This window comes from Mus musculus, chromosome 8 (genome assembly GCF_000001635.26).
Source record: "Mus musculus strain C57BL/6J chromosome 8, GRCm38.p6 C57BL/6J".
NCBI classification, from domain to species: domain Eukaryota; kingdom Metazoa; phylum Chordata; class Mammalia; order Rodentia; family Muridae; genus Mus; species Mus musculus.
Genome location: NC_000074.6, coordinates 5,345,328 through 5,489,506, shown reverse-complemented (window position 1 = coordinate 5,489,506; position 144,179 = coordinate 5,345,328).

The following is a 144,179-nucleotide window of genomic DNA, read 5'->3' as shown; positions in this document are numbered from 1 at the left end:
TGGGGAAACTAGGCCTCAGTTTCTGTTTCCAGAACTGGAAAAGTCCAAAACAAGTTAATTCCAGGAAAAAAAAAAAAAAAAAAAAAACAATAACAAACAAGAAGAGAGAGAGAGAGAGAGAGAGAGAGAGAGAGAAGGAAGGAAGGAAGGAAGGAAGGAAGGAAGGAAGGAAGGAAGGAAGGAAGGAAGGAAGGAAGGCAGGCTTCACTGGCAGCCATTCAGGAAGCCATCCCACCTCCTAGCCTGGGGCATTTGGGATCTGTAAAAGCTGCCCCACCACCTAGCTTGAGCCAAGTATAGTTAAGCCACAAAATTTCCCAAAATCCCTGAGAGCCTTAAAAAATCACAAAGACACCTATAACCCTGCAGAAAGATCCATCCAAGGAAAAGAAAGGTAAAATCACCCACTCCTACCCTGTCTTTAAATTAACCCTGTAAAGTACACATCTCTCTCTTCCATGCCAAAGTATCGTAAACTCCTACATGTAGGCTCTCTTGAGAATAAACATTCTTTGATACTGCATACTAAAATAGGGAAACAAAACAAAATCTTATAGGGGAACAATTTAGTAATAAATTTGATATACGACAAATACATAAAAGATGAGTGTTAAAAGCCAAAATGTAAAAGAATAAGCCAAGTCAGTATTAGTAAGGGATTCCACTGGGTTAATTGGAATTTTCTCCTCAGGCTTAAAAGCATAGATGATTAATTTTAAATACAGACCAAGTAAGTATTGTTTATTTAATTTGTACCTTACAATAATTTTAGAGTTTGCAACATTTGATGGTTTGGGCTTTGAACTTGTACTTGACCCTTGAGAGATTTTTTTGCTTGGGCCAAGATTGACATGTAAGAATTATGACTACTCCCAAGGTTATAACATTCCTTTTCTATTTTACTCTATGTATAGCAGCAACTATACCTATTATCTGTGAGGTATAATATATTGCCATGGAAAAGACATATAACATTTTATAACTTTTCCATTATTTAATGTAAAGCCCTTAATATTTTATTTAGAAAATTTGTAATATAGAAAACAAATGGAAACAGGAAAGAACAAAGGATGATACAATTAAATTTCTCCAAGAAGAAAAATTCAATAATATATATAATGTATTATACTAAAGGATATGCTAGTAACATTTTACTAAAAGAAAAATGTATTAATACATTACATTGTTCTCTGTTTTGTTTTTACTTTTGGAAGCAATGTAATATACTTAGGAACAATCGTAGCTAATCATTTTAAGCTTTCAAATGGATTGTAAATTGACATAGTGGAATTTTACTGTGCATTTATTTTTAAATAAGAATTGTAACTAATTTTTTGATAGCAGTTGTTCCCAGTAGGTTTTTGTTGTTGTTGTTGTTGTTTCAGTAAGTTGAAGTGAGCTCTCTAGAATCTTAAGGAATGAAAGCTTGCAGTTACTTAGCTGAAGAAAGAAAAATTGAATTTAAATAAGCACTAGAAACATAGAGAGGTTACACAATTTTTAAGTGATATGGTTAGTGTTAACTATCAACTTGAGAGAATATAGTATAACCTGAGATTGGGCATCTGGGCCTGCCTGTGAGGATTTATCTTGATTATGTTAATTGAAGTGGGAAGACCCACCCACTAAGGGCAACTCCATTCCCTGGGTGTGATCTTGAACTGTATGAAACAGAGAAAGTGAACTGAACTCTAGCCTAGATTCATTCTCTCTGCTTGATCCTGGATGTAATGTGAGCAGCTGTCTCAAACTCCTGCCTGCCCCCTGACTTTCCCATTCTGATGCAGTATACCTCTGAACTGTGAGCAGGATCAATGGAATCAATTCTTTCTTTTTAAGAGGCTTTTGTCAGGTAAGTAGCAACAGGTTAAAAAAATTAATATTTAGAATTTAGATATTCACATGATGTACACCTGCTTTCACATATGATCATTATACTCTACTGTAAATAACTCTTTAAATGATACACATGACACTACATAGTTAAAGGTGCTCTTATCACGAGCAATCCATACTATTTTTATTTTAAGAGAGCTGCAAAAGATAATACTAGACTCCTTTTCTGATCCCAACTGAAGATTCTGATACATTTCCCCCCTAGGAAATCCAGAGACATCCACTTCAAAACTATTGGGAGAAAATCCAAAACAAAATAAAAGTTTAAACATTATAAAAGTAATCAAGAAAAAATACGTATTTATTTTTATCTTTTTGAGGCCAAAGTCTCCTAATGAATCTTCAAGAAATATTTATTGGTCTACGTATATAAAAAGAAAAATCATGGAATTATTTATTCCCTAACCCATTAAGCCAAAACCATTCAGTTTCTTATACCCTGACAAGATATTCATGATATTCATATTTGTATTTAAGATTATCCTTCCTCTGTCACTTGCCAGCCATTCTGTTCTGATTCTTTCATTAGGGGACTTCTGGCGCTGAGAGCTTATCCATCTCCCCAAAGTGCTAGAAATTATTTTGTGTCTCTATAAATTTGCAGATGAAGCCTAACTCTCCATTTCCCTGAATTCACATGTTAAGGGGCTTCTTTCCTGTTTTAGGGCACAATCAGATTCCCTGTCTAGGATTAAACACAAATGTCCTAGCTGAGAAATGCAGTTAGAAACTTACCATACATCTCTCTAAATGGGTCATACGTTTATTTCTTCTTGTTCCTAGGAAGCATCCCAATTTTCTAGTCAAGAAAAGACTACACAGAGACTGAGACCAAAAGTTTATTGTAGATTATCTACACAACGGATATTTTTCCTTTTATGTACTTAATTATTTTCACGAGGGAATCCTGTGGGGTTTGACATCACAAGTTTAGAAGTAGATGGTCTTCCTAATTTTTGAAGATAGATTTTCTGTCTTATCTATCTTTGTATGTCCACATACCAAAACATTCCTGGCATCTAAGAGGCACAGGGCAAATATAATTAAGTGGAACTTTGACTCCTGTTTGCACCTGTTCCTTTAACTAAGACTAATTTTAATGAGGAAAAAATGGCATAGGTTTCGAGTGCAAATCAAGAAAAAGGGTGTTTCTGGGCAACATGGTCTTTCCTCTCAAATCTAATTGTATCCACTCGTCTCTGATGAACTGAGTTGTTACTCCAACTGCATAGGGTAAGTTCGATATGGGTATGTAGGTAATATACACAGAAAAAAATAGAGATCTTTTCCTCAAATAACTAAGGAGTATAACTGATATTGTGATATATTTAAGCTTTCTTCAACTGTCATTAGATTTTGGGGGGGTTGTTTGTTTTTATTTATTGAGGATTGAATCTTATATAGATGGGTCTTATGTATGAGGTTGCATAATGTGTAAAGCTGTTTGATTTCAAGCCTGATAACTGGTCTTTAACCTCTAGAATTTATATGATAAAAGAAGAAAACTAATTTCTGAAAGCTGTCTTCTGATATTCATACATGTGCTATAGTATACGCATGCTCCCCAACACACACACACACACACACACACACACACACACACACACACACACGGTTTAAAATGGGTAGCTCATGTCCGGCCCAGGGCTCAGGTCGCTGGGCGATGAGGGAAACAGGAAGTTTGACTGTGCACACCCCATACTGCCGCTGGGTGTTGGGCTGTGAGAAGTCGCAGGACCCCCTCCAGGGGTGGGGAAGCGCTTCCTGAGGTCCCCATAGAACTGCCATAGTTAGGCTCATGGGTCTCCAGGTGCACAGAGGCCAGGGATGGCAGGTTCTAGCTCTTAGACACTGCAGACGCTGTGCTGCTTGATGTCAAGGAAGAGCAGAGAACAGAGTAGGAACCAAGGGGGCTTTGGTGGGGCCAAAGGGAAAAGGACAGGAGGAAACCTACAGCTGGTTCTCTTGGGGATGAGTGTCCTAGGCTTGCTTGCTGGAGACCTTGACTGACAATGCAGGGAGAGCTCCTGCAGGAGATAAGAAACCCAGCTCTTTAGAAGACCTGCTCCATTGTTCCCCACAGTGGTCTAATGAGAATAGGCAGCCCAAGGTTCTAAGGCATTTATTGTCATGGTGGAAAGCTGTGATGATTGAAATCTTACCCCCTTCCTCGGGGGGGGGGGGGGGTGTGGGGGGTGGTGACTGAGGTTAAATACCTTTTGCAGGGAGGAGTGTCTGGGAAGAGAGCTTAATTGGGTAAGCCCTTTAGGCCTTTAACATACCTTATTAAAATGGAGATCCATCTGGAGGCTACTTGAACTGTAGTCAAGTCCTCTACCTGTGGAGGGGCTTGGGGTATTGCCCTATCTGGCTGATGGACTGAATTATGGAGAGCTGAGGCATCTTGTCAGGAGCCTGGTGTCTAGGAGCATGGCAGGCAAACACCTTCTATCCCTTGCAGTTATCTGCTGGGTCTCTGGGATTTAAAACGAGCTCAAGCAGAAAACAGGCTGCCTTTCCTGGTCCCACAACTCCCCTTTTTACTTATTTTAAAAGAGAGGGGTCACTGGAGTAGCAGTGTCATTTGTAGCGAAAATTTTCAAAACAAAACACTACACAGGCTGGAGGGGTAACACAAGTAAGCCAGAGTGGTAATGAGGGTTAAGGGTAGAGGGTGGTGAGTCAAGGGATTATTGAATCATTAGTTGTTCCATGGTTAGTACAGATTGAGGGTATTAACATCAGTTTTAAACAGCATTTGATTAATCTAGATAGGCATCATATTTTCCTTACATCATGTAACTTCCCCCAAATTCAGTAGCCATTTGACTTTGGCAAGAGTTCATCTATATCTGGAAGGTCCCATGTCTGTCTGCTCTGGATCTCACATCTCAGCATGTGTCTCTGGAGTCTTCAGTCAGATGAGGTATCTGGAGGAAGGCTACTTTTTGTCCCAGGCAGGTGCCAGGAGATGGCATTGTCTCTACTGGATCTGTGGCAGCAGGCACCGTCCTTTTGTTATGTGTGTGTGTATGTGTGTGTGTGTGTGTGTGTGTGTGTGTGTGTGTGCATGCAAACCTGTAGGGTAATTACAAGAGGAGCAGAACCCCAGCAGGGGGATGTCTGCATAGGGTGAATAGTGAATGTTAAGCCTGCAATGGTTTGCTTAGGAGCACATCATGGTCCATTGTTATAATCCTAAAAAAGCAAGAGTGTTTGAGGAATTTAGTCATGGAAGACATCCTTTAAGTCTGCTTTAAATGGCTAAGGAACAAAATATCATGTTAATTATGAATCTGGGATAGGCAGTAACAGTTTGTCTCTAAAAGGAAACTGGTTATTAATTAAGGATTGAATAATGGTAATCAGCATAGTTGATTTGACCTGTGGAAGTAGATTAGATGACTTTTGAACCTTAAAAGAAATCTTAAACAAGTTGAAGATTTTTTGGACATACGTTATGAATGCTAGGGAGAAAAATAAACATTTAAATAAAGAAGCAAGAAAATTTTTGGTTATGATTATGAACTAACCAGTACCCCTGAGCTCTTGACTCTAGCTGCATATGTATCAAAAGATGGCCTAGTCGGCCATCACTGGAAAGAGAGGCCCATTGGACACGCAGACTTTGTGTGCCCCGGTACAGGGGAACGCCAGGGCCAAAGGGGGGGAGTGGGTGGGTAGGGGAGTGGGGGTGGGTGGGTAAGGGGGACTTTTGGTATAGCATTGGAAATGTAAATGAGCTAAATACCTAATAAAAAATGGAAAAAAAAAAAAAGAAAATTTTTGGTTGCAAAGCACACACACAATGATAATAATAATAAATATATGTGCATATATGTAGTAAAATATGCAATATAACGTTTCTTGAATATGAATATGAAATAGATGTTTGCATATTGAACAGAATGCTGTCTTTGTCACTCTTGTTCATTAATTCATCCCAGGATGTTTTACATTCAAGCTAACTTGAAGAAGCTAAAATACAGAAGAGATAATTTCAACAAAGTTCTTGAGAAAGGGAGTGGGAGTGTTTGAATAAATGTTGAATGTCAGCAGAAGTATAACTGCTCTTGTTTGTGGCTACAGTGATCAGTGGAGGTGATAGGCAAGGCTAGTATCTTGGAGAATAAATCAAAAGGGAAATAATAGATGGCAAAGATAAAGATGGACAAATCTGACCTTCCCAAGAAGGCATTTTAAGGCTGCAATCTTGTTTGCAATTTTTGGCCTAAAATAAAACATTCAGTTACTTATATTTTTTTAATAAAATGTGTAGACAGGGACAAACTGATTATGAGAAAGATTCTACCAAGAACAGTCTCAGACTCCATAGTACTACTATGATCTCTAAACCCTGAAAATGCTGTGTTAAATAATGAAAACCAAAAGAGACAACCTCCTTCTTTTCCCAGGAATAAGACCTTGTTCTTCAGGCCAGAGCATATGTTTCCTATGAATTATTTTCTGGACTTTATAAGGTGTTGACAGCATTTCAACTCTCACATTGTAAATGTGCCACCCTAATAATCCCTGTTTAATTATTGTTTATTATAAACGGATTCTCTCAGGATTCCTGTGTGGTGCTTTTCATTTCTCTGCAAGTGAAATTTCTCTTGTGGAGCTTTGTCCTAGCTGTCAGTGATATGTTCCCAGTCATGCACTGGCCCAGACACTGCAGGAACACTTCACCTGAAGTGCTAATGGCAGTATCTTTGTTAAAGTCTAAATGGATAAAAGCAAACAGCCCTTTAAAAATAATAGAAACCACTGAGGCTTAATCATATATTCATGAGCTAGTTCCATATTCATTCCACCAAATACCTTCTCCCGAAATGACTAATTAGAATTAACAGAATGAAAATAAATTTCCCGAGCTGTATGACCTCACACTGCACACACTACCAATGCAAGTAAAGACATGAGCCAATCTATTTGTACCTCTCGGTAGCTAAATACTTTAGAGGTCAGCCCTAAATTGATCTGATTTTATAAAAATCATTCCATATAATACACTGACCTTAATAGAATGTCATAGGCTAAAAGTCAGCATAACATAATATAGAAAAACTAGAGGTAAAAATGAAGCATATTAAGATTATTTTTAGTCAAGATCAAATGCACCCAAATACTGTGAAATAAATATTTGTGATAAGCAGTGTTCACAGTAAGACAATGGGGCTATTCATTATCACCTGAAAAGGACATTACCACCAATAGAAGAAGCTGTGATTTTAAAACTTTGGGTAATTAATTTCAATCCGAGCTGGATTCAAGGTCAGGTGTGGAATGCCAGCCATTAGTTTTCCCTTGCTACCTTTGGCAGGCTTTTCTCATGCCTCATCCATAAATAATTAAAACCAAAGAATCTGTTGTATCAGCTGAACTACTGCAGGGGGAGAGGGAGGCCAGGATTTTATTTCATTTGGAACTTCTTTCTGTGCTATGAAATGAGCCCTACTTCCTGCACAAACAGCACCATCATTTCTTTTTAAGTGTTCAATATATTCATTTCCATCTGGAACTTGTGGATCACTGGAGCAAATTGAGAAAAAATATGAGAGCAAAAGCCACATATATATGTGGCCAGTATGAAATAACTTACCTCTGAGGTAACTTCCAACTGGCATCAGTGACAGGCTAAGGTAATGTTTGTTGGGACACATGATGAAATGTCAATTGGAAATTCAATAATATGAATCACATGTACAAAACATAGGAGTGTCCCCAAGAATTAGTAGGGTTCCGCAACTTCAGGATGGCTTGTGACCATGGCAGTGTCTGGGGATTCCATAACACAGGAAGGAGAATGAATGGGGTTAAGGTGGTTTAAGAATAGGTCAGAAAGTTTACTTGACAAAACTTTAATTTGAGAGGAAATGATTTTTTTCTTCATCTTTGCAAATGTATCATTTAATTTGCAACAGATGCACCTCAGAAACATATAAACATCCAAGTAAAAACATCCAGTTTCAACCTAAACCAATGTATCTCATTTTTAAGTTTTTGTTTTTGGGTGGAGAAGAGGGTAAGTTGTCATGTTTGAATATGCAGAACTCTAGATGATGACTATGATGCAGAGTAAAAGTACATGCTGAGTCTAGATTAAACTAAAGTGAAATGCGTCATCTTTCTGATTTAAAGAGGAATAGAACCATTATGGTAAAGCAGAAAACCTGTAAGCTTAAGTCACACTTTTGAGTTAACACATGTGAATTTGACCAAATGCACAAAGTATTCCAAATTGTGAATTATTGTAAATGTTAGATTATATAAATTCACTAAATAAATTTAATGAGATAAATGGGTTCGGTAAAAAGAACTGTGCCATCCATTACTTTCCATGCTGTTACTGGAACCAGCGTTTGAGAAGTAACCTCTTTGGCTTCAGGAGTTGTGAGACTGAAATTTCAAGAGTAGACTGTTAAATACTCATACTAGCAATGCCATCATTTCAAGATATATTCATATGGCTTTAGTGATATTCCTTCTCCATATAAACAATTTACAAAGGGTGTACAGCAAAACTGAAATATCATTATAGTTGTCATTACCAATATCATCATAGTCATCACTATAATCTACCACCTTTACTACTAAAATAATACTTTAGTATTAAAATAATGGGTGATAGTCATAGTAACATAGAGATAAATACATGTATATGAGTGCATATACAATTATATCTATATGTATGTATAAATTATTATGCTAAAAACTATCCCAAACTGTGACCATGAATGAACATCATCAGCAAGGTTCCAGTGTGTAATATGACAGTGTGTAATTTATTTGAAGAATTATTAGTATGTTCATGTACCAATTATGAACTAACTCAAAAAATTGAAATCAAGAATAAGAATGAAAACCTATACAAACAAACAAACAAACAAACAAGCAAACAAAAATAGCTAGCACATTGTCCGAAGAAACTGACAGAATCAAATGAAGTGGAGGGTATCCTATCTGTATCTGGACTTTTACTTGGTTAACAGCTCTCAAAGACTTAATTATTTTCTTTAAAAGTTTTATTTTTGAGAATGTAGCATTACTTACTTTAATTTCTGCTGTAAAACTTGAGTTTGCTGTAGTTCTTTTTTTTTTTTCCAGATAGCACTCAAAGCATATAGTCAAGAGAGTTGGTAAGAAAGTCTGGGAGAGGGAAGGCAAAGGCAGCTTGCCCTCATGAGGCTTGTTGCCTGAAGGGCTGCCTCCTATTCCAGCATGGGGAGCAGAGTTTCTTTCTGAAGTGAGTCTGTAACAGCCCTGAGAGGCTGTGTGTTACATGGCTTCCATCCTGGGAGTCCCTAGTGTAGGCAGATTTATAATGAAAGAGAATTATGTATTTTTACATGTTCCACTTTTAAAATCTAATGGAAAGTTTTCTGTCACAAAGAATTTTTACTGTACCTGGTTGTTCACACAATCTTCTATCTCTTCAGTCTGAGTCTTTCTTTCATTCCCATCATATTCATTTTGTTCTTTTCTGTGAATTATGGGCCATTAGCAACCAGGACACTTTTTATGGTTTGGATGAGGATGCCCCCATAGGCTCATGTGTTTGAATGCTTAGTCCCCAACTGGTGAACAATTTTGGAAGGATGAGGGAAGTGTGGCTTTTGCAGGGGAGGAGTATCACAGTATCACTTTAAGCCCAGTTAGCTTTTTCTTTACCTCTTTCTACCTCATATTCTTCTCTCAACAAGTAAACTCTTAGCTACTACTTCAAAACCATGCTGCATACATCTATGCTGCCATGCTCCCCATTATGATGGTAATGGACTCTAACCCTCTAGAACCATAAACTCCCCAAATTAAATGCCTACTTTTATAAGTTTTCTTGGTCATGGTGTCAAGTCACAACACTTTAAAGACACACAGCAATGAGAATGTCACTCAGACTGACTCTTTCTTAGTTCATTAGAACATGTGGACTTAAATGTCACAGTGGATCAGTTAGCATATGCAGGTGCTGTAGTTCTTGTAATTGAGAAAAGGTATATGTTATTCATATAGTATTCATCTGATAAGACATACCACCTCCTGAGCTTCATTTTTGTACTGTCTAGATTTTTCCCACAGAGACCTCAGATGTGTCCTCTGAAAAACAGGCAGCTGATTTTTATGTACATCTATTTTTTGATTGCTTGAAACGTACGATACTGATATGTAACTGTCAGGATTTAATCTGTTTTCATACTTACATGTAAGGTACATGAAGGAGCTCTTTGTTTTATTAATGCTTTAAGTAATCCTGGAAAGTAATCTCACAAGTATATGAAATGAAAACTCTAAACTGTTTGCTTAGTTTATTTTAACCACAGAACTACTATACTATACATTGAAAACTACAATAACATTTGCATTGTGGCATTTCCTTTTTCCTAACAGGCACTGTTGACCAAGGTTAGATTCAGAACCGTGTGGATATTTGTTATCATCAGAACTCTATGTTGTTAGAGATCTGTGTTTGGAAGCTCACCTAGAAGCCTGACACACATTCTCAGTTGCAGACTTCTCCTATCCATACTTCTAATCTAAATTAGAGAGCTGTCAGTTACTCTCACAGCTTAGAAAACACATAAAAACTGCATCCTTTCTGTTGAGATTTCTTTTAAAATATGAAATCTGGAATTACAAGATAACTCACCTGGAAAATCCTCTCTGGGAAATGCATTGACCATTCATCCCTATAACAATGCAAAGAAAGACTATTTGCAGCATTTTTTTATTTTAGATTTTTAAACTTAAAGTGAACCTCAAATTTTTATATTCTAAAAATCTGACCCTGAGTTGGAATTAACTCTTCTTTGAGATTATCGCTAACACTGTCTCATTGAGGTTCCATGTAGACATGAATTAGGGTAGAGTTAGCCATTGTAGTCCAGCTCTCAGGTGTTAATCATACAGGAACTTATACACTGTCCCCTGTATGACAGAAGCTTCTAGCACAAGTATCCCTTTGAGATTTCTTATTTATAGAAATAGATGATGAGGATAGATGATATATATTAACACCTTCCAAATATACTCAAATAAAATATTTTTAAAATCTGTAGTACATGAGTGTAAAGGAGGCCCAGAAGCATACACTTTGTGCCAGATTCAATCCTAAGGAAACTAAAACACAAAAAGAACATCGCGTTCAAGGACCCTGAAGAAAAGAACTGAGGAAAGAAAAGGGGGGCATTTTGTAGCTTTTCACAGGGGGAGGGATGAGCCAATAAATCTTTGGTTGGATTATCAGGGTTTCTGTAACAGACTTATACAGGATAGGCAGCATAAAGCAGAGGTTTAAGTATTTGAGATGTAGCGCAAATGTAAATGCTTTTCTGGTATGCAAAAAGCTTTGTATTCTAACCCCATGTTTGCAGAAAAAGTACATATAGGTAGACATAGATAGATAGATAGATAGATAGATAGATAGATAGATAGATAGATAGACAGACATTTTCTTGTATCTTAGAAATTAAAATGCTAGCAGAGTTGGCTCCTTCTGTAAGTTCTGAGGGAGTATATGCCTCTTTTTTCGTGTCTGTGATCACCAGAGACAGTGGTGCTCCTGACCTTATAGTTACATCACTCTATTCTCTACCTTAATTTTCACACAGCTTTATTCATGTCTCTCCTCTGTAAGTCTGTCTCTTCCTTTTATGGCAACACCAATTGTGATGAATTTATGGCATGGGAATGAGTTCTGACCTCACAGTGCAATATTTACATCATTGAAGACCCTATTTCTGAGGAAGACCTCCCTCTAAGGTTCTAAGTGAAAATTACTGTGGGGGAATACCATCCAATCCAGTGCAATAGACAAGTGTCAGATTGTACAGGGTCTGAATGCTGTGACATTATTTTTTTCTAAATACAATCTCAAATGCTTAGAATTTTAACACACAAAAAGGTCTAACTGTGCTTTTGTGAGATCATTGGACTAGTATATAAAGTGTGAATAAAAGGGAAGAAAAATAAAAACAGAATTTAAAGTCAGCTACCATACTACTGCTTGGTTCAAGGTGAGAGGTGATAGTGCTCAAGTCAGTGTACTGGCATTTACAACTTAAGGTTTTAGGTGTGGAGAAAATTATCTGAAAAGTCTAAATAATATGTGTTGCTGATACATTTGGTAAGGAGGAAAAGGGAGGCAACCTAGATTACTTATTAACTGGGTAGAGAATAGTATCATGTTCTGCAACAAGAATGATGTCCAGCCAAGATAAACGTAAATAGAAATCAGAAATCCTAGTTTGAATTTGAGCCATAGATAAGAATTCAAGTGGGGATAACAGAAGATAGCTGGAGTCCAAAGAGAAGTCACAACTCAAAAGATAAATCAGACTTATGGTAATTAAATCCTTGCTACATGAGGTCATCAGAGTTTTGAAACAGAGAACAAAAGTGGAGCCAAGAATGTGTGCTAGAATACATGAATGTTTCAAGAGAAAAACGAAGATCCAGAAGAGACTGAGATATACCAACTAGACAAGAAAATGCAGAAAATTGTACTGTCCCTAAACCGATTTTGTGCATAGTAGAGAAGTCAAATGCAATGAAATTCATTATTTGCTCAAAGATTCACTATTGTTTCTTCCATTCAGTACACCTGAATGACACATTGCTATACATTGTGTGTGATCAAATGTGATGACCCATGCACCAACTTAGAAACTCAAGCTCAGTACAGCCTTTGTTCTACTCCTAAAGCCTTAGGAACTGTGCATCCCAAGTAGGATATGTTTCTTCAGCACAAACCTCACACATAAAAAAAATGTGTAATTTAGATGTAGACAAAGTTTTGAATATGAGAATAAGCTGCTGTTGTGGTAAGCCACTATGATTTGAGCTTGTCCATTGAGCACAGAACAGTTTAGAGAGAACTGATTAAAGTATCCTTATGTGACATGATATTACAATAAGGCTTTGTTTATGGAGCTGAGCTCACTGGGTCGAGGAAAGAACAGGAGCCTTCATAACACTCTTATTTAAGACCAGGCACTAAATTTACCATTTACTAATTACATAATTTTTGCCACAGACCTTTTGGGTCCCTGTGTCTGCGTGGAACTGGGTCTCTCGATGCGGGTGGGCAAAGCGTGGATGAATGACAGACAGACACACACGCAGGAGAGTTTGTGTGGCATCTGAATGTAATTTTACAACTCGAGCATCAGACTTTTTATGCAGAGGACAATAAGGAAGTTGGGTGACATATTCGCAAGGTACAATTGAGGTGACCAGAATCTTACATAAAACAGAGGAATGCAAACACAAAATGTCTAACGGGAACCACCCAGGATAGAATACATTGATAACAGCTGGGATCAACAAGGGCTCCACCTAAAATTCACTAATCTTAGAAGCCAGGGTCAAGGGCTTCCCGTCCTTGCCACAGTTCCTATTTTAGTCTCTTGTATAGTCCACCTTCCCCTTAGGCCATTGTAAATACGTGTGTATGGGTGTAACTCTGCTATAGTATCTATTCTGGTTTCTCCTTTGGTCTGAAACTTCCTTCTTTTTAAGTGATGGTAAATTCCTGTGTAAGGGAGTGACTTAGCTTTTACAATCTTGCTGAATTCTAAACCCTTGATCTTGGTCAAGGATGCCCTTGGACTGTTGGAACACTGGCGGAAGGCTTTAGCCATGTCAGAGCACTTATAGGAAAATACTGAAAGAGAGCACGTGGATCCATACTCTAGACTAGCGTGGTAATGGAACTTGGGAATGAAAAATTAATGTATGGGTAGAGAACACTAGACTCCAGGAGGAGAGCTTCCTTGAAACTCTTTTGCCTCATGAGTGACTTTTAAGCCTTTCGGCTTGTCCAGTTGACTCGACCAGAGAGCATAGCAAATTTTAATTTGTTAATTGACTTCTCTGACCCTCTATCTTTCAACTTAGACGAAGATATGTCTACTTTACAGTGTCCTAAGGAATGAACAGGACAGTATTTTCAATTTGCAGTACAGATCCACCTTCCTTTCTGTAAATTTCTAGCAATATGTTCAATACGTATTACATTTCTTTCTTTCCTCCATTGTTTCTCATTTCAAAATTAGGAGAGAAGACACTCTAAAAAACACATAAGAAAGCACGACCACATAGCACATGGCAGTGAAGGAAGAAGTCAAGAGAAGAAGGTGTCGACCTTGCCTCAAAGGATTGAGGTTTGTAGCAGGTGGCCCAGAATTTCCCTAATAGAAAAGCAGCAACAGCAAAAGTTGTCAAAGACTAGGAAAAATGGGCACTGAGAAGAACAGCCATGTCTGATAGAGAGCAGAAAAAAAAACCTGCCAAATGTGTACATCATCTGCTGACCACAGCAAGTGCCATATCTCTAAATTAACAAAGGACTGGATAAGGTGAGCCAGTCCTGGGTGAAGACATTACTTCCAAAAAGTCCCCGAGTCTGCATTCCTTTGTGACTTCTGCAACTATATCCATTAATTGAAAATGCACATGGTCCTTTGACTACAGAAATGAAAATTATTGAGAGTCTGAGGAATATGACAAATGACAAGGCCCCATGGTAGTAATTAGCTGAGAAGAACTAATGGCTTGAGGCCTAAAGATCTGACCTCCGGGCATGATTCCCCAAAGCCTCATTGACCACAGTTTTTCCTGTGGAAAGAAAAAAGAGAAAAGAAGAGGAGGAGAGGGGAGGGGAGAGGAGAAAAAAAGAAGAGGAGAAAAAAAGAAGAGGAGAGAAAAAAGAAGAGAAAAGAAAAAAGAAAAGGAAAACGTGAAAGAAAACAGGAAAGGAATTTTCTGTTCTCTCTGCTTTGAGAATGGTTAAAGCCATGATGAGGTTGTTTTACATTGATAAAGGATGGGTAGCCAAAGTAGGTTCAAAAACAGTATAGAGTCTCTTGGTGTTTCATCTTGGCTTCTGTGTAACTTTCCCATTACCAAATCAGTTTGTTCTCTGTTTCCATCATAAAGCCTTTTACAAGCTCGCTGAACATTCATTGTTACAATAATGTTGGTTACTAATTAAACAGTATTCACACGTTTGGGCTTTAATTATCAAAAGCTTTTAAAGCTTAAGGATTTATTTAACCTCTTATTGAAAATAAAATTTTGCCAATATAATTTCACACTTAAGTATCACAAGTTGTTGATAGTATCTGAGCCTTTTCAAAAACTGAATGACTAGAGATGAACATAGATATCATTTTTTTGAAATTATCTTTAATATTTTTTTTACAGTCCAGTCCTTATCCTCATCCAGGTCTATGCTCTGACAGTTCTTCATCCCATTCCTCCTCCCCCATCTCCAAGAGGATGTCCCCCCCACCCCCACCCCATCATACCTCCCCACTCTCTGGGGCCTCAAGTCTCTTGAGGTTAGGTGCATCTTTTCTCACTGAGGCTAGACCGGGCAGTCATATCAGCTAGTGTATTCTGTCTGGTTGGTGGCTCAGTGTCCGAGAGATCTCAGGGGTCCAGGTTAGTTGAGACTGCTGGTCTTCCTATGGTCACCCTCCTCCTCAGCTTCTTCTAGTCTTTCCTTAATTCAACCATAGGGGTCCCTGCCTTCTGTCCATTGGTTGGGTTTAAGTATCTGCATTTGACTCTTTCAGCTGATTGTTGGGCCTCTCAGAGGGGAGCCATACTAGGCTCCTTTATGTAAGCACACCATAGCTTTAGTAATAGTGTCAGCCCTTGAAACCTCCCCTTGAGCTGGATCCCAATTTGGGCTAGTCACTGAACTTCCTTTCCCTTAGTCTCTTCTCTAGTTTTGTCCCTGCAGTTCTCTTAAACAGGAACAATTCTGGATCAGAATTTTTGACGGTGGGAATCTTTTAAAATTTTATTTTCTCTCATTTCTTTAGGGAAAAAAAAATAGGCTTCTAACTAAGAGTGCACATGGCCCTGTCCAATATATGTATTTTTTTTGTGGCTTCTCAATATCTTTGAAATTATAGTACATTAAAATGCAACCAGAGAACATAGTGAGAAAATAAATAGGGTATTTGTCTTGAACTCATAAAAGGGGTCATTCTAAAAAGAATTTAATAAAAACCATTACCACCTAAAAGCAATGCCAAATTTTAATTATATATTTTTCAACCCTCCAAAGAGCATGCTCTAACATCTATACCCAGTGAAAAGCTACCTAGCTTTATGACTGTCACACCAACAGAATCTTTGGACGCAGTCTCATTTAATTCTTGAATGCATGGCCATCTAGCAGTACAAGTAGAGAAATTTTTCTCTTGTGCTAAAATAAGTTTCTATTCTCAAAGGTCCATGGCAATCCATCAGTGTTATCCTCTGGGGTAATTAGGCCCACTTCCCCTGCCCAGGCAGAGTTATTGGAAGATGTGCCTAAGCTCCAAAGCCAGTCTGGCTGAATTACAAGAGTCCTGGTCTCTGTTCTCAGCCATCAGTTGTCCTCTGTCCCTTCTCTGCCATGGCAATTTTTCAGAAGGGAAATTAGTCCCCCTGCCAACTCTTATATTTTGTGTAAGCCCAGATGTCACACTTTGCTAATGTCATACTAGACTGCAATATTTTTATAACACAGTGTAGAAAAACAAAACTGAGCCAAATAGACATACTGCTGCCAGATGGGTGACCTTTATTTACTGATAGCAGTGGTTTTTGTTTCTTCAGATCATGGAACTTGAACTATTAGAAATGAGCTGAGTTTTCAGGTTTATGTCTGAGACCAATCACCTCTCCTACTGAAAGCATGTCAGAAAAAGGAGGCTGCAGAAATAGACTCTAGAATTTATATGTCCTCGTTGATCAGAGTCTGAGAAGTTGGTTTGCTTACTAGCTTATAGAATGAGTACACAGACAGATTGCACAATCTCTGGTAACTATAATGCTTCTTATGTGGGCCTGCAAATGTAAACATAGACATCTAACTTCAAACTAAATGTTGTTTATCCTCAAAGACTAGCTTGTAAGATTCTCCCATGTCTCTATCCTGAATGGGAGAATAAAACAGATGGTAGGTTTTCCAGCCACTCCCTCTATGTACATAATCAATCCTCAACTCAATTTGTACACAATACTGAAATCCTGAAAAGATCCACTTGAATAATTTTTTTACCTCAAAGAGAAGGCAGGTAACGTTCCTTCCTATTTCCTTGCAGAGGTGCTCCTTTTGAGCATGTATTCTGCCTTGGCTCCTATATCTGTTCTTCACTAAGAATGACCCGAATTATGATGACAATATTAGCAGGCCCTCTCCCATTCTCATTCTTCTTCATCTTACCTAATTGCGTTATTCTTCATACATAGTTATTGATATTGGCATATGAATATTCTATATTTCTGTCATGACCTTGGAAGCTAAACATGACTTCTTTGCTTCTTTATCTTTATTTATTATCCTAAAATGACAAATGGCTAGCCAATATGTGTGTTTTCTGATTTTCCTCTCCAGAACATTTTTTCAGACCCATTACATTTATATGTTGAGGTGGGACTGGAGAGATGGCTCAGCACTTAAGAAGAACTGGTGGTGACCTTCTGAGGTACACAATTTCAGTTCCCTAACTAACTAAGGTCACGTGGCTCATAATTGTCTACAACCCTAGCTCTGGGGGATCCAACACCCTCTTCTGGCCTCTTCATGTAGATACACATAAATTTTTTTCAAAACAATTCTTATTGTTAATCCTTTGAAGTGTTTTTAAAAGTACAACACTTTTTATTTTAATGTTTTTAATTTAATATTAATCTTATATTCCTATGCATACCTCATAGATGCATCACACAATCCAAATTTTTATTAAGTCAAGTTATGGTATATATTCAAAACCCAAATACTCTCCCTTAAATGATCTAGATACAGATAGATTGTGATATTTAGCCATCTCTCTTTTTTCTCTTGTCTTTTGTCTAATATGTAGGATTGCATAAATGTAACTTTTAATTGTTGATTACAGATTTTTTTGGAACAAAATTCTAGATAGTATTTAAACATCAGAATTTAAAAAATAAAAACACAATTTGAAGGTTAATAAGTCTGTGTTTATGGTCAAGAAACTGATTCAGTTTCAATATTCTCTTCTTGCTTGCCATATGATTGACAATAGTCACCAAACATAAATGTATTAGAATCTCTAGAAAAGACAACACAGGAACTGCTTGCAAATACCCAGACTCTCAGAAACACAAAAGAATATAGATGTAAAAGTTTATGTAAATGAAATATTATATAATATTCTATTGAGTAGTCTGACAAGGTTGCTAGATGGGTGCAGGTACTGGCTACAATGCTTGAAGACCTAATCCGCAAGGGGAAAGGGGAGAAGGAAGAAGCAAGTTCTTAGAGTTGTCCTCTGATTTCCATATAGCTGCTGTTACACATGTGCACCTGAGTGTATGGATACACACCCACAGATTAATTAATTTAGCTTTTAAATTATATATTAATTATATGGCTCTATGTTCTCCAGCAACCAGTTTGTTACCACAAACCAGTCCCTAACTGCCTATCTGCCTGTATTTTCTACACTACATTTGTAAGATAATAATGGTAACAGGTCTGGAGTAAGAACCTTTAATTACTGTTTCTTTTCTCACTTGTCATCTAACAGCATGGAAACCAGACCCGGAGAGGTATGCTTGAAATCAAGGTTTTAGGAAAGTCGGGGCTCAATAATTGTTGAACATATGAATGAAATAGAAAAGTAATCTGAATTGTAGACTGATATAAAGGAAAAAACGTATCAGTATCAATTTGCATAAGAGATAAAAGTTAGTAAAAAAAAAAAAAAGAGGTCTCTCTATGAAGTGTTTAACACATGCCTTACACGTCTTACTTTCTTTGCTTGTGTTATTTCTTTCACTTGGTAATGTTAAACACAGTGGGAAAGTGCATTCAGAATGAGTACTCCTTGTCCAACATCACCCAATTCTGCAGAAATGACTAGAACTCCTTAGCATTATTTAGATGGGGGCATCATCCCACTTACCTGTATCTTGTTCCACTTCACAAACTGTTTCTTTAGGTACAACTGGAGCCATGTGTTTAGAACAGGCATACTAAAATTTAGACAGAAATCAGTTTATTTAGAAAATCCTCTTCACCAAAAGCTCACCTCTTCCCTCCTATCGCCAGACACCTTTAAACTCTCTGTAAAATAACCTGACCACACACTTTACAAGTTACCATGAGTCCTCTCCCAGGTGCATGTGCTAAGCACTGGTTGTGTAAGATAGATAAATGACACCAGGCTTAGGCACAACAGCAGCAATATGGTGTTAATGTTTTGGTTTTTGGTTTTTTGTTGTTGTTGTTTTTTTGAGAGGGAGTTTCTCTGTGTAGCTCTGGCTGTCCTGGAACTCACTTTGTAGACCAGGCTGGCCTCAAACTCAGAAATCCGCCTGCCTCTGCCTCCCGGGTGCTGGGATTAAAGGCATGCACAGCCACGCCTTCCTTATTATGGTGTTACTTAATCCAGCCACTGCTCAACTTTATATCCAGTCTTTTATTCTGTTACTTCACATTCTTAAAGTATCCCCCTTCTCATTTAAAAAAAAAAAAATGCTATTAAGGTTTTGGTTTTTCCTTTCAGAGTTTCTTAGGAATTGTTCTAATTCTCAGGATGTGTCCTTTTTAAAATTGCCTTGCTTTGGTTTTTATACCAACTTGCCTCTCTTTATCTCTTTCCAAATATTTCCCACCCCAAGTAAGTTCTTTCCTCAATGAATCATTTGCCCCCTACTCTTAGGTTTAGGTCTCTTCTTGTCATTTCTTCTTTTCAAAGCAAAGTGCCAACTTTATGAAACCATAACATGTGTCATATTTTTCTTTTCTGGGTGGAGAAAGAATTTTTCCCCAATGCAGTTTGCTTAATATTTTCTCTTCTATAAATTCCCCTTGTGTATGGGATGAATATAATCTCTGCCTCCCTTCAGAAAGTGTCCAAATACTTTTTTTCATATGTGATTTTTATTTTTGTGATCCTTGCTGCGGTCTGCTTCCTGTCAAGCAACAAATATCAACAGGACATTAATCTTGCAAAACCCTGAAACAAAGGTCTCAATCATGTTTCTAGTATGTCTGTGTGGGGAAGCACAGTCCTCAGGAAACATACTCCCTGTCTTTGAAATATGTTTTTAGACAAAATTTGGGGCTGGATCTCATGTTTTTCATCAACCTGACAAACAGAAGCATCCCAGCTTCCAATCCTGCCTATGTCAGCAATATCCTATGTTAACTCTTTGGTATAGTGGGACATGAAGTTGTAGAGAAAAAAATCTAAATCAGCATAACTGTCTTTTTTCCAGCAGCCTAAAGCAATGAGGTTAGCTCTCAGGTCTGTCTTTCTAGGTGATTTTGAATAGCATCACTCTGTGTGGTAGCCATCATCTGTATGGCTGGCAAACTTCTTCCTTTGTAGATTTGTTCATCCACACACTATGAATGTTTACAGAACACAGTGAAACAGTATGTTAATTCTGATCATGTCTGTGGTTATTGTCTAGTTGTCATTCCTAGAAAGTTTTCTTTTCAATATACCATGCTTTTACCAAATCAGCAGAAATTTCTCTCCAGAGTATCAACCCTTTATCCCAGAAGACATTCTTTAGTCAATTTGTCTCCAACATGCTTTATAAATCTTGGTGATTTTCTGGTATTTTTCTCTGCTTTTCTTATACATATAAGTTGAGGATATTTTTTTAATTTTCTCTTTTCAGAATTTTTTTGTATAATCTCTTATCCATATACAACTTCTTTAGGCAAAGACAGTCTATAACTATATTCATACTTCAAGAATTAATATTTCTTAGTTAGGGTTTTACTTGTGTGAACAAACATCATGACCAAGGCAACTCTTATAAGGACATTTAATTGGGGCTGGCTTACAGGTCCAGAGGTTCAGTCCATTATCGTCAAGGCATGGCAGTATCCAGGCAAGCACATTACAGGAGGAGCTAAGAGTTCTACATCTTCATATGAAATCCACTAGAAGATTGGCTTCCAGGCAGCTAGGACAAGGGTATTAAAGGCCATGCACACAGTGATACATCTATTCCAACAGGGCTATACTTTCTAATAGTGGTCCAAGCATATACAAACCATCAGAATTATTACTACTCTACTTGAGGAGATATGGATAAAATACAGATCAAAAATTACCAGGTCTTACTTTATAAAAATCAAGTAAAAGTTTATCAAAATGGAAAAAAAATCTGTAATGTTATGGAGAGAGGTCTTAGCAAAGGACAAATAGACAAGTGTGTACATTCAGTTCACTGTGGTGAGCATAGAACGTGCAGGTGTGCCTAAGGGGTGTGCTTCAAACAGAAACTTAGTTTTTCACACTTGCTAATTCTTCCACTGAAGGACCTGGATCATCATGAGCAGAACATATAAAGAGTGATTAGGGAAAAGTAAACCAACCTTGAATCTGAAGACCTAATTTTGTGTTTGGTAATTTTTATTAGTGGCATTAAATAGATTTTCAGAATATTTAAGGGGAAATAGCACAACTAATGAAGAATTAGGAGTATAAATCTAAGATCATTGAACTGTCTAATACATGAGTCATTATCTTTTACAGATGTCATGTGTCTGTTTACTAAAGATTGATTTGGCCAAGGGCCATGTGAGGAAATTAGTGGAATTTCCAACGAATGGTGAACCCTTCCCTCGTCAGGTAATTAATTAGCATTCAGTTAGGGACAACAAGTACACTAACAGACTCCCATAATGTAGCCACAGCTAATATTCACTAAGTCATTTCAATTGGTCTATAGCTACATATAAAACTTTACATTTATTGACAAATGTATGCCTCTTTAAGAAAATAAATGTTTACAGTGAGGAAGTTGAAATAAAGTTCCATTGGTTTACCTGAGCTGCACAGCTAGAGAGCATTAAGCCTCTGGGTCTTCAGGCCTGTGTTCTACATACCACCCTGAACTGAATTTCAAAAACCTTTACTAGTTGAACCTGGGTGTTCACTTGAATGAAATAACAGATACCCAATAAATAGGTCAAATACTTCTGGATATGACTATGTGAATAGTCCCAAAAGAGATTATAATTTGAATTACTAGACTGAGGAAAAGAGAAATCACTCTCTCCACAGAGTGATAATAGGTTAGGTATCTTCCCAATCATGAAGGATACAATTCAGACAAAAAAATGATAAACAAATTAAAAATTATTTTCCAGTCCAGAGACATTCTTGGGGCTAACTCCAATATCCCATTAAATTTCACCACCATCCTTCCTGCTTCTCCTGCTTGTTGATAGTACATAAGAGAGTACTTCTACAATGTTATGAAATAATTCTTAGAGTGTGTGTGCATAAGTGTGTGCATGTATATGTATGTTTGTGTGTATATATGTGCATATATATGTGTGTGTATATATGTGCTTCTCAAAGAAAGAGCCCTCATGAAGACTCAAAGCAATCTGAGAAGCTCTAGTTTTAAATGTGTGTGTATGTGAATGTATGTTCAAATACGAATGTGTGAATATCTCTCTGAACCACACATTAAATGTACTGCATGCATACCCAGGTCCTCTTTCCCATAACTATCACATTAAAGGGATTTTCTGACTTTGAGACTCAGCCCTTAACTATAAAATATGAATGCAATATTTCCAACTGGGCAGAGATGCTGTAATGATTGTATTATTTACCTAAAGTCTCATGCAATCTCTGGAAAACATAAATGTTCGAAGAATGTCTCCTATTCATATGGAAAGTTCTAGCCATTTTGATACCACTTCTTCTGCAGTGTCCACCCTTCAAGTGTACCCTATATGTTTCTATAAACCCTATTCAATCCATCAGCACACTTACAGGCACAAGGCACACCCTGTGATGTGAATCTGAGAACCTTGTCTATCATATTGAGAGTTGAGGTCAGTGGGCACCCATGTCTACTTTTATGGTCATCTCATAGAAAACATCAGAATAGATATTTTATTTTTTTCCCTGAGCCCAAATGTTTTCCTATGTTATTACCCTAATTTTCCATTCATATCCTCTTCATTATAGCCAGATGTTTTCTCTAGCAACTGTTTCATTTGTAAGTAATATGTAAACAGTCATTAACTTACTACTGCTTTATAGCCTTGTTTTGAGTTCAGCCAGTAGTTTTCATTTTTCTCTCTAAAAAATTTCTTTAACAGGTAAATTATAATTTCCCCACTTTTCACTTACATCACACTTTATGCTCAGCCTCCCTATAAAGGTGCCTTTATGTCATCTCCTCTGGCTTTTAATCAACATTTTCCTGCATGCTAGCCAGACTGTCTAGTATGAATAACTAAGTGAAACAGCTTGAGCTTGAAAGAAGTAACATCTTTGGGCTCACAGTTTTGTACTGCCTTAGTTGGAGTGCTTGAAGCAGAACACCTCAAACCATGGCAACCTGAAAACATTCATTCTCTCTCTCTCTCTCTCTCTCTCTCTCTCTCTCTCTCATACATATATATATATATATGATAGATATAGAGATAAAGATATACAGATATAGATGATATATAGATATATGATACGGAAATATAAATGATACACACACACATACACACACACACACACACACACATATGGAGAGAGAGAGAGACAGAGAGGGAGAAAGAGAGAGGACAGGAATGAGTAGAGCCATTTATTTCATCCAGGCAAGTACTGATTCATAAAGTACCTAGAACTTTCTTAAGCAACAGCCTCATCCTAAAACTAAGCCTTCAATACCTGAAACTCTGTATTCCAATTCTAATTCCTTTTCAAAAGTTACTTTGCAGACCCTTGAAAGCATGTGCTCTAAATCTTTCCATTGATAGTCAAAAAATAAAATAAAAGCCCTTTAACAATCTTATTCTATGTAAAAAGAAATTGAAGATGACCTACTTTACCTATGGTGATAGTAGCTTCCTTTCTTCAGGATTCAAAACCTTTATTACTCTTATTGAGTTTTTCAACACCTTTGTTCCATTATTTTACTACATTTGATCTTGGAATTTGAAATAAAGACCTGTCGATTTGACTGTGGCTCTATTCCCTTATGAATTATCTGTGTCTGTAACTTCTCATGAGTCAGAAACTCCATCCTATATTTTCCCTCCTTTTCTCTGACAGGAACAATTACATAATTGTGAGAATGTCCCAAAGAATCCCCTTTTTGTGCCATGTTAATGCTTTGGCCACCGAAATTATGCCATGTTTTTATCATTCACTTTAACCAAGGAAAATTGTAAAGCTTCTGTAAGGCAAGGGACACTGTCAATAGGACAAAATGGCAAGCAACAGATTGGGAAAAGATCTTTAGCAACCTTAGATCCAATAGAGAGATAATATCCAATATATACAAAGAACTCAAAAAGTTAGAATTCAAAGAACCAAATAACCCTATTTTTAAAAAAATGGGGTGCAGAGCTAAACAAAGAATTCTCAAATGAGGAGTAACGAATGACTGAGAAGCGCCTAAAAAATGTTCAACACCCTTAGTCATCAGGGAATTTTAAATCAAAACAACCCTGAGATTCTACCTCACACCAGTCATATGGTTAAGATAAAAAACACAGGTGACAGCAGATGCTGGCAAGGATGTGGAGAAAGAGGAACACTCCTCCATTGCTGGTGGTATTGCAAGCTGCTACAACCACTCTGGAAGTCAGTTTGGCGATTCCTCAGAAAATGAGACATAGTACTACGGGAAGATCCAGCAATACCTCTCCTGGGCATATACCCAGAAGATGCTCAAATTGGTAATAAGGACACATGCTATATTCATAGCAGTCTTATTTATAATAGCCAGAAGCTGGAAAGAACCCAGATGTCCCTCAACAGAGGAATGGAAAACGTGGTACATTTACACAATTGAGTAAGACTCAGCTATTAAAAATAACAAATTCATGAAATTTTTAGGCAAATGGGTGGAACTAGAAAATATCATCTTGAGTGAGGAAACACAGTTCCAAAGAACACACATGGTATGCAACCACTGATAAGTGGATATTTGTAGAAAGTAGCCTAGAAGCTCAGAATACCCAAGATAAAATTCACAGACCACAAGATGCTCAAGAAGATGGAAGAGCAAAGTATGGATACTTAGGTCCTTCTTCTTCTTCTTTTGTTTTGTTTTGCTTTTGTTTTTGTTTTGTTTTGTTTTGTTTTTTTCAAGACAGAGTTTCTCTGTATAGCTCTGACTGTCCTAGAACTCACTTTGTAGACCAGGCTGGCCTTGAACTCAGAAATCTGCCTGCCTCTGCCTCTCAAGTGCTGGGATTAAAGGCATGCGCCACCACCGCCTGGCTACTTAGGTCCTTCTTAGAAAAGGGAACAAAATACCCATGGGAGAAGATACAGAGACAAGGTAACAGAAACAGAGAATGAAGGAAAGGCCATCCAGAGACTGCCCCACTGGGGATCTATCCCATTTATAATCACCAAACCCAGACACTATTGTAGATGCTGACAAGTGTTTGCAGACAGGAGCCTGATATAGCTGTCTCCTGAGAGGCTCTGACAAATACAGAAGTGGATGCTCTCAGCCAGCCATTGGACTGAGAACAGAGTCCCCAATGGAGGAGTTAGAGGATGGACAGAAGGAGCTGAAGGGGTTTGCAGGCCCCTAGGAGGAACAACAATATGAACCAACCAGTATCCCCAGAGCTCCCAGGGACTAAACCACCAATCAAAGAGTACACATGGAGAGACCCATGCCTCCAGCCACATATGTAGTAGAGGATGGCCTTGCTGGACATCAATGGGAGGGGAGGCCCTTGGTCCTGTGAAGGCTTGATGCCCCAAGTGTAGGGGAATGTCAGGACAGGGAGGTGGGAGTGGGTGGGTTGGTGAGAAGGGGGAGGGAAGAGTGGATAAGTGGTTTTCAGAGGGTAAACCAGGAAAGGGGATAATATTTGAAATGTAAATAAAGAAAATATCTAATTAAAAATTAAATTAACTTTAAAAATATATGACACAATTATAAAAAAAAAAACAATAAAAAGAATGATTCTAACACCTCATTTCTGCCAAAGTCTTTGTAGAATAAAGTCACTAAGCAAATGAAACTTGAAATGCAATCTTTTCTCATTTGTACCAGGCAGTTTAGTCATTCAGTGTTTAAAATGCAACTACTTGTTCAGTGTTTAAGTGGCAGAAGCTGAACTTTCCCAAGATTGGCAAGCTGTCTATAGAAGAGTTGAGGCTGTAGTAGAGGTGTTGTATTTGGCAGCACACAGGGGTCTATTTCAGTGTCTAATACTAGTAGATAACAAACAGATAAATAAAATAAATGTCTTAAAAGTTGCTTGAAGAAAATCTTTCAGTGCTAAAACTTGGAACATTTTCAGCAAGTCATTGTGAATTTACCCTACAACCTGAGATTCTCCATGGACCAAGACTACTAGTTGTACAAGAAGTGTTCTTTTCAACAAACTTCAAAGTGCAAATACAAGTAGGTGATTTTCACCATAGACTTGATTGCATATGACATTACCTAGAAGATAAATTATTGGGACTATCAATGAAGAGGTTTCTAGAGAGGTTATTTGAGAAGGGAAGACACAGCAAGAGCAGGCTAACAGCACCCAACAAACCAGGATCTAAACTGAATCAAAGGGGGATACGGAAAGAAAAATGGGCATCTAAGCCCACATTATTATTTCTGTTTCTTCATCATTACCATGAGTGTACACTTGGCACCATCTTTTCTCCAGTGTGATGGAAGAAATTTGTCAGAATTAGGAACCAGAATAAATCTAGCTCATTTGACTTCTTTCACCACCAATACTAGAGAAGTAACTAACATAAGAATTTGATGCCTTTGAAGTTTGTAGTCTGGGTGGCCTGGATCTAATGGTTTATCATTTTCTTCAGTACTAGTCATCTTGTGCAAGTTGCCTTTTACATTTTTTCATTAATATTTTTTACATTGATTCATTAATTTATTCATGTAAGAGGTATATGGCTGTGCATGTCTTACAGTGCAGGTAGTTCAAAAGACAACTTTCAAATGTGGTTTTTCTCTTCCCACCATGTGGATTCTGGAAATTGAACTCAGGTGTCAGTTTTGACAGCAAATGCCTGTACCTACTGAGCAACCTTGCCTGCCCTTTGGCAGATTTCTACAAACTCTCTGCTATGAATAATATTACCATGTGCTCACTTTATAAGGCAATTAGCCCCAGAATACATGAACAGTGTGAAGTTTCTGGTCAATTCATATTTCTCAATCATTGGTAGATTTTGATATAGTCATTATTTTAATTCTTTATTCTATAAAGCACCAGTTCAGTGGATACCATTATAGTAGACAACCATAAATGAAATCTGATCAGAACTTATCCTGATACTTAGTTGAACCGAAACAAGATTTGATTTTACTTGTGTCATGTCTTTGAGCAAATATGTCTTTATAAAGTCAAGTACGTAGAGCAGGATAATTAATGCAGGTACAATTTCATGCTTTACAAAAGCATGTTCGAAGCTGAGGGCACCTCATCTGCTTCAAGTTAAATGTATCGTGATAATTGCCTCACCATTGAATACTGAGCCCATTCAAGGAAGGGAAATTCCAATTTTACTGCATCTATTCATACATGTAATCATCAGAAGTATAAGAAAATAAAAATCCTATCTAGTCATTGACTAAATCAAAATATAAAGTGAACTTCTTTGCAATTCATTTTTAAAACATATTCAAAAATCAGTATTCAGGGAGCAATTTAACCTTCTGGTTGTCAAAGTTATGTCTCACCTAAGACCATAATGATTAATAAAATAATAAAGTGTGTTATTTGGGCTGAGAGGAAAAAGACTTAATGTAAAAACCAATGGTCTAAAGAAAAGATGAAGCAGTAAAGGGTCCTGGAAAGTAAAATATAGAGTTTAGGAGGTAACCTGCAGCATAGATAGAGCAAAGAAGAGTTGATGAGCACTTTAGCATGTTTAACAGTCTCAGTATTAGAAAAAAAGATCTCTAAACCCTAAGAAGATGCAAATCTGAATCAAGTATTACTTAATTATATTGATTTCATTAGTCATATTTTTAATATCCTGATTTAGCTTACATTCAACCCTTGGAAATAATTTTAAAATTGAAATACATTAGAAAGTGATGATTAACACTTAGTGATTAACACTAAGGTAGGTTAATTTCTCTTCTCCTGAGATATATTTTTTCTATGTGTTATATCACAGAGCCTGATATTAATAAATAAAATTATGTTATTCATAATTGATAATTATATATTAATTATGCCATAACATATTAATAATCAATAATGTGTTAATAATAATAGACATGTCTTATCTGTTCCTAATTTGATTTATATAGGTAAATTCAAATACTAGGCTCTATAATATAATACATGTAGTATATATAAATATATAATTACATAAATATATATTTTATATAAATATATGTTCATTCTATGTACTATATATATTCTATTATTATTTCACAGAGCCCAATATTTGAATTTTATCTATATGATTAAAATTAGGAAGAGGTAGGCATGTATATTATGATTATGACAGTCGAGGGATATGATCTAGGTCACCGTTTGCTTCCTTCCTCCCTGGTTCTATTGGGGCCATGTCTTTGATTTATTATCTAATCAATGAACAAACCAATTGACATGGGACCTTTAATTTCAAATTAGTTTCTTATACCAGCTGGGGATACATGACCTCCTAGTAGTTTTTAAGATATCATTTTTGTAATTTAAAAAATAGGTCATAGATTTAAACATTTTTATAATAGAGGAAAAAAAGAGGAAATCAGTGTTTGAGAGATAGCTCAGCAGTTAGAAGAGTGCTCGTTCAGAAGACTCAGGTTCAGTTCTCAAAACTGTCTATAATTCTAATCTCATGGATATGAAACACTCTTCTAGTCTCCACTGACACTGGTGTGCATGGAGTGCAGATAAATCGCACCCACATTCACAAAAATTTAATAAATCTTTTTCAAAACTATTTGAAGAAAGGTATAGTAGTTTAACTTAGTTATTTTAATGACTTGTTTTCCTCCATGTCCTCTGCAACACTATTGATATATAATAAAGAAGAAAAATTACTTCCAGGCCTAGTATTGATCATCTGCTTTGTCATCCACCAATGCTTTTAAAGGATAGAATGTTCTATCCTTCCCATACCCTTTTGTAAAACTTGCCTCTCCTAACTTCTTGATCAATTCACCTCACATCTTTCTAAACTTCATCTTACTGTGAACTTTAGCAGTTACATAGTCAAGGACAGTCAATAATGTAGCACAGAGTCACCGTTTTAAACCAGAGTGCAAACCAGAGTGCAAACCAGAGTGCAGATTAAGAATTCATGCACCTGGCTGTGCAGAGCAATCAGAGTCTGGCATAGCTGTCCTACAAGAGTCCCAACAAGCAGCTGACCAAGAAAAATGCAGATACTTACACCCAACATTGACAGAAGCTGGGGGCCCCTGTGGTTGAACTAGGAAAAAGCTGAAAGAAGCTGAGGAGGAGGGCAACCCCATAAGAAGACTAGCAGTCGCAATTAGCTTGGACCGCTGAGATCTCTCAGACACTGAGCCACCAACCAGGCAGCATGCACCAGCTGATATGAAGCCCCTGATACATATACAGCAGAAGACTACCTGGTCTGGCCTCAGTGAGAGAAGACCCACTTAACCCTCGCGAAACTTGAAGTCCCAGGGAATGGGGAGGTCTAGTGTGATGGAGGTGAGGGAGGTGGGGACACCCTCTTGGGGATGGGGTAGGAGGTATGGGATGGGGATCAGTTGGGTACAAACTGGGAGGAGGATAGTGGCTGGACTGTACAGGAAGATTAAAAAATAACTTTTTAAAAAATTGATGTATCCACATCCCATTACATGAAGCACATGCATGGTGCAGTGAAACCTATAAACAGTCACCCTACGTTCAAATGTTTTAAATATAATCATAAGCTCCTAAATTGTACATTTAGTTCTCTAGATTCCTGTATGCTCAGAATTTTGCAATTTCTAGTGAACTTATTCCCTGAGCAGCATCATTTTTTTGAATATTTAAGATCAGTGTCAAAGTGTGCCATCCTTCAATCCCCTGTATTCTTCAATAAGCCCTGGGCTACCAGCAGTAATTGTGCTTTTAGATATAAAACACCTATTGAAGAATAGTACTAACAGACCTGTAGAAATTCAATGAAATAAATCAATAATATTTGTAAGTGCAGAGCACTTTTTAATATGTTAATTGATACTGACACTTAACCCACAAAATTTGTCATCTATCATTAGTGTTTTAGGTAGATATTTGCTGATTCAAGTACAACTATCGAAAAGAAATTATATTAGAAGGAGAATGTTAACCAATCTGACTCTTATCTGCACTTTTCTGATATATCATCATCTCATCACATCTCTCTTTCAAATGCAGGAAATGATAATCATTCTTCATGTGAGACCTACACTCTCCTCTATGTCTCAAATATTCATATTATTCATCATCAGCCCAGTGATTATTAATTCTCTGCATACAATTACATGTGCCAGTGGTTCAGTGATCCACAAGGCTGAATCAGCCTTTTCTATAAAGCAAATCACAAGCTGCTGTAGGTGTATAATTCCTTAGGTCAATTTATCAGTAGTCTCTACCCTGTCCTGAGGGACAGGAAGAGGTATGACAAAATTCCTTCTAGACTGTCAGTCTGAGAAGAATCAATTTGACTATTGCCACATTTATTCTTCTCAATGTTGCTGTACTCATCCAGCTTTAGCTTATATGAACACTCAAAGTTGTATTAATGTTGGTCACTACCATATTAGAGACAAATGAAAATGTAAAATTTTTCTTAGAAATACTAAAAATGCCAAAATGACTAACCAAGCTAAGAAGAAAGATGACAAGGTAAATTCGGAAGTATAAGATTCATAAAATATTAAGATGGAAGAAAGAATGATATTAAATGATGAGCTGTGGGCTGGTTGTGCAAATACTGAAACATGACAAATTTAAAGCAAGTATATAATATGCAGGAATAAAAGGTGGAAAGCAAATAATGATTGAGATCATGATTGATTTTCATAAAGTGGTAGACACAGCAAAATAAATTAATATTCACTGTAACTTAGTTTCACACTCTGGGAGAGAATTTAACCCCAATTTTATCTCCCAATGAAGAATTGAAAATTCAAAAAGATAAATCAACATCTACAGGCCATCTAATTCTACGATGGAAGCTGAAGCTCGGGTTCCAGCCACCTGACTTAACCATTTCCCATCACCCCATTTTGCCATCTCTTTACTGTATTGATAGCCACATATCTGAAATATCTCAGTTCCTACTCTTTTGCCTTTTAAGTCTTTTCATTGTTCCATGTGGTATGTCCATGTAGAATAGTGAGCAGGCTCCCAGGACTTCCAAGTTTCAAATGAGGTGGTCCATTTCAAAGGACACAACTGGTCTGTGATTATAGTCTCACCTGTTGTCAGGGAGTGGTACTTATTGAAAGTCAAGAAACAATTAAACAAAATCAAACACTGGTGAATACGGTTTCTGGAGAAAGTAATAAGTAATGATCACCATTCAAAACAAGAGAGTGACAAGCAAAAAGATATTCCATACTGTTATTAAGTTTTGGTAAAGTCAGAAAAGTATGATCAGGATAAAAATTTCAGTAGTCTCGGTATCATTTTGTATTAATACTTAAATCAGTAGAGAGCTAAAGGGTATAAAATATATCATTAAACCTAGTAAATTATACATGTATGTTCATATACTACTTTAATGTTCATATGTTTTATTTAAAAATGATTGCTCTAAGCCCAGAGCTTCAGGCAAGGCTGGGCACTGTGCACACAGTGAAGGGCAATAAAAGAATAAAATGTCTCCATCTCCAATCTGCTGCACTGTAGAACTGGCTCTAGGTTTCAACATAAATCAGCCTCTGAATTTCCATCAGAGTATCACACCTGCCTTATTGATTTAAAATTTGCCTGCCTCTACAATCATGTCATGTAATTCTGAACATATCTTTCTCATGGTGGTGCTCATACTATCAATATCAAGGGTTGAAGCTTATTATGATAAAACAATATAACAAGAAAATTAAAAATATAGAAATTCTACTCAAGTAGAAACTCAGATTTTGAAATGTCAATGCTCAAGAAAAGCAAACATTGACACTAAAAGAAAATATTCTTACAAGGCAAATGAGTCTTTGGAAACTTGGAACATTTTATGGATGGCCTTCCTCAATGAATGCCCTTCCACTGCATGTGGCAATGCTACTGAAAGAAAAAGGAAAAAAAATGCAGTATGCTATGGAGCTGGGTTGCTATGCACAGCATAAAAGGGCAGAGAGTATGGTAAAGGTGAAAACAGAAAGACAGGACCCCAGGTTAGGACACAAAACATGTAGAAATTAGGTTCACAGGAGAATAACTTTAAAAAATGGTTTAATAGTGTTAATCTTCCCAAAATCTGAGTCCTCATTTCCATGAGTGAAAAGAGCCCCAGAATAAGAATAAGAATATTTCTTGCCAACACCCAGATCTGCTTCATTGCAGTGCTGTGAAATGGGCTCTGTAGAAATTAAAAATCCATCGCAAACTTAGGAATGAGATAGTTTATTTTTTGCCAGACAACCTTGGGTAAAAGAAATAACAAGCCCAAGCAAGACTCCACTTTACAGGAAGCAAAGTTAGGGAAAAAAATATAGAGGAGAAATGATTAAAGGGATTTAAGAGACAGTTCAGCTTGGAGTTCTATCTTATTTCTATTCTTTGTCTGTAAAAGAGAAATGGGGGGTATTAAGAATTGAGAAATTATGAGGAGAATTGCTCGTCTATATTCCAGGAGTGAGAGCCATTGATTTTTAGCTAATTACAGTGTTGCTTTTCAGGACCTAGAGGAAGTCTTGTCTTTTCCTTTGTAATTACAAATGATGTTCAAGGATACCGATCACATGATAAACTCACTATTAGAGATATTCCCACAATTATAGATCCATTAAATATTGATTGGGCCACTCTGCACAGCAGAAGCCACCCAACTAACATTCCCTAAATGGAGCAGTGAAATGCCCTCCTTCAACAAGTTTCTAAGTATTCAACTATTAGCCATTATTTTACTCATTTCAATGAAAATTATGTAATTTCCTGATCATTATCATTTCAAACAGAAAAGCCTTATTTGCTTGGGTTTCAAACTGATGTACGAATTACTCTTATATATGGAACATAATGATTTATAATAAAAAAATTCAGAGCAAGGAAAACTGTTCAGTGGGTTAAGTCCTTGCAATAAAAGCATGAAGATCCAAGCTTAGATCCCCAAAATACAACTGAAACCTAGGTGTGCTGGTTAACTAAACTGTAACTCCAGCATGTTCAAGATAGAAACTGGAATCCCCAGAGCAAGCTGGCTAATTAGACCATCTGAGCCAAGGAGCCCCAGGTTCAATGGAAGACACTAACTCAATACATGAGGAAAGACTCACATATCAGCCTTAGGTTGCCACATACATATGGTACTATGCATTGTATACACAAAAAAATACTTATCATTTACATATTTCATATGCAAAAAGTGAAATCAGAACACAGGATTGACCTCTTAAGTAAGTAAGCTTCACAAAGATTTTTGTATCCATACCTTTGCTGGACTGAAGTAAAATGGATTCTTATGCTGTATACACAGCATTAGATAAAGATGTGTGCTGATGTCCCCAGAGGACAGACTGTTGGGAGCTATTAAGACAACACTATTGTCCTGATCTCTGAATTGGCCCCCCCCCAAGAAGAAAAGGGGGTCAAAAGCGGGCCACTGACGCACTGCTCCCAGAAAAACCATAGCTTGTTCCAGCCCTAAGTCAGTGCTGGATGTCCTGACCTCAAGATGTACCCTGATATTGCCAAGTTCCTGCTTCCCCGTGTAGTCACCAAAAGAAAAATTTCCAATGCCCCATCCCTCCTGCTGAGCAGTACTTCCTCTTTTTCTGCTGCCCCATCCCTTCTGCTGAGGTGCATTTCTGCTGCCCCATTCCTCCTGCTGAGAAGTACTTCCCCTTTTGCTTGTGCATTTAAACCTTGAGCCTGGCTAATACAGTGAGACCTTGATGTTACTCAGACTGCTTCCATGTGTCGTTCATTGCACAAGGTTCTCGTCTCTCTCTACCCCCCATTTGGTTCTTAGGAGAAGGTCCCCTCGAGACCCTCGAATAACTGGACCTGCTGGACGGGTCAACAGACAAAGGCATCCAGTTCCCTGAAGGTACAGGTAATTGTGAGCTACCTGATGTGAGCACTGGGAATTAAATTCACATCTCCTAGAAGAGGAGCAAGTGCTCTTAACCACTAGGTCTCCTCTCCAGGACCTATGGTGCATTTCAAATGAAATAGTGTGTTTTTAAGTCGTATGGACTTTATAGTTAGATACATATTTATTTCCTCAAAACACATTAATTCAGAAGATGAAGTTGCACTGACAAATGGATAATAGTCATCCCATATACAGTCAGCAAACCCAGACTCTATTGTGGATGCTGGAAAGTGCTTCCTGACAGGAGCCTGATATGGCTGTCTCCTGAGAGGTTCTGCCAGAGCCTGACAAAAACAGAGGCAAAAGATCACAGCCAACCATTGGACTGAGAACAGGGTCCCCAATGGAGGAGTTGGAGATGGGACTGAAGGAGCTGAGGGGGTTTGCAGCCCCATAGAAGGAGCAACAGTGTCAACCAGCCAGACCCCCCCCCCCACACCTCCAGAGCTCCCAGGGACTGGACCACCAACCAAAGAATATGCATGGAGGGACCCATGGCTCTGGCTGCATATGTGGCAGAGAATGGCCCTGTTGGACATCAGTGGGAGGAAATGCTTTCGGTCCTGTGAAGGTTCTATGCCCCAGTGTAGGAGAATGTCAGGGCAGGAAGACAGGAGTGGGTGGGTGGTAGAGCACTCTCATAGGTGAGGAGAGGGGGAATTGGATAAGGGATTTCTGAAGGGGAGACCTGGACAGGGGAAAAGATTTGAAATGTAAAGAAAGAAAATATCCAATTAAAAAAGAATCTAATAAAAGAAAAAAAAGTTTTCAGAAATATATGCTCATGAATGAATGGACTCTAAGGGTGAGTAGCATAGGTTGAATACTAAATGATTCTGTGGGGGAATGATTTTATTGTATTCCATTTTGGACCTTTAAAAATCACAAATAAGAATGTATTTATTACATATTTGTTACAGAAAAATAACAAAATATAAAAAATAAAAAGAAGGGACAGGAAGGCCAGGAGAAATGAGCTGTCATCTCATATTCTTATATATGGAGACGATATACCATAAGCCAAAGGCCTGTTCATGAACAACATCTTCATGATCTTTCCAGAGAGGAAAATGAAAGACTTTGCTGAGCACAGATTAGAAAAGAGAAGCTTGAGCCAAACTAATGATACATCTTTATACAATAGTGTTCTATCTAACAGTGACTACAAAACAAATCACTCAAATAATGGCTGAAAAAGTAAACAATTTATATCTCTTACAAATACGAAGTTAATTGTTCTTAGATTTTTTGCGGAACCTCGTAGGAGTCAGAACCAGCTGGACTTGGACACCTCAAAGCCCTCTTCGTGCACATGTCTGCTGTTTGAGCCAAGACACTGAACAGGGGAAAAGACAGAGCTCCTGACATTATTTCTCATGTGTGTGTGTGGGGGGGGGGGAGCAGGCAGACAGACAGACAGACAGAGAAAGAGACAAATACAGAGAGAGTGATGGGGGAACAGGCAGACAGACAGACAGAGACACAAAGATATACTGTAGGTAGTAGAGGAAACCCTGAGTAATAGAAGTCCTGAGTGAATGTGAATTGTTGACGTGATATGGTCAAGTCAAAGAATTAAAGTCTAGGTCCCATGGAAAATTGTCAGAGCTATTAACCATATGGGCTAAGCTCTAAAGAAATGGCAAATCTTTCCTCCAGAGCCTGAGTGTGAGTTATTTTGGCAATCGAGTATAAACAACTGCAGCTTCGCAAATGTTTACAGCCTGAGAGACTGCTTGCCTACAGAGACTTACTATCAGACTAGCTAACCCTTCTTACTGTACTGAACCTAATAATGATGGTATGACATGGTTAGAAAACTCCTGATCCTTGCTTTACTATACATGTGTACGTGTTAGTCAATCCATTCCATATATATATATGAGAGAGAGAGAAAACAACAAAGAAGAAAGAAATGAAGAGAAAAATAAGTCTAGTCTGTATGTACCTGTGGAGATTTTATTTTATTTTATTTTATTTTATTTTATTTTATTTTATACTTATTCACTTTCCATCCCTCTCACTGCCCCTGTTCCTGTCACCCCTCCTCCCACAATCCTTCCCTTACCCCCCATTACCTTCTTCTCTGAGCTGGTGGGGGCTTCCATTGGTATCCCCCAGCCCTGGTGCATCAAATCTCTGTGATGCTAGGAGCCTCCTCTCCCACTGACCCTTGATAAGGAAGCCCAGATAGTAGAACTTATCTCACATACAGGCCACAACTTTTGGGATAGTCCCTGTTCTAGTTGTTCGGGATCCACCTTCTTACACGCGTTCTCGCGACCGGCCAGGAAGAATGCAACAAACCGGAATCTTCTGCGGCAAAAGCTTTATTGCTTACATCTTCAGGAGCAAGAGAGCAAGAGCAAGAGAGAGAATGGCGAAACCCTGTCCCTTTTAAGGAGAATTATCCTCCGCCTAGGACGTGTCACTCCCTGATTGGCTGCAGCCCATCGGCCGAGTTGTCGTCATGGGGAAGGCAGAGCACATGGAGTGGAGAACTACCCTTGGCACATGCGCAGATTATTTGTTTACCACTTAGAACACAGGATGTCAGCGCCATCTTGTAACGGCGAATGTGAGGGCGGCTCCCCACACCACCTGAAGGCCAAGCTACACATTTGCTACATATGAGCTGGGAGGTCTAGGTCCAGCCCCTGTATGTTCTTCGGTTGTTAATTCAGATTCTGAGAGACCCAAAGGTCCAGGTTAGTTGCCTTTTTAATCTTCCTGTGGAGTTTCTAGCCATTTTGTGGCCCACGATCCTTCTTCCTATTCTTCCATAAGGGTCCCCAAGTTCTATCCACTGTTTAGCTGTGGCTGTCTGTATATGTCTGAGTCAGCTGCTGGGTAGAGCCTCTCAGAGGACAACTAGCTCCTGTCTACAAGCATAAAAGAGGATCATTAGTAGTGTCAAAGATTGGTGCTTGCTCATGGGATGGGTCTTAATTTGGGCCAGTTATTGGTTGGTCATTCTCTCACTCTCTACTCTCTCTATCCCCCATGCCTTCATTTGTTGGACAAAGGATAAATTTTGGGTTGAAGACTTTGTGGGTGAGTTGGTGTTTCTATTGCTCCACTGAGTACCCTGCCTGGGTACAGGAGGTGGTCTCTTCAGGTTCCATATCCCCAATAGTGAGTTGTAGCTAAGGTCAATCCCAATGATTCTCCCTTTTCCTAGGCCTCTGTCTCATCCTAGAAATGCCCACCCACACGCCATCACACTGTCAGTTACAGATTTCCATTCATTTTCATGGCCATCTAGCCATCTCCCCTGTCCTTCCCCACACCTGATTCTGAACCCTTTATTTCCCTCCCCATCTCCCTCCCTTACAGTTCCTTCCCTCCACCTGCCTCTTATTGTAGAACTGTGAAAGGCAGCCTGGTTCCAGCATAAACTGGAAACCCTGGTGACCCTAAGGAACAGCAGGCGTTTAGCCTGCTTTCTGGACACTAGGCTCCTGAAATGAGACTGAAACCCTCCACAGATTTGTGTCCTTCAGTCGTGTAAGGACAATGTCCCAAGTCCCTCCACAGGTTGAGGACAGGACCCGCGGTCATGTAGCCTCAAGACAGATCTCCATTTTAATGAGGTATCTAAAGGCCTGGAGACTTACCCAGTTAAGCTTTTCTTCCAGACACTCCTCCCTGCAATAGGCATTTAACCTCAGGCTTGCCCCTGAGAAGTGGGGTACAGTTTTTTCTCATTCACTTTCCACCATGACAATAAATGTCTTAAAACCATGGACTGCCTCTTGTCGTTGGGATTCGGGATGGGGAGCAATGGAGCAGGCCTTTGCCTAAAGAGCTGGATAACCAATCTCCAGCAGAAGGCCTCTCTGTGCCCCCAGCCACAGCAACCTAGCCCAAGCCAAGCCAGCTGCCAACAAGCCCAGGACAGTCTATCCCAGCCGGATCCAGCCGGATCCAGCCGGATCCAGCCGGATCCAGCCAGAGCACACACACACACACACACACACACACACACACACACACACACACCATTTCCCATTTTCCCTTAGGCCCTGGGCTACATACAGCCCATTCTCAGCTCTTTCACAGCTCCCAGCAGCGCCTGTGTGCCTAAGAGTCTGAGAACCAGATGGGCCAAGTCTCCATATAGGCTGGGGGACCCCCAAGCTAGTTCCAGCTGTCCCCAGGACCTCAGACTGAGCTTCCCCACCTGTGGAGTGGTGTCCTGCAGCTTTGCATAGCCTGACACCTGCCTGGCACTTGCTTGGGGTAAGTGAGATCAAAACTCCCTCCTGCATCCTGCTTTCCCAAGAGACCTAAGCCTGTTGCAGAGTGGACTTGGACCGAACTAACCCTACATCTTATGACTATTTTATTCCCCCTTCTAAGTGAGATATTTCTCACTTGGGCCTTCCTTCTTGTTTGGCTTTTTTGGGTCTATGGAGTTTAACATGATACGTGTATTATATAGTTAATATATATTTGTAAATGAGTACATACCATGCATGTCCTTCTGGGATTGGGTTATCTCATTCACAATGATACCCTCAAGTTCTGGAAATGTTTTTAAATTATGATATAAAGGAACGAATCAACTCAGTATCTGTTACAAGTCATTGAAGAGAAAAAGGAATGGAGAAAACTGTGAAAAGGTCTTATTCCCTGTGAAAAGGTTATTTCCCTTTTCAGTTGTAGACTATGGACAATAAGGAAACTTTGAAATTAGAGTTGGCAATGGGAGGAAAAATAAGGAAAACAAAGTATAAGTTTGACTTTGTTTCCCATTCAGTTCTAGAAAAGGACACTTTTTTCTTTTTTTTTTTTTCCATGTGATACTTTTTCCAGTGTTCAAACAATCATTAAAACACTTCCATAATGAAAAAATCTTATACAAATAGGGTGTGCTAGCAGGAGTGATAATCTCTAAGGATGGGACAAAACCAACCTGAAAAGAATTGTAAGGGGCCCACAGCAACCTCTAACAAACAAGATGCTGGAGAGGAAGAACAAAAAGGAGTTCATATTGTGCATAAGCTCAAGACAACAAACAAGGAAAATGAGTTTACTGGAGATTGACCCAGAAAAAGAGGTGAGGGAGAGAGGACTTCCCATTGTGGACTGTTGGCTTGTTCATTCATCATACTTGAGTAACAAAATAAATGAAGGTGACAGCAGATGTAGAGTGTGTAAATCCTTTACACTGGGCTCTGGGTTACTTGGGAACAAACTCTTCACAAGGACAACAAGCTAAGTGAGTATTTAACGCCTGTCATCCAGTTTGGTCTATGTATCCACTATAGAGTACCACTTAGAACTCTTAGCAGGACTGCCTATGAGGCTTATGAAGGCTTATTTTAAATTATCACAGATTGTAGCAGAAAGAGTCAAATTGAAATTATAAAATCTATTTAAAACTTTCCATTAACAAAAAATGTACATTGAACTGACACTTTATATCATGTTATCTCTCTCTCTTCTCTGTCTCTCTGTCTCTTTCTGTATCTTTCTGTCTCTTTCTGTCTCTGTCTCTCTGTCTCTGTCTGTCTCTGGCTCTCTGTTTCTCCCTGTCTGTCGCTGTCTCTGTCTCTGTCTCTCTCTCTGTCTCTCTCTGTCTCTCTGTGTGTGTGTCCTTTCCCATCTTTATTTGAAGTGTTTGAAAATAAACATTTTTTGAGGTCTGTGAAACTAGAAAAACCTGAACATTTATTGCAGACATCCAGACGAGTTGATTTAATGTTTTCTGCTAAGAATATTGTAATACTACCTTCAACTAAAATTTCTTATTTTATGTAGAAAATAAATTTAGACAAAGTTAACATTTCCACCTCAGTGACAAATAAAAGAATGATTTTAAATGATATGGTTAAAAGATAGCAATGCTTTTTTTCTCAACTAAAACTCAATTTTATAATAGACAAACACAGACATTCACATGCATATGCATAAACTAATACTTATTTTTAAATGGTTTCTATAATATGTGAGATTTATATACAATGAAGATAACAATAAACTCTTTTTCATTTTCTATTGGTTATTTTATTTATTTACATTTCAAATGTTATTTCCCTTTTCAGTTTTCCCTACATAATTTCCATATTCCCTCCCCTTCCCTTTGCCTCTATGAGGGTGCTCTCCCACCTACCAACCCACTCCTTCCTCAGTGCCCTAGCATTCCTCTACCCTTAGTCATCCATAAGACTAAGAGGCTCCCCTTCCAGTGATGGCCAGTAAGGCAATCTTCTGCTACATATCCATCTGGAGCCATGGGTCCCTCCAGGTGTACTCTTTGGTTGGTGGTTTAGTCCCTGGGAGCTTTGAGGGGTCTCATTAGTTCATATTGTTGTTAATAATAATAAACTCTTAATGGTGCTTGGAAACCAAGTAATATGTGATTAACAGACTACAAATGTAGGTCATTTTTGAAAGAAACTCAACAGATAAGAAAAATATCAGAGAAACACAAACAAATGAATAAGTGAAGATCCTATTATCTCCAAACATGCAATACAAACAGCATAAGTGCTACATCCACTCCAGTAGTGACTCTCATTACAGGTTTAGAAACCTGGAAGCAGTCCTGAGGCACAGTTTCAAGGAAACTTAGCCTCCTGGAACCTTGGCATTCCCATAGCTAGAATGCCCAGATTTTCCCTGCAATATCATGGAGGGTCTTGCATGCTTTCTTACAGTATTTTACTGGATAAGAGTTAGAAATCTCAGGGCAAGCTTAGCAAATATACTTAGAATCTTCATTACAGCCAGGTATTGCAAACTACATTGCATATTAGAAGCAAGTTGGTGAATTCTGCTGACAAATGGAGATTCCCTACAGATACTTAAAAGAACAGCCAAGTTACACTCATATGCAAGAATTTACCAAGGCCTAAGAAATAGGGGGTTGTGGTATTGCATTATTCATGAGAAGGTCTGCTACAGCAGAACCCCCTGGTGCTAGCTTTCACAAGGCTCAAAGGAGTAGCACAAATTGTGACTGAGGTGTGAAATCTTTACCTGTCATTAGCTGACCCTAAGCAGGGCTATTTTATCTTTACTGTAAACATTATCTGGTTCCTGTAAGTTCTTTTGAAGTCTTTCCTCTGTTTTGTGTCAGATAACTTCAATGTACTTTGCCTGCTGTGACATCCTACCCCTTTGTTTTCTGTATCATATAAGGCTGGTGTTTGCTTTGTGACATTACATTCAGATCCAACACACTCTCTCCTGTCTGTGTCTGTCTGTCAATTCTCACTGACTCTATGCCCATCTGTCCAAAACCCTGATTCCCACGGATTGAGGGGGGCTGAATGGGCCTGGTCTGTCGCACATAAGAAGTAAAATGTTTTATAAAAGCTCTTGAAGTAATTCTGGTAACTACGATAGTAGAACCAGAAGTCAGTCACATTCAATAGAGTGGTGCACATAACTAAAAGATATGACAGGTGAGATGGTACCAACCCTTGATTGGCCTATGATGTTTTGCTCTCTTTCCTAAGTGACAATTTTGATGAAATGGGGGAAGTAGAGCATAAAAGTTCTCTCTTTGATTTGAATCCTCTCCATCATAAGATGGAATATGAGGAAGCTCTGCTTGGTCTTAAGCCTCATGAGCACTCACAGAAAAATATCTGTAATCTAAAGCTTCCTTCATTGACAGGTAAATTAATCCTTTAGTCAGAGGAAATACATTTCCAGTTACTCATTTCACTTAGCCCAAAATCTCATTTGAAATATAATCAGAAATAAGAATACAGAACATTTGAGAAATGCAATAGATTAGTGCTCAAAAAATGAAAAGCAACAGAAAAACATTAAGATAATTTTAATTAATATCATTGGAGAGATATCAACTGACATAAAACCATGGAAGATTTATTCTGTGGGAAGAACAAAATCAGATATCCCAGGAATATAAAATAACAATGACAACATGAACTCAGTAGAAAAGCCAGAGGAGAAACTTGAATAGAGTTGAAGATCAGAAAACCTAAGCTGGGGGTGCAGTTTACTGGTGTAGTACCTGCATGGGATGCTTTTGGCCTTGTGTTCAAGTCCTACCACAGAAAAGTAATTAATAAACAAATAGTTCATAACAGTATTGAGCTGAGAAACAAGCTAAACAACAATATAGGCTTCAAGATCACCACACAGAAATTAAATGAGCAGTGTTTAGAATGCATTTCATGAAATTATCCTTGACCTTAGAATGAACTTATTTCAGAGTACACTCAACAGTAACATAACCAGACCTATGCACTGGAAATAATTAGGATGATAATCTCTGTCCACGAATGGGAATATTTATTATTGAAAAGCATATTATACTCTGTATTAGTTAGGGTTCTCTAGAGTTATGGATAGTCTCTATATAGTAAAGGAATTTATTGATGACTTACAGTCTGCAGCCCAATTCCCAACAATGGTTCAGTAGTAGCTGTGAATGGAAGTCCAAGAATCTAGTAGTTACTCAGTCTCACACAGCAAGCAGGTGAAGGAGCAAGAGTGAGACTTCCTTCTTCCAAAGTCCTTATATTGTCTCCAGCAGAAGGTGTAGCCCAGATTAAAGGTGTGTTCCACCACACCTTTCATCCCAGATGACCTTGAACTCAGAGATTTAATCTTCTGGAATCCATAGCTACTATGCCTCAAGATCTCCATATCAAGATCCAGATCAGAAACTTCTATCACCCAGCCTCCAGATAAGGGTCACTGGTGAGCCTTCCAATTCTGGATTGTATTTCATTCCAAATATAGTCAAGTTGACAACCAGGATTAGCCACTACATACCCCAAGTGAACTGAAGTTTCAATATGGTTGTGACATAATCACAGCTACTTTTCTGGGTATAAACTGACAAGCTATTTCTAAAGTTCATATAAAATTAGCAAAGACAGGGAATTTCCACGAACAGTTCTGAAAAAGAAGTGAGAAGTCAGAGAACACATATTATTTGATTTCAAAACTCAAATGAAATTATAATGACATCATATTAAAAACAAATGAAGAACAATAGTCTAGAAACAAATCCTGATGTCTATAGTCAATCCGCATTTGATAAGTATAAAGACAAGGGCAAATAATTCCCCTTTTAATGAATTATTCTATAATAACCTATAAATTTTATAACCATATATCTAAAATGTGACATCCCAAACACAAAAATAAGAAAGTAAATAATCGGACTAAATTCAATTGCCAGCACACATGGATAAAGCCAGGTGCTTGGTTGACTTCTGACCTCCACTCACCTGTGCACTCACAAGCATGTATAACCACACATGTACATGCACATCCATGAGCATACATGCCTTCCCATTGGTACTTGCGCTCACACACACACACACACACCAGGAATTTCCAGGAAAAGAAAGTCCAAGTGTGAGAGAAAATATTTACAGACTATACATTTCATCCTGAATGGGAAAAGAACATTTATGTGGGAGAACCATGCTGCTAAGGTCACAGTCCACCATCTCTAGATAGCTATCCAAGCTTAGTACAAAATGGAAGACTTCCTTTCTCCCTTTGTCAGTGGGGCTTCCTTTTCTCTGTCTGACATTGTTTAGACAGTGTCTCTCTCTCTCTCTCTCTCTCTCTCTCTTTCTCTCTCTCTCTCACTGTTTTTTTCCCTTTTCTTGTTTTTTTTTCTTTTTTTTTAAAAATTAGGTATTTATTTCACTTACATTTCCAATGCTATAACAAAAGTCCCCCAAACCCTCCCCCACCCACTCTCCCACCCACCCATTCTCACTTCTTGGCCCTGGCACTCCCCTGTACTGAGGCATATAGAGTTTGCACGACCAATGGGCCTCTCTTTCCACTGATGGCTGACTAGGCTTCTTCTGATACATATGCAGCTAGAGTCAAGAGCTCCGGGGTACTGGTTAGTTCATATTGTTGTTCCACCTATAGGGTTGCAGATCCCCCCAGCTCCTTGGGTACTTTCTCTAGCTCCTCCATTGGGGGCCCTGTGATCCATCCAATAGCTGACTGTGAGCATCCACTTCTGTGTTTGCTAGGCCCTGGCATAGTCTCACAAGAGACAGCCATATCTGGGTCCTTTCAGCAAAATCTTGCTAGTGTATGCAATGGTGTCAGCGTTTGGAGGCTGATTATGGGATGGATCCCCGGGTATGGCAGTCTCTAGATGGTCCATCCTTTCGTCTCACTTAGTAAAAATGGCTATCTTGCCAAAAGCAATCTACAGATTCAATGCAACCCCCATCAAAATTCCAATTCAATTCTTCAACGAATTAGAAAGGGCAATCTCCAAATTCATCTGGAGTAACAAAAAACCTAGGATAGCAAAAACTCTTCTTAAGGATAAAAGAATCTCTGGTGGAATTATCATGCCTGACCTAAAGCTGTACTACAAGCAATTGTGATAAAAACTGCATGGTACTGGTATAGCGACAGACAAGTAGACCAATGGAATAGAATTAAAGACCCAGAAACGGACAGTGTCTCTTAGCACAGATGCCTGATCTTATTTGTGTGATAAAGGTGCACAGAGCTTCTTGCAAGCACTGCATGAATCACATGAATCAGCACATAAGTCTCACTCCTTCCCTTGCCCGTACAACAATTAGGTTCTCCATTATGACGAATCAGCCCTTTCCACCTTACCACCAAGAGTACTTATATGCCCTACCCCTTGAACAATAAAGTAGAGCTATCTCCTTGAAGCTGACTCCAGGAAGTTCTTCTGTCACACTCATAGCTCTCCAAATGCTGCTTGCTGCTTCTGCTCCCTCTACCCTCATGGGCCTCAAGGAAAAGGGAGACCCACACATTTACAACCTAACAATAAAAAGATAGGCTAATTAAAAATGGAAAATACTGATGTTTATTTTTAAGCCAATTTATTTTTGTTTGTTTGTTCATTTGTTTTTATCTTCCTTTGTTGGAGAAGGAGCATATGAAAACATAGAACATACTTTGCTTTTTTGGGGGGAGGGGGGACATGTATATTATGCTTTTTATCTCAATGATTATTTAAATTATCCTCACTAAGAAAATCAGAAAATAGTCATTATTGTTTATTGGCTTATTAGATTTGTTTTGTTTCTTCTTGTCTTTGGTAGGCCTGTGTTCTTTATTACCACCTAAACTTTTAGATTTTCTTTGCTACCAGCTTTTTGAGCCACGGGAATCCACAGTTCCAGTCCTGCTTTCGAGAGTGTCTGGCCACACAGACTCTAGGCCGTGTTCCTCAACTGTTGTCATCTAAAAAAATTGACACAGTGGTGCTGGGATACAGATCATTAGGTAAAGCACTTGCCATTATTGTATGAAGTCTCAGGGTTAAGTACCCGGCATTCATATAAATGCTTGGTGGACATGGTGGGCCATCTGTACCCCAGAGGCAGAGACAGGGCATCCATAGAGCAAGTTAGCTAACCAAATCAGTGACCTGTGGGTAGAAGTGAGATACCCAGCTTCAAAGACAAACATCGATCTACAAATCTGGTTCTCAACCTTCCTAATACTGCAACTCTTTAAAATATTTCCATATGTTGTGGTGACCCACAACCATAAAATTATTCCATTGCTATATTGCAAGCGTAATTTTATTACTGTTATGAATAGTGATGTAAATTTCTATCAAGAAAAATATCTAATATGCAATCTACAAAGGGGTCATGACCTGTTGTGTCCGGCCAGCTGCTCACATGTCTGGGTTTTAGTCTGGAAAGGCATCTTGGAAACCTGGAAGAGAAGAGGGAGCTAGGCGGGCAAGAGAAAGATGTAGCTTAGACAGAGAAAAATTTCAAGAGTGTCATGCTTTGTTCTCTCTGGGCTTTACAGCAAAAGTACTCTGCCCCTTTTGTGTCTTGTCTAATGTCTGGTGCACCAATCTGTTCACGTGTTCAATTCATGTATGTTCGTGTCCAGTCTGTATAAATAAATGTTCTATGTTTTATGTTAGATAATAAATATGGCATAAAAACTTTATCTGCAAAGCCGAGAGCTGCCACTTCCTTCAACCAGGAAACAGACACATGGCAGAAGAGCCCCTGCTAGAAAAATGGTCCGTTATAAGAAAAAAAAGGGAGAGTCTACAGCCTTTTAGTTTCGGGGTAGAAAAGCTGATAAACAGCCAAGTATTTAAAATGTTTTGTCAACAAGTTATTAATTCAAAGGATTAGATATTGTTAAACTTTAAAACTTTAACTTCTTAAAAGACAAAAAAGGGAGAAATTATATCCCTGTACATGCTGTTTAGTGCATTCCCATGCATACTATTTAAATCATACCTTTATTTTCAATGTTTGAAATTTAAATGTCAAAGAATTTAATAAATGCTTTATAGTATCTTAGAAGGATCTACTTATTGGCTTATAAATTGATCCTAAACAACAACCTTATTAGGGAAGGGAAAAACAGGTTCTTTCCACAGAACGCTGCAGAAGCATATTAGTTAATTTGTGTGACTAGCTGACAGGTAAGTTGACTCAGTGCCCTGATTAAAATGACAAAGAAACTAAATTAGATTCATGTTTTAGATCCATCCTTGCTTGCCATTTTTCCAGTTTAGACTAGCTTCAAACCTTTTAAATTTATGGTAAAAGAACATCAGAGACTGTATATTCTGACTTAGTAAGATTAGTCATTTAATAGAGTCATAATAATTTTTCTCTTTTCTTCAGTGTGACCAGTCATTCTAACTCAATCTTAGACTGGTCTAATATTTAGTCCAATATTAGAGATTCCTATTGTAGATAACTATATTCTTAATTACCTAACAAAGTTAATTCAGAGCACATCCCCCACTTCCAGAGAGTCTCTGGCCTTTTTACTATTCTAAAACCAGCCCAGAGACTGAGCTTGAGCCTTGCTAATTTGCAACTGAATAATGTACCTGGACTTCCCCAAAAGAAGCTTTGCATTGCTATTTTCTCATTGTCTAGATCTAGTTTTTTTCAAGCAGGTCAATCAACATCCTCCAGCCGGACTGCAGAGGGCGTCCATCCCCGCCCCCAAGAGCGTACAGGTGAGACTGCTATTTTCATTCAAAGGACATTCCAGCACATTTTGTGGCTTTAGGTCTGATTTGAGATTTAGGTTTACTACGAGGGTAAAAAGGCAGATATTTCAAATATTAGAAGAGATTGGTTTTTATTTCTGATAGAAGGGCTTAGTCCCTTAGCTGGTCCCTGGTTTTCCACCCTTGCTGTTATTGCAAGGTCCCCTTAGTTCCTCAGGCTGAGATGAGGAGGGTGACCTCCAGCTCCTATTATAGCCTAAGAGCCACAAATTGTGGTGTTACCAGTGACATAATTCTTGTCGAGGCCTTGCTAAATCTAAAGTTGACAATTCTCCTTTAAGAGCTACACAGTACTCAGAACTGTGCATACTGATTCGTGATCATACAAATACAGTATGGGTACCGCTTGGGTGCAAAAATTTACTGCAGGGAAAAGTCCAGCCTGACCATTTCTGGGTTCCCTGTGAGATACGCCCGGTTTGGATGGAGGTTGGTATCTAGTTCCAGTTACAACCAAAAATATCTTTCTAAGGCTCTGCCTCCCCCTCCCCCAAAAGATAATAAGAGCCACAAGTGTGGGTCGTGACAGCACCCACGAGAGGAATTGGGTCAATTTCCCCCCAAGCCAAGGTTAAAGCCCACTCATCTACGGATGAGAAAATCATTTGATCACCTCAGTTAAGCGTGGCCTTATTAAACTTAATTTATAGGGGGGGAAAGAGGTTGGAGACCTTACCATTAGAAGAGCAAGCCCTTCACAGCCTCCCACCCTAAAAAGCCAATTGGCCTTGTACTACAGAGCCAGTCATAACCCCCTCCTCCCTATACCCTTCCTGTCATCCAAAAATGCAGAGAAATATCCATGTACTCTCCTTCAGTGTTATTCATAATATAGTGCCTTTCAAATTCGTACAGTCAGCCTTCGCCTGTGTTCCAACGCCCTGTAGGTGACTACTTAAAATTCAACTAAAAAGTTACCTATTTAGTACTAATTAACATTATAAAATCAAAGCCTACAGCTCAGGGCTACTCTGCTAGTTGTTTACTAGGACAAAAAGGACAGTTTTATCCAGATATGGTGTAGTGGCTATTCCTGGTTGTCAACTTGACAATATTTGGAATGAACTACAATCCGGAATTGGAAGGCTCACCAGTGACCCTTATCTGGAGGCTTGGAGATCCTTATCTGGATCTTGGTATGAAGATCTTGAGCCATAGTGGCTATGGATTCCAGAAGATTGAATCTTCGAGTTTAAGGAACACACCTTTAATCTGGGCTATGCCTTTCATCTGGGATTAAAGGTGTGGTGGAACACACCTTTAATCTGGGCTACACCTTCTGCTGGAGACAATATAAGGACATTGGAAGAAGGGAGTCTAGCTCTTGCTCTAGCTCCTTCGCCTGCTTGCTGCGTGAGACTGAGTAACTGCTAGATCCTTGGACTTCCATTCACAGCTGCGACTGAACAATTGTTGGGAATTGGGCTGCCGACTGTAAGTCATCAATAAATTCCTTTACTATCTAGAGACTATCCATAGGTTCTGTGACTCTAGAGAACCCTGACTAATACATATGGTTTACCATAAGAAAAGTTAAAAAATTCCACTAAGATAGGTTTCTTCATTAGGCCCTAAAATTCAGGCAAAACTATAGGGCATACATACATTTTATGCCTCAGGCCAGCCTTTTTTTTTTTTTTTTTATTAACAACAGGGAGGAGATGTAACCTCCCCCACCCCCTCAGCCTGAAACCTGTTTGCTCAGGTTTCACTGTTTGCATTGGGGTGGAGCCTGCTGCTCTATCACTCTGCCATACCCACTGCCGCTTTGCTGTTCTGGAACCATACATGTGGTCACCCTGCAACTGAACCCCAAGATTATTTGGCGAGAATCAGGCCCCTTCCCCTCCTTCATAACTGAGTGTCGGAAACAGTAAAATTGAGCTTTGATCAGAATTCTGTCTTAGCTACATCTTTCTCTTGCCTGCCTAGCTCCTTCTTCTCTTCCAGGTTTGCAAGATGCCTTTCCAGACTAAAACCCAAACATGTGAGCTGCTGGCCGGACACAACAATGACCCACAGGCTGAAAACCACTAAACTAGAAAAACAACCAAAACAGCTTCTGACATGGACATTCACAAGTATATATGTGTGTCCACACTCACTGAAACATGCATACACATAGCCATACCACATGGATACATGAAAATATTATTAAAAGAAAAGTGAAAAATGAACCCATTTTGCCATTCTCACTCTCTACTCAGTATTTCAGAAAAATAATCTTGACCTACCTCCTCCTAGACTTACTTACTCTTGGAAACAATGTAAAATTACATCCTTATCTTGGTACCACACTAGTGTGTCTAAGCATATGAAAGAGGAGCTGCTTAAAATTCAGTCATACAACATGTAGACACCCCCCCCCCCCCGTGGTAACTAGACAGGATGATACTTGAGGTCAGGAAGGTTTCTTCATCCTCAACTCACCTTCCTATCATTCCTTGGATCTAAAGTTCAAATTAAAAGGCTCTCTCAACTTAGTCTATACATAGTTTTCCACTGTAGGTGGTAGGGAAAAACCTTGGTATGATACAGTAGGGCCAGCCTATGCTACTTTTGAGCTGAAGCCCTGCTTAAGGAAATACTCCTTCCCCTTTAGACTATTGTAAACATTATGTTTAAAATAATTCATTTTTCCCATAATCCTAAAAACTCTAAGTCATTCTATTTTTTGGGAAGAAATAATGTATATGCATAAGTATATAGTTTCTGTTCAAGGTATTTCAGACTTTAGGTGTTCATAAACTCACATATTGGTCTTAACATGCTATAAGTTAAGTAAAAATATGAAAGTTAAAGCTACCATGGGGAAAAAAACAGAAATATAATTTTGAAGTATGCTAAATTATGACAAGCTCAGGTTTTCAGTATCTTTCCAGGTTCAGCACTCAGTGCATTAACAACAGACATTGTTTGTCTTCTGTTCAGGCTACTGTCATCAACAATGCTCTGAACTTTTCCAGGTAGCATGATCACTGACGCAAGACAGAGGAAAGAAAAACAATCTTTGCACACTTAAGATCATGCACTTGATAAAACTGTTTTCTTAGACAGACACAGTGTGAAATTCTTTTCATGGATTTTAGCCTGAGTAATTTGATCAGATCTCCATTCATCACACTGCCCGGGATCCCTGGGTTACTCTACACCTCTTTCTTCCCACCCAAGCTCCATTCTACTGAACAAACATGAAGATTAACAGGATTAGGTGTCTTTCATTTCTCTTCTTTTTTTTTTTTTTTTCATTTGGCAAGATTACATTCATTCCTCTACTGGGACATTCTTTGCATTAGACTGCTTTAAACTGTCTTAATTTATTTTTCCTTGATTCTTACCAACTTCTCCTCTATTACAAATGTGCAAATACCTTATATTATAGCTGTCTTTCAACCTTGCGATTCTAAGTTAATTACTCAAGAAAACATGATTTGACTCCATTTATTAGAATTTTCTTTTATTCTATATAGTGGTAAACATTGGATTCAGGAGTAGAAATGCTTAAAGACACGTCTTTAATTAAGATTTTTTTTCTTTGGCGTCTAGATTTTCAATTGCAATATCAGCCACTTCTAAACTACTTGTTTAAGCTGTTGATTTGGAGAAAAGAAAGAAACAAGGTAAAAAGGAAAGGAAAACCAATGTAAGTTTCATAATTGTGTGTGTAGGTTTGTGTGTCTGTGTAGCTTTTTTCTATCATTTATCCAAATATCAATTATAATATAAATGTTTGTAATCCATGTAGCTTCTACCTTTACTAGCATGTTACTAATGAAACCGTTGCTTAGATTCTGCTGACTCTTCATCCAAATCCATACCTGCAGAATTCAGCATGCTATGTGCCTATCAGGAGTCATTCCACCCTTAGTACTTCCTATTTGCTACCCCACAATGCATGCTGAAAAACTTAGTTTCAGATATTTGACTGTCTTTTATAAATTGCTAGTATAAAGCTTGGTCCTGTCTCAGCTGCCCAATCTTCTCTAACAATGAGACCTTGCTTAAGAATTGGGGTCCTGTAGATGGTCAATCCTTTTGTCTCAGCTCCAAACTTAGTCTCCGTAACTTCTTGCACGGGTGTTTTGTTCCCAATTTGTTCTAAGATGGGGCAAAGTGTCCACACTTTGGTCTTTGTTCTTGTTGAGTTTCATGTGTTTTACAAATTGTATCTTATATCTTGGATATTCTATGTTTCTGGACTAAAATCCACTTATCAGTGAGTAAATATCATGTGAGTTCTTTTGTGATTGGGTTACCTCACTCAGGATGATGCCCTCCAGGTCCATCCATTTGCCTAGGAATTTCATAAACTCATTCTTTTTAGTAGCTGAGTAGTATGCCATTGTGTAAATGTACCACATTTTCTGTATCCATTCCTCTGTTGAGGGGCATCTGGGTTCTTTCCAGCTTCTAGCTATTATAAATAAGGCTGCTATGAACATAGTGGAGCATGTGTCCTTCTTACCAGTTGGAATATCTTCTGGATATATGCCCAGGAGAGGTATTGGGATCCATCCCATAATCAGCCTCCAAACGCTGACACCATTGCATACACTAGCAAGATTTTGCTGCAAGGACCCTGATATTGCTGTCTCTTGTGAGGCTATTATTGGGCCTAGCAAACACAGAAGTGGATGCTCACAGTCAGCTATTGGATGGAACACAGGGCCCCCAACAGAGAAGCTAGAGAATGTACTCAAGGAGCTAAAGGGATCTGCACCCCTATAGGTGGAACAACAATATGAACTAACCAGTACTTCCCAGAGCTCGTGTCTCTAGCTGCATATGTATCAGAAGATGGTGGCCTAGTCTGCCATCACTGGAAAGAGAGGCCCATTGGTCTTGCAAAGTTTATATGCCTAAGTACATGGGAATGCCAGGGCCAAGAAGTGGGAGTGGGGGAGGGGAGTGGGGGGAAAGGCATGGGGGACTTTTGGGATAGCATTGGAAATGTAAATGAAGAAAATACCTAATTAAAAAAAACAAAACAAGAATTGGGGTCCTGACTTACAATGAAGTAAACTCTCTTGTAAAACATTTTTTTTTTCTCCACAGAACACAGTATCACCATGCAAGATGAGGAAGAAAGACTATAATAGTCAGAGATCATCAAGGTCTACTTAGAAACATTATCTCCCAGACATAACAGGCTCATTACACATATGAAATCACAGAAACTCTGACCATATGGAAAATGACTGCATTAAGTAAAATCAGACACAATCCCAACTTAGACCAGGGAGTAGCTCATGAAGCTCAATCCTGGATGAGATGCTTCCGGAAACGGCTGACTCCTGGGAAAGAAGAAGAAGAAGTATTATTTAGAGATGCAGCCCCTAGAAGACTACCTATATCACAGTAGATAGTTGTACACCTTTGCATACCCAGTCAGGATTATTTGGCTTTAAAAAGAAAAAAAAAAAAAAAACACATAAATTTAAGAAGGAAAATGTAGGAGGCATTGAGAAAGAATTGGAGTGGAAGAAATAAGGGGCAGCTTTGATCAAAACATGTATACATGTATGAAATTCTCAAGAGAGAGAGAAAGAAAGAAAGAAAGAAAGAAAGAAAGAAAGAAAGAAAGAAAGAAAGAAAGAGAGAAACAATCCATAATTCTAATGAATCATCCTTTAGCCTTAAGAGCCCTGCACTACTGTAAGCCCTCCTTCAACTTGCCCTTGTTCTTTGTATTTATTTCCTAAATAAAAATTTATTGATTAATTTTATAATCAAAGAATGAGTAATTGATGAGTTATGCCATAATTTGAAATTGTTCCATGCCAATCAAGGCAAATTCTTATTAAGAAGTTCACTGCTTGTCCTTTGAGTATCAAAATGATTTCATGACAAAACTTTTTAATAGCTTTTTCCTTTTCTGTATATTGTGTATTTCCTTTTAAGTTAAAATGTTCCTAATTTTAATCAATCAGAAGCTATTTTTCAGTCTGCTTGAATTGTGTTAGCCTCTTATCCCTGAGTCTCTTTTTATTTCATATTTTACTTCTTCTTATAACCATTGGTCAGTGGAGTATTTGCTTCATCTCTGAGAGGGAACTCACATTACTATCTTGCTCCCTTGTAGGATCTTTCAGCTGTCTATAGACACAATGAAGGACAGCAGAGACATCAGAGTTGGCTTGAAGTCATCTTAATTGCTGGCCCTTGTTGGTATTTCTAGTATATACTTATAGGCCCATTCATAAACACCATTTGCAAGTCTTATTAACTTAAAATATGTTTCTGTAGTCTATCCAATACTCCCAGGCACTGGAGTGGATTTTCATATTTTAATTTTACTTTATTGTCAGAAGCAAAACTCTGAAAGTGCAGTATTTGTGACAAGTTCAGTTTCCTATATTATGGAGTTTCCCTTTATTTTTATGGATGATTTTTTTCAGAGTACCATCAATATTTAGAAGATAATAACATTAGAATTAAAAATAAAGGTCTTTCTCAGCTGTCATGAAGGTTCCATTACTGTTCTTCAGTGAGATCTGTGGTAAGTAAGGTCCTTGTGGATACTATGTGCATCAACAGTTCCTTCCTTTGAAGACTAAAATACTATTTTTGAAAAAAAATGTGTCTTCAAATTATGATTTGTTCAAACATTTGGACTTACGGAATTTTTTTTATAATATTTTTTTAATTAGGAATTTTCCTCGTTTACATTTTCAATGCTATCCCAAAGGTCCCCCATACCCACCCCCCCAATCCCCTACCCACCCACTCCCCCTTTTTGGCCCTGGCGTTCCCCTGTACTGGGGCATATAAAGTTTGCAAGTCCAATGGGCCTCTCTTTGCAATGATGGCCGACTAGGCCACCCTTTGATACATATGCAGCTAAAGACAAGAGCTCCCAGGTACTGGTTAGTTCATATTGTTGTTCCACCTATAGGGTTGCAGTTCCCTTTAGCTCCTTGGGTAATTTCTCTAGATCCTCCATTGGGGGCCGTGTAACCCATCCAATAGCTGACTGTGATCATCCACTTCTGTGTTTGCTAGGCCCCGGCATAGTCTCACAAGAGAGAGCTATATCTGGGTCCTTTCAGCAAAATCTTGCTAGTGTATGCAATGGTGTCAGCATTTGGAAGCTGATTATGGGATGGATCCCTGCATATGGCAATCACTAGATGGTCCATCCTTTCGTTACAGCTCCAAATTTTGTCTCTGTAACTCCTTCCATGGGTGTTTTGTTCCCATTTCTAAGAAAGGGTAAAGTGTCCACACTTTGGTCTTCATTCTTCTTGAATTTCATGTGTTTGGCAAGTTGTATCTTATATCTTGGGTATCCTAAGTTTCTGGGCTAATATCCACTTATCAGTGAGTACATATTGTGCGAGTTCCTTTGTGATTGGGTTACTTCACTCAGGATGATACCCTCCAGGTCCATCCATTTGGCTAGGAATTTCATAAATTCATTCTTTTTAATAGCTGAGTAGTACTCCATTGTGTAGATGCACCACATTTTCTGTATCCATTCCTCTGTTGAGGGGCATCTGGGTTCTTTCCAGCTTCTGGCTATTATAAACAAGGCTGCTATGAAAAGAGTGGAACATGTGTTCTTCTTACTGGTTAGGACATCTTCTGGATATATGCCCAGGAGAGGTATTGCTGGATCCTCCGGTAGTACTATGTCCAATTTTCTGAGGAACTGCCAGACTGATTTCCAGAGTGGTTGTACAAGCTTGCAATCCCACCAACAATGGAGGAGTGTTCCCCTTTCTCCACATCCTCGCCAGCATCTGCTGTCACCTGAGTTTTTGATCTTAGCAATTCTGACTGGAGTGAAGTAGAATCTCAGTGTTGTTTTGATTTGCATTTCCCTGATGATTAAGGATGTTGAACATTTTTTCAGGTGCTTCTCTGCCATTCGGTATTCCTCAGGTGAGAATTCTTTGTTCAGCTCTGAGCCCCATTTTTTAATGGGGTTATTTGATTTTCTGAAGTCCACCTTCTTGAGTTCTTTATATATACTGGATATTAGTCCGCTATCCGATTTGGGATAGGTAAAGACTCTGAAGACTAAAATACTATTTTTGAAAAAAAAATGTGTCTTCAAATTATGATTTGTTCAAACATTTGGACTTACGGAAATTTTTAAGACACCTGATACAATTGTTTTCCTTCATTACTTTTTTTTTTTTTTTTTTTCAATTTCTGTTGTCGAGGTTATGACTTTGGTCCAGTCACCTTTCATACATCAGAATGAACCTGCTCTATTGTCAATATTTTCTTTTATTTAGTCAGCATATCATTCTGTTGGGAGCCATTAAGACAACACAATTGTCCTGATCTCTGAATTGGGCCTCCCCCCCCCACCCCCCGAGAAGAAAAGGGGGTCAAAAGCGGGCCACTGACACACCGCTCCGAGAACAACCACAGATTGTTCTAGCCCTAAGTCAGCGCTGGATATCCTGATCTCAAGATACCCTGATACCGCCAAGTTCCTGCTTCCCCATGTAACTGCCTAAAGAATGTGCAATTCTATTGCCCCATCCCTCCTGCTGAGAAGTACTTCCCCTTTTGCTTGTGCAATTCTACTGCCCCATCCTTCCTGCTGAAAGGCACTTCCCCTTTTGCTTGTGCATTTAAACCTTGGGCCTGGCTAATACAGTGGGGCTTTGATGCAACTCAGAACTTTTCAGTGTCGTTATTCACACAAGGCCCTCGTCTTTCTCTAACCCCCATTTGGTTCTTAGGAGAAGGACCCCTCGAGACCCTCGAATAACTGGACCTGCTGGACGGGTCAATCATTCCAAAAATGAGAACATACTCAGCAAAGGTGAAAATCTCAAACCTTTTTTCTCTTCACACCTCCATATCACTGTTTGTCAGAGTTCTCATCTCCTTAATCTTATAGCATATGTTGACCTCCACTGAACCCTTCATTTAGCAATGAAGGTAGCAGAGAATGGGGTGAGTTAAACACGTGACCACATTACTTTCAGAGGTTTCTATGGTGCTGCCTATAAGACTAGAGATATAAAACCATTTCTAGATTTATTATTCTTAGTATAATATAATACTGCTATTATATGTTTACACATGGATCTATTGACAGCTTATTAATTCATATGTCTATTTCAACTATTTTTATGAGATGAAAGCATTCCACTGTTCCTTTTAAAAACTCCTGTTTCATCAGGCTGTTGCACATTTTGCAGTTTAGTTCTTCACAAGCGTTAAGTGCTGAAAGAGGAGATGAACCACAGGAAATGTAAAAGGCCATAGCACCGTGTCCATGTGCTGAAGTAAAGCATGTGCCTTAACAGGTGTGAGTAGGCATTACGACACAGCCCCTTCTGGTTACCAGGGGATGGGTTCCAATCTGTCATGAAGAAGGTTCCTCCCACTTGTAGGAGATAGCCTAGCATAGATAGAGGTAAGTGGCTCATTCCCATTATATATGCAAGTAACAAAGCAATAGAAGGTTTTTCTCATAATAGCATCAGACTCAAGATATGAGCTACAGTCTCAGTCTACAAATGACTTCTAATAAAAACAGCCATAAGTGCAAAAATACAGATTTCTCAAAAATAATACATTTTAAAACATGACATAGTATCATCTCACTGAGTGCCAGAAAATACCTGTGTGAGTCTTCTAAGAAATTGAACAGTGTTAAAATGGACATCTATTTACTGAGTTCAGAATTTTCAGAAGTGGCACTTACCCAGCAGTGAATCCCCCATTTTCTACAAGGCATTTTCTTCTAAATTAAAGCAGAGCATGTCTACAACAGCTCATGCCAGCACATGTGTTGCAATCCTCAGAATCATTCCATCTAAAACAAGCTGGAGCTAAATTCTCAGGTATTTAAGGAAGAAAATTGAACAGGGATATCAGTGATCAAAAAAGCAAATGAGGACTTTCTCAAACTCCCCTACAGAACCACTTGGACTGCACACTTTCTAAACTACCTCAAGAGTTTGAGGTAACATTTTCCTTCCGTTTTTATCCCAAAAGTAGGTTAAAACAAACTCATAAGTCATTTTAAATTGAAAACATAGACTGACTTCCCTAACACTTAGGTTGGCTTGTTGACCATTTTGCCAACAAATCCTTAAAAGACCATTAAGCTGCCATGCAAATCATAATTTGGAAGTATACTTGTAAAATCTTTTGAGTATTATTTATGTTCTAGTAATCCCATAAAGAGTAATCCTATGGTTTAATTTATCAGTCATCTTCTAGCTTGTGCGTGTAGACTGGTTAGTTTAGAGGATAAATCAACCCAATTTTGCATCTGAAAGATACTTAATATTTGTTCCATGACACAGTGGCTTCACTGGCAAAGATTTAATCATCACACTAGTTTCCCTCCTAAAAGCTGGTAACATAAGTGTGGCTATTGCAAATAATAATAATTTAAAAATAAACCATTTCTCAACAATATGCAGACTTCCAAATATTGATGTCTCCATTTCTATCCTCCACCACAGTTATAGACCCCTCTTTTCTTGGGAATGGAATTTGCAAATTCTGGTCAATTTCTTGTAAGTACACTGCTTTTATTTTTTTATTTTTTGTCCCTCTCCAATACTTAAAAAATTAAAAGCAGCCATTAATCTAATAACCATCTGGTTTCTGTATATTGCTGGATAAAATCAAACAAAAGGTGAGTTATCACCAGCTAATGCTCCAAACTCAATCTAGACATCAATAAAAGCTCCCTGCCTCTCTGTCTGTTTCTCTCTCTGCCTTTTTCTTTTTCATCTCCCCTTTCTCTTTCCCATCTCCCTATCCCATCTCAGAGTTCTCATCTCCTTAATCTTATAGCATATGTTGACCTCCACTGAACCCTTCATTTAGCAATGAAGGTAGCAGGAAATGGGGTGAGTTAAACACATGACCACATTACTTTCAGAGGTTTCTATGGTGCTGCCTATAAGACTAGAGATATAAAACCATTTCTAGATTTATTATTCTTAGTATAATATAATACTGCTATTATATGTTTACACATGGAGGTCTTTCTACACCTCCAACTTTTAAACAATCATCTCATAATTTTTAAATTATGCCCATTTTTCCAAGTTACATTCATTACCCTGATTAAAAATCCATCTATCTTAGCAAAACTTAACTCTGTTCCATAGAAACACTGTCTGAACTTCCTCTCACTATACTCTTCTTCCCTCTGCCTCACATTCCCTCTTCCATCCTACATTCCACAGGTCTCTTACCCATGACTTTTTTTTCCTCTTCTAAAAACAGAAGAGACACCTTTTCTCATAAAGAATATATCCAGTTAACTCTTTAGGACAGGCAGAAAGTAACCTTTGGCTGAATTCCCTAAGAACTTTCAGTCCCTCTCTTGTTGCCAGTACTACTGCTCTTTCAGCATGCTCTGTTAAATTAAACAAAGAGACAAAAGAGACAAAACCCGTGCTCGTCTTTCCACTCTTCTCCACATACTCAGATATCTGCTTACCTCAAAAACCATTTGTTTAAACATCACCAGCTCATTATCTCTGTTTTCGAGTTTCTACTCTCTTTGTAGCCCATTTCAGTTTGGAAATGTGGATTTTCTCCTTCTTATTCCAATTAAAGGCCGATTGTGCCAGAATCATCAATCACTTACATATTTCAAGTGCAATAAATATGTCTCACCTTACTTACTACATTCAAGTAGCAAGTGTGAAACTGTCGACAGCTTTTTGTTTCTTTAAGTGATTTCCTACTACTTTACTTTGGACTAAATATTTTGACATCCCAAAATCCATTTGTATTTAGAGATAGATCCTCCAAGGGAAGAGTTAAGGTTAAATATGTTGAAAATATTGGTACAAGGTAGATAAGGATGGAGTTCTTCTATAAAGAGACCCCTACCCGTTTCTTTATTTAATCTATCATTCATATTTTTTATATTTTTATAAGCTATCATCTACTCTAGTCATCTACCATCTACTATTTGCCTATAATTTATCATTTTTCAATCATCCATATGTATCTATATGCAATCTACATATCTTTCATTTGTTTATTGTCTACTATCACTTATTATTTATTATTAGTCATCATCTATCTGTATCTCTTTCTGCCTATCAAGCCCACACCCTATCTATTTCTTCCACTCCACATTTTCAGAAGGAATGCATGTGTAGACAAACTAGTTATATGGAATCTAGAAAGAAAAGCCTCACCAGATACTAACCATGCAACCACAGACTTGACCTTGAATTTCCAGCCTCCTGAACCATGACAAAATATATTTCCATTACTTAAGTTATTAAATGTGAGGTATGCTATTATATCCATGCTAACAGACATGTAGTCATCCTTTTCAGTTATCCTCTTTTTTTGTTTTGTTTTGTTTTGTTTTGTTTATGATTTTTGTTTATTGAAACAGGATTTCTCTGAGTAGCTCTGGCTGTCTTGGAACTCACTCTGTTGACCGGGCCGGCCTCAAACTCAGAAATCCGCTGGCCCCTGCCTCCCAAATGCTGGGATTAAAGGTGTGCGCCACCACTGCCCATCTCCTCTAACTTTTATTACTTCTTTATAACCCCAGATATTCTACTTCAGTGTAGTATGAAATTTTCTTTTGGATAAAAGTCTCTCTTCCCACCTGTCTTCTGCCAAAGCACTCCCAATCTCAAAACCCACTGCTTCACTGCATATCCCTACGACTTAGTACAGTGTTTTAACAAATGTTTTTGTTCAATGAGTAAATGACACGCACACAGTTGGTGAGGTTCAGTTTATTGTTTACTTAAGCAAAGAACAGACATAAAACTTGTTTTTATTTCTTTGGGTATTTTTCTCTGAGAATATGCTCAATAGGTACAAAGGAATCTCATTTTTAATAAACACACACACACATACACCCCTTTTGAATCAACAAATAGTGAATCAATCAGAAGCAAATATCAGAATATTTGTACTTTAACCTTTCACCTTGTGGATAGGCATCATTTGTAGATAATGTTATATGATTTTATCTCAAACCTCATTCCTATTAAGTGAGTGGCATATATCCTCCTCATCGTCTCAGTATTTCAGCATGAACATTTTGTGTCTAACCTACGTGCTCAGAACAATCCTCCCTTCTTTTAAACTTGATTTTTTTTAATCTGATATTTCTTTGGTTGAATATAGCATGTCCTGACTATAAAGAAAATAAAACTGTCACATCATATTTTATACATATTTATTATGTTTTTATTATTTATAAACAAAGAATTTAGCACCTATTAATCAGCCTGCTATCTAACTAATTACAAGCAAAAATCATTAAAGATCAAATAGTCTAGGAATTAAAGTATTGGTAGATAGTCCCTTTTTCAAACATATCATAACTAATAGTCTAGATCAACACGCTGACATTTGGTTAGACTGGCATTTATTTTAAACTATGTTCAAAGTAACACTGAGCTGTTCAGCTAGGCTTGAGGAGTATCAGTTTGCATAAGCCTTGAAGGCTTTCCAGGCTTAAGCTCTTCTATCCCTGCCACATAAAGATTAAAATCTCTGGACTTCAGCCACCTATTTGTCTATGCAGTGCAACAAATGTAAAACAATCATTTAAGTCAAATATTGCCCTACTTAAAAGCACAGTAATGAGGTCATCTCAAGCAATCACGGGTAAACTTTCTCCTTGGGCCCATGGTGAGTAACTCAGGTTGACAAGACTGAGCAGCTGTGCGGCTGAGCGGCTTATTGCTGCCAAGGCTACATGAAAACACTCCAGCACCTCAGAAATTAGCCAAGAAAAACTATATTCCAGAGTATTTTCAAAGAATGGATGTCCTACCCATCCTTCCAGGTTTATTAGCAAAAACACTGATAGTGAGCAAAGACTGGCACTTGGCAACTCCACAATGGCAGGATTGCTTTCCCTGAGTCACTCTTGCCTTGACCTCATCAGCCTACACTGAGGTCTACTCAGAAAAGATGCAGCAATGCACACTGTGAGGTCCTGCAGGAACTTGTTTTCAAGAACAGTGTTAATTGCTTCACAATATTTTATTATTTTTTTAATGAGAAAAACAAATATCAGTGGATTCTTCTATAATTTTAAGTAATGAATAATTGACTAGTGTTTAAATTTGTTTTTCTGTCTTCTTTTGCCCTGTTTGTTGTTTCTTTCTTTGCTGGGTATTCACCCTGTTAAACTTCATGAAATAATAAGTTAAGAAAAGGTAAAAGATTAATAGATCACTAGATTTGTAGATCTTTAGATAACTTGATGTGTAAATAAATGAAAGGCAGATATGTCATAGACAAATATGCATACACATATTCAAGAATATGCATAAACATACATATGCGTGTGTGTGTGTGTGTGTGTGTGTGGTGTGACTTTCCCTTCTAATTACTTCCTGTAACTATGTTTTTTTTACTTCTGTTGAGGACATCATCCTAAACCCACCCCTCCAAAAGTCATCTTACATAATATAATTTTATCAGAGTGGAAAGCATAGGAAAGAACCTAGTGAATATGAAGAATAATATCAAATTGATATTTAAATCACAGCAACTTAGCAGTGACCTCTGCCCTCTAAGTATAGATCCATACTGATACATATCTTAGTTTAAAACATATGTAAATTATTCATTTTCATATTACTCTTCTTACTGACTTATGTATGCCCTAATACTTTTCTCTACACTCAGCAAAACCATAATAAACTCATTCTTTATTACATTGACTATATATAAAGAAATGCAATAGAGAAGAAATGCAAAGGTAAATTTTCTTGGAAAAGGGGGCATCTGAGTTGGTATTACAAAAGCCATCTGTTATTCAGACACTAAAGACTTTGATAATTAGTTATAGGAGTTTAAAAACAAACACAATGACAAAATTAATTAATTAAGATGGTAGAGGTGTTTTAGAAAGTATGGAGTAAGTTAACAGTGAAAAACACTGTTGTAAATATAAGCATTTTGTGCAAAATATAGAGTTGGGAGCAGTAAATATAATACTAGTAAAATAGAATTTATTAAGCATTTACTGTCATAAATTTCAGCTCTTTGGGTCTTCATATAAATAACTTGTTACTTATTACTTTTCTATTTTCAGTCCAGTTGTTATTTGTGTTTAGGTAATCTCTTCCAGTTGGAAATATAAATTGAAGCAGAAATAGAGATAAAACATAGACATTCCTTCATGCCGGATAACAACCACACAAAAGTGGAAATATGCGTCGGTGTGATATTGGAGGCCAAGTACTAATCTGATGGTTCTTGGTGATACCAAATCAGGGAGACAGTTAAAGCAAGCAAATTCTTTCTAGATGCCAATGGAGCAAAGAGGCCCTATCCTGCTGTCCTTGCATATCAGAATGCTCATAGGCTCTATGGAGATTGCGATAAACCAGTGGTGCCTGTGGCTCTCGAATGATGCAAGGAACCACAGAGCACTGCTGCAGGTGTGAAAGGCTGAAGAGAAGAGTGAGGCATTGAATTTCCTCTCACTAACTCCCAATTCATACTCTGTGGGAACATTACCAAAGCCCAGGATGCTTACCTGCAAATTCAGACCATTTTCACCACAGAGTGGTTTTGCCCCACGTGCTTGCAGTGCAATAATTCGTCAGGTGGAAAGGCTGATGGGATTGATCTCTGAGGAGAGGCACTCAGATGATGCCTCAAAACACTAGCCCCATTTGTTGAGGCTTTGAGAAGTCACCACAACCATGTGTTTGTTTTGACCCCTCTCTCTTTCACTTTTACTCTTAAGCAGATCTCTCACTTTTATAAACTCCTTTTTGGTTGAAATCTTTAAAGGTAATATTTGAATAGAAAAAATAAACACTTAAAATGTATAGGTGACATGCCTCAGATAAAAATGTACTATATAAGTTGTAAGTAGTAAAGACAAATCTTAGACAAAGACATAAAGGGTTTGGGCCACAAAATGGCAAAGTAAAAATAAATGTGAACCTAGCAAATTTGACATGGATTAATTATTTTAAAAGAAATCAAGCCTTGGTTTCTAAATATTCACGTCTGTAAAAGATGGTCTTGAAGAAGAAAAATTCAGGAAAGAGGACAAGAATGTTAATGTCATGAGACAGAAAAGCAATATTGTTGCAACCATAATCATCTGAATCATTTGCTAATAACCCGAACTTAAAACAGTTACAACTCAGACCTCCTCATTGGCGGGCAGGCTTTGTTTAATATCTTCACCTGCACAGAAAAATAAAACACTAATTCTATGATTCTGCTATTCAGGATGCTGAAGAAAGCGAGAAATCGTGAGCTGGTGAATTAGAAGAAACAAGAAAGATGATGTCTTTTTAAATAACAATAATAATCAGACTAAAAATTCAAGGTAAGTAGAGAATATTTATGCATGGCGAATTGTGTGTGTCCATCAGGGGAAATCTCAATCATCTCAAAAGCACAGAGCAATCCCTTACCATATTTTAAGAAAGACTTTTTTCCATTTCAGTGTTACAACTTATTAAGTATGAATGCTGAAAAGTATTCAGTGGACAGATAATCAGAAGCACATCATTTTTCTGGGGATAAACTATTTATATTTTAGTTGTGCACTGGCATTATGATATTTAAAGTAAAATAATTGGCTAATTTAGTTATTAAATTATATAATTTGACACTATATAAATTAGTAGTATAGGAAATTTTGTTTTGGAAGTTGGACATGTCTTAGCAAACGAAGAAATATTTTTTAAGAAATGTCAGATATTTCTAAGAAACAACATTTATTCTTTGATGCCGTTTTCTCAATCAACTTAGGAATCTTGAGTCAGTATTAAAGAATCTTATATGGCTTCCAACTTTGTGGGAATTGTAACAAAATCCCATTAACTTTTACATCATGGTGTCCTTTAACATCATCATTTCAAAAAATTTTTTTTCAGTTTAACTGTTCTCTCTCCACATTCTTTCTTTCCATCTCTCTATCTCTCTCTGGCTCTCCTATCTCTGTCTCTGTCTCAGTTTCTGTCTGTCTGTCTCTGTCTGTCTCTCTGTGTTTTTCTCTCTCTGTCTCTCTCTCTGTCACTCTCTGTCTGTCTGTCTGTCTCCCCCGCCCCCCCTCCATGTTGTCTTTTTCTTCCTCCTTTTGGCTAACTTTTAAATTATTATACTTAAGAATATGGAACAGAATCCTCCAATCCTAGTGTTTTTACTTTCAATTAGTAAAATTATTATTACAGCATAATAGAAAAAATAATTTGCAACTTTAACTGTTGCTATAAATGAGAATAATATGGATCATGTTTTAGTACTGGTAATAGATATTTTTAGACAACTATGAAATAAAAAAATATCCTTATAGTTAGTGATAGTTTATGTGTAGACAATTTTAAAGGTATAACAAAATTTTTACTTTCTTTATCATTTAAATTTAAAAAATCTGTTACTTCTTTAGAATAACAAAACCTGTTTGTTTTCTCTTCTAAGTCTTTCTTTTTTTAATTAGATTTTTTTCTTCATTTACATTTCAAATGCTATCCCCTTTCCTAGTTTCCTCTCCAAAGTCCACTATACCCTCTCCTGTTCCCCTCTGCCCTGCTCCCCAACCCACCCACTCCTGCTTCCTGGCCCTAGCTTTCCCCTGTACTGAGGCATAGAATATTCACATTTAATTCCCTCATACTGGGACATTTAATCTTCACAAGATTAAATCTTTCTTTAAATAAATATGCAAACATTTGTTTTCTATGATATTGTTAACATTATTAGTTATTATTGTTAATTATTAGTTAACATTGTGCTGAAATTATATTATTATAAAAGCTAAAACTGTGGTTGATAAAGATAATATGTAATCTAAAGAAAGCTTTTTAGAAGTCCTAATATAATTTTTCTATCAATGCTCTTCCTAAGTGGAGACTCGGAGCATGTTTTAAAATTAGGATTTTGCTTTCTTATCCCAATTCTGTTCTCTTCCCTAAAATCAACAAAATAGAAGATAAATCAAGAATATGAAACATAATTCAAATAATTCCACTTATTGAAAACAATATTACTTTTCGTCACTGGAACCATTGGTTGATAGCTGAAGCCATTTCATTTTTTTCTTACAGCTATCTCCAATGAGCATATAGATTGTGAAATGACCACTGTAAATGCCTGTCCTGTGAATATTAGCCAGACATGAACAAAAAATATTCCCAAGCTCCTGAGATCAGTTGTATTATTACACATCACTCTCTAGATTTATGGAACTGTCCAAATTCCTATAATAATCACGAGGTAATGAATCCCATTGGTCAGGTAGCCAGAGGCTGTAAAATGGATTATTTGTTTTTAGGAGGAAAATAGTGAGTGAACATAGACACAATATTAATGTGTGGCTCTATGCACTCCTTGCCTTTCTTTTCTGTTAATATTTTAATATTATAGTATTTTAATAAATGTCCTATGATTGTTTTAACAGTACATACAAGTTTTCTGCTAGAAAACACAATTCAAAATAAAATGGAACCCTGGCATCTCTTCTAAGGAAGTGTGCATTAAAAGTCATCACTGTGCGATGTATTTGCTAAAACTAAAATATGTTCATTACACTGAGGAGCACAACATACACCAATTCATGTTCTCTGCTCCTGTGGTGGCAACAGAGGTTCAAACAAAACAAAGCAAACCAGTAGGGACCCTGCCCAGCTTTCTGAAAGCCATGGCTTCAGTAATTACCAAATGACAAGATTATTAATGCATTTATAAAACTTTCTTCTCTGGGTTTCTTATGCATGTATGGTAACTCGGTAATAATGTAGAATTTCTCTTTAGGACTAGCACAGAGTAAAATTAGTGTATACAATCTTACTAAAACTTTGGAAACAAAGTCAAAACTGTTAAACCATTTCTTTTGTTATATAGGAAATATGCATGTCATATCAGTATATGAAAATACCTAGGTTAATTCCTATAAAGAATTATGTTTGTGTGTGTGTGTGTGTGTGTGTGTGTGTGTGTGTGTGTGTGCATATTCTAGGAGAAGAGTACAGGACCAGCAGATAAATTCAGGGATTGATCATTACTGTTTGTTAAAGGTTTTGTTATTATTCATCATTGCTTATGCCAGACTAGCTGCCTCTAGAATATCATAAGTTCTTCTGATTCTACCATGCATTCTTCCTTCTATGTCCTAGGATAATGGGTAGATAACAGACAGACCAGAATCCTGGTTTTCTTGGGAGTTCTAAGCTTAGGTCCTCTCTCACATTTGCATGACATGTGCTTTACCCATTGAGCCATCTCCCATCTCTTCCCCTCCCCCAGGATCTCATGTATCCTAGGTTGGTCTTGAATTCCTGTGTAGCAGAAGATGACCTTCAATTTCTGATGCTCTGTTCCGGAAGTAAAGTTAGGATTACATGTGTTCAGTATATTCAATAATAGGAGTCAAACCCAGGATTTTTGAATACTTGCAAGCACCCTACCAATTAAGCTACATCCCAACCCAAACTGAAGTTAAGATAAATGTCCTTGGTCCCAGGTTTGGACACTGTCAATTCTAGAAGGAACACAGAGTACCCAACCCCTAGGACCGAGCACCTCAAGACACTGATGAGACCTCATGCTGTCATGCATCCATGAGATGTGTCAGTCATTTTTTCTCTTGCTTTCTTTACCTAATTTCTTGTTTTGTTTAAAAAAGGAATGTTCCTGGACTGGAGAGATAGCTCAGTTGTTAAGAGCACTTGCTGGTCTTCCAGAGAAGTGAGGTTTAATTCCCAATACTCACATGGCAGATTACAGCTGTCTATAACTCCAGTTCTAGGGAACCTACAACCTCATACAGACATACATGCAAGTAAACACCATGAACATGAAATAAAATTGAAAAAAATTGAAAAATAGAATCTCTCAAAAGTATCAGAGACAAAAGAAAAAGAAATCCTTCTTGCTTTTCCTTCACCTTTTTTTTGTTTGCTTATTTGTTTGTTTTGTTTTGTTTTGTTTTCAATACAGGGGTTTCTCTGTGTAGCCTTTGCTGTCCTGGAACTCACTCAGTAGACCAGGATGTCCTCGAACTCAGAAATCCACCTACCTCTGCCTCCCAAGTGCTGGGATTAAAGACATGCAACACCCCTGCCCAGCCGGTTAATTTCTATTATATATATATATATATTGTACATAATGTATGTCAATGCACTCGTTTTAAAATGATCTCAGTTTTTCAAATACCCCCTAAATTTTGAAGTGATTTAAGCTGTATTTATTTGAAAATTGATTTAAATAAGGAAATTATTTATATTTTACAAACAAAACGTTTGTCAGAAAACATGAGAAAACTTTCAAAACAGTGGTCTAATTAGATTTAACTATGCTAAGATTTTAATGTGACAATACTGGAGTGGTCCACAATCAGCCCAGCTATGACTGCATTTTTCTTCTATTTCTCAAGGCAGGAGAAACTTTTGTTGCTCTGTCTCTAAGGCCATACCTGAAGATGACCTGTTTGCTGTTTGAGTTTCCTCCCAGCCAAGGGCTGAGTCATAGTACAGACAATTTGCTTTCAAAATGTCCTTGGAGATTTTCTTTCCTTCCTTGCTTTCAGTTGCCCCGCACATCCCCTAATAGAGCTCTGCCATCATTTCTGTGCACATTACCATCTGGGATAAAACTGAATTACATGAGGTACAGCTTCAAAGTTGGACTCATTCACTGTTACAAATGTTCCTTAGTTGACAGTGATGGAATTCTTCAAATGTCTGATGGGACATTGTTGACAAAGATAAATTTCCCAGCATGTATGCAGGCAAGCATTTGTCTGAGTTTAGGAAAAAATCAGTCTTTCTGGAACTTGAGTGTGGAGGTCACCTCTAGATGAAAACTCATTTCAGCTTTTATCAGTCTTTAATTCTTTTTATTCAAATAATGACTAGGATTTGATTGAGCTAATACTCATGCCATAGAAAACTAGCAATGTACTCACTTACTTAGTAAGACCTTATGAAGAACATTCTCCACCGTCTAAGAGGTCTTTCAGTACCTAGTACAAATGCAATATCGTTTTAAATACATTTTAATAATTGATTATCTAACTTTTTATGAGATCAAAACATTTGAAGGACAAAATAAGAAAGCAAAAAAAAACTGAATAAATTCCATATATTTTGACTTAAAGAAAAATACCATTATTATCTATCGAGAAATATGTATTTATTTTCCCAAATGGTATCTGATTATTTCAAACATTTCTGTTAACTTCATTAGTTGCTCTCATACTTTAAACAAAGACTTCCACTCCAGGCCACTTGTGGGCCTAACCCATCTTTTGCTTCCTCTCTTTGGATTAAATAACGAGAATAAAGGTCTATCAATAGTCAATAATGGCGTTTGGCTCACTGCCTACACAATGTTCATTCTCCCTATGTGCTTTAACCTTTCCTCGGCTCCAGGTGTGGCCCAGGAATCCTAGTTTCATTGATTCTCCAGATGAGGAAAGGGTGCACTTCAGCCCATCATACCTGGAGGCCAGGCCTTCCCTGGTCATGTTTATGTAGACCTTTCTGTTGCTAACTTTATTTCCCTGACAAAACTATTAGCCACATGAGAACAAGCATTTCTTATTCATCTTTTATTCTCTTGGCTTGATGAAGTGCTTGACTCACAGGAAACACAGAAGGAATGGAAATTGACCTCAGCTGAACTATCTAGAACATGCTAGCTCAATGAGATTAAAAAACACTTTCTTTCAAACATACCATCACAACATCACAACGTTCAGTCTTTAACAAAGTATATCTTTTTGTTCATAGATGACAAAATAATGATAAGCAAAATAATATTCCTCATTTTTTATTTGCTTCTTTGTATCAAACAATTGAATGGCTGGCATTTAACCTATTTACTATTTCAAGGGGGCTATTGGGTTTTCCTGGAAGTTGTCCATGGCTTAATTTCCTAAACAATGCTGACTATATAACTGATCTGTCTTTACTTTTATAAGAAAAAAAATCAATTAAATTACATTTTTTCATTGTGGGCATTTTAGTTTCACATATGTTTAACATTAAGCTTATTTATTACCTCACTGCTCAACTTATTATTAATAAAAGTATAAAATCTCTAAAAGTAGTAACTTGGTAGCCAGTCCACAAATTCTTCCACTTGGTGAGAACTGATCCCAAAACAAACTGAGAAATTCATGTGCATTCTTGTTGTTGAGAACATTATTTACATCATCCTAAATCTTTCCTTAATCACAAAAACTAAAACTGACCTATTCTTCACTGTGATCAGAGTAATAAACTGGCAAGCACTTATCCAGTCAGACTTTCCTCACAGCAAGGGGAAAGTCAAGCTCAGAACTTCTACTATAGTCTCAAAATACATTGGGTATATTTGTTATATAATAATCAAAATAACACATTATAGTCTAATATTATATAAATATTTAAGACACTAAATTAAAAAAGTAGCCACCTAGTATTTTTAAGGTGTCTACCAAAGTATAAAACAAAGAGATGACAGAAAAGTCATTTATGAAGTCTGACCTGAACTTGCAGGAAGACACTGTAATAAGCCCTGAGTGATGATTGCAATCAGGCCTCCATGACAGGCCACTGAGATCTGAAATGAAAAACTGAATTATTACTAAATAAAAGGATTGGGTTTCATTGTTGAATTGGTTCACATATTTAAGAAAATGTAGTTACATTTAGGGGTTACATTGAAGGTCAAAGAATAATATTGAAGGCGTTTACCTATCTCTTGCTGCTGGGGAGGGTCTTTTTCTGGGCTAAGAAGCTTAGCTTGTTTCTTCAGACTTCTAAAAAAAGTGCACATTTTCTGGAAGTACACATAGTCCAAAATATTCTGGGACAGGAAGAGTGAAAGAATGTAATCAGAGCTTGTCTACGCCCACCATCGCAGCAGACATCAATAATCAACCTAGCTCTCATCCTTGGCTTTTCCAGTTTGCTATGCTGTTTCCTCTGCACTGTCTTGAGCACCCTACTCTAGAGTCATAATTCTACCATTACAGCTTCATTCTCTCTTTTCAACATATTTTTCTTATATATTTTGTTCATTAATCCTGAAAATGAGTTATTACCTTACCTTTGGAAAGAAAAGATAGAATAAGGACCTAATTCTGCAACATGCTGTGATCAGTGTAGTGATTCTGCACCTTCTTTCTAGTTCTAGAACAGCCCAAAGAGAAACGGATTGTTTTTATATGTTGTATTTTGAAACAAGCTCTACTATACTCTTCAATTATATCTAATAGAGAAGAGCATGCACACAATGAGCAGTGGAAATATTACTACCTGCCAGCTTACTCTACAATCCACCCATTCTTGTGTTTTGTTTTTGTTGTTGTCTGGTGTATACTTGGTTATACTGACATGTTTTCTAGTTATGTCATTGTCATTTACATTACTAAAATTCAATTACAAAGATACATGGAGTAATAAAATTTTAAGCAGCATGGGAAACCCAATATTATCTGTGCTATCATCATCAATTTCTACACTTAGTTTGAGGCTGGAAAGTCATGAATGAACATGAACTGCCAAACAACTGACATTGCATGTCAGAATGGTTCTAGTCTAAGGATCTTGTCTGGTAAGGATTTCCTTTTACTCATATAGTCTGAGCAATTTTTTAAAGACCTAAAATCTCATTTTTTTTCCAGCCTGACTTAGCACTTTTCCATATCATCATAGAACAATTATGATTAAAATGCTTATAAATTGACTGTTCTTTTCTCTTAAATAAAATAAAAGACATAGGAAAACAAAGATGACTGGCTCTAGAATTAGCAATCCTATCTGTTTACAATCATTTTTCTTTCTACTTTTCCAGATAACCACTTCTTTCCCCAAATGAATAATTAATTGTTGAAAGTTACTTGATATGTTTTCAACAATAGCCAGATATAGAGGATGTTTTTGTTAGTTTGGCCTCTGCTCCTAAAATTGTTTTTTAAATCAGTTAGTTAATCTTAAAACCAGAAAAACTTCTGTATCCACTGACATTAACAGTGGATTCTATACAAGAGCAGGTAAAAAATGATGGTGTTTGCTAAAACCCAATCTAAAAGTACCAATTCACTTCTCAAGAACAAGGAGGCAGAGTGAAATTAAGAATATTTTTAATAGAGAAGTTTATAATTACCTAACTCTCTAAAATACATTTGGTTCTTTGATTTCAATAATATTTCTTTTAATTATATCGCAGAATATACAAAGAACTACAATTTTGAGACTAGTCAATGTTACATTTTTTAACTGTCTTGGTGTGAACTATGGCTTTAGTGGGCTTCTTTATTATTCAATACTTGTCTTTTCAAGATTTCTTTAATATTATGTAACTATATATAGTTTATCCTGCATTTATACCTGTACACCACACACAGAGATCAGAAGAGTGTCTCTAAACTCAAGTTCCTTGGAATAACGACCAATGCTTATAACTGCTGACTTGTCCTTCCAGGCCTGTAATATTCTACATTGAACAATACAAAAAATTCTTTGCAGCTATTGGTTTAGTCTCTCCTACCTTCTTACAGCACATGTTGCCATGACTTGTAGAATCCAATCTTTTATAACGCCGTCATGCACATCTCTATCATTTTCTCTCTATCATTTAGCCAGGACTCCTTTCTTCCTTACTAAATACTGACTGACTATCTATTGAAGATGGAAAAACATGTTTCTTGTGAGACTCTGGAAATTTTTCTCTAACTAGTTGATGTTGGGCCTCTCCTTAAGATAGTTCCTGGAATGGCCATGTGCCAACTCACACCTCTCTCCATTTCTTGTTTATAGTTCTTCAGAATAACTGAACAATATATCAAGTATCACCACATGGAAATAAAGGGGAGCTGATTGAAACAAAAAAGATGTGGTTCTCCCATTAAGCAGGGCCTTTAACCCAATGAGTCACATATCTCATGGTATGTAAGGTAGATAGAGCTGCATTTTGGAGTCCTATAGGATGCAAGTATGTTGCTGAAATATGACTTCATGAGTACATGAAGCCTTGTCAGAACTAGTCACAGGAATCCAAAGTTTATTTCTCTCTACCTCCTCTTTGTAGGTATTGATACCTGTTTTGAATAACTTACTGTTTACAATTACGCTCTAATTTGCTGTACTTCCAAGCTGGTAACCAGTTCATAGTGAACTGCTTCAAATCCTGTACTTGAGACCAGTAAGTACCACTGAAAACTCAAAATTATTTTTGAGATTTTAAAACACACTATTCTAACTGCATACTACCTTATTGCATAATTCTGATCTAACTAAATGGGAGTTGTCTGAGTGTAACCTCCCCCTCCACACACACACACAAGCCTGAAGCAGGCTGAGCCAGACCTTGACTTTGTTACCACTAAGGAGATTACTTAGGGTGGAGCCTGCCTCCCTGGATCACTCTATTGTTCAGCCTCTGCCACTGCTGCTACTTGCTGGGAGTTGGCCTAGCTGTTCCGAAGTCTACATCTTTTCCTACACGTGGTCACCTGCAGCTGGGCTCCAAGGATGATTTGGCAGGAATGGGCTTCCCCTCTCCTTTATAAAGAGTGGCCTAGTCCTAATCATTGGAAAGAGAGGCTCATTGGTCTTGCAAACTTTATATGCCTCAGTACAGGGGAACGCCAGGGCCAAGAAGTGGGAGTGGGTGGGTAGGGGAGTGGCGGGGGGCATGGGGGACTTTTGGGATAGCATTGGAAATGTAAATGAAGAAAATATCTAATAAAAATATTATCTTAAAAAAAATTGAACCTTGAGCAGACTAGCTTGTCTTGGTTCCATTATTTCTCTACCTGCCTACATTCCCTCTTCTCTTCCAGTTCCAAGATGCCTCCCAGGCTCGAACCTGGACATGAGAGCCACCGGCCAGCCCCAACATCTGAGTAAGGATCTGAGCAAAAAACAAGTCTTATGTCTGAAAATCCGCACCTAAACACTATTAAATAAACTTTTTATCCCTGCTTCAATGAGTACACAATTTTATATGTTATTTAGTAACAGAGTCAAGTGTGATTTACTTTCCAAACACATTTTATTTTTATTAATTTTAGTTAATTATTTTACTTATTTACATCCCAAATGTTGCTCAGATCCCACTCCCCTTCCCCAGAGTTGTTCACCTATCCTCCCTCCCCTTGGCCTCTTAGTGGGTGCTCCCCCCACTTCGCTCAGGCCTCCTCCTTCCCTGGGGTATTAAGTCTTTACAGGATTAAGCTCATCATCTCCCACTGAGGCCAGACAAAGCAGTAATCTGGTACATATGTGCCAGGTCCTCAGACCAAGCCATGTTAGTTCTTTGGTTGGGGACTTAGTCTCTGAGAGCTCTATGTTAGTTGACATTGTTGCTCTTCATATAGGGTTGCCATTCTCTTCAGTTCATTCAGTCCTTCCAGTAACTCTAACATAGAGGTCTCTGACCTCAGTCCAATGGTTAACTGTAAGTATCTGCATCTGTCTGAGTCAGCTGTTGGTAGAACCTCTCAGATGACAGCTATGCTAGGCTCCTGTCTGTAAGCATGTTACAGCATCAGTAATAATGTCAGGGTTTGATGCTTACCTGTGGGGTGAATCTCAAATTGGCTGATCATTGGATGTCCTTTCTTTCAGTCACTGCTCAATTTTTGTCCATGCATTTCTTTTAGACAGGAACAATTCTGGGTCAAATTATTTGAAGGTAGGTTGGTGACCCCATCCCTCCCTGGGGGCCCTGTCTATCTACTGGAGGTGGTCTCTTCAGGTTCCATCTCCCCACTGTCGAGAAGTTCAACAGTTCAACTAAGGTCAACAACATTGGGTCCTGGAAGTCTCTTATATCCCAGGTCTCTGGAACTTTCTGGAGGTTCCTTCCACCCTCAGCAGCTGCATATTTCCATTCATTTTCCTTGCTCTCTGGGCTTCTCTCCTGTCCCCTTTCCCCATCTCACCCAACTTTTTCCATCTCTTTGCTTACCATGATTATTTTGTTTTCCCATCTAAGTGGTTTGAAGCATTCGCAGTTGGGCCTTCCATCTTGTTATACTTTTTATGTTCTGTGGGTTGTATCATGGGTATTCTGTATTTTTTTGGCTAATATCCATTTATCAGTGAGTACATATCATGTGAGTTCTTTGTGATTGGGTTACCTCACTCAGGATGATGCCCTCCAGGTCCATCCATTTGCCTAAGAATTTCATAAATTCATTCTTTTTATTAGCTGAGTAGTACCCCACTGTGTAAATGTACCACATTTTCTGCATCCATTCCTCTGTTGAGGGACATCTAGGTACTTTCCAACTTCTGGCTATTATAAATAAGGCTGCTATGAACATAGTGGAGCATATGTCTTCATTACATGTTGGAGCATCTTCTAGGTATATGCGTGGGAGTGGTATTGCTGGGTACTTAGGTAGTACTATGTCCAATTGTCTGAGGAACTACCAGACTGATTTCCAGAGTTGTTGTACAAGCTTGCAATCCCACCAACAATGGAGGAGTGTTCCTCTTTCTCCACATCCTTGTGAGCATCTGCTGTCACCTGAGTTTTTGATCTTAACCATTCTGACTGATGTGAGGTGAAATCTGAGGGTTGTTTTGATTTGCATTTCTCTGATGACTAAAGATGTTGAAGATTTTTCTAAGGCGCTTCTCAGCCATTCGGTATTCTTCAGTTGAGAATTTTTTGTTTAGCTCTCTACCCCATTTTTTAATAGGTTATTTGGTTCTCTGGAGTCTAACTTCTTGAGTTCTTTGTATATATCAGATATTAGCCCTCTATCAGGTGGAAGATTGGCAAAGATCTTTTCCCAGTCTGTTGGTTACCATTTTGTTGCCCCACCTGGGGATCCAGACCATATACAGTCACCAAACCCAGACACTATTGTGGGTGCCACTATTGTGAACACTAATTGCTTGCTGACAGAACCTGTTATAGCTGTCTTCCTAGAGGCTCTACCAGTGCCTGACAAATACAGAGGTGGGTACTCACAGCCAAACATTGGACTGATCACAGGGTCCCTAATGGAGGAGCTAAAGAAAAAACCCAAGGAGCTAAAGGGTTTTGCAGCTACATAGGAATTACAACAATATGAACTAAGCAGTACCCCCAGAGTGCCCAAGGACTAAAGCACCAACCAAAGAGTACAGATGGTGGAACTCATGGCTCCAGCTGCATATGTAACAGAGAATGTTGGTCATCAATGGGAGGAGAGGCCCTTGGTCCTGTGAAGGTTCTATGCCCCAGTGTATGGGAATGCCAGGACCAGGAAGTGGGAGTGGGTGGGTTGGTGAGCAGGGAGAGAGAGGAGGGGATAGTGGGATTTTGGAGGGGAAACCAGGAAAGGGGATAACATTTGAAATGTAAAGAAATAAAATATCTAATTAAAAAAAAACAAAAACAAAAAAACAAAAAACCAACCAACCAACCAACCAAACAAACAAACAAAAAAAAAAACCTTTCATCTCCTGGAACACAACATCTCTCTGTGACTCAAAATGTAGGAAAACAAAATGTCATATTTTGTTCTTAAGGAGTTGAAAGATGACTTATTATGGGCAAAATAAAAGTCCTTTTGGTATTTTGTCATATATCCCTAGTCAGTCCTCATTTCAATCTGTGCATCCTTGCTTTCTAATTTTTAAAGATTCAAGAGCAGTTCTCAGCATTCACTGAAGTTGGCAAATCTTACTTGTTTTTTAACCACTAATCTCTCCATTAATCTAGTATTAGAGGAAAGAGTGATGAGATTCTCATCAATGTGATCTGCCTCCTAAGAAGATACTCTGCTAGGCAACATGCCTGCATCTTTGATTTTTGTTCACATCCAGAAAAATAGACAACAGTCAGAATCTGTTACATAGAAACCTAAAAATGTTTCTACTTAAATTATTCTATTAAATTCTATTAAATTGTTGTTATCAAGTAGGACCAATACATAGTTGAAACATGTCATGCAACTTAAAAAAACATTCAATTAAAGTATGAAAATCAAAGTTCAGCTACAGGCTATTGTCTCATTATCATGGAACCTCATAACATTCCCAACAATTTTTCAAACAAGCCAGGAGAATCTTAGTGGCTACATACCTCACAACAATGTTCATTTCCTTTGCTTCAGTATTTAAAAACAACAACAACAACAAATTGTTGCTGCCTAAATTACTACCTCAAAAACTCATATATCGTTACAGCTTTATATGTGTCATGTCAATCTTACTGTCTATATCAGAGCAAAGCATGTCTGGTAGTTCAGTTGAATCCCAAGCAGAGGTGAAAGCAGATTTAGTGGCCTGTTGTCATATATGTATATTGGTTAATCAACTGTAAATAAAAGGTCTACTTAATATTTATTAAATAATATTTGTCCCCAAAGAGCACAGTTAAACTTGAACAGCCAGAGTGAAAGATGATGCCATCACAGGTAACTTCTTGCTACCATAAACCTTCTTAGACCATCTCTTCTTAACTGTACACTGAACAGATACACACTGTAACAAGCTTTCCAAAATTGATATATAAAGGCAAACATTCCAAAATTCTGTCATGGATTTAGTTTTTTCAATGACCTTTTATGTCCTTGAAGAATCATCTGTTAAATTATGTTTACCAAAATATAGTTTCTAATCTATATGTTATATATCATATACATATATGTATATATATAATGTGATATGTATATCTATATGTTCCAAAATTATTTCAATATCTAAAGAGAAATTTTAATTGTGTAGCTTATATAAACCTTTTGAGATGAACACAAGAACATATTGATGTTTATAAAAAACAACTATGTTCTTACTTCCAGTTAATGCTTTGACTTGTTAAATACCACCATAAAATTATATGTCAAATTTCAGATCCTCTGTCTTGCTGCTGAGTGGTGAATGTTCCCTATATCAGCTAAAATCTATATGGCTTCCAAATTGTGCAGACTATGTTGGGACTGGATGAAGGACAGAACAGGCATTGTTGTTTCCTATTCACTGGTGCTTTAATTCTCTGAAATAAACTTTCATGCAGAGTTACACTAAAATTTTCCCTGTTTTACAAGGGGATAACTTTTCAATATTCCATTGCATGAGGGGGTGAAAACAAGTATATATTGGAAATTCAAATTATTCAGTCCTAATCTTCTGAAGAAGAAAAGTAAAGTGGCATAGTGATGGAGTTTTGAAGTTTGACTTGGAGAAAAGTGTCTAAATCAAATTTCCTATTCTGTTGTTTTTACTTTGTATAAAACAAGTATGATAAGATTTCTCTCATGTTTCCCTTATAGATCCAGAAATGTTTCATATTCACCCACAAGCTAAGGTTGAGCTATTATGACAAAGTCCTTTCTTCCAGCACAATAGGCAGAGAACAATCCTTAAGCTTAATTACACTGTCACAAGAAAGGTACAAAGCTAAATGACTCAATCAAAAATTCTAGAACTATGAATGGCTGGTTAAACATAAATAACTGAAGTACATCTTCACAAAATGCTTCTGAAAGGCATAGCAATCATTAATAAGAGTATATGTCACTTCCAAAGTCACCTTTCAATATCCTTTTCTTGATAATATTTGATAATACATTAAATATAAAACTATTTCATTGACTTGTTGAAAGATGACCAGGAGAAGATTAATATTGACCAGGTAATTGTTATCTTTTCATAGTGTTCAAAGCAAAAAAAAAAAAAAATCACCAAGGGCAAGCACAAAGAAAGAGAACATCTGTAATTCCCCTCAACTTTAATGTTCTGAATAGAGTAAATTCCTGAGAATTCAGGTTCAATCCCAAAGAAAAAAGGGCTATGGTGGGGATGTAACTGGTTAGAAATATATAAAATTTTAATAATTTACTTCAATTTTACTTACCATTTGAAATAATTTTGAATTGAAACAGAAATGCTTTTGAAATTAAAAAAGGAAAGTGGCTTTATTTAAAAATCCAAATATGGGGTGGATTTAGCATTTCCCTGTCTCTTTCTGCACACTCATAGGATCCATAAAGTTTTGATGGGTGAGAGTGTGTCACATAGTGGGCCCTTTCTTTCTCACCCGAGGAAAATCCTCTTTGTTAGTCCAGCAATGGAGAATACAGGGATACAGCTGTGTGGTCCAGGCAGCCTTTTAACTGCCCTCATTCCCATGAGGCCAAGTGACTGACTACCTTGGTCCTTGAAATAAATGAAGCTGCCTAACCCCTGAGTTACACACTAAAGTTACAGATAAATAATGAAAACCACATCCTTGTTGAGAAACTGTGAAAATAAGCCAGCCAGCCTCAAAAGCTATCCATTGTTTCTCTACAGGTTCGGGAGCTACTGGTAAAACTAGAAGTCAATGAAAAATAAATAGGATTATCTTTAAAAGACCCATCTCCTGTGATCCAGAAATAAATACCATGTAATCATCAAATGAAGAATAATGAATGGACACTGGAAGCTCTATGGTAAGTGCACAGGATCACAATCAGACCATGTGAGCTGGATGTTCTGAGTGGAATAAAGAGTGGCTTCCTGCTTGTTCTCTTAAACAGGTGATTAGTTAACAAAGGGGACTATAAGGCAAGTGATGTGAAGATCGGATGCTACTCCTGAAAAGCAAGGACTACTAAATGTTAAAAACTCATGGTGTTCACGAGCTCAGGGCATTCTGAAAAAGTGTCATTGGCTGGCCTCAGAGTGCCTGGCAATCCCGTGGATTCTTCCTTCCTTTTAGTGACTCCAACTTACCATTTTATCTGTAGAAGAGCAACAGTCCTGTGACATTCACAATATATATAGTTGCCATTCTTTCCATTGCAACGGTGACTCTTCATGAATGTATATGCCCCTACATTCATACATTGCCTCTACAGACAGCCTTCTTCACTCTTTTGAAGCACCATCATTCAATACTCTCCAACTTCCTGTTTAAGGCTCCTTATAATATATGTCAATATCCTTAAACCTGTAAATATGAATTTATTTGAAAAAAAAACAGCTAGCCAATGAAACTAGATTGCAGAGATTAAAATAGGATCATTCCACAATCTCCAGAGTGATGCATAAATCCAAAGATGAATGTTGCTATAGGAGACTTTTTGGAAACATGGATGCAGAGATTGGAAGGTTGCATCCACAACCCAAGTAATACCTATAGCTACTAAACCATATAAGGAGCCTTAGAAATGGAGTGCAGTAATGCTGAATGTGTAGGTTCAGGGTTTGCAGCCTCCAGAAGAGTGGAAGAACTTTTATGATGACATTTCATCAAACTTCTGGTAATAGGCAAGAGCATCCCTAGTAAATGAAAGCATTTCTCTACCTCTTTCCCTCATGATACTGGTATGTCCCATGTGCTGTTTATTTGCTCATTGGTGTGTCCTTTACAGTGTGAAGACAGGGTTTAAGCATGATATTTTTCTGGTTAGAACATCCAGCTGGAAGGGCTCTGCAGGAGCAGGTAAGGGAGCCATCTTGGGTCCTGGATCCCTCAGAGTCTAGTCTGCGCAGGTGAGAATGCAGACTACAGAAGCAGCACAGCTTCTGGGACAGGCAGAAGCCACAGAGCTTCTGGGACAGACCCCATTTCAGGCCCCAGACATCCGGGCACCTTCCCCACCAGAGGAGAGGTGTCTGCACAGGAGGGCTCTGACCAACAGAGCAGATGAGTGAGCCATCTTGTGTCCCATGTCCTTCAGAGACCAGACTGTGCAGGTAAGCATGCAGACTGCAGAGGCAACACATCTTCAGGGACAGGCTCTGTTTTGGGCCTTCACTTCAGCCAGGAGGCAGGTCTAAATACCAGATATTTGTGCACATTCCCTGCAAGAGGAGAGCTTGCCTGCAGAGAGTACTCTGATCACTGAGACTCAGGAGAGAACTAGACTCCCAGGTCTGCTGACAGAGGCTAACAGAATCACAGGAGGAACAAGCTCTAACCAGAGACAACTATAACAACTAACTCCAGAGATTACCAGATAGTGAAAGGTAAATGTAAGAATCTTACTGACAGAAACCAAGACCACTCACCATCATCACAACCCAGCACTCCCACCTCAGCCAGTCCTGGATACACTGACACACCCAAAAAACACGACTCAGATTTAAAATCATATCTCATGATGAGAGGACATCAAGAAGGGCTTTAATAATTCACTTAAAGAAATACAGGAGAACACTGCTAAAGAGGTAGAAGTCCTTAAAGGAATACAGGAAAATACAACCAAACAGGTGATGGAATGGAATAAAACCTTCCAAGACTTAAATAGGGAAGTGGAAACAATAAAGAAAACCCAAAGTGAGACATAGACTAATAGACTGGGTACACAAACAGGACCCAACATTTTGTTGCTTACAGGAAACCCACCTCAAGTAAAAGGACAGACACTACCTCAGAGAAAAAGGCTGGAAAACAATTTTCCAAGCAAATGGTCCGAAGAAACAAGCTAGAGTAGCCATTCTAATATCAAATAAAATTGACTTTCAAACCAAAGTGATCAAAAGAAGACAAGGAGGGACACTTCATACTCATCAAAGGTAAAATCTACCAAGATGAACTAACAATTCTGAATACCTATGCTCCAAATGCAAGGGCAGCCACATTCATTAAAGAAACTTTAGTAATAGTGGGAGACTTCAACACACCACTTTCATCAATGAACAGATCCTGGAAACAGAAACTAAACAGAGACACATAGACACTAACAGAAGTTATGAAACAAATGGATTCAATAGATATCTACAGAACATTTTATCCTAAAACAAAAGGATATACCTTTTTCTCAGTGCCACATGGTACCTTCTCCAAAAGTGACCATATAATTGGTCACAAAACAGGCCTCCACAGATACAAAAATATTGAAATTATCCCATGCATCCTATCTGAACACCACGGACTAAGGCTGATCTTCAATAACAACATAAATAATAGAAAGCCAACCTTCACGTGGAAACTGAACAATGCTCTATTGAATAATTCCTTGGTCAAGGATGAAATAAAGAAAGAAATTAAGAATTTTTTAGAGTTTAATAAAAATGAAGCAACAACATACCCAAATTTATGGGACACAATGAAAGCAGTCCTAAACGGAAAACTCATAGCCCTGAGTGCCTCCAAAAATAAATTAGAGAGAGAGCATATATTAGCAACCTGACAGTACACCTAGAAGCTCTAGAACTAAAGGAAACAAATTCACCCAAGAGGAGTAGACAGCAGGAAATAAACAAACTCAGGGATGAAACCAACCAAGTTGAAACAAAAAGAACTATTCAAAGAATCAATCAAACCAGGCGCTGTTTCTTTGAGAAAATCAAAAAGATAGATAAACCCTTAGCCAGACTAACTAGAGGGCATAGGGACAGTTTCCTAATTAACAAAATCAAAAATGAAAAAGGACACATAACAACAGATCCTGAGGAGATGGAAAACTTCATCAGATCCTACTACAAAAGACTATACTCAACAAATCTAGAAAACCTGGGTGAAATGGAGCACTTTCTAGACAGATACCAGGTACCAAAGTTAAATCACGATCAGATTAACAATTTAAACAGTCCAATTTCCTCTAAAGAAATAGAAGCAGTCATCAATAGTCTCCCAATCAAAAAAAGACCAGAACTAGATGGGTTTAGTGCAGAGTTCTATCAAACATTCAAAGGCCTAATTCCAACTCTTCTCAAACTATTCCACAAAATAGAAACAGAAGGTACTCTACCTAATTCATTCTACGAAATCACAATTACTCTGATACCTAAACCACACAAAGATCCAACAAAGAAAGAGAACTTCAGATCAATTTCCCTTATGAATATCGATGTAAAAATACTCAATAAAATACTCGAAAACCGAATCCAAGAACACATCAAGACAATAAGGATCATCCATCATGACCAAGTAGGCTTCATTCCAGGGATGCAGAGATGGTTTAATATACGGAAATCCTTCAACCTAATCCACTATATAAACAAATTCAAAGACAAAAACCACATGATCATCTCATTAGATGCTGAGAAAGTATTTGACAAAATCCAACACCCCTTCATGATAAACGTCTTATAAACATCAGGAATTCAAGGCCCATACCTAAACATAATAAAAGCAATCTCCAGCAAACCAGTAGCCAACTTCAAATTAACTGGGAGAAACTCGAAGCAATCCCACTAAAATCAGGGACTAGACAAGGCTGCCTAATTTCTCCCTACCTATTCAATATAGTACTTGAAGTTCTAGCCAGAGCAATTCAACAAGAAAAGGACATCAAGGAGATACAAAATGGAAAGGAAGAAGTCAAAATATCACTATTTGCAGATGATATGATAATATATGTAAGTGACCCCAAAAATTACACCTGAGAACTCATAAACCTGATAAACAGCTTCAGTGCAGTAGTTGGATATAAAATTAACTTAAACAAATCAATGGCCTTTCTCTTCACAAAAGATAAATGGACTGAGAAAGAAATTAGTGAAACAACTCTCTTCACAATAGTCACAAATACTATAAAATACCTTGGTGTGACTCTAACTAAGGAAGTGAAAGATCTGTATGATAAGAACATCAAGTCTCTGAAGAAAGAAATCGGAAAAGATCTCAGAAAATGGAGAGATCTCCCATGCTCATTGATTGGCAGAATTAATATAGTAAAATTGGCTATGCTGCCAAAAGCAATCTACAGATTCAATGCAATCCCCATTGAAATTCCAACTCAATTCTTCAACGAATTAGCAAGGGCAATCTCCAAATTCATCTAGAATAACAAAAAAACCTAGGATAGCAAAAACTCTTCTCAAGGATAAAAGAACCTCTGGTGGAATCACCATGCCTGACCTAAAGCTTTACTACAGAGCAATTGTGATAAAAACTGCATGGTACTGGTACAGCTATGGACAGGTAGATCAGTGGAATAGAAGTTGAAGACCCAGAACTGAATCCACACATGTATGGTCACTTGTTCTTTGACAAGGGAGCTAAAATCATCCAGTGGAAAAAAAACAGCATTTTTAACAAATGGTGCTGACACAACTGGTGGTTATCATGTGGAAGAATGCAAATTTATCCATTCTTATTTCCTTGTACAAAGCTCAAGTCTAAGAGGATCAAAGATCTCCACATAAAACTAGAGATACTGAAATTAATAGAGGTGAAAGTGGGGAAAAGCCTCGAAGATATGGGCACAGGGGAAAAATTCCTAAACAGAACAGCAATGGCTTGTGCTGTAAGATCAAGTATTGACAAATGGGACCTCATAAAATTGCAAAGCTTCTATAAGGCAAAAGACACTGTCAATAAGACAAAAAGGCCACAAACAGATTGGGAAAGGGTTTTTACCAATTCTAAATCTGATGGGACACTAATATCCAATATATTGAAAGAGCTCAAGAAGCTGGATGCCAAAAATTCAAATAACCCCATTAAAAATGGGGTTCAGAGCTAAACAATGAATTCTCAAATGAGGAATGCCAAATAGCTGAGAAGCACCTTAAAAAATGTTTAACATCCTTAATCATCAGGAAATTGCAAATCAAAACAACCTTGAGATTCAACCTCACACCAGTCAGTATGGCTAAGTTAAGAAATTCAGGTGATATCAGATGCTGGCAAGAATGTGGAGAAAGAGAAACACTCCTCCACTGCTCGTGGGATTGCAAGCTTGTACAACCATTCTGGAAGTCAGTCTGGAGGTTCCTCAGAAAATTGGACATAATAATATCAGAAGATCCAGCAATACCTCTCCTGGGCATATACCCAGAAGAATTTCCAACTGGTAATAAGAACACATTCTCTACTATGTTTATAGCAGCCTTATGTATAATAGCCACAAGCTGGAAAGAACCCAGATGTCCCTCAACAGAGAAATGGATACAGAAAATGTGGTACATTTACACAATGGAGTACTACTCAGCTATTTAAAACAATGAATTTATGATATTCTTTGACAAATGGATGTATCTGGATGATATCATCCTTATTGAGGTAACCCAATCACAAAAGAAGTCATTAGATATGCACTCACTGATAAGTGGATATTAGCCCAGAAACATAGAACACACAAGATACAATTTGCAAAACCCAAGAAAATCAAGAAGAGGGAAGACCAATGGGTAGATACTTCATTCCTCCTTAAAATAGGGAACAAAATACCCATGAAAGGAGCTACAGAGACAGTTTGGAGCTAAGACGAAAGGATGGACCATCCAGAGACTAACCTACCTGTGAATCCATATCATAATCAGCCACCAAATCCAGACACTTTTGCATATGCCAGTAAGATTTTGATGAAGGGCCCCTGGTATAGCTGTCTTGTATGAGGCTATGCCAGTGCCTGGCAAATACAGAAGTGGATGCTCACAGTCATCTATAAGATGGAACACAGGGCCCCTACTGGAGAAGCTAGAGAAATCAACCAAAGAGCTTAAGGGGTCTGCAACCCTATAGGTATAACAACAACATGAACTAACCAGTACCCCTAGAGCTTGTGTCTCTAGCTGTATATGTAACAGATGACCTAGTTGTCCATCACTGGGAAGAAAGGCCCCTTGGTATTGTGAACTTTAAATGTCCCAGTACAGGTGATTGCCAGGGTCAAGAAGCAGGAGTGCTTGGGTAGGGGAGGAGGGCAGGGGGAGGGTATAGGGAACTTTCAGGGATAGCATTTGAAATTTGAAATGTATATAAAGAAAATATCTAGTAAAAAACAAAACAAAAAAGCAAAAAAACCCAAAACAAACAAACAAACAACAGAAACAAAAACAAAAACCACACAGCATACAGCACACAGTTCCTTAATGAGAGTAGAAAGTGAGCATGTCAAAACTCCTCTGAGAACTTCTGTCCTGCTGCACTTTACTTCTGGGACAGAGTACATTGTGCCATCTCAAATGCCTCAGTTGGCCTGAGAATATATTCCTGCATTGTTAAAAAAAAATCCTTCTGAAATAGATTTAAACTTCACTTATTTTGAGATGTTGCAGTTCAATAAATGCCATTGTAATTCAATTCTCCAAAATAGGTCAATAGTGACTCTAGAAATGATGTAAGGTAAAAACTACTCGCCTCAATGAATATTATTTGATAGTTTGGGCTGAAGATTTTCTGGCTTCGTTTGAGAATGTTACTTTGGACTTCTTTTCTTCTTCAACAGAGCCAGCACACAGATGCTGAAAGGTGCCTTATGGTGGCTGCTGTTGCTGTTGCTGCTGCTGCTGCAAGAGTCACAGTCAAGGTTAACAAGTGTCTGCTTAGGAGACCAGTGCAGACAGGAAGAGAGATGAGCTTGTTTACTCTGTCAGTGATAAGAAGAGAGATGCTATACTGTGTACAAATGCATTCACTCCTGTTACTATGAGCTTCCATGCATACATGAACATGAAGACTAATCTCAGATAGGGGAGTTGAAGGAGATAAGGGGGTATCTCCCAAACCTGGACTTTCCTTGGGCTATACAAGCTCAACTCTGGCCATACAAGTGTTTCTGCTTAGGAGAAAAAAAAAAAAAAAAAAGAAGCGGGGGGATGCAGCTACAACCACATTATTTGAGCAGGAATATAAACAAGTACCTATGGAGAAACAATTAAAAGCAGATTCACTCATGGTGGAAATCATAGTATATGCAAGAGAAACTGTATGTGTATTGGAGAAGACAAGAAAGACTCTAAAAAAGAGAGTAGAAGAGCCAAGGAAGGCAACAGTTAAAGAGGACCACTTATAACAGACTTTTGATTGCCATGGTCTTAAATGGTTCTCATGATAACTTACTGTAGAGGTCATGCCATCAAGAGTTTAAGAATTTAAGTAGCTCTTAAAAGGTAAAAGCAATTGTGGTGCAAAGTCAGGAGTTTCTACAATATCCCTCTGTCTGTCTATATCAAATGATAAGTATAAATTGTTTATCCTTCATAAAAGAAATTGGCCCCAGTTTTCAAAAGTATTCTGACCTTGTGACTAATAGAAATACAATTTACAAATCTATCTCCCCACATCATGAATATTACAAAGGAAAAGAAGTTAGTTATACACATGGGCATGTAAGAAATGTCCAGAAAGAAAGAGATTGTATTATAGAAAAGAGGTGACCCAAGATGGGAATTTTTAGATTTACCTCTTAGCTCTGTGACTTTGAATAAAACAATTGCATTCTCAGATATGTCACACATCAAATTGATGGCATTAAAACTCATAAGGATATTCAAAACAAAGAAGTCAGCACATGTTCCATGTTGTCTGCAAATATTATTACTAGTTCTTATCTCTGAATTGGGCCTCTCCCCCCGAGAAGAAAAGGGGGGGTCAAAAAGCGGGCCACTGATGCACCGCTCCAAGAACAACCACAGATTGTTCCAGCCCTAAGTCAGTGCTGGATGTCCTGACCTCAAGATGTACTCTGATACCACCAAGTTCCTGCTTCCCCGTGTAGTTGCCAAAAGAAAAATTTCCGCTGCCCCATTCCTCCTGCTGAGAAGTACTTCCCCTTTTGCTTGTGCATTTAAGCCTTGAGCCTTGCTAATACAGTGGCACCTTGATGCTAATCAGACTGTTTACGTGGTGTCTCGCACTTGGTGTCCGTCTCTCCCTCCCCCCATTTGGTTCTTAGGAGAAGGTCCCCTCGCCCTCGAATAGCTGGACCTGCTGGACAGGTCAGAAAAGACATATATTTCAGGATCATAAGTCTAAAAAGTTGTAGCAGGTAAAGACAAAGGAGGTTGCCAACACTGGGGAAACTCAGAAGGCAGAGCTGGGAAGAATAGCTAAAAATGACTAAAAGTCATAATGCTAAGAGTCCATGACTGATATCTTCAATCAACCTAGGTAAGAAACAGTATGATGAACTTCTTTGTAAGAAGCACAGGGATTTGAAAGCCACAATGTTTAATCTTGACACCTTGATAGGATTCAGTATTATTTAGAATATATACCTTCATGTTTGTCTGTGAAGGAGTTTCTGCAGAGATGTAACTGCAGTGGAAAAAACCCATCATGAATATATACATTACTGTCCCATGTGCTGGCTTCTTAGATGGAAAGAAAACAGGACAAAGCATGATGAGCACTACCACTCATCTCTCTGCTTCCGGAAGGTAAATGAAGTATGACTAGCCACCTATCTATCCTTCACTATGTTTTCCCTGCCATGATGGCATTACTCTAAACCATGATCTAAAATAAGTCCTTCTTTGGGTTGCTTTGCCACAGCAAAGAAAATAGTAACATGTTAGCTATTGAGTTTTTGATTGCTGTATACATCCTTTACCTAAGCCCTTTTGTGATTTTGTGATTAAGAGAAAAGTACTATTTAGATTAAAATACTTTAAAAGCACTAACCTATATATTCATTCAAAAAGAAACATCTTGGGATTTGTTATGACTTGGAATATTTATAGTAAAGTTTTGTACTTAGTGATGTTAATTAAACCATTTATATGGCACATAGCATGTGAATAAAAGCAACAGTGCTTCTCTTCCTGTAATTGTTTCCTGCACTGATTATAACATCAATTGATGGATAGTTTGCAATAATAAAATATCAACCTCACATTATTTTCACTAACTAAATTATCTAAGACCTTGTTTGGTGTGTTAATCATTTCCTCAGGTCATTGAAATTTGTTTTGTGACTTCAAATATTCTTGGAAACTTGGGTGCATATCAAAGAAATTGACAATAATCAGCAATATTCCCCAGACCTACTTATGCTAACCTTGCTTTCACTGCTTAATTCATGAGACACAATAGACTTGGTGGCTTTTAAAATTCTCCCTCATATTATCTTCACAGATGTCAATCAATATACTTGCTAATAATTCTGCCTAGGTATTATCTATGATTATATAGAGAGAAGCTACAAGTTTACTAAATAAAACCCCTTCCTAATCTGTCTTTTTTCTAAATTATACTTCCAGATTGCTTTTATGGCAATTAATTCTACTTGCAATGTCAAATATCAGGGTTCCTCTGCTCTTTACCACTCTTCCCAAACTAAGTACTTGTGAGGAGCCGCCTTCACATTCGCCATTACAAGATGACTTTGACATCCTGTGTTCTAAGTAGTAAACAAATAATCTGCGCATGTGCCGGGGTAGTTTTCCACTCCATGTGCTCTGCCTTCCCCGTGACAACTCAGCCGATGGGCTGCAGCCAATCAGGGAGCGACACGTCCGAGGCGGAGGACAATTCTCCATAAAAGGGACGGGGTTTCGACATTCTCTCTCTTCCTCCTGAAGAAGTAAGCAATAAAGCCTTTTGCCGCAGAAGATTCCGGTTGTCCTGAGTGTGTTCTTGCCGGCAGGGACAAAAGCTCGGGATAAGTACTTGTGATTAACTACTCAGTTTCTATATAGAGAATATGAATAATGAAGCCCTTCCTCTGTGTATCCAACTCTATTTTACCACAGACTTCTACATTATTGAAATTAATATATAAACTATTTTGATATAACTTTCCATGGGCTTTGACTGAAGGTTAAGCACTAAAATTAAATAACATAAATTTCCAATAGAGAGTATTCATTGAGAAGCTATTATAAGAAGAGGTCAACTTTTCTCCTTCCCTTGGGTCAAAGGTCATGACAAAAGCTATCAAAAGTGATATATTGAAGACTAATTCTCACAGTTTTCACTCTGTGAAGGCATGGGATTAGCATGGTTCTACACTTTCTTTTGTGGTCTGCTTGGGTCATGGCATTCTTGGGAATTTTTTGTTGTTGTTGTTCTTTGTTCTTCAGATATTGGCAATCAGCACACTACAGGTAGTTCATGACTGCCAATTTTCATTACTTCTTTTTGATTCTTTGCTAAGGGAAGCCATCCAGAGTTTTCTAAGTAGACAGGCTTGCAGACTGACTAGACCAGCAGATGGAGCAACTTGTGTTCTGAAGCCCTCTGAAGCGTGATCAGTGAAGATTCTATACTGGCATGCTTACCTCTTACCAGCATTCCTAATTTTTCTGGTAAGTTTTATCAAGTGGTTATATAGAGGCAGAAGGCAAGCCCTCTCGGTTTTGTTCAAAGATAAATTCTAAACTGCCAACACCTTTGCTCTGAAATAGAAAAATCAATGAGGTGTCTACCAAGAGAAAGTGCTTGTTAGATGCAGTTTGAACCAATTCTTGGTTTCTATCCATCCTATTCTCATCTCTGATAATGTCAGATCCTAAGAACAGAATTTTCTAGTCAAATTTCTCAACAAACAATATTTAACTTCACTTCTATCAGCGCTGGCAATAGCACCTTAAACAATCTTTCATCAGTATGTCTAGATGTGTTTTAAGAATTAAAGAAAATTAAACCATGGGCACCTATTGGTCGCCCCTTTCTGTCATCTCTGCTATTATAAGTCTATTCCTCTTGGGGATTTATATAGATTTTTATATGTTATATAGATTTGTATATATTATATAGATTTATATAGATTTGTAATGGATTTGGGAAAAAATAAAAGCGACATGGGAGAAAATAAAAGAGGCAAATTCAACTTTCCATCCATTTTGTATTGGAAGACAGTTAATGTTACAAATATATAAACATATTTATAAGTATAGTAGAATTGGAAGAGGTTGCTTCCTCCCACTTTGTGCCTGAATAACTGCAGGACATTTTTTTGTATGCTGTAGCCTGGTCTAATTTCTGAGTAACTGGCATAGAGACTTGGTATTCTTATTAACAAGCTGCAAGCATAAGGAGAGCAAGTCTGAGCTACTTTGAGCCTCTCAGGCTACCTATTTCCTATGTACCTTGTCCCTTACCTTTAACCTGAGTGTGACCTTGACTCATTCTGGTTCATGTGTTTCCTCATACCTGCTCTCTCATCACAATGACATGATGAATCCTCCTGTTTTCTCAATTTGGTTTCTCCACTCCTTCCTTCCCTCTCCCCAGAACCCCTGGCTAAAATTGAAAGTACAGCCTTCTTATCTCCTCTGCCTAGTCATAGGCCGAATCAGCTCTTTATTCTCCAATCAGAGATAATAGAAAACAACTTTTACATAACATTGAGACCTGAGATGCTTGACCATGCCATCATGCAGACTGTAGGCAGATGTCTAGGCATAGAAATCAGCATCTGATTATTCAGTGCACAAGACCAACTACCAACATATATTGTATCCTTGTTTTCGGAGCATTTAACTTGCTGCTACTATTAGCCTAAAACAATCTGGAAATTAAAAGAAGAAAAATAGTAAAATGGCGTTCAAACTCTAGAGTCATATTTTTCAAACATATGGCTATGTGAATTTAAATTCAATAAAATTATCTCAAGTTTGAAAGTCATTTCTTTTGTCATCTGAACCACATTTTAAGTGCAAGGGATCATCTGTGGTATCCACTGTGTTAAACAATCAAGTCAACAGCAAAAGTTCTAATGAACAGAAATTAACACCAGAAGTATCAGAATAAATGTGTCGGTAAAGAATTAATTTATTGCAAAGCAACTGATGAGGCATAGAGGTGGTCTCTATCCTTTATTTTTCATGTGGTAATGCTGTATTTAGATGCCCTTGTGTGAGTTTTCAGAAGGAATCAGTTTTCCACCGCCCTTTGCTGACCATATGTTCTGACTAAGGCTACTGTAATGAGAGCTGTGACAGTCTTCAGGATATTATGGAGTCAGAAACCAAGCTTTCAGGGTGCTCACAGTGAACAGACTAGCTCACAAATGTTGAGAGTTTTAAATTACCTTAGAGAACTGTTTCTCACAACAGCCTGAGAGAGAAATTTGACAAGGACTGTTTTCTGTGTTCATTAAGAGTCCAAGGCCATCAGTGAAGGAGTGCCCGTGATAGAGTATGTCACCATCTGGGAATCTATCCACAAATATCCAACTGCAATCTTCTAAACACAGAGCTGATAAAGAAGGCATCTGGCCTGTTCTATTTTGTTATATGGAGTCTTTCATGATAGGTTGGGTAGTGTCAAGATAGGAATTAACATAGAGACAGATATTTGTATTTATTCAAAGATGATGGAATAGGAGGCCAGGGTTGTAACTTGGAAGTTCACTCTGCTTCCAATTGTAGGCCTGAGAAGTATAGAAAATGTGCCTTAAAAACAAGATGCAAGTAGACTAGAGGCCATTGCACAGTTACCCTTTTGGAGAGTTTTGAATTTTATACTCTAGAGTTTTAAAACTACAGAGATTACACAGGATTTGTGTGCCTCATAACCAAGTCCCATTGGAAAGAGCCAGGGCACTGGTTTATTAGATTGTGGAGAAAAAACAAACAAACAAACAAACAAACAAACCCAAAACCCAAAAACAACCAAAAAACAAAATAAACAAAAAACAAAACAAAAAAAGATATTGCACTCTACTTTCCTTTCTTGTTTATGACTTGATACATAACCTAAAAATCTAAATTCTCAGATGTTAGAAGTCTAGTCTCTTGAATACACTATTTAATATATATATATATATATATACCTATATTAATATAAATATACATATATATACATATATATATATCATTTAATTTACTACTGTGAATCTTTAATGTGAAAATCACAGCAAGAATTTAGATCATGAATCTTCTCCACAGATCCCTGTGTTAAAGGTTCCATCTCAAGCATATGGTGCCATTAAAAACTTTTAAATATCTCTCTCTCTCTCTCGCTCTCGCTCTCTCGCTCGCTCTCTCTTTCTCTGTGTGTGTATGTGTGTGTTCATGTGACAACATGTGTGAAGACATGTGCTTCTATGCTTGAGTACATATATAAATGGGTATTCTGCTCTATCACTCTCTGTGTTATTTCTTTAGGCCAGTGTCTCTCACTTTTATGCTTGAGTACATATATTAATGGGTATTCTGCTCTGTCACTCTCTGTGTTATTTCTTTAGGCCAGTGTCTCTCACTTTTATGCTTGAGTACATATATAAATGGGTATTCTGCTCTGTCACTCTGTGTTATTTCTTTAGGCCAGTGTCTCTCACTGAATCTGTGGTTAGGCTGGCAGATTACAGCAACAAGTCCCAGAAGTCTCCCTGCCTTCACCACTCACAGCATTGTGTTACAGGCACATATTCATCTACAAACAGCTTTTTATTTGGGTGTTGATGATCCAAACTTGGGTTTTCATGCTTAAGCAACAAACATTATTAGCCAGTGAAGCCATGTCTTGAGTCCCAGAAAAGTTTGGAACCTTTAAAATCTAGTAGAGTTAATAGAAGAAAGTTAGACCACTTGGGACATACCCTTGAAAAAAGACAGTAAGACCTGCTTCCTGCTTTATGTTTCTCCTGATTGTTTCTGAAGCTACATAAATACAAGCAGCCTATTTCATCATGAATACAAATACAATGTTTGATAAAGCTACAAGCCCAAAACAATGGATAAAGAAAGCAATAGTAGACTGAGACATAGTAAGTAGTTTCTCCTTATAACTTGATTAGCTCAAGTGCTTCATCACAATACCAGAACATACCCAGACATGGAATATTATTCTATTTTTCTTTTTCACCTTCTAAAATTAATTACAGTTTGGAATCAATTAGCAAGACAATAAGTGATAAGCAATGATACATTTTCATAAAAATTGGTTGGTCATTTATAGGATTTGATTATATTTTCTAGTGAAACAAATTGATGACATTGAAAAATCTGTATTCAAATCTAGAATGAATTTTAAAGTTAATTTGTTGGAGGGTGTTTTAATTTCCACTTTATAAGTGCCCAGGCAACTCACACTAAGACATGCCACTTAAGTTTGCTATGCCCATATCATATCTATATAGTGGTATTGAAAGGTTAAAGAAAGAAGATTGATCTTCTAGTGTAAACTGAATCAAGTGAAGATTCTTGTTCAGAAGTTGGAAATTTTATAGAAGTTGTACCTTCTCCACCTATCTTGTTACTATAATAAAATTCTTTAGGCTAAATAACTCATAAAGAAAATAAAACACAAAGAGCATCACAAGGTCTCTTATCAGTTCACATCTTACCTGTCCTGTGGTGGTTTGAATATTTTCCGCCCATGGGAAGTGGCACTTGGGAGGTGTGGCCTTGTTGGAATAGGTGTGACCTTGTTGGAGGACTGTGTTACTGGGTAGGCAGGCTTTGAGGTCTCCTCCAATGTACAAGCTCCACCTAATGTGGAAGAGACCCTCCTCCTGGCTGCCTAAAAAAGATGGTCTTTTCCTGGCTGACTCTGAATGAAGATGTAGAACTTTTAGTCCCTCCAGCAATATGTCTGCCTGGATGTTGTCATGCTTTCTACCATGATGATAATGGACTGAACCTCTGAAACTGTAAGCCTGTCCCAAATTTTGCCTTTTATATGAGTTACCTTGGTTATGGTATCTCTTCACAGCAATAGAAACTCAAACTAAGACACTATCTATAGACTACTCTAACACATGCTAAGCCACTCTGCCTGCACCCACTCTCCTCCTCAAGTGTGTTCTCTCACCCTATTTCTGTTCACCTGGAATTGCTTAGTTGACACATTGCCCTGAGGTGCTGTCAAAATGATCGTGCACTCACAAATCTCCTACTCTCTGGGATTAAAGGTTTAAAGGAACCTAAAAGGAGAAAAGAAATGAACATTTACAAAGTTCTTAAATATGCTAGCATAGTACAAAGTGATTAATGCATCATATTTTATTTATCTCTTCCAAAAATCCAGTAAATTGTTTTCTCTCTTTGTAGAATATGCTTAGGTAAAGTGATATGCAGAATATTAAAGAAGCTTGCTCCCAGCAAGGTTTGGGGCAGTAGAGCCGTTGTCTAAGCCAGAGAATATTAAAAGTGGGTTTTGTCTATTTAACAACTGTCCCTATGTCTGACTATGCACTTTGGTAGGTGGAACACACTAAATAAAGGAGAGAGAGGTAAGGTCTCAGTAGTTATGTCTTGTTACCCTTATATTTCCCAATCTTTCAAAAGGCTCACTCTGAGCTCACCCCTCGACAGATAATTCCCCTCCTCTTCTCCTCTGAGAAAGTAGAGGTCCTCCCTGGGTATCCCCCTCCCAAAACCCTAACACATTAAATCTCTGCAGGGCTAGGTACATCCTTTCTCACTGATGCAAGAAAAGCAGTCCAGGTAGAAGAACATATTCTACAAATAGGCAACAGCTTTAGTGATAGTGCCTGCTCCAGTTGTTCAGGACCCATATGAAGACTGAACTAAGCATGTGCTACATACATATGGAGGGGGAGTTAGGTATGGCCTGTATATGCTCTTTGGTTGGTGGTTCAGTCTCTGAGAGTCACCAAGGATCCAGAATAGTTGACTTTGTTTCTGGAGTTCCTATCGCCTGGGCCCTCAATCCTTCGCCCAACTCTCCCAGAACAGTTCCTGAGCTCTTTCCAATATTTGGCTATGGGTCTCTGCATCTATTTCAGTCAGCTACAAGGTGGAGCCTCTCAGAGAACAGTTAAACTAGACTCCTGTCTGCAAGCCTAACAGAGTATCATTAATAGTGTCAGGGATTGTTGCTTGCCCATGGGATGTGTCTCAAGTTGGACTTGTTATCAATTGGTCATTCCTTCAGTCTTCACTCCATCTTTGTCCCTGTATGTACTTCAGACAGGACAAATTTTGGGTCTAAAAGTTTTAAGGGTGAGTTAGTGTCCTTACCCCTCTACTGTGGATCCTACCTGGCTACAGAGGTGGCCTCTTCAGGTTATATATTCCCACTGCTGTGAGTGTCAGCTAAAGTCACCGCCATTGACTCCTGGGAGCCTTCCCATGCCAGGTCTCTGGCAAGTCCTAGTGATGCTCTCCATACTCGCATCCCCACCAGCCACAGTTTTCCATTCATTTTCCTGTCCCTGTGTCCATTGCTCCTATCTCTCCCCATACCTGACCCTGAACTTCTCCCTTATTTCCCTTCCCATCCCTTCTCACACCCAGTTCCCTCCCACTATCTGCCTCCTAGGAGTATTTTATTTCCCCATATAGAAGGATTTTTATGACAAATCATGACTTGCCTTCCCCTCCTCAGTTTGATGTAGGCCATTTTTCTTATTTAGTCACATATGACACAGTGTCTCAACTGCAAGTAAGTCAATACTGGCCAGCAGCCTTGCTACCCTTCGTTAGGGTAGGCTTGTCAGAGGATACCATGTATGTCCCTCACAGCACTGTACTTGATCTCCGTGCATTTACTTTTCTGGAGGAAAGAAAAGGGGTCTTAGCTAGAGCTCACACTATATAGTCAGTGCCTGCTTTGACTATGACTTCTGTCCCCTGGATCTGGTTGTGTCAGGTATTCACTCTGAATTTTGCTTCCTTGACTCTAAAGAGCCTCTATGATGCTTTCCTTCATAAAGTCATTTTAGGGAATTTGATAGAGCAGAAATCTTGAAAGGCCTATAGCTCTTAGCTTGAAGAACCTCTTCATTGTCTGTTTTTCTTTTACTTCTCCATCATTGATAGTCTCATCTAATAGCTGTCAAACTTTTTATAGAGAGAAAATTTAGGGCTACATAAAATATACATATATGATTTTAATATATTACTCTATTTCAGCATTGAAATCACTGGCTACTGAGATAAAATATTTTTATTAATGTATAATATTCCAAACACACTGACCTCAATCAAAATTTTATCTTTTTGAGTATTCTAAAAGTTCTTTTTCTTAGCTTTTCAACTTGCCATTCCATGCAAAGTTGGGTACTTAAAACATGTTTTTGACGATGATTATAGGTTTGCCATTTCATGTATGAGTTTGAGTCACTGAAAGTTAAATAGCTTGTCTGAAACTTCCCCAGCCTTCCTTTCCATCTATGAGCTATGATTCTGTATATTCATCCTTCCCTCATCTCACTTATTGATCCTTCATAGATAATTTGATAAACCATGGCATTTCTTTTCTTTACAAAGGATGTGTCTTACAGGTTAAATTAAAGTTCCGGTGATCCAATTTATTCTCTTAACCCAACAGAACAAACAATTGATTTCTTTCCCATTTTTCAGGCATGAGGCCTTGTCACATTGTGTTCTTATTCTGAACTGTTATTTTCAGCTCTTGCTTGTACATGCTTTATATGCACAAGTCAAGTGTGACCTGAAGGATATTCAAGTGGATTTGGAGGTAAATGGCCCATATCTAGGAAATGTGCCTTATTGCCTCTTAACTCCTCTTTTGTTTAATGTGTTTATTGGTATTTTTCTAGGATCATGCTGGAACTGCATGATGACACATTTCTGCTGACAGCCTTGAACTTTCAGACAGAAACTGCTCAAATAAGGTGATAGTGAGTCTTTAATTAACACTCTAGTACTGAGATGAAAACAAAGGATAGGAAAGTTGTAAGATGGTCTGGCTGTCAGAAAAAAATGAAATAAGAACTCTGAGTGTTCTGCCCCAACAAGTGACACCGCCTCATCCTATGGCACGCGCCTGTGCTCACAGAGAAATAGGACTGAACCCACCCCATCCCACCCCTGTCCCGTGGCATACATGCCCATGTTCACACAGAAATGGGGCTGAACCCAGACCTGGACATTGCAGAAAAATATGTAATTTGGAAGAAGCAGTGGAACAACATGCTGCAGATTGTCTCTGCCCGGAGCACCCCAGTGCCTCGTTCCTATCTCTGCCATTAGAGCTGTTTGCAAATCCCCAATGACCTTACAATCATTGTGAAGGGCTTGAAAGCTTCTCAGGTAATTATGGCCTTTTCAAAAACAATCAAGCTAGAAAAAGTCATTGCTAAATGAATCCCTGAAGTCAGTCCTAGCCATGGTAGGTATTCTTTAGAGTTAGGGGTTCCTCATATCACACTGTGAGGAACCTCGTTGAGGAAATGGCTCAAACGCCACAGCCCAGGGTAGGTTTCTCTATCTTTAGGGAGTGACAGATTTCAGAGTCGGACTATGGCTGTGAACACAGCCTAGTAAATCTAATACTTTGCTACAGAAAATTCCTAGCACCTTAGTTAAAGGCTGACTGAGGAGTTAGCAAAAAGTTGCTTACATTCCTCATTTTCTGGATATGCAAATGAGTCTAAAACTTTGTGATTTTAATCAATGGTCATTCAGCACTTTCTCCCTACCAAATATTTTTCTGATTGCTAGAAACACAAAGGCAGCTACAAAACCAAAATTCATATCTTTATTAAAGAAAAGTTGTGATTTGGATCTCTCAAAGTCTCATCTCTGCATCAAAAGTTCACAAAATAATACCAAAGCTGGCAAGAAAAAAGTTCTTCATTTTTATGTGGACTGACTTCTCCACCCACATTAGAGAGGCTGATCTCACAGACTACAAATTCCTCTAGCACAGGGACCTCAGTTCCTTTCAAACTTGCTTTGTCAAATACAGAGTCCTCCCACTATATCTTCTTAAATCCACTCTAAACAACCCAGGCAGCCAGATAGTATCTAATCATCCTAAGTGGCATACTGTCATACAGCAAGAGCACAATTGGATGACTTGAATTACAAGATCCAATATTGTCAAGGTGCACCTTGACTCAGTGTTCTTAAATATACTGGCCAAGGAAGCTAAGTGGCCTTGCTGAGAAAATATTGGATCTTGTCTTTTCCATTCTACTGCTGAGCAAACAAAAAAAGAAAAAGGAACAGAAGAAATAAGAATACATTTTCTTGACCCCGTGATCCCTAATATTTCACCTCCTGAACATCAGTGACCACAAAATAAAGCAATGCTGCATATCTCTTTAAGATCTATTATATTCATAATTATGTATGAAATAAAATCAACCTGAAGGCGTATAGTAATTGAGGTTCAACAAAAAGGGAGGTATGATAGATGTTAGCTCATACCACTGGAGGACCTACTGACCAAGACTCAAAACCCTTGTGCAGGAGTCAGGAAACAAAAAGAACCTAGGATATCATCACATGTGATGAAGTTTGATTTCTACAGGCTAAATGAGGATGAAAGACACAAGGGAAAGGAGAGCAACTGCAGGCCTAGTAGCTGTTGGGAACCTTTGAACACAACTTTTCCTCATTAAAGGAGCATAGTCTCTTTTGATTAGTTGGTGATTGGCATGTAAATATTTTCTAATGACTTTGTAGCAGGAGTACTTAAACTAGTTTCCCTTGAATAATTAAGAGCTTGTGTGTTGTGAAATAATTGTTGCTTGCTTCCACCCTTCAACTCTGACGAGAACATCCCTGCTAGCCTGTCATGGCTACAAGATACCCACATCCTTTACCAGCTAGAGAACATCAGGAAGGAAAATCTAGATGACACAGGGTCCATGGACTCCCAGCCAGAGTAACATGTAAGAAATTCATCCCATGGATATATCATAAATATGGAGATAGCATGAAGAAGCAATTTATAATAACAGATGAAACAAAGCATTCAGAAGAGAAAAGAGGTGAACATGTAATAATTGATTTGTACAGTGGAAAGGAAAACATGGATGTTCTTAGGCAGAAGCCTTTGTCCTCTATCACTCATGCATTTTCCAAGCTGAATAAGAACACAGGTACACAAGTCAAGAGAAAACAAATGAGCTATAGTTGTGACTCTGGGCAGAATTAAACCAAGTGGTCAGCCACTTCAAAGCTCTGAAGAAAGTAGAATAAACAAGCTCAACCCTTGGGTTAGCAGAAGATTACTCTATGCACAGAGATTACTCCGTACTCCTGGGGTGCTCATACAAATAGGCCTTATACTCCAGAGTTCTGCCACAATCCTCTAACCCTTCTAAGATTCCAGTGTAAACCTGTGTGAAATGTTGTTTTACACTCCATCTTCTCTTTTAAAATTTTATTTATTCTTGTCTCATACAATGCATTCTTACTACAGCTTCCCCTTCCTCCATTCCTTTCAGTTCCTCCCAAACTAGCTTCTCCCTCAGATTCAGTTTCCTCCATGACTCTCCTCAGAAGAAGCAGTCATCCTAGGGGACATCAGTCAAGCACAGTATAACAAAATACAGTAAGACCAGGCACAAGCCCTCACATCAAGACTGGGCAAAGCAACCCAGTAGGAGGAAAGGGATTCCAGGAGCATGCAAAAGAGTTACAGACACCCCCACTTTGACTGACAACATTTCCCCCGAACACATCTTCATTAACAGGACTTCACACACTAATGCTCCTACTTCCTTTCATTTAGACGCATCTAGGTTACAAACTGGGTATCCATGAAATATTTTTAATGATCCAAAACTAAATTATGCTTGAGAAAATCGGGGTGACATTTGAGTGGTTAAGAATGAGCAATGCACCATATTTTTTGTAGCCACAGAACTTCAAGAATTGTCAACCCATAATAATCCTCTTACCCTTGTTTATGCAGGAAGCAGGGGCAAGTTTACCTTGTCTAGGCACAACATCATTGCAGAATTCTGACCCTAACCAAGGATTAGACTTGATCTATATCTTCTCATAGCTCACAGAAACATTATACATAGTATTTCTAAAGCTTTCACTTTTTAAGATGTCAATCAATGTGGTAGCCCAAAGGCAAAAAATACTCAGTGTTGTATTTATAGGCTTCCAGTCTTCCAAATAAATTTAAATACAACAAGCTTCTAGACAGACACTGAGTTAATGTTCATTAAGCTCCTATTATGTGTCAGAAATTCAGTTTGACGTTAACAAGAGAACAAAGAGGACTCTTGCTCATATGAGGCTCAATTCTACTGAGACCAGAGACACAGAACTGGGTGGCAAGTATTCAACAACTCAAAGTGTGGTGATAAGCAGCAGCGTGATGCAATAAAGATGACTAGAATTAGTTATAATTTGGAAATAATGAAGAAGCTTGCTATTTATAGAGGTGCTCTCTTAGAACTTCCTGTATGGTACGTTTATGGTCCTATATGGTACTCACTAGGAATGTACCTTATTCAGAAGTTGAAATCATATAAAGTTTGCAAGACCAAGGGGGAAGAGAGGCCCCTTGGTCTTGTAAACTTTATATGTCTCCGTACGAGGGAATGCCAGGGCCAAGAAGTGGAATCGGTGGGTAGGGGAGTCGGGGCGGGGAGGAGGGTCTGGGGGAGTTTTGGGATAGCATTTGAAATGTAAATGAAAAAAATACCTAATTAAAAATCATTAAATTTTTTAAAAAGTTGAAATTAAAATCAACTAGATTCATCAAAATTTTAATAATAGCATATCATGTAAGCTCCACTATCTTCCAAAATTTCTGGGAGTAATACAGTGTTATTGACCATAAATACTATTCTATAGTGCATGTATAGGATATTGTCATTTAGTATACTGCACATCCATTTTGTAATCCTCTTTCTTCCCCTCCTGAACTCTGACAGCTTTTCTGTTCTCTTCCTCTTTAAATCTCACTTCTTCAGAATCTTCCTGTAAATAGTCTCAAGGATGATCTGTCTCTGCCTGACTTGTGCAATTGAGCCTAAGAATCTTAAGTCTCATTCAGTTCTTCCTATGGATTTTTTTTGTTTTTCAACAAGGAAATGTTTAAATAATATTTAATTTCAGTATATGCCACATTTGCCCAATCTTTTTATCCATTGATAGACATTTAAACGGCTCACACATCTTGTTTTATTTTCTATGAAAATGACTTGACATGATTCTAAACAATAGGATTTGATAAGAATCAGCTAGAAAAGATCCTATGACCTTATCTGTGACATTTGGATAGAGTTGGGTGTGCTCTCTGATGGGTAGGCATGGTCTTTCAACATTTCTGCATCTTTGGGGAGAATAACAGATTTATAGAAGATTGGAAACCACATTTGTTTCCTTATTCATTTGTATTCAAGTTTAATCATTTTTTGCAGTTTATGTCTTTTATTATTTTCTGTGTAGCTACAGAACATTAATAGGCAAAGATTTTATAAATAACTTTCTCAATTTTGTTCATAACACCTTTAATTGTAAAAGCCAGAAACTGGAAACAGCCTAGATGTCCCTCAACCAAAAAATAGATATATTTACACAATGTAGTATTACTCTGCTATTAAAAGCAATGACATGCTGAAAGTTGCAAACACATTGATAGCAAGTTTGAGTTTATTTTCATCCTACTATAACATTCCATTTATGAATGGTATATATTAGGCTAGAGAGCTAGTTTGATAGTACTGCTGTGCAAATATGAGGACCATCACCCATAAAAAAACCTAAACACCTCCCCCGCCTCTCTCTTTCCCCGTCCCTCCCTCCCTCCTTCCCTCCCTCTCACATAATTTATTTTTATTTATTTAAATTTTGTTTGTTGTTGTGAGACAGTAAGTCTCTTTGATTAGAAATTAACTTTTTAGCCTGGCTTTCTGACTAGTGAGCCCCAGGGATACACCTCTCTCCCTACCTTTCCTGTCCTGAAATTACAAAGGCACGACTTTATTCTAGTGGCTTCTGGAAATTAAACTCAGGTTCTCCTGCTTAAAGGTCTTGACTTTACCAATTGAGCTATCTTCCCCACCACAGTTGCTAGTGGTTCAATTTATGTATTAACTTAACTAAGTCACACAATGTATAAGAGTTAGGTAAACAATCCTGAACAAAGCAGTAGATCCTTTAAATTCCTAAACAGGACAAAAAGCAGGGAAATGGAAAATTCATCTCTTTTCTACTCTTTGAGCTGAGACCTTGGTCCTTATCTGTCTTCAAACTGGACAATACCTTTTAACAAATAAATACAAGCATTGGTTACTACATACATATATAAATTATGAAAACGGTACTTCTTTGCAACTAGGTTCTTCTATAACATCATTTTAATTCATTATAATCATGATGAATATACTGTTTGCTACTTTACTGTGTGACTGGGACCATGCTAAATTCTACTCTAAAATGTAATCCTCAAATTAATCCAAAATTATTTCAATACCACCACTATTCCTTTCTAAATTGGGAAACTAAGGCTTAGAGAGATTTCTTTCTAAGATAACAGGATAAGTGTATATATAAACATTTAAAAAATGTAACAACATTATTTAAAATATATTTACTAAGCTTGTAAATCCAAGATCACTCTTTTAGCTGGTAGCTGATAAAGCAGAACTTACATTCCAGAAATTGGGTCAGTGAACCATATAGCTGTGATGATTTATGCTGTCACAGGAGATATGAAGCATAGAGAAATAGAGCTACATTTTTGTTAGTTGTGAGTTATAATTTCACAGAGGAAATTTATAAGAAGTTTTAATGCCAAGATAATGAGGGAAGACTAGGAGGTTTGTATAGTCGCAAACTGTGAGAAGAACAAATTCAATATCTATGGGGTAAGGCAGTTAGTGTTTGTTAAAGAAGAGCAAGAGTGGTATCAAAGCTTGCTTACAGAAAGGAGGAACTGTGTAACCATAAGGTCAGAGACAAGCAGGGATTCTTTTTGGTTTCACAGGCTTCAAAAGTCTGTTACATGAAGTGTAGAAAGTGAAGAATAGCATTTTGTTCTAAATACATGGAATATGGAAGTACCTATTAACAAGTAAAATCTGATGGTAAAAGTAAAGGTTTATCATTTACGTTTGAACCTATGTCTGGCACCCTTATTCAGTAAGTGGAGATGCTGATGACCAATTAAAAGAGCCAAGAATTCTGGGGACATGATGTAAATGGATGAAGAAATCAAGGGACTCTTCTATAATGGAACTTATCTATGAGACAACCATTTGAGTAAAAATGAATATGAATAGTGAGAGCAAAGCCTGGCACAGAGGCACTGCCCAGAACAGAGATAAGATGAAGAGAAGATGGAGAGATGAGGCTGGTGGTGAAAGAAGAAACTGAGAAAGAAATCATTCATGGAAATGAACAATGAATCCATGACCCAGAGGAAACAACTGCAGATGTTACTAGGACAACAAGACAACCTGAAAGCTGGTCTGGGTTTAGCACAAGTGTTGCTGCCACAGTCAGTTCAATTGGGGCATAAAGGCTGTTTATATGTCTATATTTAATGACTATTTATATCCACTTTCCAGTTTCTTACAAACCTAAGTAGTTTATTAATAATAGTTTCTTTTTTGGGGTGTCTGTGTGGGCATTCTTGTGTGTATATGTTTGTTGTGTGCACCTGTCTGTGTGTATATGAAGTGGAATGAGGGGTATTTCATCTCCAAGCCACTGCTACTTTGAACCCAGAAAACAGAACACTCAGCATTCCTTCCAGAATGAGCACTTACTTCTAAGTCCCATATTTGCCTCTCTACTATCCTGCTAGCTCAAAATTCCATGGATTCAAATGAAATGCTCTGTAAAAGTATCAAGCACAACATGTACTACCTCAACAAGGAGGTGATTACCAATAAAACAGGTGCTGAGCTAAGCATGGGATATTTTCACTTTACATGAACTGTCTTTTGAGTAGGTATACCTTGTAACTCACAAGACCCTAAGCTCCTAAGGAATATTGTTATGAACTACAGGAAGACACCTGAACTGTACTTCCTTCTTAGAATTGGTGAGGTCAAACCTTTCCCTTCATATGTGCTTTTTAGTTCTTGTTCATCTTCTGAGGCTTGATGATTAAGTCTAACGTATGACTAACTCACCGAAGTCATTATAAGAAAAGTAAAAAGTTTTAGCCATGGCTAAAACCCCAAAAGTAAAGTAATCCCCTCTAGGGGAGAATGTGAGGACAGAATGTCCTAAAGAAAATACAACAGTTTGTATATTTCAGAGAGATACTTCTCTCAATCTGCTCTGAATAAATATATTTGAAAATTATAATTTCATTGAAAATCTCCTGTATTTAAGGTACTGGAGCTAGCATGTTAAATAAGAAAACTACACTACACTCATTAATTCAAATCTGCTGTACTTTCTTCCTTTATTATTTATAAAAATAGTACCAACCTTATATGTCAGCAGAAAATTAATATGAAAAAAAATCCTCAAATCATATACATAAGTGGCATGAGATGCCAACTGGGTGCTGCTGCTTCCTTCTGTACCTGGTAGCTGTAAGTCAGCTGTGATAATTTTGTATTGATGGCCTGAAAGAAAGTCCCAAAGCCCTGTCTTCTCCACTTTCTGCATGTGAAAATTAGATGACATAATAATTAGAAAGGGACATGTTGATGATTTGTTATTCAACAATAATATGTGGTTGGAGGATGTCTCCTGCAACCTAAAATCATCTCCTCTACCTCTTTGCAGGACAGAACATCTTGACTGACCCCACTTTCTATGTCAACTCCAATATTGTGGACACTGTTACACTGTAGGAACTGTGTTTATCTCCAACTTTAAATTTCCAGTTGAGAACAATGGGGTATATATGATGATTTGTATTTCCCCAATAGATCAAGAATGGTGGCTATTCCTGGTGGTCAACTTGAGCACATTTGGAATGAACTACAATCCAGAATTGAAGAACATACCTATGATCCAGATCTTGAGGCTAGAAGACATAATCTTCTGACCTGGATCTTTTGATGGAGATCTCAAGGCATAGTGGCCACGAAAAGCTTAAGCCCAAAGTAGCACACACATTAAATCCCAGGAGACTGAGGCAGAGATATCTGAGTTCAAGATAGCCTGGAACAAAGCAAATTCCAGATCTGGGTGTGGTGGTACACACCTTTAATCTGGGCCACACCTTCTACTGGCGACCTACATAAGGACATTGAAAGAAGGAATTTTCATTGTTCAACATATTTCACTTACTTGCCAGCACATCTGTTGGAATCAACTTCTACAGAAGACCAGTTTAAACAACTAGACTCATGTGACTGAACAACTACTAGATTCTTGGAATTCCCATTCACAGCTGCCCATTTTTGAGCTAGTTGGACTACAGACTGTAAGTCATCACAATTAATTCCCTCAATATAAAGAGATATTCAATAAGTTCTGTGACTCTTTTGAATCATAACTAAGACACCAAGCATCACAAAATTTTAACCAATTTTATTTTCTTGAAATGTTTAATGTGAGTACAGACAAGGATGAACACAATATATGCACAAACCTAAATTTATTTAGTCCTGTTCAAACTATTATTTCTCCTGAACCCTAAAACCTTAATTATTGCTTTTGTTATTTATGTTTTATTTTCTACTGTGCTCCATTATAGAATGGTCATGACATCTAATTATTATCTAAAATCTACATGTTAATTTGTAAACCAGCAGATCTACTACTAGAGGGTGGGAGCTCACTAAATATAGTCACTACTAAAGATTTGTGTAAAACACAGCACCTAATACAAGTCTTTGAGTAACTGGATGCTCCTTTTTATTTGGATAGTTATACCTATGTAGCTTTAGTAATTAATTAGTTTTCCTGTTCCTATGTACTGCCTTCTCAGCCTCACCCTCCATTTATATTCATTGTCTTCTCTTTTAGTTTCCTTTCCACTTTCATGATCAATACACACACACACACAAAACACACACACACACACACACACACACACACACACACACATACACACACACACTTTAATCTAGCTCCTTCACATGAGAGAAAACACATTGTAGTATTCTTGGATCTACTTTATGTGTAAAATAATGATCTCCACATTATCCATTTTCCTAAAATGTAATTTCATTCTTCTTTTGCATCTGGATAAAATTTCATTGTGCATAGGTGCCATGTTTTCTTTTTCTCTTTTTATACTTATAATATGAATATTAAAGCAAGACACATGAAATATATATTATATATATATATATATATATATATATATATATATATATATATGTACTGACATAGAGTGCTTAAAGGAAATACCGCTGTGTGATATAAATGGATTACATGACATTTCTGATTTCAGAGTTCTTTTGTTCTTGTTTTGATTTTTGTTTTGTTGTTTGTTTGTTGGTTTTGAGGATTCGCCATACAAATTGACATATTGGCTGCACCAGTTTACATTTTTGCCAGGACTGTATAAAGCCTCCTTTCTCCCCACAGCCTCAACAAGCACCTGTAGCCACATGGTTTTTTTTGTTTTGGCTTTTTGGTTTTTGAGACAGGGTTTCTCTGTGTAGCCCTGACTGTTCTGGAACTTACTCTGTAGACCAGGCTGGCCTCAAACTCAGAAATCCACCTGACTCTGCCTCCCAAGTGCTGGGTGTGTGCCACCACTGCCCGGCACCATTTTTCTTAGTGATGGACATTTTGAGTAGAGTGAAATGAACTCTGAAAGCAATTTTAATTTGCATTCCCTTGATGGCTAAAGTTGTTGAGTACTTCTTCAGAACCATAGCGGTCCTTGAGAACTATCTAGCAATTCATTAGTCTGCTTAATGATTATGTGGCACTGTTGTTTAAATTTGGTATATTTATACATTCAAGGCAATATTCTCCTGTCAGATATAAAGCTGGAAAACATTTTATCCAATTCTGTGCACTGTTACTTTACTAGGTTTTATTTGTTGTGTAGAAATTTTAAGTTACATATAATCTTAAGAAGATTATTAATAACTAATTTACAGTGTCTTCTTATGATGACATCCTAGAAAACAGTATTTTGGCAGTATTTCCAACCATTTAGCTTTTGTTTGAGATCATTTGTATTTTCATAGAATGATTTTTCCAGTGCTGCATCCAAATTCCCCAGGCCTTTCTGAATTTGATATCTAAAGTGGTTTCATTTACTTCTTGGGTCCTATTATAGTAGTTGGTACAAATTCATCATGAATGCCTAAATTATCAAAATATAGGCTAGGTGTACATCTGTGTAAACTGTTCAGAACTAATATGTACAACTACTTCCCACTGAATACCAAATCTAGAGGACTTTGCTCAAATCATATGAGCTTCTTATAACTTCAAGATCCAGATTGTGCCAACTTGCATGAAGTATATTCTACTTTCATTCACTTATTGCCTAATCTTCTTTCAATAAATACAAAAAATTGTCCATTTCCCCATACCATCACTGATAATCATCCCCGAATTCATGCATATTCAGCTTGTTATAGCTGAAAAACTATACACAATTGAATGTCTTTATATTTAAATTCTATCAATTGGAAAATTGGATCTTCTAACTATTGAAGACATTTTTCATGACACAGCAGTCTGAGTTTGCTTTCTGTTGATAAAGTGCACTGACCGAAAGGTTAAGTTGGGAGAAAAGCGTTGATCTTTACCATATTGCTGCTCACGAAGGGAAGCCGTGGTAGAATTCCAGGGGAGAATCTAGAGACGGGAACTGAAGAAAAGATGAGGAGGGAGTCTGCACATTGGATTACTTTCTTATATCTTACTCATTGCTTTCTTATACATGCCAGGACTACCTTCCAAGGCACAGTATTACCTACAGTGAAATGAGTGTCCTGCATCAATTATCAATCAGGAATATGTTTCTCACAGAGTTGCCTACAGGCAATCTAATGGAGGCAATCCCTCACCCGAACTTCTCTCTTCCAAGATGACTCTAGAGAGTGTCAAGTGAAGAAAAACCTAACCAGCACAATAACAAACTATAAAGCAACTCAATGTTCCTTCAAAACTTAGCATCCTTTATTACCAATTTTTGGGCTAGTATAATTTATTAGCATCCATCAACTGAACATTTTTCATAGGTGTTCTAGCCTATAAAACACACAGTATGGTTAATACATTGACAGACTTTGGCCTTCAGTTTCCTGACATACTGTCTTGGTTTCCCCTCTAAGAGTTTCTGCTTTTTATTTAATTTATAACTAAACAATTAGCATTTCTGACATAAGTAAATGAACTCTTCTCCATTTGTTTTTCCCTGAGTAAGCTCTATTTAAAACAGTCTTTAAATATAGAATTGGTAGAAAATGTGAATTCTCATCCTTTAAATCCTAGTTCTTAACTATAACTCAACAGAATATTTGTCTTAGTCAGGGTTTCTATTCCTGCACAAACATCGTGACCAAGAAGCAAGTTGGGGAGGAAAGGGTTTATTCGGCTTACACTTCCATGCTGCTGTTCATCACCAGAGGAAGTCAGGACTGGAACTCAAACAGGTCAAGGAGCAGGAGCTGATGCAGAGGCCATGGAAGGATGTTCTTTATCTACCACCAGAGATGGTCCCACCCACAAGGGGCCTTTCCCCTTGATCACTAATTGAGAAAATGCCTTACAGCTGGATCTCATGGAGGCATTTCCTCAACTGAAGCTCCTTTCTCTGTGGTAACTCCAGCTGTGTCAAGTTGACACAAAACTAGCCAGTATAATGTTCATTTATTTAGACATATAACAGGCATCTCAAAGTTATTATAACCAAATTATTGTTTTTCTGTTATTGATATTTCCATCAGTCATCATAACCATTCATTTACTCAAACATAAATTCTCCAGTCTACGATTGAATAATGACTTTAATTTATTTTGAAAAATTCCATGTTGAATATGTACTCCTTCACTTCCTTAAATCTTTACATCAGGGTCCATTATGTCCCTATCTCACCAGTATGGTCGCAAAGCCCACTTAACTAGGCCCTGTCTCTTCTAATGACTTCTAAATGAGTCAATATACACATCTTATTTTAAAAGAGAAACCATACCATTCCTTGACTCGTGGTTTTGTTATTTATTGCTTTCTACATCAGAGTGAATCAATTCAGCGTATCTTATAAAGCAATAGAAGGGGTAGTGTTGCTTCTTCCTCTTCTTGCCCACTGTCACTCTCTCCTGTCTTCACTGTGGTTCAACCAAAATATATTCCAGTTATTTGTGTATTACATGGTCTATAATTCCCTTGGGTTTTGCAAAATAATTTATAATAGCAAAATGCTTCAAAAATAAAACATATCAATTTAATTTTGAGCCTCTTTTTCCTTATCTTTCCCATGTTTGTGTCTTGTATATGATATCTACAAGTACAATAACACTATTGACATACCTAACAGTTACTCTTGTTCTTACCTTATCTGAATGGAGAATGGACAGAAGTATACTGCATACTTACTCCAAGATTTAAAGTTATAAATTTGGCCACCATTTTTTTAATTGTGCCAATTGTTTTTTTTAATATTTATATTTATTAGATATTTTCTTCATTTACATTTCAAATGCTATTCCCTTTCCTCATTTCCCCTCTGAAAGTCCCCTATACCCTCTCCCTGCCCTGCTCCCCAGCCCACCCACTCCTGCTTCCTGGCCCTGGCATGCCCCTATACTGTGGCATATAATCTTCGCAAGACCAAGGGCCTCTCTTCACATTGGTGGCTGACTAGGCCATCCTCTGCTAGATATGCAACTAGAGACACAAGCTCAAGGGGGGGGGGGGGTGTGCTGGTTAGCTCATATTGTTGTTCCTCCTATAGGGTTACATACCCCTTCAGCTCCTTGGGTACTTTTTCTAGCTCCTTCATTGGGGACCCTCTGTCCTATCCAATAGATGACTGTGAACATCCACTTCTGTATTTGCCAGGCACTGGCATAGCCTCTGTCTTCTATATTACTATGTAAAGGAATAAATAAGCTAATCAACCATTCAAAATGCCTAACAATCCACCCAGACTTTTCTTCCTCTGCAGGAAAGATACTCATCTTTTACTCTCCTCCTTTCAACTTGTCTAAGGTAGGACTAAGAATCACTAGACTCAGATTCCATCTACATACTCTCTTTGGAATCTCAACAACTACTTCCCTTAAAATCTAGAGTCTACAGTTGTAAACTCAATGATTTGAAGTCCACTGGTGGTTTGCCAACGGTCTAAATAAAAGAATAGTTTTAATTACAATGATATAATGAGTTTTAATATGTGAATCATTTAACAACAATGCTGCCCTAGTTAAATGTGCTGATATTCTTGGAACTCTGCCACCAGCAACCCCATCCGTGCCTGTCTGTGTGGACCCCAGAGGCACCTATAACCACTTCCTACTCTCTGCAAAGTCCAGTTCAAAAATGACTGGACTCAGAAGACTCTAAGGCCCCTGATAGAGCTAACATTTCATTATTCCTGCTCTGAAATAAACAACAGATGTCACCAACTAAAGCCGATTGAAATTTATTCATATACTCATTTAAAAATTAAATGGAAGACTTTTCTCCACCCCCTAAAAGCCAAGTAAAATTCATTGCTTGGAATTCTGACAGAGCATACAAAGAGCCTTTTAAATGTTAAAGAACATTCATAAATGACTTTGTCACAAAGTGTTATAAGATTTTGCAAAATTGAGCTTATGTAGGTTTTTGCTGACTTGAAGTCTTATTGATTAGAAAATACATTCTACCCTCTGGGCCATGCATGCCTCAGAAGGTTTCAGATCCAGGAATCAGAGTCGGCTCACCTATGTACTACAAAGGTCAAGCCACCATAGAAACCCATTAAACACACATGCACATTTGTTCAGCTTTGAGGTTAAGAGTGGCAGATCCAATCTCACCCAGAGCCATGGTGCAGCCTCCAGGAGACTGATGTAATTCTCCCATGAGTCTGTGGTTTAAATGGAATTGATTATTTTAAAATATTAGATATGGCATTGCTTGCTTTTTTCACATTGCATTAAGCAGTCCCCTACAAGGAGCAAGGAGCTTAGTAGACAAATCCATATAGCTATCCATAGTGGCTCCCTACTCATACATATGGATGTGCACACACCTGCACATGAGTATGTAAATTCAAGGAATGGATAACAATATTAACAGCTTACAGATGTGGACAAATTTACATCTATAATACACTTTAGTATATAGTAGTCCACTCAATCTCTCAGGGAAAAAACTCTATAATCTATGTACTTAAAGAGTTGGTAAGTACAAAAATCATACATTAAGTATTATTTGCACTCATTTAATTGTTTTCATATTTTAAATGAAAAGATGAAGGCATTGAGAAAGCAAAACTTGTCCAGTGTCACAGTGCCAGAGGGTAGATATATGAATGATAACTGGGACTCTTTACCTACCAAGGGCTTCATCATTCCTCATTCAGCAATGCAAAGTTAGAACATATGTTGGCTTTTAATGTGCTTTGCTTTGTTGCCACAGCAGCTTCACAGAAAACATTTTCTCCTGTTAGGTCACTGATACGATGTTCATAGATTTATCCATCTTCAATAGTCATTGTATCTTTTACAATGGGCAGAATCATTCATTCCAAAGTAGGAAAGCAGAGCTGTGAATTTAATCACATACAGTGTAACTTATAAACTCGGTCTTATTCATTCATCTTATGCTGCCTAGTATAAGGTGTTTCTGACTATCAGAGTAACATTGAAGAGAATACATCCTCCTCTGTACAGCCCAGGTTGCTAGAAAATTGGTCCTTAAGTCCCTTGATAGCTATTTATGTCCGCTATTGCCATTGACACTGTTTCTTTCTTCTACATGAAAAGATATATGATCTCCTTTGTCTTCTTCATTCACAGCTAGCAGAACATACCAACTGATCTTGTAGAAACTAAAGAAATGTGATGATTAGCTTTAGTGGTTGAGAAACTCCATACTGCTGGGTTTTGTTAATGGGCTATCAGCCAAGACCTTGCATCCATGTATAACTTAAGCCTGTTGTGCAGAGTCTCAAGAGCATTCGCTGGCCTGGAAGTTGTGAAACCATCCTGAATTAAGCTGTTCTGTAAAGAAGGAATGAGACTTGCCTAAGATAAACTACCAGGCATGTAACTAAATGGTACAGAGCTTCTAATGAATGAAGAAAGATAAACAATCTTGAATACAAATCTCTATCTTTTGTAAAAAAACAAAAAACAAAAAACAAAAACAAAAACAAAACCCTACACTCTGATGCCAAGACTATGCTAGGGAAGAGTACCATCTGCAAGTAGCTCAAATCTGATGAAGTAAATGCTCCGTTCAACAGTGATGGATCCTTGCATCAGCCCCATTCATCTTTACGATTAGTGTCTTGGCTGTAGCATGCTTCTTTCCAGATGCTGCTAAGGGGCTGTGAAGACAACAGTTTTCCTGGGAAATGGCATAGAGAGGCTATCTAACAATGTGGTGCCACAGACTGGCTGCTGGACTCTCAACTTATCATATAGCTCTTCTCACACCTGACAGTTACTAGAGGCTTCAGTTTACCCATAAAGGAGAGTTCATACAAGCCAACGTTAAATGTACAAAGTTAAATGTGAGTGTCTCAAATTTGTACCTTCTAAGAGGAATAAGATTCTAAATGTTAATCCCCAAGGAAGATCTTCTTGCTATAAATATCTTTTGTGCTTTCTTTTTCTTTTGGTTTAAAGTGTAGAACTTCTGGACAATGTTGTAATTCCAGCATTAAAGAGATCAAAGCAGGAGGATCAGGAGTTCAAGGCCTGCCTTATTTATGTACTGTCTTTAAAGACAGCCTGGGTGACATGAGACATTACCTTATCAAAAGGTTTGAATAACTGGTATAATAATTACTTCTAGACATAGTATTGATCTTGTTTTCATAACTTGGGCTAGGACTCACTTCTTTCCCCCTTTTTATTTATTCTTGCCTTGTACAGTACACCCTGACTGCAGCCTAGTCCCCATCCCCTTCCTCCAGACCTCCCTACCTCTTCTCTCCCCAAGATCCACTCACTGCTCCTTTGTTTACCTTCAGAAAAGAGCAAAACTCCCAGTGATGTCAACCAAACACAACAAGACTAGACATAACGCCTCATATGAAGGCTGAATAAGTCAACCCAATAGGAGAGAAAAGGTCCCATGAGCAGACAAAAAAAAAAAAAAAAAAAAAAAAAACCAACAACAACAACAACAACAAAAACCCAGAAACATCCCTTTTTCTATTGTTGGGAGTCCAACATAAACCCCAATCTCAAGAGCCACATCATGTACTCAAAGGGCTTGGCATAGTTCTGTGGTTGCCACTTCGGTCTCTGTCAGCCCCTAAGAGCCCTGCTTAGTTGATTCTGTGGACTGTGTCCTAGATCACTCTGGCTCCTAAATCCTCCCAAATGAAGCAAAAAGTTGCTCTTTCCATGTCTGTGAAGAATTGTGTTGGAATTTTGATGGGTATTTCATTGAACCTGTAGATTATTTTCAGTAAGATGGTCATTTGCACTATATTAGTCCTACCAGTTCATGAGCATGAGAGATTTTTTTTCATCTTCTTCAAATTCCTTCTTCAGGGACTTATACAGATCTTTCACTTGCTTGGTAAAAGTTTCATGTAGATATTTCATATAGCTTGATGTTCACTTTTAAATTATAAAATGGGCATATGTATGTATGTTGATTTACAGGTCTGTGTGAGGGGGTGAATGAGAAAGGGAGAGGGAGACAGAAATGACAAACAAGAGAGAGAAAGAAAAGAGAAAAAAAAGAATTTTCTCTTACTTGTGGCTATTATGAAGGGTGTTGCTTTCCTAATTTCTTTCTCAGCCATTTGTCATTTGTATAAAGGAACGTTACTGATTATTTGAGTTAAATATTCAACAACTTTGCTGAAGTTGTTTATCAGCTATAGGAGTTCTCTGGTAGAATTTTGAAGGTCACTTACATATCACACACAAATAGTGATACCTTGACTTCATCCTTTCTAATTTGCATCCCCTTGATCTACTTTTGTTGTTATTGGTAGCTAGAACTTCAAGTACTATAAGGAATCGATAGGGAGAGAATGGATAGCCTTGTCTTGTCCCTGATTTTAGTGGGATTGCTTCTAGTAGCTCTCCATTCAGTTTGATGTTGGCTATTGGCTTGCTGTATACTGCTGTATATATACACCACATAGACCCTAAGAAGTCAAACAAGAAGGAAGGCACAGATCAGGATGCTTTTCCACTCTCATGAAATGCAAAATTTCATCTTGGAATTCATTGAATAATTTCTGGGCAAGTGTTTTTATTTACCATTCATCACACCTATCTATCATCACTATATCTGATGGTCTCCTCTCCTGTCCTCTTTATTTTTACTCTTTTCTTTCTCTCTCTTGTTTCTCATTTCTGTCTCTCTCTCCCTTTCTCATTCACCCCCTCACACAGACCTGTAAATCAACATACATACATATGCCCGTTTTATAATTTAAAAGTGAACATCAAGCTATATGAAATATCTACATCTATAGCTCACAAATTATTAACATTCCATATAGTTACACACATCAGCATATAAATATTAAAACTAAACAACAACAACCCTTTATCCTTAGTTTGTGAGATGATCACTGATTTTTATTTCTGTCTTTGCAGTTCCCTTAGTTCTATATTTTAAAACCAATACACAAGATTTTGAAATAAAAAAAATACTTAAAATATCAGTAACCCTAAAGTCATTTTGTTTTAGTGATTTGGAGAGGAGAAGAGAGGAGAAGAAAGGGGTGAGGAGAGTAGAAGAGATGGAAAGGTAGGGGAGAAAAATGTTGTGATGGTAGGTGAGGAAATTCAGGATGAGCAATGAAAAAGACCCATGTCTGGGCTCTGCAGAATTTCACTGCTGTGGTACTGAGGCACACTTGGTTGTTCTTCAGGAGCCTATAGACTTCAGAAAGTTTTTTGAGTAAGAAATGGTCCACCAGTATAAAAAGATAGTCTTTAAAAAACATGAATACTCTATGTTGCTTAGAACCAAACATGTGCTGCTGGCAAAAGACAGAGTGACATCCCAAGAAAGAACAAGTAAGTGCCTCAATCACATTCAGTTGGCTGATTTGGCTTAGATTGGTTTGACCTAGTTTTATTATTTTATTTTTACTTAGTTCATTTGGTTTGGTTTTATAAATCAAATAAAACCTTAGGCCAATGTGTAGAAAATACATATATTAATTTAAACAGAACTCTGAAAAGTAATTAGTATATTTTGTAAGATTCCCAAAGTGTTATCTCTGTAAGCAAAATCTTTTTCCTAAATACAAACTAACTTTAACTTCTCCACAATCATAAAATTCTTCGAGATTTTCCTTCTTGGTGGGAACTTCTTTAAAAGCTGTAGGCATCATCTGTATATGGTGAAAGTTAGGATCCTGGACATTAGAAGATGGCCAAATCATTTGTTTGGGAAACCCTGTCCTAGGCCCGTACAGTTCCTTTTTAGCATCTGAGCTTTGCCTTACACTGTCTTTGACACAGGAATCCTGCAAGCAGTGACTTTCCCACATGTCTTACCTCATGCATTAGGTGACCATGGCACACACCCTTGGGATTGTGGCTTGCACTGAGCAATGGGCAGCACCACGCTTACACAAACAGTAAGACACCTTGGTTTGTGCCTGAACCTTGCTCTTGAGATCATGCTTTGGCACTTGCTGAAAACAAAGAAGCCACCAAGTGTTTCCATGATTCTTTCTAACAGAAGAGCAGACATGGAGAAAAAAATCTATCTAGTCATCTATGAGGTTGAGAGCATAGGAGGAAAAAACTCCTCAGAGCTGGGGAAAGTGATCAATTGGGCCTCTGGGAGACAATGTTAGGTTACAAGATTCTGGGAAACAAACTTCAGGAGAGGGTTCTTGAGCTAGGAGCCATACTATAGTGGCAAATTCTCCTTATAAATTGTCACCACTGATATATGAAGGTCAAAAGTATCTTCAAGAACGAAGGAAAGAACTGAGATGACTTTCAAATGCACAGGCCCCAAAAGAACATACACAGCTCCCCAAAGGTCCAGAAACACAATATTAACGCAACTATAAATATGAGCTTAAACTACCATATTATTTTAAGCAAGGTAGAAAAGGAATAATTAGAAACTATTTAAAAGTCACATCTTAGGAAGAAAGGAAGAGACGGGATAAATGGGGAGTGAGGAGAGAAAGTAGAGGAGAGGCAAGGTGAATTTGGTGCTGAGTTTGAGTACCCTCAATGTTACCAAGATGTACTTACTTTCGTCTTTAGGCTTTGTATTTATAATTGTCCTGGGGACAACATCATTTTTGTGTATATTCGACATAGACTCTGTGTTAGTGTGCATATGCCTGGTGAGACAGGAGACTATTTTCAGGAGTTGGTTCTTACCTTCCAACTTGTTGAGACAGGATCCCACTTGTTTCTGCTGCTAGTCTGCATACTCCACTCTCTGTATGGCCCAAGAGCTTAGCTTCTCCTGTATCTATCAACCACTGTAGGAATGCTGGAACTTCTGATGTTGCCATGCAGATTTTGTAGGTTCTAAGAACAAACTTGTTTTCAGGATTGTGTCACAAACATTTTACTGTTATAGCTAGCATGATGTCCTACAATTTTTGTTTTAAAGCATAAAATATTTTTTTATTAGGTATTTTCCTCGTTTACATTTTCAATGCTATCCCAAAGGTCCCCCATACCCACCCCCCCCCAATCCCCTACCCACCCACTGCCCCTTTTTGGCCCTGGTGTTCCCCTGTACTGGGGCATATAAAGTTTGCAAGTCCAATGGGCCTCTCTTTGCAGTGATGACCGACTAGGCCATCTTTTGATACATATGCAGCTAAAGACATGAGCTCCCGGGTACTGGTTAGTTCATATTTTTTTTGTTTGTTTTTTTGTTTTTTTGTTTTTTGCATAAAATATTTTATCAAAATTGAGTTCCCTGTGTGAATCAGTACATGAGTTTAATATGATTCAGATAACTTCTTTATTAAGGAAATACTGATAACTATAGAGAGCTAGGCTTGGTCACTAATGTGCTTGCCTAGAAAGCCTGAGGACCAGAGTTCTGCCCCAGAATCTATGGTCTATTGACACAGGCCTGTAAATCTATTAGCAAGGGGCAGAGTCATATTTGTAGGGTTTACTGAGAAGGCAGATTACTCTACTTAGAACATTTCAAGCCAATGAGAAACCTAAGCTGAAAAGAACAAATGGATGGTATCTGAGGACTAACATCTGAGGATATCTTCTGGTATCTACATGTATACACATGTATACACACACACACACACACACACACACACACACACACACACAAAACAGGGATTTTAAATATCTATTTTAATTTAAACAAAATAAAATCTACATAGGACTTTAGATTGAGAATTAAAATAGATTTTAATATTCAAAAATTTTTTATTTATATGTCTTGAAATGGTACTTGCCTAAGTAAAGTTTGAAGCCAGTTAAAACAGCTATTGAAAATATTCAGAAAAATAAATAAATAAATAAATATTTAAATAGATAAATGAATAAGAAAATATTCAGACACTTGAATTTTTTAATTAATGATATAATTACTGATAGTGGAAAGTCTCAAGTTCTTCCACCATACCGTTATTGCTTCTAATGTTATTGTCATTTCTGAAATAATAGCTGTGATGAACCTCTAAGCTTTATACAGTATTTATGTTTAGTCATTCACTTATCTATATATCTATCCATTCATTCATCCATTTTTTCCCAGCCAGGCAATTGCTACCACTAAGCTGCCACCTCAGCACTTAATAGAGCTTACCTATCATTTTTCTGTCATGTCCCAAATCTTACCCTAGCCACCCTTTTCTAACTTACTCCTCTCCTTTCAAATCTGATCCTCCCTACTATGTCATACACTAAATAATCCAGTAATCAGTGATGAAATTCTCACTGAACACACCTCATGGGCTACAGTTGAACAATACAAAGTTTCATTTCTTCAAAGCTAGCTCCCTTCTAATTGCCAACACACAATCATGCCAGTATCCATACCCTAACGAGCTGACAGATTGCTTCACAAAAAGATATATAATATCATTTTATATACTTAAATAGAGCTTAACATAAAAAGGTCCATCCTATGTGTTCCTCAGTGATATGCTATTAATGGCTATATAGCAGACTATTGCATGAATTTTCACTAACATTTGATTCAATCTATCACTAATCACCAAACAGAACAGTAGAACTTGAACTTTTTTGTCTTAATGTGTATACTTTGAATAAATAACTGAATTGAATGAGAAGACATTTCACTTTTCTCTATTTTTATTTAAAAGTAATATTGCCATGAATTTGTTTGAAGTTAAATCTTTTTATACATGCATAATTCATTCTTTGGATTAATTCCTAGCAATTTCAGTGTTGGCCCAAAATTTGCTGAATTTATTCCCATCAACATGAAATTCTCTAGAAATTACTGCCCCCATACTATTTTCATTCCTCAGAGATGACAACTGTTTGCTTCTTTGGGAATTTTGTCTTGTAACTGGGAAGGGGGAAAAAATCAGAATATTTCTCCTTTGCTCCATGAACAAAATCTAGATCTAAGAAGCTAGAATGTGTGCCTTCTAAGAACATCAATCAATTAAATATGAAATGAAACACATCAAAATAATACTCTTTAGTCAGATTTAGCAAGAACCAGATAGGAATGACTGCAGATATTGTCTGCTCCTATCAATAACAAAATTAGATGATAATGAATGTTTTTCCCTGTCTAATTTTGCCATCTGGCCACTGGTTTATTTTAAAACCTGCTAGAAAACAGTGGTTCTAACTGCAATATTAATATAACTCTCTAATGTACAGACATTCATGACCAGAACATTGTGCCCTGTGTCTTTCTGACTCAACACTTCTGAGCAAGACCTTCCTTGCTGGAAGGTATTTTTCTACAAAGTTTTGTGTTCATTATGGCCTCTGAACAGCAAAGGAAGACAATGCCCAGACTGAGTAGCACCTGAACAGTCATAATTGCAAATATTATATCTACAGATGCTTTCGACCTTTTGCATTATATTCACCAACTTCAAAAAAAAAAAAAAAAAAAAAAACCAACCTGGAAATGAAATCATCAAGAAATGTCTCACTGCCATGGAAAATCTCCAAGACTAACTGGTTCTCAAGTTCATTTTCTGACACCCTACTAGTTCTTCTAAGTAATATTTCACCTACCCTAGCATCGTTATGTTGCAGAATATTTTATCACACTGTGACCCTCCAAGATTGTGTTATTTACTGGGAAAACCTAGGTTTCTAAGTTTTGTGGTGTGGCTCAGTACTAACCTACCTTTAATCTAAGAGCTTTGCACTGACTGTAAATAGGATTAAATAAAGTCAACCATATGTCAAAAGGCAAGGCAAGCTCTCCCTCTCTGAGCTAGCAGGCATTCACTCCATCTGGCTCCCAAGTCTTCATTGCTAAAATTGAACAACTGAGATTTTGTTTTTAAAAAATCATTATTTAATAAACCTTAGCATTATTATGAAAATCACCTGCTTTTATTAGGCACAGCTTTTCATATAGGTTCTTGACATGTTTAAAATGGTTGTTTTAAGCAAGTGCTACTGACAGCCTGTTCAAGCTAGCAAAGGAAGCCTCGTGGTATCTACAACCAAAGGTAATCTAGCCTGTTTTAATTCACCTCCCACTTTATCCCACTGCTTCTCGGACAAGGTGACTCCCTGACCTGGAATACCACTTTAGAATAAAGAAAATCTTCAAAACAAAAATAATGACCCTAAATTACCAAATGTAAGTATAAGATTTTTTTTTTCTTTATCTTACCATAGGTGAGACACATGAAAGGAGACACTCCAGAATTTGTGGGGCAGCAACTTCTGCTAACAATTATTTCAGCTGTTAAAAATGGGGAGGTAGGAGCTAGACCAAGAATAGTCTGGTTTTGTTTTAATAAAAACATTCTACTTTAAATGTGCATATTAAAAGATATATAAGCTGCATCTATGAGGATAACATAGCTCTTAATATTGGCTGAAATAAATCAGGTATGATCATCAAAAGTATATATGGTAGAAATAAAAGCAAGACAATGCAATGTGTGAAGTGGTAGCTTCAACAGTGTACCTTTTTAAAAAATATTTTTATTAGATATTTTCTTTTCTTTTTTTTTTATTTTTCTATTAGATATTTTCTTTATATACATTTCAAATGCTATCCCGAAAGTTCCCTATACCCTCTCCCCGCCCTGCTCCCCTACCCACCCACTCCCCCTTCTTGGCCCTGGTATTCCCCTGTACTGGGGCATATAAAGTTTGCAATTCTAAGGGGCCTCTCTTCCCAGTGATGGCCTTTATTCTAAGGAACAGCCACACTGCCAATGAAAATGCAACCTTTATTTCTTATATATTTCAAAATACCATGGCTCCAGCTGGACATGTAGCAGAGGATTGCCTATCTGGCATCACTGGGAGGGGAGCACCTTGGTCCTGTAGAGGCTTGATGACCCAGGAAAGGGGAACACTAGGGCACTAAGGCAGGAGTGGGTGGGTGGGTTCAGGAGCACCCTCATAGAGGCAGGTAGGAGAGAGGAGTGGATGGGGGTTTGTGGACAGGAAATTGGGAAGGGGATAACATTTGAAATTTAAATAAATAAAATAACCAATATAAAACTGAAAAAAAAAATACCGTTTTCCCATTACATGTGTCCTCCCTCAGGCACCAATTTAAAGGCCAAGAGATGTAAATAAAACAGAGTCGTACATTCCAGACATTTTCTTCATAAATCCAATTAAGTAAGGCATGACAACCATGTTTCATAGAGAAGAAACTGAGGCAATGTAAAGCCTACTACATTGTTTCAAATGATGGGAACTGATTTGAGAGAATACTGGATTCTTAAGCAACTGGTGTTAATACTGCCACACCTATCTCTACTCAAGCCTTTTTACCCCAGTGTTTGTTTCTCTTCACTACTTTCACTTTACCTATAATGGACTATCTTCCTTCCTTGACATGCCTCTTCAAGGTCCCATTCTACTTTACAGTTTCTGCTTGTTCTTCAAGTTAAATACACATAACAAACACTTGAAGGTAGGGGTCACATATGAAATAGAAAACACTGTGTTTGTCTTTCTATGGTTGAGATCTCCCACTTGGTCAAATTTTCTCCTGTTCTGTCTATATACCTACAAATTTCATGGTTTCCTCTTTTTTCTAGAATACATAGTTCTTGAAACAAGGACCTTTTGCTGACATCTTTACCCCCAAGTGTCTAAAACAGTACCCTGTATACAGTGGCTGGTATATGTACTAAATTTATGAATAAAAAATAAACGGATAAGTCCTGTCTTCTCCCTAATTCTCTGCTTTGCTCTAAAAACAAGACAAACAGAAAAACAAAAGCAAAAAACTAATTACCTGGGATTTTTCTTCTTTTAATGCACAGTTGAATCTTCTGTTTCAGCTTTTAGAACAAAATAATGGCTACATATTATATTATTATTTAACATAAATGAACCATCAACTCTGATTTGTAATATTCTACATCCATGAATTATTCACTTGGATCAAGGTCTGAATTTTTCCAGGTAATCAATTGACCAGACCCTGGTTTCATTGTGCTTTTTTTTATACTTTGAAACAAATGTACTTTTTAAGTTGTGACATTTCCACTAGTACAAAACCTTTTATTGAAGTTTCCCAATAAACAATCTCATTTATTTAAATCTATGTACTATGTCTGAAATCTCACCATTTTTTAACATCCCTAAACAATTATAAATGCATCTCTAAATGCAGCTTAGCACCTCTTTCTTCCTCAGGCTACAAAAGCAATTACATGTTTTAAACTCTGCTGCAAAACTAATCACAATACACAGAATAAAATGTCATTCTGAATGGCAGGCTCTTCCCAAGTTGCCAGGACAGAGCTCTCCAAAACATCAGTATTCACAAGGCAAATCCCAATTTACTAAGTCGATCAACAGGTTGCAGAGTTATCCCTACAGTGTTGACAAATACAATTGCTGAGGCTGCTGTGCAGTAATAATGAAAGCTGGGAAAGAGGCAGGGAGAAGGTCTGTAATCATAGTATTTGGACTTTATTGCCTTCCAATAAAAATAATCTCCTGTGTTGCCTGCAGTGCAGCAGCTGACAGCTCCATGCTGCCCCATATGGCTTTTCTCCATGAAGCTCCTGAATCTCCCTGACAATGGTAGAAAGTCTTGCCTTTCTTTCTTGTTCCACAGAGAAAAGATCTCATGATTTCTAAGGAAAGGGGCACTGGTGTAACACTAAGGATGTGCTCAACAGTCATTTGTAAAATATCAGGGCAATGGTATTGGAAGGGATAAGCTTCTGGGTCGTTGTTCTCTTTAAACTTGGCTGTCCATTTGAATAGATAACATTAATTTTCAAACAAATTTCCCTCTCTGAAAAGATTCTATCAAGACTTCCTGGCTACAGATGCTGGGATTCTCACACTTAGATCCTAATAATAGGGTTTAATCTCTCAGCCCAACAGGTTATAGACTGAAGGATATGAAAAAGCTAGTGGAAGCTAACGAAAAGGGACTTTCATCTATCACTCTGTTTATGGTCTGGAGATGGACTCAAGCTTCCTGCATCACCTAGCTTCTCTTTTCTTACACAGAGTACTCACAAATCCAAGCTGGCCATTATTTTAATACAGACTATGGTTCAACTCACACACCAGGGAAACTGGAAGAGAAAAAAAGAAGCTTATATAATGAAGGTAGATAAGAGGTTTCATATTCCAGTTTTTGATGCATTCTGTGGTTAAAATACATGAATGAACATGCAGCGATTCTCAGCCTGAATTTTCCAAGATCAATATCCCAGATTTGTCATAGGCTCTGGGGAAAGGAAATAAGAAAGAGGGCTGAGAGCTGTTTCTCTTCATCTCACTTTCTCCCTCGTAGCAACCCCATTGAATATAGTTTAAATATTAAGGCTCTTGAGCACGTCATTGTTGTAACAAGTGTGAAAATCACTATCCAGTGATATCTGTTAATATCAGTAAAGTTTAGCTCCACTATACATAGGACTGTGATTGCCTCAGAAAGCTCTCTGAAAAGAAATATATTTCTGTTTATTATCAGATCTTAAGGCGAAAAATACCACTGGGTATAGTGATGTGATATTTCTTACATAAAGATGCTGTGCTTTTTTCTTGTGCAAGAGGTCCAGTTAAAACTGAATAAAAATAGCCAGAAATCCTTAGATATACTACTATCTAAAATATATATTCATGCTTCACTAAATATTTAATCCCTTTTTATCAAACTAATTGTCTTTTTTTCTAAGCCTTAAAATAAATAGCTACTTCATATCTATGCATTGGATAATATCAAATACTTTGTCACCCAAAATCCATTAATTATTCTACATTTTCTATATTTTTTTCTACCATCAAAAATTTTAGAAGGCAAAAGCCAACATAAATTTTGATTATCTACCATGAAGTAAAAGGTATAGCCTCAAGGGACCTCAGGTTTCAGGTGAGAGTCTGCATGAAATAATAGATACACATTTTTGTTCAGAGACCTCTATAATTTTCTTTATAAATGTTTCTAACATATGTAAAATTACATTTGAAATTGAAAATAAATATGGATAGATCAAAGAATAAGTACATGTATCCTATGACATTTATGATTTTAATAAAAATAGCTCCCATAGGCTCATATATTTCAATTTTTGGCACTATTTAGAAAGATTAGGAGATGGTAGTCTTGTTGGGATAAGTGTGACCTTCTTGGATAAAATATATCACTGGGAGTGGGCTGTGTGGTTTAAAAAGCTTAAGCTAGGCCTAGTGACACTGTGTCTCTCCTAGTGTGCTTTTGTTGTGAACAGAAAGCATGAAAACCACAACTATTATAAAACAAAACATTTAATTGGGGCTTGCTTACAGTCTCAGAGGTTTAATTCATTATCAGCTTGGCAGCATGCAGGCAGACATAGTACTGGAGAAGTATTCTACATCTGTATCCGTGGGCATCAAGAAGAAAGATAATCATTGGTCCTGGTTTGGGCTTCTGAAACTCTAAAACCAACCCCTTTTTGAGACAGGGTTTCTCTGTGTAGCCCTGACTGTCCTGGAACTCACTCTGTAGACCAGGCTGGTCTCGAACTCAGAAATCTGCCTGTCTCTGCCTCCGAAGTGCTGGGATTAAAGGCATGCACCACCACTGCCTGGCATCTCTTTCTTTTTATATGTAGCCACTTCATGGTGACTAAGAATTCAAATATATAAGCATATACAGCTATATTTTTATTCAAATCATGACATTCTACTCCTTGGACCCCATAGGCTATTAGACGTGTAATACAAAAAAAATGCATTTAGTCCAACTTCAAAAGTCTCCATAGACTATATAACCCCAGCAAGCAATAGAACTTTGCAGCTTCAGCTACATGGTTCTGGCTTTAGAGTCAAAGATACAAAAAAAGGGGCTATAGAATTTCGCTTTGCACTTTAAAAAAAAATAGCTGCTGAGACCTGGCATCTGTCAGAGATATCTCTCTATGGAGGCCCAGAAGACATTACATGAAGCTTTGAGGGTGAAATCTGGGTTGCCTTGGAGATCCCAAGTCATAGGATAATACATGCCACAGAAAGCTACAAAGCAGGTGTGGAATCAGCCCGACAGAGATAAGTGTGTTGCAGTCAGTAAAGCTGAAAGGAGTTGGAAACATGAAGAACATGTTGACAATCAAACATGTAGAAGCCAAGTTTGGAGTTTTTCCTGTTGGTTTTATATCTTGCTTACTGGTTCAATATTTCCCCACCATGCTCCCTTTCCTCCCTTTTGGAATGGTGATATAGATTCTGAGACATTGTATATTAAAAGTATGTGATACATGATCTTCATTTGAATTTTTATATTTGAAGGGATTATATTTAAGGGATTGCCATGAGTATCAGGGATATCGATGTTTGGACTTGTAAAGTGTTGAAACTGTTATATAGTCTATGGAGACTTTTGAAGTTGGACTAAATGCATTTTTTTTAATTACACATCTAATAGCCTATGGGGTCCAAGGAGTAGAATGTCATGATTTGAATAAAAAAATAGCTGTATGTGCTTATATATTTGAATGCTTAGTCATCATGAAGTGGCTACATATAAAAAGATAAGAGATGCCAGGCAGTGGTGGTGCATGCCTTTAATCCCAGCACTTCGGAGGCAGAGACAGGCAGATTTCTGAGTTCGAGGCCAGCCTGGTCTACAGAGTGAGTTCCAGGACAGTCAGGGCTACACAGCGAAACACTGTCTCAAAAAAAACCAAAAAACAAAAAAACAAACAAACAAACAAAAAAGATTAAGAGATTTGGTCTTATTGGGGTAGATGTGGCTGTGTTGAAGGAAGCATGACACTAGTATTGGGCTTTGAGGTTTAAGAGAAGCCTAGGCCAACCTCTTGTAGTTAGGCAGGAATGCATGTGGAGCAATAGAGACACCAACAAACCAAAAAAAATTCAACCTAAAATTTATCCTGGCTACAAGAAATGCAGGCTCAGGGGATGAAACAGAGACTGCGGAAATGGCCAACCAATAAATGGCCCAACTTGAAACCCATCCCATGGGAAAGCACCAATCACTAACACTACTAATGATACTTTGTTATGCTTGCAGACAGGAACAAGTTGTTCTCTCAGAGGCTCCATCCAGCAGCTGACTCAGACAGATATAGACACCCAGAGCCAAACAGTGAATAGAGCTTGGGGACTCTTACGGAAGAATAGGAGGAAGGATTGCAGGCCCTGAAAGGGATAGGAACTTCACAGGAAGACCAACAGAGTCAACTAACCTAGACTCTTGGTGCTTTCAGAGTCTGAACCACCAACCAAAGACCATGCACTGCCTGGACCTAGGCTTCTCACACATATGTAGCAGATATCCAGCCTGGCCTTCATGTGAGTCTGGAACAACTGGAATGGGGGCTGTCCCCAAAGCTGTTTTCCATATGTGGGATATATTCTTTTAGCTGGATTGTCTTGTCTAGCCTCAATGGGAGAGGAAGCATCTAGCATTGCAGAGACTTGATGTGCCAGGGTAGGCAGATACCCAGAGTGGGGGCCCACCAGCTCAGAGAAGGGGAGCAGGAATGGTGGGAGGATTGTGAGAAGGAGTGACCAGGAAGGAGTCAGTGAGCAGGATGTAAACTAAATAAGTGAAAAATAAAATAAAATTAAACCAAATTAAATAAAAATTAATGAATGTGGAATAAAGCTCAAAAGGCATCAATATGCTGTGATTGATCATACATTGTCATTCTTGATTTTGATAATGATTACCTATACTAAATTTTTAAAAATTCACACTTAATACAAATTCATTTTATTTTATGTAGATATTTCAATAAAATTAGCTTTCATATTAAAAAAATGCAAAGGCCAGATCCAGTAGCTCTCTCTTGCTGCATAGGCGATCTGAGTGTAGAACTCTCAGCTGCTTCTCCAGCATCATGTCTACTTGCATGCTACCATGCTCCTTGATATTATTAAAATAGACTAAACCATTGAAACAGTAAGCAAGCCCAATTAAGTTTTGTTTGTTTGTTTGTTTGTTTGTTTTTTGTTGTTGTTAAGACTTGCCATGGTCATGGTGCCTCCTCCCAGCACTAGAACACTGACTAAAACAAATTTTATATATATGATAGAAATTTATTTTTCACATTATGTAGTAGTATAATTTAGAGTTGTACTCCAAGATATTATAAGCATCTAGAACATATAGTAGGCTAAAACCTTGGATAAATTACTTAGAAAGAGAATACAGAGTAAAGAGTAGGGAATCCAAACAGAATTGAGAGCATGACTCCACCATGTAGATACTATCTAGTATTCAACAGGACAAGCTTGGGGACAACGGTTTACAAACCATAAGAAGGATCTGCTAGTTCAATTTCATGTCTTTGACTAATGTTTTTAAGTGCCATATTTATATGAGTAGCCTGGGCTGCCACATGAGACCAAGTTGATGTCCTCAGCCTGTGTTGCCACTGAGAGCTGTGATGGTGCCTGTGACCCATACTATAGCAAGAGAGGGCTAAGTTGATGTCCATGATTTGTATTGCCACCAGAGACTATGCTAACGTCAGTAACACATGCTGACACCAGATACTATATACATGTTCATGGTCTGTGCTCTCCAGAAATAATATATAAGTCCATGATCCATGCTCCCACTGATGGTAAAGGTCAAGAAAGCTACTTTTGCCATGATATTGATGACTGTGAACTCACAGTTGAGAAATAGGGACTTAGACGGCTTCTGTGACTACACCTACTCGCACTCTCCCAGAAAAAGTAACAAATTAGACAGAAAGCATTCAAAGAGAACTCTTAAAAATTGTGATAAGTATGCTAAAGTGTAGACCTACAAAACTGATCATTTTTGGTAGAAGTGCAGATGGAGAAGAACTCAATTTTCTTTAATAGATTAGTCACTGCAAGTTTGACCATGCTCTGGTGAATATATGGGTAATACAATTTGTACTATATATTTTATTTTCCTTTCCTTTTCTTGTCTTTTTTCTTTTCATTTTTGGGGGGTTGTCTTTTTCTATGTGTGTGTGTGTGTGTGTGTGTGTGTGTGTGTGTGTGTGTGTGTGTGTGTGTGGTGTGTCAGGGGTAGACGGTAGGGCAGACCCGGGAGGATTGGAAAGTGAGGGTGATTGAGTTTAATAATGTGAAATTCGAAAATAATCAATCGCTGTGGTTGAATTAGGGAAAGTCTGGAAAAAGCTGAGGAGGAGGTTGACCCCATAGAAAGACCAGTCTCAACTAATCTGGATCCCCAGCTCTCTCAGACACTGGACCACCAACCAGGCAGCATAAACTAGCTGCTCTGAGGCCCTGATACATATACAGCAGAGGACTGCCTCGTCTGGCCTCAGTGAGAGAAGATGCACATAATCCTCAGAGACTTGAGGCCCCAGCAAGTGGGGAGGCTTGGCAGGGCTGGGCGCTGGGGGCTGGGGGCTGGGGTAGGTAGTGGGGAGGACATCCTCTAGGAGACAGGTTGGAGGAGGAATAATATGAGGAACTGTGGGAGGGCAGACCTGGAGAGGGTAATGACTGGAATGTGAAAAAAATGAAAGTAATAAAAATTGTTAAAAATATTAAGAAAACAGTTAACAAAGCACCTTTCTTTATATATTGTTTTTTGTATTCTGTGTTTTTATGGGATTTTTGAGTGTGCAAATGTAAGACTGTATTTCTTGTGCTTTTTCTTGATTTTTTCCCCATTTTTTTTGCTTTGTCACATCCTTTTTTGTGTCTGTTTTAATTGTCTGTTTTCTGATTAGAGAGAAAGGGTGTGGATTTGACTGTGTGGAGACATGCAGATGATCTGAGGAGAGGAGGAGGGGAAAGAAACCACGATCAAAATATATCATGTGAAAAAAATCTTTTTTCAAAAAATTGAGATTACTACAAAAAACAATTCGGCCTTTCTAGGTAGAGTGACTAGTTAAAGAAATCTTTCATTGTATTGTACATATTTAGAGGCTACCTATAAATAACCATGCACACAATGTGTAGAAAGCTTCGTTGATACTGCTATTTTTTTCATATGTTCTATAAGAAAAAAATTGTTAAGTTTATTCTTTTGATTCATTTGCAAGTAAACAAAAATGCAACAGGTAGTCTTCCAGTAATTTACATTTAGATTCTGCATATGGTGATTTCATTCTCACATGAGTGAACTTTCTTCATTGCTACTTACCTTTAATAACTAATAATAATTTTAATTTTGTTATGGAATTTTTCCAGGGTTAAGTGATAATCTTGGCAAAGCTAATAGTCACAGGAAGAGAAGGCTCTTTTAAAGGAATATGTACTGAGTAAACACCTTCAAAGGCTTTATTTCTCTTACTGATAAACCCATGTTTATCTTAACCAAGAGTATATATTACTCAGCCCTAAAAGAAATTTTTGTTTAATACCTTAATGAAAATTACAAAGTGATTACCTTCATGTTCAACTTTACCCAAAGCTTATAATTTCAGAATTCAAATTTGTATCTGTCATGGCTCTCCTGAAGCTGCATAGTTTTGTAGACCAGCTTTTTCTTACCTTTCAAACTATAAAATGGAATTTTGGCATGCAAAGGTCACTTTGGCCGGCCAGTTTTTCATGAAACATGGCACAGTGACATTTGAATTCAACTTTATGTCTACTGAACTCCTCACTAGACTTAGTTTGACAGATCTGAGTATGATGGATGTAGATTTCCATCCAAAAGGTTTGGCAAGGCCTCAACAGTAATATAACCTTTCTGAAAGGTTATTTTTAACCACTTTCTAAAAATTTCTGGAGGAAAAAATGTAACATGCCCTTTAGTAAAATGAATACAATAATATACCTACAATTGATATCACTGCAGTCAAGTTTAGTCAATTGCCCAAATGAGAACGTTTTTCCTAGCAAGGGATTGCCTAGTCTGGCCAAGCTCTAAGAGAGGTCCTAGGGATTACACACAAAATCTATGGTCTAACTTTAATTCTGAAACAAAGAAAAATGAATGAAGAAACACCACTCTGGTGTAGTTCTACTAGTCTCCATTATATTGTCAATGAATTCTGGTTTTAAGTCTAACAAAATACAAGGAGGTGGGTTTGTTCATTAGGAATCTTATTAGCACTGTAAAGGTTAGTCTAACAGTTAAACAATGTTTGGTTTTATTTTCAAATGATTTTAAGGTAATCCTAACCCTGAGAGATGAAGTAGAAGTATTGTACTCAGCACATTATTACAACAACAAAATTAGCAGCACACCATTTGAGATAATAACCCAAAATTATTTCACAAATAAGACCCTATGTACATCCACAGTTTGTTAGTGACTGGTTAAGGGGGAAAAAAGGTTGTACAAATATAATTAATCTTCCAACCCTTGAAATTTTGATAGAGAGATTTCATTCTGACAGCATCAAAGCTAATAGATTACAATTTTCAGAAGTTTAAATTATATTATCCAGGATTCTCTGGCCATTAAGGTAATAGGAGTAATTAGCAGTGCCATGCAGGCAACACATGGTTTGAGCAGTGCCTTGCTGGGGTTTGGAAAGTGGGAGGCAATGATCAAAGCCATTTCCTGGAGTTTAGGTCCCCATACACATTGTAGCTTAGGACATAAAGACCTGCAAAATAGCTCTCAGAGGGATATCCATGTCCTAAGATTTTTCTGACTCTTAACAATGCAGTCATAAATCAAAGCTACATTTTTGTGAGGTAATAAACAAAGTGAGATAAAGATATAACAAAAGAGCTGATAACTGGTATCATTCTTATATGAGATCAAGGACATTACTTGGGCATAAAAATATTATTTTCAATATTTATTCAGAAGAGTAAACTTTTTTATTTAGTTCATTTCTTTTTGCAAGACATAACTTATATTTTAATTGTAGTGTTCATTTTCCACAGGAGACTATTTCATCAAGACAATGTGGTAAATATAGCTCAAACAAATACATAGGATTTAAGACAAGTATCATCCAAAAAATAAACTCCTATTAAATACTACTGTGTAAGCTATTGATGTAGTATCTGTTTTTATAGAAATCTACCAAGTATTGGTCTCCACAAATGATTTAACTTCATTTCTACCTCAAGAGAATGAGTATTCTGAAATAAATTTGTGTAAGAACTCCATTAACTCTGTGAAGAATTGAGTGGGGGATTTTGATGGAGATTACGTTGAATCTGCAGATTACTTTTGGTAAAATGGTCATTTTTACTATGTTAATCTTACCAATCCATGAGCATAGGAAACGTTTCCATCTTCTGAGGTCTTTGATTTCTTTCTTCAAGGACTTGTCATACAAATATTTCACTAGCGTGGCTAGAGATACACCAAAATATTTTTATACTTTTGTGACTATTGTTTCCCTAATTTCTTTCTCAGCCTGTTTATCCTTCGTATAGAGGAAGGCTATTGATTTGTTTGAGTTAATTTTACACCCAGCCACTTTGCTGAAATTGTTTATTAGCTCTGGTAGAATGTTGGGGGTCACTTATGTACACTATCATATCATCTGCAAATAGAGATACTGAAAGATTAGAACTACTAACAAGTAGAAGTGGGGAATGAAAAAGTAAAACGTAAAAACAAAATTCTAGGCCTTTAGGCCAGGCTTGGGAATGTGGCCTTTGCGACTCAATGCTCGAAGGTATGCTAATCATAAAACAGATAGCGACATTCCTCCACCCACCTGCTTCCTGGGTTCAAAGAGTGTTCATTCAAAGAAAGTCACCCTGACCATTACCGGAACCTGCAATGCAAATGTGCTATTGTTAGGGGCTCTTAGAAACTGTCTTGAGAGTTAACAATTACCAGGTATTCCTTGTGAAACTTGTGACTTTGTACTTCCTTGTGACTCTTAACTGGTATCTTTGGTATTTTTTTTTCCAACAACGCCCTTCCCACTTCCTTGAGTTGTGTTTTTTTCCTTTAAATACCCCCTTTTCCAGCTACTGGGACGCCACGGTCCTCTACCCCTGCGTGGTGTATGACCGTGGGCCCGAGAGCGCTCTTGAATAAAAATCCTCTTGCAGTTTGCAGCAAGACCGTTTCTTGTGGGTGATTTTGGGGTGTCGCCTCTCCTGAGTCAGAAATTGGGGGAATCCTCATGTTGTGGGTCTTTGAATACCTTGACTTCTTCCTTTTCATTTGATTTCCTCTTGTTGTCTAGTTGCTCTAGCTAGAACTTTGAAAACTATATTGAGTAAATAGGGATAGAGTGGGCAGCCTGTCTTGTTCCTGATTTTAATGGGTTTGCTTCAAGTTCCTCTGCATTTAATTTGATGTTTGTTGTTGGTTGGCTGTATATTGCTTTTACTATATTTAAATAGGTGCTTTGAATTCCTGAGTTCTCCAAAATTTTCAACATGAAGGGATGTTGTATTTTGTCAATGGCTTTTTCAGCATCTAATAAGATGATCACGTGATTTTTTTCTTTGAGTGTGTTTATATAGTGGATTATGTTGATAGATTTCTGTATATTGAACCATCCCTGCATCCCTGGAGTCCATTGCTGGTGGGATTGAAAATAGGTACATTTACTCTATTAATCAAGTTGGCAGTTCCTCAGAAAATTGGAAATAGCTCTACCTGAAGACCCAGCTATACCACTCAAAAGATGTTCCACCATATCATAAGGATACATGCTCCACTATATTCATAGCAGCCTTATTTATAATAGCCAGAAGTTGTAAACGACCCAGATGTCCCTCAAACAAAGAGTGGACACAGAAAATGTGGTATATTTATACAATGGAATACTGCTCAGCTATTAAAAATGAAGACATAACAAATTTGCAGGTAAATGGGATGGACTAGAAAATATCATCCTGAGTGAGGATTCAGATCCAAAAGGATATACATGGTATATACTCACTGATAAGTGGATAGCACCTAAAAAGTACAGAATACCCATGATACAACTCACAGACCCTATGGATCTTAACAAGAAGGAAGGCACAAGTATGGATGCTCTATCCTACTTTGAAGGGAGAACAAAATAATCACAGGCAGAGACATGGAAGGATCTGAGTGGGAATGGGAGAAGGAGGGAAAACAAGGGAGCATGATCAGGTATGGGGGAGATAGGAGAGAAACCCAGAGGCCAGGAGAATGAATAGAAATATGCAGCACTGTGGGGTGGGGGACAGAGAGGATCACTAGAAATGACCACACACAAGTGCTGTGATAGGCTCCCAGTACCCAATGGTGACAATGTTAGCCGAAATGCCCAACAGCGGGGAGATAGAGCCTGAAGAAACCAGCTCTAATCGATAGACATGTCCCCAGATAAGGGATGGGGTTACCCACCCTTCTCAAAAATTTTGATACAGAATTGTTCCTGTCTAAAGGAAATGCAGGGCCAAAAAAATGTAGCAAAGTCTGGAAGGGAGGCCATCCAGAGACTGCCCCTACTTGGGATCCATACTATGCATAGACACCAAAACCCCTACACTATTGGTGATGCCAAGATGTGCTTGCAGACAGGAGCCTGGCACGGCTATCCTCTGAGAGGCTCTACCAGTACCTGACTGAGACAGATGCAGATTCTTACAGCCAATGATTGGACTGAGTCCTATGATCCCTATGGAAGAGTTAGGGGAAAGACTGAAGGAGCTGAAGGGAATTGCAACCCCATAGGAAGAACAACAGTATCAACTAACCACAGAGTTTCCAGAGACTAAGCCACCAACTAAAGAGCATTATGTGCTGGTTTGTTCTCCCCCCCCAACCCCCCTTATATATGTAGCAGAGGACCTTGTCTGGTGTCAATGGGAAGGGATGTACTTGGTCCTGTGGATGCTCGATGCCCCAGAGAAGGGGGATGCTAGAGGGGTGAGGTGGGAGTGGCTAGAGGAGCACCCTATTAGAGCCAAAGTGGAGGGAGAATGGGGTGGGGGTGGGGAGACTCATGAGGCAGGACCAGAAAGGGGACAAGATTTGAAGTATAAATAATTAATGAAAAATAGAATCCTATTAACGTTCAATTTGTTTGTGTATTGAATCTTTATAAGTATGTCCATGCAATATACATGTGTGTATATGACCTGCATATGGAAATTAGAAGTTAATGGTGCATACCTTCCTCAATTTTCCTCTTTTTTTTTTTTTTTTTTTTTTTTTTTTGTACTACTAACTGGCAAGACTGGATAGCTAGAGAGCCCCAAGGATCTACCTGTCTTTGCCTCCCAAGTTCTGGGGTACAGATATAAGCTACTGTGGCCAGTTTTTTACATGGTGCTGAAGATATAAATTCAGATCATCATGCTTAAATATCAAAACTTTTACCCGTGAAACAAGATCCCTAATCTCTAATTTTTTTTTAATTGCAGCATCCCTATTGTGATTGACTAACTAGTATGTTGGCCTTCCTGCTCAGATGGGAAGGTATCCTGGGGCTTGGAAGTCCAGGAACCACACAGATCTGAGAGGGAAGCCTCCTCAGCAGAGCTGTTGTAGCTTCCAAGGGAGAGTATTTCCAGCTAAACTGAGGAGTTTAGGAACCTCAGCCTTGCTCCATTTCTCCATTTGTTCCTTTCTTCTCTTCATTGCTTCTTGGTTTCTTCAGATGAGAGAGTCACACCAGACAGCAAATCTTACAAAAGAGATTTGGGAGGGTTCAGGGTATGGAGGGATGAATCCATGTGTGGCTGCTTCTGCTTCCAGGATCAGACTTCAGGGAACCAAACAGACACAGACTTTGGATAAGGTTTGGGATGGGGGGTGGGGGAGTGGGGATATGGGGTGGGAGAGGTGGGGGGGGTGGGAGGTGAGGGGGTGGGGGATGGGGGGAGTGGGTTGCTGGAATTTTCTTGGGCAGAGAATTCTAGTGTGAGAATTGGTGACTTTTCAAGTCCTGAGTTTGGGGGAATCTCAGAAATTAGTGGGTTTTCATACTCAGGGATTGGTGGGATCTTGTTCAGACTTTTCACCTAAAGTTAGTACAATCTGGAAAGGGTCATATTGGTGCTGAAAACACTTTTGTGAAAGTTAGGGAGGTCTAGGGGAGGGGCCTTGCTGCTGGAGTGCCTCATGTGGTGGTCTGGCCTCTTTCAGGCCTTGAGATTTTACAACGTTTATAAAGTATACAAAATATATTAAGTATACTAAGTTTCCAAAATTTACAAAAAGAGTCCATAGCAGGGATGTCATGAATATCAAACACAACTACGCCTAAAAAAATCCTCAACATTCAACATTATACCAGATGATTACTTGATAAATAATAAAATTTTAAATTGAAAATTAAAAATATAAATCCAAAAATGCCTTGATACATTATTGTGGGATCATTTCATACAATATTTTATAGTAAGAACCTGAACTGATGGAGAACACTGTAAAAGAGTTATATGTTATTGTGTTTTGCCAGAGGTTGGTGCACTGTGAGTAACTTGCACATTTTTTGGTTTTTCAAAGTGTACAGGTCATTTTTTTCTAGTCATTAAACTTCACAACAGTGGTTCTCAACCTGCCTAATGCTATGACCCTTTAATAAAGTTCTTCATGTTGTGGTGACCCCTAACATGAAGTTATTTTGTTGCCACTTCATAACTATAATTCTGCTACTGTTATAAGTCATAGTATAAATATATAATATGCAGGATATCTGATATGTGACCCATGTTAAAGAGTCATCTGACTCTCCTCCAGAAAGGGTTTGCAACCCACACATCAAGAACTGCTGCTCTAAAAGCTAACTATTATACCACTGAACATACATCAGCTTCTGAGATGCCCATTGTGAGCTAGGGACTCAAACAGAATTACAGTGGGCAAAGCAGTCCAATAGAAAAGTAACATCCCTTGCTCCAAATTATGAAGTTCTAAGCATATAGTCCTCATGTCTAACAACAAAAAAAATTAATACAAATCCAAAGTCCCAAGATACTAAAATTACTGAGTTAAATGATTCTTCTGAAAGGTAAACATTAAATAAATAACATTAAAATCAACTCTTTGCAATAATTTCATGGCAATTAATTTCAATGAAGTATACAATTTTTCATTTTATATATTTAAATATTATCATATGACATTGAACTATAGGCTCTATGTAGACAATGAGAGATAGGTAGAAAAGAGGATAGATGAGTGTATGTACAACTAGATAATTGGCAGGTTATGCAACTACTAAAGCAGGCTACAGAAAACTATATTAAGATGTTTTCTTAATTGCTGACAGTACCTCAACTCAGAACTAAAAGTGGAGATGACAAAAGAAAGAGGAAGAAACCTTGTTTTTGAGTAATAAGCACACACTTCCAATTTTTCACTGGAGGAGATGCTTCCAAATCATAGACTTTAACCAGTAAAGAATTCTATGCAAACCATCTGTGTGGATGCTGGTGCTGAAAATTAATAAGAGTATTCAGGAAAGATAGAAAATGAGTTTGTACAACGATCCTGTGATTTATTAGCCAACTTGAACTTTATAATACATCAATCTGTAGAAAATAGTGGATTAAGATGAAAAATTATATTTGCAATTAGGGAGAGATTCAGCAATAGTTAAAAGAAAATGTTTCTCTGGTAGGAAATACTAAAACACTGTGTAAAGATGTCCACAGTGGGACCATGCCTGAGCAAACAGCTAAATTGTGGAGATGAAGATAGGACAGGGGTCATTAAGGATGGGAATATCCAGGTTAAAAGTTCCATATACAGGAACACAATCAAATGAGATAATATAGGCAAAATAAAAAATAATTCTGCTCAGAGAAAGACAATAAGCATAGTTCTGAAAATCTTATTTCACAGTAAATTATATATTTTATGAAGGAAAGAAGAGTTGAGATGGCAAGCTTCAAACATAAAGAAATGAGGAAATGGAAATGCTAAATGCTCTGAGCTAATCAGAAAACGAAATGTTCATATATGATACAATATACAGGGCCCAGAAAATGCATGATGATCACATTAGTCAGAAATTTAAAAGTGACCACTCAGAGTTGCAAATGTGTTATAGTATCAGTGAAACATTGAATAAAAGTGTCCTATGGATTTCTAGTTTAGTTCTGCATCTCACAAGACACAGCTGTCTGTCCCTAAGATATCAGTAAATCAATAACCTGAAGAATTGGTGGAAAATGAAGACCTAAGCTGGGAAAGTGGCTTGATGGTTAATGGCACTTGTTCCTGTTACAGATAACCTAATGGGTTTCCAGTACCCACACAGTGGCTTACAACCTTCTGTAGCTCCAGTTCCAGTGAATCTGATGACATCTTCTGACCTCCATGCACACCAGGCATGCATGAGACATAAACATACATGAAGGTATAACTCTTATACACATAAATTACAATTAATATATCTAAATATATAAAAAAGAAAAGCTCATTAATATGCAAGTTATCAGTGAAGCACAAAAGCACAAAGAGGAACAAAAATGCTTATTGTTTTAAGAGCAGGCTCTTGTCTCAGAAACTAAAGGATTTCAATTTTTTGAAGAAATGAGGCAAACTACTGTGTTAAATGATACTGGATTTTTAGATAATGAATCTAAAAATCAGCAGATGATTTTTTAACTAGCAGTTTTATTGTATTACATCAGTTAGTTTCAGCATTTGAACAGAGTGTTGACTATGACCTACTAGCTAGTGAACAAATTTAGAAGCTGAGAGATTTTTTTTTTAATTTATTGACTTATTCTCTTAGTCATAGCACAGAAGACTATCCATCACTTCAGTGTGTTGCAGGATATTGGATTGCATTATGAACCCCAAAATTGTGAACTGAAAAAAATCCTGTTTCTAATATAGTAAGACTCAGCCTTTGAACCTAGAGCTTTTTGTTAACTGTAAAGGAGACTTTGTGGTGTGGTTCAGCCCTAGCATACATCATTAATCCAAGAACTAAATAAAGCCAGCCTTAGGTCAAGAGGCAGAGAACGCACCCAGATTACCCTCCTATTTCACTGCCAAGTCTCAGATGGAAAAGCAAGCCTTTTCTTCTCTCTGTGATGTCTTCCTTCAAGTCAATGTCTCTCCTTTCTGGTTACTTCTATTCACTCCCTGTCAATCTAGTTGCTTGCATCACAGTTTATCCTAGGGTTAACCTTGTTTACAGTAAACCAAAAGCTCTAGGCTCAAAGGTTGATCTAGAAACAGATTCTTACAGTTCAAACTCTCAGCGTTCACAAAGTGACCTATACAATACTAAAACAATGACAGAGATAAAACAGCAGAAAAAGGAAGCAGCATCTTTTTGTGTCTTGTTGAGGGTAACACTAAGTGGAGAGATAGAGAAAGTTCTTGTAGAAATTCATCAATAAACCAGAGAGAAGAATGAGCTGCTGCTCGGATAAAAAGGTTCAGAATGGGGGGGGGGGGAGTGATATTTGCTCTAAGAGAACTAGGCTGCTTTGTGGTCTGAGGGAGGGGGAAATGATAGTGATAGAGGAGAGATGGTACTTAAGTCATCTTAGAACAGAGGGAAGACTGGATTTAAGGTGCGACAGTTATCCTTCCATTCCACATGAATGGCTCCCATGATTTATGGTAACTCTGTGTGCAGTATGATCCTGGCATCACTAACTTCTGACAGAGGCTGGAAAGACCCTTTGAACCCAGGCATGGGGAATGGAGGATAGAAATGGGAGTGGGAGTGGCCCTATTGTACTGACCTCCAACTAGAGAAAGATTCTTATTCCCAATGATAGCTCATGTGACTCCTGAATTTTGTACTAGCCCTTCCAAATTCAGTTATAAAATTAAGTTGTAGATTCTGCCATGGTGAAATCTCTTCCGCGGGAGACCTAGAACACAGTTATGGTATCCCAAAGGTAGTGGGAAGTAGGTTAGTGCAGACATATGTAGTAAGCCGCCTTCACTAATACCAAATTAGGAACAAGAAACCACTGCTCTTAGCCACAGGGCCTGATTTAAATATGTTCTATAGTGTGCAGTAAGCTGTCCTCATCAGTACTCGTGAGACTTCATTCTCTTCTCTCTTTTTTTTTAACGTTGATATTTTCATTATTTTTATTTACTTTTTTACTTAGATTTTTTTTATATACATTTCAAATGCTACCCCGAAAGTTCCCTATACCCTCCCCCTGCCCTGCTCCCCTACCCACCCACTCCTGCTTCTTGGCCCTGGCATTCCCGTGTACTGGGGCATATAAAGTTTGCAATACCAAGGGGCTTCTCTTCCCAGTGATGGCCGACTAGGCCATCTTCTGCTACATATGCAGCTAGAGATATGAGCTCTGGGAGTTCATATTGTTGTTTCACCTATAGGGTTGCAGATCCCTTCAGCTCCTTGGGTGTTTTCTCTAGCTTCTCCATTGGGGGGCCCTGTGTTCCATAGTATAGATGACTGTGAGCATCCACTTCCTGATTTGCCAGGCACTGGCATAGCCTCATACAAGACAGCTATTACAGGGTCCTGTTGTGGCTGGCCAGAAGCTCACATGTCTGGGCTCTAGCCTGGAAAGGCATTTTGGAAACCTGGAAGAGAAGAGGGGCTCAGCGGCGCGAGATAAGGACAGAACCAAGACATGGCTCTGCTCAAGGTTCAATTTTAATGTCAGCAAACACGCTTTATAAAGAAGAACGGAGGCCCCTCTCTAGGCATGTAAAGTTCTTTGAAGTAGATAGGTCAGCCTTTTAGTGGGAACTCACGAAGTTCTGTGCTAACTCAGTTAACTCAGTTAATGAGTTCTGTGCTAACTCAGGAAAGTCTTGGAAGAGAGGCCTCAGGCAGGTTGGGCCTCCAGCAGGCAGTGGCACATCAAAGAAGCAGCACAGCAGGTGGCTCTGCTTCAGCAGGCTGATGGTCACAGCCAGCCTTGCTATGCTGGAAGGAGGTAACAGGGGCCCTTCAGCAAAATCTTTCTGGCATATGCAATAGTGTCTGGGTTTGGTGGCTGATTATGGCATGGATCCCTGGGTGAGGTAGTCTCTGGATAGTCCATTCTTTCATCTTAGCTCCAAACTTTGTGTCTGTAACTCCTTTCATGGGCATTTTGTTCCCTATTCAAAGGAGGAATGAAGTATGCACCCATTGGTCTTCCCTCTTCTTGATTTTCTTGTGTTTTGCAAATTGTATCTTGGGTGTTCTATGTTTCTGGGCTAATATCCACTTATCATTGAGTGCATATCTAATGACTTCTTTTGTGATTGGGTTACCTCACTAAGGATGATATCCTCCAGATACATCCATTTGTCCAAGAATTTCATAAATCCATTGTTTGTAATAGCTGAGTAGTACTCCATTGTGTAAATGTACCACATTTTCTGTATCCATTCTTCTGTTGAGGGACATCTGGGTTTAACTTTGTGTGTGTTTACTCTCTTGCCAGTGTTCAAATCACAATTTCTCTCCCTCTCTTTAGAAATCTACTATTTCAGCAGTGCATGAAAAAGACTCTCATATATACATGTATCTTTGTAAAATATGTAGCATTATGTTTCTGTTTTTAATTTACCTATGTAAAGGTGTATAATATAATCTCCTGCAATTTCTTACATTCTCATCTCCACATAATGTTTTGAAATCCATCCATGTTCCTGAATATACAATCTGCCACTATAATGCAAATAAGTTCATACATAAATGGTAAAGAGAGAGTGATATAAAGACAACAAAGAAGGTAATCATACTTCCTAAGTGGTTTCTCAGCTCCTTCATATTTACAGTCATCAGATAGGAGCTGCAGATCACACAATATTCACATCTAGAGGAAATAAGCAAGTACAGAGGTTTACATGGCATTCAAGTTGCTCAAACACCCACATCATCTCCTCTTCTTGGTTTGATCCCCACTTGGGGATCCATGCCATAAACAACCACCAAACCTAGACACTATTGCAGATGCCAACAAGAGCCTGCTGACAGGAGCCTGTTATAGCTGTCTCATGAGGTCCTTTGTCAGTGCCTGGCAAATACAGAAGTGGATGCTCATAATCATCTATTGAATGGAGCACAGAGCAATGAAGGAGCTAGAGTAAGTACCCAAGGAGCTGAAGGGGTCTGAAGCCCCATAGGAGGAACATCAATATATCAGAGCTCCTTGGAACTATATCACCAATCAAAGAAAACACATAGTGGGACATGTGGCTCTAGCTGTATATGTAGCTAAGGATGGCCTAGTCGGTCATCAATGGGAGGAGAGGCCCTAGGTCCTGTGAAGGTTCTATGCCCCAATATAGGGGAATGCCAGGACTGGGAAAGGGAGTGGGTGGACTGGGGAGTAGGGGGGTACAGGGTAGGGGATTTTCAGAGGGGAAACTAGGAAAGGGGATAACATTTGAAATGTAAATAAAGAAAATATCTAATTAAAAAGAAGGATATTGTAAACTGAAAAAAAATAAAGCAAATAAAGAAAATATCCAATGAAAAAAAAGGAAAAGAAACTTTTCTGATGAGGTCTGAGAGGTACACTTTTCTAGTCATGAATTTGGAGTAGAATTTGATACTGTATCTATAAGCAATAGTAGTAGATTTACTCTTAAGTTCACAAACTGTGTGTTTCTCCAGGATTTACAGAGCAGGGCATGTGTTTCTTCCTTAGAGTTGGCCTTCAATTCAATCTGAAAGTGGTGGGTTACCCCCATAATATGTGTGCCCTCTATTGTACCTTCAGGAATATCTTGCCACTTTATTATTATTGCAACTTACGGTGTTCACTGCTAGGTATGAATATTGAAGATTTTTCTCTCTTCACAGCTTATATAGCAACTTTCAGTACATGAAATCTATCCAGAAAAAAGAATATTTCCCAATCAATAAAATTTTGATTTCTCCACATCCCATGACCAAACTGTGTGGACAAATAACAGCAATGACCATAGTCTGTATTGTATGAGGGTCTCAGGAAAACAGCTGATGAACATGTAAAGGAGAGGTGTTCCATGCTTGACATCATTAAGCTTATTATTTGACTATGGCTTCTAGAAGGACCATTATCTGTTGTATATGGTAATCCCAATTGAAATATTGTTGTAATGATCACACACAGAGAACTTATACAAATAGGAGATTAACATGTATTCTGTAAATCCTTAGAGGCAGGACTCTCTTTTACTCTCCCCTATTGTCCCTCTCTCCACAAGACCACCTTCCCTATTATTACCCATTTTGTATTCACCTCATCTTTATTCTGTTGTTCTTAGTATTTTATAGCAATCACACACACACACACACACACACACACATGCTTGCAATTAACGCATACCTATTTCCACCTATGATCTGTAACTTTCAGGGCACAATTTTGCTGGACATGAAATCATAAAGAGGCAAATGTCACATAAAAACTGAGAAATGTATACATCTTAGGCATGTTGATTGGCTAAATGGAGTCAAATATTCATGTGATATGCATCTTCAATATCTACTTGCTCTTAACCTTCTAATGAATATTTAGCCATTCTCCAGATTCCCAAGTATTCATTGAAAAATTTAAGCATAAATTTCAATAAGAACCATTCCCTTTCACAACAAAATTCTTTAGTAAGAAGAAAATGTACTCATAAAATGATAAATAATATCAACACATAAAATAAGCTAATTTCATACGTCTTGTAGCAGACCAATGGAAATTAACGAAATTCTTGCTAATGATTCTAGGAAAAGTGATTCTTTTGATGACTTGCATGTTTGTTGATATGTCTTCCACTCCTCTGAACTCATACCCACCAATTCTAACCCTGAAGAAAGATAAATGCTGTATTTCAGGAGGTATCGTACAAGGAAAGGACTAAAATTACAGCACCTGTTCATCCTGTCAATAATGCCTTCTTAATGATGTCTTGACTCATAACTTGAGTTTATAATGATGCAAAATTATACATATTCAGAAAAAAGAAAAAAGATAGCATTTTCAACAAATGGTGCTGGATCAACTGGTGGTTAGCATACAGAAGAATGCAAATTAATCCATTCTTATCTACTTGTACAGAGCTCAAGTCACGTGGATCAAGGACCTCCACATGAAACCAGATACACTGAAACTAATAGAAAAAAAAGTAAGGAAAAGCCTTGAGCACATGGGCACAGGGGAAAAATTCCTGAACAGAACACCAATGGCTTATGCGCTAAGATCAACAATAGACAAATGGGACATCATAAAATTCCAAATCTTCTGTAAGCAAAGGACACTGTCAAGAAGACAAAAAGGCCCAACAAGCAGCTGAAAGAATCAGATACAGATATTTGCACTCAACCAAGGGACAGAAACAGATGATTCCTGTTGTTGAATTAAGGAAGGTTGGAAGAAGCTGAGGAGAAGGGCAATCCTGTAGGAGAACCAGCAGTCTCAATTAGTCTAGACCCCTGAGATCTCAAACACTGGACCACCAAGCAGACAGCATACAGCAGGTGATATGAAGCCCCCAACACATGTACAGTAAGGGACTTCTGGTTCTGTATTCATTCAGAGATGGTGCACCTAACTATCAACAGACTGGAGGACCCAGGAAGTTTAGAGGTCAGGTTGGGGGTGGGTATCCACTTGGACATGGGGTGGGGTGGGGAGGAGGTTTGAGATGTGAAAAGTCGGAGGGTGGATAAAGGGGCACAGGGAATGGAATATGGAGTGTAAAAAGTAAATTAAAAATAAAAAATAAAAATAAATAGAAAGAAACAACTAATTAAAAACCATGTCTAAAGAATCCATTTTAATTCAAGTAATCTGAAAAATTGGTCTAAAAAAACTAATAACCAATAAAAAGAAGAAAGAATCAAAGAACTTGTGTAAGCAGATTCAAACACACTGGAATTGAAAAAAGCAAATTAACACAAGATAATATTTGTCAGTGCTCCAACACATTAAAATATTTCTCTTGTGTGTCACTGAAGAACAATGAAATTTTATAAAATGAGGGTTAAATCTCTTAACTCCCAAATTCTTCTCAGTTCCATGTTTTTCATTTCTCCTCCATTAACAAATATTGTTCAATTTTACAATTTCACTGGATGGTTATTCTGAATTAATTTGAATATATGACCCAGAAAGGCATTATAGTGTCAGTCACCCATAGGCACAAGGTACAAACAGTCTTAGAGCTACAATTGAATGACAATTATATTTGAGAGAAATCTGACTCCCTCAGATATTTTCAGTAACTAGTACTGGAGGAGCATACCCAGAATCTCTACAAAGGTTAGAGATTCTGGTGAATATAGGATGGACACACTTGGAAAAGAATCTTCTCAACACAAATGTCAGTAGCCCCATTGTTAAAACACCCTTGTGTACAAAAGGCAACTCAGATGATTAAGGATGTTGAACACTTTTTCAGGTGATTCTTAGCCATTCAGTATTCCTCAGTTAAGAATTCTTTGTTTAGCTCTGAAACCCATTTTTAATGGGATTATTTGAATTTCTGGAGTCCAACTTCTTGAGCTTTTTGTATATATTGGATATTAGTCCCCTATCGGATTTAGTATTGGTAAAAATCCTTTCCCAATCTGTTTGTGGCCTTTTTGTCTTATTGACACTGTCTTTTGCCTTACAGAAGCTTTGCAATTTTATGAGGTCCCATTTGTCAATTCTTGATCTTACAGTGCAAGCCATTGCTGTTCTGTTTAGGAATTTGTCTCCTGTGCCCATATCTTCAAGGGTTTTCCCTACTTTCTCCTCTATTAATTTCATTGTCTCTGGTCTTATGTGGAGGTCTTTGATCCACTTAGACTTGAGCTTTGTACAAGGAGATAAGAATGGATCAATCATCAGGGAAATGCAAATCAAAACAACCCTGAGATTCCACCTCACACCAGTCAGAGTGGATAAGATCAAAAATTCAGGTGACTGCAGATGCTGGTGAGGATGTGGAGAAAGAGGAACACTCCTCCACTGCTGGTGGGATTGCAAGCTTGTACAACTACTCTGGAAGTCAGTATGGAGGTTCCTCAGAAAATTGGACATAATACTACCGGAAAATCCAGGAATACCTCTCCTGGGCATATACCCAGAAGAATTTCCAACTGGTAATAAGAACACATGCTCAACTATGTTCATAGCAACCTTATTTATAATAATCAGAAGTTGGACGGAACCCAGATGTCCCTCAACAGTAGAATGGATTCAGAAAATGTGGTACATTTACACAATGGAGTATCACTCAGCTATTACAAACAATGGATTTATGAAATTCTTGGACAAATGGATGTATCTGGAGGATATCATCTTTAGTGAGGTAACCCAATCACAAAAAAGTCATTAGATATGCACTCACTGATAAGTGGATATTAGCCCAGAAACATAGAACACCCAAGATACAATTTGCAAAACACAAGAAATTCAAGAAGAGGGAAGACCAATGGGTGGATACTTCATTCCTCCTTAGAA